Source organism: Sebastes umbrosus, chromosome 11, assembly GCF_015220745.1.
Source record: "Sebastes umbrosus isolate fSebUmb1 chromosome 11, fSebUmb1.pri, whole genome shotgun sequence".
In the NCBI taxonomy this organism is placed as follows: domain Eukaryota; kingdom Metazoa; phylum Chordata; class Actinopteri; order Perciformes; family Sebastidae; genus Sebastes; species Sebastes umbrosus.
The window spans coordinates 5,163,006-5,291,775 of record NC_051279.1 but is presented as its reverse complement, the minus strand read 5'-3'; the positions used below and the strand labels follow the sequence as shown (position 1 = coordinate 5,291,775).

General features: G+C 38.9%; 9 protein-coding genes and 1 long non-coding RNA gene across 14 annotated transcripts; 4 read left to right on the top strand and 6 right to left on the bottom strand.

The window, feature by feature from the left end:
- Window positions 1-17,860: 17,860 nt before the first annotated feature.
- LOC119496737 lies at window positions 17,861-21,325 on the top strand. 2 transcript variants are annotated; one of them, XM_037784257.1, is made up of 6 exons: window positions 17,861-18,169; window positions 18,906-18,931; window positions 19,022-19,399; window positions 19,948-20,126; window positions 20,219-20,373; window positions 20,966-21,325. In XM_037784257.1, exons 1-6 carry the CDS (start codon window positions 17,917-17,919, stop codon window positions 21,034-21,036), a joined length of 1,062 nt encoding a protein of 353 aa, XP_037640185.1. In that variant the 5' UTR covers window positions 17,861-17,916; the 3' UTR covers window positions 21,037-21,325. The 2 variants fall into 2 exon arrangements, with proteins under 2 accessions (XP_037640185.1, XP_037640186.1); XM_037784258.1 differs by having other exon boundaries at window positions 17,862-18,169; window positions 20,219-20,347.
- A 5,308-nt stretch (window positions 21,326-26,633) lies between these two features.
- Window positions 26,634-33,877, bottom strand: LOC119496284 (ETS1-related protein). Of its 2 annotated transcripts, none has more exons than XM_037783460.1 (8): window positions 33,677-33,877; window positions 32,595-32,676; window positions 30,606-30,692; window positions 30,422-30,496; window positions 29,468-29,617; window positions 29,115-29,375; window positions 28,617-28,735; window positions 26,634-27,471 (listed from the first exon to the last, which is right to left on the bottom strand). In XM_037783460.1, the coding sequence occupies exons 1-8, from the start codon at window positions 33,740-33,742 to the stop codon at window positions 27,190-27,192; spliced, it is 1,122 nt and encodes a 373-aa protein (XP_037639388.1). In that variant the 5' UTR covers window positions 33,743-33,877; the 3' UTR covers window positions 26,634-27,189. The 2 variants fall into 2 exon arrangements, with proteins under 2 accessions (XP_037639388.1, XP_037639387.1); XM_037783459.1 differs by having other exon boundaries at window positions 30,606-30,725; window positions 33,677-33,875.
- Window positions 33,878-42,217: 8,340 nt separating this feature from the next.
- Window positions 42,218-66,447, top strand: fli1rs (Fli-1 proto-oncogene, ETS transcription factor-related sequence). 3 transcript variants are annotated; one of them, XM_037784915.1, is made up of 10 exons: window positions 42,218-42,235; window positions 51,301-51,497; window positions 52,914-53,080; window positions 58,252-58,455; window positions 59,593-59,670; window positions 62,122-62,190; window positions 62,351-62,413; window positions 64,066-64,113; window positions 64,359-64,445; window positions 64,915-66,447. In XM_037784915.1, exons 1-10 carry the CDS (start codon window positions 42,218-42,220, stop codon window positions 65,433-65,435), a joined length of 1,452 nt encoding a protein of 483 aa, XP_037640843.1. In that variant the 3' UTR covers window positions 65,436-66,447. The 3 variants fall into 3 exon arrangements, with proteins under 3 accessions (XP_037640843.1, XP_037640845.1, XP_037640844.1); XM_037784916.1 differs by lacking the exon at window positions 42,218-42,235 and adding an exon at window positions 42,372-42,703 and having other exon boundaries at window positions 64,915-65,435; XM_037784917.1 differs by lacking the exon at window positions 64,359-64,445 and having other exon boundaries at window positions 64,915-65,435.
- Window positions 66,448-66,648: 201 nt separating this feature from the next.
- Window positions 66,649-71,344, bottom strand: zp3d.2 (zona pellucida glycoprotein 3d tandem duplicate 2). The gene is made up of 8 exons (XM_037784914.1): window positions 70,752-71,344; window positions 69,769-69,884; window positions 69,549-69,652; window positions 68,246-68,420; window positions 68,004-68,109; window positions 67,784-67,872; window positions 67,588-67,667; window positions 66,649-67,036 (listed from the first exon to the last, which is right to left on the bottom strand). The coding sequence occupies exons 1-8, from the start codon at window positions 71,229-71,231 to the stop codon at window positions 66,669-66,671; spliced, it is 1,518 nt and encodes a 505-aa protein (XP_037640842.1). The 5' UTR covers window positions 71,232-71,344; the 3' UTR covers window positions 66,649-66,668.
- Window positions 71,085-74,442, top strand: LOC119497090. The gene is made up of 3 exons (XR_005208867.1): window positions 71,085-71,222; window positions 73,346-73,466; window positions 74,307-74,442. It is a non-coding gene; the product is annotated as an uncharacterized LOC119497090 (long non-coding RNA).
- LOC119497089 (sperm acrosome membrane-associated protein 4-like) lies at window positions 71,867-74,316 on the bottom strand. Its single transcript, XM_037784918.1, has 3 exons — window positions 74,174-74,316; window positions 73,331-73,450; window positions 71,867-73,168 (listed from the first exon to the last, which is right to left on the bottom strand). The coding sequence occupies exons 1-3, from the start codon at window positions 74,223-74,225 to the stop codon at window positions 72,963-72,965; spliced, it is 378 nt and encodes a 125-aa protein (XP_037640846.1). The 5' UTR covers window positions 74,226-74,316; the 3' UTR covers window positions 71,867-72,962.
- A 1,110-nt stretch (window positions 74,443-75,552) lies between the features above and the next one.
- ccdc105 (coiled-coil domain containing 105) lies at window positions 75,553-82,199 on the bottom strand. Its single transcript, XM_037785153.1, has 8 exons — window positions 81,787-82,199; window positions 80,152-80,436; window positions 79,477-79,581; window positions 78,427-78,571; window positions 76,941-77,107; window positions 76,740-76,835; window positions 76,527-76,640; window positions 75,553-75,912 (listed from the first exon to the last, which is right to left on the bottom strand). The coding sequence occupies exons 1-8, from the start codon at window positions 82,069-82,071 to the stop codon at window positions 75,715-75,717; spliced, it is 1,395 nt and encodes a 464-aa protein (XP_037641081.1). The 5' UTR covers window positions 82,072-82,199; the 3' UTR covers window positions 75,553-75,714.
- A 1,854-nt stretch (window positions 82,200-84,053) lies between these two features.
- si:ch73-95l15.5 lies at window positions 84,054-97,020 on the bottom strand. The gene is made up of 11 exons (XM_037785152.1): window positions 96,758-97,020; window positions 94,799-95,027; window positions 93,734-94,722; window positions 92,217-92,363; window positions 90,040-90,117; window positions 88,964-89,068; window positions 87,152-87,301; window positions 86,823-86,978; window positions 86,564-86,659; window positions 85,824-86,015; window positions 84,054-84,981 (listed from the first exon to the last, which is right to left on the bottom strand). The coding sequence occupies exons 2-11, from the start codon at window positions 94,968-94,970 to the stop codon at window positions 84,877-84,879; spliced, it is 2,190 nt and encodes a 729-aa protein (XP_037641080.1). The 5' UTR covers window positions 94,971-95,027; window positions 96,758-97,020; the 3' UTR covers window positions 84,054-84,876.
- Window positions 97,021-98,711: 1,691 nt separating this feature from the next.
- LOC119497208 (lysosomal thioesterase PPT2-A-like) lies at window positions 98,712-110,279 on the bottom strand. The gene is made up of 8 exons (XM_037785154.1): window positions 109,849-110,279; window positions 107,129-107,282; window positions 101,427-101,522; window positions 100,411-100,518; window positions 100,234-100,317; window positions 100,053-100,137; window positions 99,457-99,511; window positions 98,712-98,981 (listed from the first exon to the last, which is right to left on the bottom strand). The coding sequence occupies exons 1-8, from the start codon at window positions 109,996-109,998 to the stop codon at window positions 98,838-98,840; spliced, it is 876 nt and encodes a 291-aa protein (XP_037641082.1). The 5' UTR covers window positions 109,999-110,279; the 3' UTR covers window positions 98,712-98,837.
- A 1,164-nt stretch (window positions 110,280-111,443) lies between these two features.
- Window positions 111,444-128,510, top strand: dhx16 (DEAH (Asp-Glu-Ala-His) box polypeptide 16). Its single transcript, XM_037785069.1, has 21 exons — window positions 111,444-111,720; window positions 113,282-113,484; window positions 113,593-113,831; window positions 114,371-114,548; window positions 114,649-114,705; window positions 114,808-115,062; window positions 115,171-115,404; window positions 117,041-117,232; window positions 117,369-117,479; window positions 117,701-117,816; window positions 117,994-118,204; window positions 118,589-118,687; window positions 119,392-119,544; window positions 119,986-120,126; window positions 120,333-120,495; window positions 120,586-120,704; window positions 121,690-121,757; window positions 122,729-122,891; window positions 123,432-123,593; window positions 126,672-126,845; window positions 127,798-128,510. Exons 2-21 carry the CDS (start codon window positions 113,287-113,289, stop codon window positions 127,924-127,926), a joined length of 3,162 nt encoding a protein of 1,053 aa, XP_037640997.1. The 5' UTR covers window positions 111,444-111,720; window positions 113,282-113,286; the 3' UTR covers window positions 127,927-128,510.
- The last annotated feature ends 260 nt before the right edge of the window (window positions 128,511-128,770 follow it).

Here is a 128,770-nt window from a genome sequence, read left to right as displayed (position 1 = left end):
CGAGTGATTGACAGCTGCCTCCGTTGAATGAACAGCCAATAGGAACACTTTCTCTCTGAAATGAACGGTGATTGGCCAAAGTCTCCCGTCACGGGCTAGATTTTTTAAAGAACACTTGAATTACAATATGCTGAAAGGTTATTATGAAATGTTTGCCCAATGATGCCGAAAGAATTCTGCCTACTGCCAGTGAGAAGCTCCGGTACGCATGAAGAAGTCCCAGTACGTCAAGGAGTAAAATGTAGAAGTGCTGGTACCGCTGCGTAGCGCTGCGTAGCGCTGCGTAGCGCTGCGTACCTACCGCTGCGTGCTTCTGCGTGCCGCTGCGTACCTACCGCTGCGTGCTTCTGCGTGCCGCTGCGTACCGGGTTTGGGTTGCTGGAAAATATGTAATAAATAATTCCTGACAATGACTGATATATTTGACTTCAGCACATCTCTGACTACATTCATGCTGAAAATCAAACACTTTTACTGTATTAATTTAGATATTTTCCAAAGTAAAAGTCCCTAGAAGTGTATGATTAAATCTTTCCCCCATAGTCTAGTGTTGAAAAAGTGAACAAAAATCAGAATAAATCGTAATATCAAATCGATTCGAAATCGCAATTTATATCAAATCGGCACCAGAGTATCGTGATAGTTTCGAATCAGGAGATAGGTGTATTGTCCCCGCCCTAGTATATATATACTGTACATGTAGCAGCGTCATCATGCAGAAACCTACGTCAGGTCACAATGTGGGAAAAAGGTTTTAGAAGGACTTGAAGGGAAAATAGCATTTTGATGCTAAAACATACTTTGACCAAAATGTGAATGTTGGGATTTGAATACATGAAGAACACCACTGGAAAGATACAGGATGATAGAAAACAGAAAGAAGCTGAGAGAGATTCTGACTCACTCCTCCCTGGTAAAACAGGTTGAGCTGTGTTATCAGGTCTGAAGGGAGTGCTGTTCTGGGGAATCGTTTCAGTTTTGGCAAAGTTCACCTCCACATTCTTTAGAAAGGCATGTCAAGGAAATCTATTGTAAGGATCTTGTCAGTACTGGTAGTCTTGTATTAATGAAATCACCTGAACACTTTTGAGAAAGAAGCACAAAGTTGTGCAAAAATATGTCAGGATCCCTCTGAACAATTACAGAAATAAATAAATGTTAAGATCAATGTGCACATCTTCAAAACACCTGGAGGGAAAGACGAGCACTCATTTCTACACTCTATTACATCATTATATTTGCTTCATATACTATTTTTAAGACTCGATTCATTGAAAACGTAAGAACCACACATAGGAATCAGAAGATTTTATTATAAATTTATAAAAAATTCCAAATAGAAAACATTTTCAAATTACTCTCCAAAAATAAACGTATTCTTATTGGGCACACTAAAAGTAATTAAACATATATATCTAAATATAATAAACTAATTTTTTTTTTTTACATATTTGGCATACATCAACCTGCTTTACATGCTGAACTTGTGGATAATAATTCATGATCAAGCATGTTTTAATTTACATAAAATAATGAGGTTAAAAACAGACTCTCGTTCCATTTGTTAATTGTTGGATAAAAACATTACATGTCTGGTGAGAATCTTCATTCCTTTCTTACATGATTGTCTGATAAATATTTGCTGAAGCTGGTTTTAAACTTTACATGAAAACTCATCTCATCAAAAATGAGCCTCACTGATCAGGGCAGCAAAGGCACCACACTCCGTACACATTTCAACTAATTTAAGTGTACATTGAAGGGAAACAACTCTGTTTAAACATGAAGCTGAAAAGCATTTTTTTTTCTTTTTTAGAAAACCCCCACAGAGACATAGCACCAACATTAATATTTCCCCATGTTATTGTAAAAAAACATTTTTTGTTTAGGGAGACTGTATATTTGGTCTAATGATGAATTTTACCACAAGATTCACTTCTTTTTCTTGAGGTCATCAATGAGATATGGCTCATATTCCTCAAGGATTTTGTAGAAGACATATTTGCCAGCAGGTCCAGCAGCATTCAGAGGACCAGAGTAGAGCTTCCTCATCTTCTCCCGAGTGGTACGGATAGCCAGGATTTTATCATATCTCCCAGGTTGGAAGACTTTTTTTTCGAGGAGTTGATCCAAAATGGATGCAACATCGCTCACCCTGTCGATCAGCTTGGCTCTATCTCAAATCCATATTGTCCTCCCCTGAGGAGAGAGAGAGAGATGGTGACTCTACAATGACGGATTCGATTAGAAGATAACATGAAGCCAACTTGATACATTTCTGAGAAAAGGACTTAAGATTATATAACAGTGATTTCTATAGTTCAGTTGTATGTGTATTTCATTGATTGGAGACATTTTTAACTGCATGTGGGTCCCAGAATGAGTACATGCTGTTGTTACAGCTAATGGGGATAAAATAAAACACAAACAGGATTCATACAGCAGTGTTTTAGAGGAATAGTGACCCATCAAGTGTTCATTATGATGTTTGGAAAAAAATATTAAAATAGTGGATTCATCATTTTGGCATTAATCTACATCTGAAAGAATAAGGGTACATCTTACAGTTATGAAATGACGTTTTCTCCGAATGCCCTTCTGTAAAGTTCTCACATCTTTAGGTTTTTATGATGGCATTCATATGACTTCATGTTTTTTTTGCCAAGAGGTAGATGAGATGATCAATACCGCTCTCCGCTGCATGCAACGCACTAATCTTGTCTGTTAACGGTTAATTATCGGTTAACAAGGATCGGTTATCGGTTTAAATTTTTTTTTTAAATTTGCATTCCTATAAAAAACCCACTGACTTCTAGATGAGGGAACCAGATGTGCATAAAATGCTAAGTCATTTCCAGGTTTTAGGACTCATTCCTGCAGCACTCTATGAGTGAGCTTCAAAGGTGCTGGTAGGCAGATTGTTTCAACTTTGGAGACAGAGCCAGGCTAAATGTTTCCCTTTGCTTCCAGTCTTTATGCTAAGCTAAGCTAAATGTCTCCTGGCTCTAGTTCTATTCTTATTCTTAAAGTATATCTGTACGTTGCTATGTGTTGCTATGTGTATATCTGCATGTTTCTGTGTACTGGCTGTGAAAACAAATATCCCTCTTGGGACAATTGAATAAAAATCTATTAATGCACAAACATCACAGTAATCTTCTCATCCAACTCTAAGAAAGAACGCAGAAAAATAATATTTCCCCAAAGTGTCAAACTATTCATTTAAATGGAATAATACCATGTAGCACTTGTCAGCTGCCACTGCTTCTCTCATTACTCTATTTAGAACAAGTTAGGCCTCTTCTAAAAATCCAACCATGCAGTAAATTAGGAATTAGGTTTCATAGTCAGATTCTGGGTTTCTAGCTGAGGGTCCTGCAGCTGAAACACATTTAGGGAAAATTAAAATTGCTTAATGATGGACCGATCTAGTGTTTATGCACACCCTATGTGTCCATGTATTTATTATAGATATTTGCCATATTTACAGTAGGCTACCTTGAAAACATCTCAGCATCTTTTCCATCAAATATATAATGGAATAACATTAAATGTATGATATTAACAAATGATAGTGAACGTTCAACAGTTTCATTTCATTACATGACAACTAATTTTCAACAACAGCTAATCTGTAATGTCTTATATTTAGAAACAAACAAACAGGAGAACAACTCACAGTCACTGGGACCAGGTTGGGAGGACTGTCCACACGTCTCTTTAACTGCAAAAATAGGAAGACACTGTTAGATTCTGATAACACAAAAAAAGAAATATGATGGAATGCAAATATGAACACAACACATGGATTACGCAATGCTAATTAAAACACTTTTATAGCGAAGTGTTTTTGCTGTTTTTTCTGTAAAGCACTTTGTAACCCTGTTAAGAAAAATGCTATATAAATAAAGTTTGTTATTATTATTTTATTATTATTTTTTGCTCTGCATTATCCACAGGCTACCCACGGCTCTGCAGCATCATTAACGCTCTGGGGAATAAAAAAAAAATCCCACTGTCCTGGAGACATAATGAACTCACTGCTCTGCAGAGAGGCAGACTGGATTCATTCTTAACACAGTGGAACAAATTCAGCCTAGGCTTAAATGAAGTGAATTTGTCCCGTTTTCTCTAATTTATTACAATTTATGGGTGCAGTACATGTACTCTTTGAAATTCTGTCTCCATAACTTTATGATATATCTGTGTTCCTGATGTGATTATAGTGCATGGGGTGTGGCAACTCCCACTCTTGGAACCATTATTCAATAGATTTGAAAATCTGTTCAACCAGTTATCCAATGACATTTGTATACCTGTTCTAGCTTGACTAAACATGTGTTTGCCTTTTTGTTTTTGCCCACTTTGACTCTGATGAAGACACAGTAGTGTTGAAACGTTGGTCTGTTCATACAAATAATGCTTGCAATTCAATAAGTGAGCTTCAGTTTCCTTTTTCCCTTGGATTCACATTGAAACAGTTTTTGCTTGCTGAAATTATTACTCCTGTTCATACAGGCTGTTAAAAGAGCCTCCTGAGGTACTGTTAATGTATGTGATGGGAGACAAAATCCACAGTTGTGCTAAAATGTATCCCAAATTTAATAATGTTCAATGACTGTATGTTTTTAACTGGTCTTTGCAAATTTTAGCGAGTCTAAAGCCACTTAATCAATGTTTACAATATCAAGATATTATGTTTTTATCAGATATATCTGTATCTATTGTACAGCTGTACCATGTGGCTGTATTAAGCTGGAAATAAGCCTTGAATGGACGTACATATGCATGCATGCTAGGGCTGGGCAATATAATCAATATTTCATCAATATCATGATATGAAACGAGATATTTCCTTTTGGATATCGTAATATCGTAATATGGCACAAGTGTTGTCTTTTCATGGTTGTAAAGGCTGCATTACAGTAAAGTGATGTAATTTTTGGAAGTTACCAGACTGTTCTGTTATTTGCAGTTTTACCCACTTAGTCATTATATCCACATTCCTGATGATTATTTATCAAAAATCTCATTGTGTAAATACTTTGTGAAAGCATCAATAGTCAACCCTACAACATCGTCGCAATATCGGTATTGAGGATTTGGTAAAAAAATATTGTGATATTTGATTTTCTCCATATCGCCTAGCCCAAAAGTATGCACAGGCTTTGTACTTCTTTTTTTTTAATCACAGCAACTTTGAATATATAAAAAGTTTGAAGTTGAATTTAGCTTTTTTTTCTTACAGTAATCGTGTCTCAGTGAACATAGTAAACATAGGAAAAAAATATGCAACCGGCAACTGACAGCAGATCGGGCAAGTCGAAAGCACTGGTGGGGTTTACGATTACGCTGCAATAAAACGTGATGAAGGGCCCTCTACGGTGCCCTTCCAGTGGTGAAAAAACGATGCGGTGCCACATACGCTGCCCTACATGCTAGGGCTGGGAGATATGGTGGTGCAGTGCGGTGTGCGAATAGCAGACAAGATGAGTGACAGTCGGAAACGTAATGTAAAATTATGGTATCCTGGAAATTTTAAGGTTTAGTATAATTATATTAAATAATTTACGTGATATATGTGCACACATATTAATCAAAGGTCAAAACAGCGCTAAATGTGACTGAATTATAAAAGGCAGAAGTGGTAAAACAAAGAACCGTTTGGGAGCCGAAAGAGCCGACTCTTCTTGTTGAGCTGAGCCAAATGATCTGGATCACTAAAAAGAGACGGAATTCCCATTCCCAGCTAAAGTGAAAGTAAAAAAATAAAAGGCGTTAACTGTTAGATCAATGATATTCACTTTGATTTTCAACTTCAACAACGTAGAAACTACTACAAATAATCACATTTTCGATTAAACGTTGTCAATTTTCTCTCATTTCTCTGCAAGCAGACTTTAATGGTTCAATGCTCTGCAGCTGAATATGTTCTGTTCTCATTCTGCATCAAACCAGAATATATTTACCAAGTTTCTCTGCATCATTGGAGCACCCGATCTTTCTCAGTAACTTCGCAGCCACTTCAGGAGCTTTGGCTTCAGTAAAAGTTGTCACCAGCACGTCCGCGATTTCCAAGCGGCTTTTCCCCTCCACCCTGTTGCGGCTGACCGTCGGCTCAGACTTAAGATAGTGACAGAACCTGTCAAAGTTCTCCTTTGACAAGCCCTCCAACATGTCTGTTAGAGCCTCTTCTATGGTTTTGGGAGGCATTTCTCACCGAGAGATCACGGACACTTTGTGTTTGCAGATGAACCGAGGAGGACGTGCAGAGTTCTCTTCCTCTTTCTTGAACAACCCGCTGCTGCTGCTGATGATAAGGAAGACGAATGATGCCTTCAGATGCTGTCGGAAATTATTATCAATATGAAACAACACCCACCATTCCTTCTTATTACTCTTGTGGATTTTAACAAAGCAAAAATCCTGGACTTATTTCACCATCAGCTGCTATAAACCATTCTGGCATATATATTCAACACACTTAAAGCTGAAGTAGGCGAGATTGGAGCAAATATAATTAAAAACAGTTATTTTTATAAAACATAGTACATGGCACAGGTGATCTGAAAAAAATCATGTTCCTCGGTGTCCTTCAGTGCTCCTAACGGCATCTGCAAAATTTCAGAGAATGGAGGAAAACAACCGATCAGAGCCGAGCTGGAGTCTCAAACTTTCTCATTTTACAGCTCAACAGTACACTACAAGATGTTTCTGAAAACATTTGAGGCGAGAAATAGGCATTACAGTAACAGAATATTGATATTGATATATATTCATATTTGATCAGCGCTGTCTAGTTTAACAGTTTGATCGGAGTTCGCGAGTGATTGACAGCTGCCTCCGTTGAATGAACAGCCAATAGGAACACTTTCTCTCTGAATTGACCGGTGATTGGCCAAAGTCTCCCGTCACGGGCTAGATTTGAATTTAAATACACTTGAATTACAATATGCTGAATGGTTATTATGAAATTTTTGCCCAATGATGCCAAATAAATTCTGCCTACTGCCAGTGAGAAGCTCCGGTACGCATGAAAAAGTCCCGGTACGCCAAGGAGTAAAATGTAGAAGTGCCGGTACTGCTGCGTACCTACCGCTGCGTGCTTCTGCATGCCGCTGCGTACCTACCGCTGCGTGCTTCTGCGTGCCGCTGCGTACCTACCGCTGCGTGCTTCTGCGTGCCACTGCGTACCTACCGCTGCGTGCTTCTGCGTGCTGCTGCGTACCTACCGCTGCGTGCTTCTGCGTGCCGCTGCGTACCGGGTTTGGGTTGCTGGAAAATATGTAATAAATAAATCCTGACAATGACTGATATATTTGACTTCAGGACATCTCTGACTACATACATGCTGAAAATCAAACACTTTTACTGTATTAATTTAGATATTTTCCAAAGTAAAAGTCCCTAGAAGTGTATGATTAAATCTTTCCCCCACGGTCGAGTGTTGAAAAAGTGAACAAAAATCACAATAAATCGTAATATCAAATCGATTCGAAATCGCAATTTATATCAAATCGGCACCCAAGTATCGTGAGAGTTTCGAATCAGGAGATAGGTGTATTGTCCCCGTCCTAGTATATATATACTGTACATGTAGCAGCGTCATCATGCAGAAACCTACGTCAGGTCACAATGTGGGAAAAAGTTTTAGAAGGACTTGAAGGGAAAATAGCATTTTGATGCTAAAACATACTTTGACCAAAATGTGAATGTTGGGATTTGAATACATGAAGAACACCACTGGAAAGATACAGGATGATAGAAAACAGAAAGAAGCTGAGAGAGATTCTGACTCACTCCTCCCTGGTAAAACAGGTTGAGCTGTGTTATCAGGTCTGAAGGGAGTGCTGTTCTGGGGAATCGTTTCAGTTTGGGCAAAGTTCACCTCCACATTCTTTAGAAGGGCATGTCAAGGAAATCTATTTTAAGGATCTTGTCAGTACTGGTAGTCGTGTGTTACTGAAATCACCTGAACACTTTTGAGAAAGAAGCACAAAGATGTGCAAAAATATGTCAGGATCCCTCTGAACAATTACAGAAATAAATAAATGTTAAGATCAATGTGCACATCTTCAAAAAACCTGGAGGGAAAGACGAGCACTCATTTTCTACTCCATTACATCATTATATTTGCTTCATATACTATTTTTAAGACTCTAAAATCATTGAAAACGTAAGAACCACACATAGGAATCAGAAGATTTTATTATAAATTTATAAAAATTTCCAAATAGAAAACATTTTCAAATTACTCTCCAAAAATAAACTTATTCTTATTGGGCACACTAAAAGTAATTAAACTTAAATATCTAAATATAATAACCTACATTTTTAATTTGTTTACATATTTGGCATACATCAACCTGCTTTACATGCTGAACTTTTGGATAATAATTCATGATCAAGCATGTTTTAATTTACATCAAATAATGAGGTTAAAAACAGACTGTCGTTCCATTTGTTAATTGTTGGATAAAATCATTACATGTCTGGTGAGAATCTTCATTCCTTTCTTACATGATTGTCTGATAAATATTTGCTGAATCTGGTTTTAAACTTTACATGAAAACTCATCTCATCAAAAATGAGCCTCACTGATCAGGGCAGCAAAGGCACCACACTCCGTACACATTTCAACTAATTTAAGTGTACATTGAAGGGAAACAACTCTGTTTAAACATGAAGCTTTCTTTCTTAGAAAACCCCCACAGAGACATAGCACCAACATTAATATTTCACCATTGTTATTGTAAAAAAAACATTGTTTGTTTAGGTAGACTGTATATTTGGTCTAATGATGAATTTTACCACAAGATTCACTTTTTCTTGAGGTCTTCAAAGAGACACGGCTCATATTCCTCAAGGGTTTTGTAGAAGACTTTTTTGCCAACAGGTCCAGCAGCATTCAGACCAGAGTAGAGCTCCCTCATCTGACCCTGACTGGTACGGATAGCCAGGATTTTATCATAACTCTCTTGTTGGATGACTTTTTTATCGAGGAGTTGATCCAAAATGGGTGCAATGCTGTTCACTCTTTTGATCAGCTCGGCTCTATGTTTATCCACAAAGCGCTCCCCTGAGGAGAGAGAGAGACGGTGACTTTACAATGACGGATTCGATTAGAAGATAACATGAAGCCAACTTGATACATTTCTGAGAAAAGGACTTAAGATTATATAACAGTGATTTCTATAGGTCAGTTGTATGTGTATTTCATTGATTAGAGACATTTTTAACTGCATGTGGGTCCCAGAATGAGTACATGCTGTTGTTACAGCTAATGGGGATAAAATAAAACACAAACATGACTCATACAGCAGTGTTTTAGAGGAATAGTGACCCATCAAGTGTTCTTTTTGATGTTTGGAAAAAAATATTAAAATAGTGGATTCATCATTTTGACATTAATCTACATCTGAAAGAATAAGGGTACATCTTACAGTTATGAAATGACGTTTTCTCCGAATGCCCTTCTGTAAAGTTCTCACATCTTTAGGTTTTTATGATGGCATTCATATGACTTCATGTTTTTTTTGCCAAGAGGTAGATGAGATGATCAATACCGCTCTCCGCTGCATGCAACTTGTCTGTTAACGGTTAATTATCGGTTAACAAGGGTCGGTTATCGGTTTAAATTTTTTTTTTAAATTTGGATCCCTATAAAAAACCCACTGACTTCCAGACGAGGGAACCAGATGTGCATAAAATGCTAAGTCATTTCCAGGTTTTAGGACTCATTCCTGCAGCACTCTATGAGTGAGCTTCAAAGGTGCTGGAAGGCAGATTGTTTCAACTTTGGAGACAGAGCCAGGCTAACTGTTTCCCTTTGCTTCCAGTCTTTATGCTAAATGTCTCCTGGCTCTAGTTCTATTCTTATTCTTAAAGTATATCTGTATGTTTCTATGTGTATATCTGTATGTTTCTGTGTACTGGCTGTAAAAACAAATATCCCTCTTGGGACAATTAAATACAAATCTATTAATACACAAACATCAGAGTAATCTTCTCATCCAACTCTAAGAAAGAACGCAGAAAAATAATATTTCCCCAAAGTGTCAAACTATTCATTTAAATTCAATAATACCATGTAGCACTGCTTCTCTCATTACTCTATTTAGAACAAGTTAGGCCTCTTCTAAAAATCCAACCATGCAGTAAATTAGGAATTAGGTTTCATAGTCAGATTCTGGGTTTCTAGACAATCTGATGAGTTCAAGGCATTTACTGAGAAGACATCATGCTACCTGTGAACTCATCCTCTGCCATGGTAGTTCCAGCAGCTGCTCCAGCTGAGGGTCCTGCAGCTGAAACACATTTAGGGAAAATTAAAATTGCTTAATGATGGACCGATCTAGTGTTTATGCACACCCTATGTGTCCATGTATTTATTATAGATATTTGCCATATTTACAGTAGGCTACTTTGAAAACATCTCAGCATCTTTTCCATCAAATATATAATGGAATAACATTAAATGTATGATATTAACAAATGATAGTGAACGTTCAACAGTTTCATTTCATTACATGACAACTAATTTTCTACAACAGCTAATCTGTAATGTTTTATATTTAGAAACAAACAAACAGGAGAACAACTCACAGTCACCGGGACCAGGTTTTGAGGACTGTCCACACGTCTCTTTAACTGCAAAAATAGGAAGACACTGTTAGATTCTGATAACACAAAAAAAGAAATATGATGGAATGCAAATATGAGCACAAAACTGCAATATGAGCACAACACATGGATTACGCAATGCTAATTAAAACACTTTTATAGCGAAGTGTTTTTGCTGTTTTTTCTGTAAAGCACTTTGTAACCCTGTTAAGAAAAGTGCTATATAAATAAAGTTTGTTATTATTATTTTATTATTATTTTTTGCTCTGCATTATCCACAGGCTACCCACGGCTCTAAGCATCATTATTGCTCTGGGGAATAAAAAAAAAATCCCCCTGTCCTGGACACATAATGAACTCACTGCTCTGCAGAGAGGCAGACTGGATTCATTCTTAACACAGTGGAACAAATTGGGCCTAGGCTTAAATGAAGTGAATTTGTCCCGTTTTCTCTAATTTGTTAAAATGTATGGATGCAGTACATGTACTCTTTGAACTTCTATCTCCATAACTTTATGATATATCTGTGTTCCTGATGTGATTATAGTGCATGGGGTGTGGCAACTCCCACTCTTGGAACCATTATTCAATAGATTTGAAAATCTGTTCAACCAGTTATCCAATGACATTTGTATACCTGTTCTAGCTTGACTAAACATGTGTTTGCCTTTTTGTTTTTCCCACTTTGACTCTGATGAAGACAGTAGTGTTGAAACGTTGGTCTGTTAGTACAAATAATGCTAGCAATTCAATAAGTGAGCTCCAATTTCCCTTTTCCCTTGGATTCACATTGAAACAGTTTTTGCTTGCTGAAATTATTACTCCTGTTCATACAGGCTGTTAAAAGAGCCTCCTGAGGTACTGTTAATGTATGTGATGGGAGACAAAATCCACAGTTGTGCTAAAATGTATCCCAAATTTAATAATGTTCAATGACTGTATGTTTTTAACTGGTCTTTGCAAATTTTAGCGAGTCTAAAGCCACTTAATCAATGTTTACAATATCAAGATATTATGTTTTTATCAGATATATCTGTATCTATTGTACAGCTGTACCATGTGGCTGTATTAAGCTGGAAATAAGCCTTGAATGGACATACATATGCATGCATGCTAGGGCTGGGCAATATAATCAATATTTCATCAATATCATGATATGAAACGAGATATTTCCTTTTGGAAATCGTAATATCTTAATATGGCACAAGTGTTGTCTTTTCATGGTTGTAAAGGCTGCATTACAGTAAAGTGATGTAATTTTTGGAAGTTACCAGACTGTTCTGTTCTGTTATTTGCAGTTTTACCCACTTAGTCATTATATCCACATTCCTGATGATTATTTATCAAAAATCTCATTGTGTAAATACTTTGTGAAAGCACCAATAATCAACCCTACAACATCGTCGCAATATCGGTATTGAGGTATTTGGTAAAAAAATATTGTGATATTTGATTTTCTCCATATCGCCTAGCCCAAAAGCATGCACAGGTTTTGTACTTTGTACTAAAAAGGATGAATTTAGCTATTTTTTCTTACAGTAATCGTGTCTCAGTGAACATAGCAAACATAGGAAAAAAATGGGGTTTACGATTACACTGCAATAAAACGTGATGAAGGGCCCTCTACGGTGCCCTTCCAGTGGTGAAAAACCAATGCGGTGCCACATAGGCTGCCCTACATGCTAGGGCTGGGAGATATGGTGGTGCGGTGCGGTGTGCGAATAGCAGACAAGATGAGTGACAGTCGGAAACGTAATGTAAAATTATGGTATCCTGGAAATTTTAAGGTTTAGTATAATTATATTAAATAATTTAAGTGATATATGTGCACACATATTAATCAAAGGTCAAAACAGCGCTAAATGTGACTGAATTATAAAAGGCAGAAGTGGTAAAACAAAGAGCCGTTTGGGAGCCGAAAGAGCCGACTCTTCTTGTTGAGCTGAGCCAAATGATCTGGATCACTAAAAAGAGACGGAATTCCCATTCCCAGCTAAAGTGAAAGTAAAAAAATAAAGCGCGTAAACTGTTAGTTCAATGATATTCACTTTGATTTTCAACTTCAACAACGTAGAAACTACTACAAATAATCACATTTTCGATTAAACGTTGTCAATTTTCTCTCATTTCTCTGCAAGCAGACTTTAATGGTTCAATGTTCTGCAGCTGAATATGTTCTGTTCTCATTCTGCATCAAACCAGAATATATTTACCGAGTTTCTCTGCATCATCGGAGCACCCGATCTGTCTCAGTAACTCCGCAGCCACTTCAGGAGCTTTGGCTTCAGTAAAAGTTGTCACCAGCACGTCCGCGATTTCCAAGCGGCTTTTTCCCTCCACCCTGTTGCGTCTGACCGTCGGCTCTTCTCTGCGGTCAACAAGCTGGTGACGGAAACTGTCAAAGTCCTCCTTTGACAGGTCCGCCAACATGTCTGTTAAAACCTTTTTTATGGTTTTGGGAGGCATTTCTCACCGAGAGATCACGGACTGCCGCGCTTTTGTGTTTGCAGATGAACCGAGGAGGATGTGAAGAGTTCTCTTCCTCTTTCATGAACAACCCGCTGCTGCTGCTGCTGATAAGGAAGACGAATGATGCCTTCAGATGCTGTCGGAAATTATTATCAATATGAAACAACACCCACCATTCCTTCTTATTACTCTTGTGGATTTTAACAAAGCAAAAATCCTGGACTTATTTCACCATCAGCTGCTATATACCATTATATATATACAGTATATTCAACACACTTAAAGGGACTGTTTGTAACTTCTTAAGTGGTGGACACACTGCCCGCATGAGACGCGCGTCTATTTTATAGAATAGAAGGTGTGCGGACCATTTCTCAGCCAGCATTAGGCGCCAGATTCAGGTTATTATTACGCGCCTAAAAATTCATATCATTTTTTTTTTGCTTCATATTTAATGACTTTTCCTAATTTAATGGGGACAACTGGGTAAACATAAAATTAAAATGATGATATGTTTTCAATGTCCTGTACACATGCTGTACGCATCGGTGTTCTTAGGCTGTTTTAGCTGTATAAAACATAAGAAAAATCAACATTTTACACATATTTGTTTTGGATGATATTGAAGTCACTATAAAATGCAACTTTATAATCTTCAGAAAGCTTTAGGGCCCTAACATAAATTGACCCCAAATTGACCCAAGGATAAAAGATGTTAGTAAATTTGAAGGTAACAGGAGGGCTGAATAAAGAATTTACTTTCTCCACCGCCTCAGGTCTTTTGGGGCGAGTAAACAAATTCTTCTTTTGTTTTTTACTTCTGTGATTATGAGTGTTCTACAGTATTGTTATACTACATGGTACAAGAGTTTGGTCACTACTTTAAAGTCAAAACTGCTTCACCAAATGAAAATCTGCTCAAAGATTGTAGGTCAACCCCTTGAGGAATTCTATGAATCAGCCTCTCATAATATGTCATGATATCACTTTGGCAGTCTTTCCTTTTGTTTCCTCTGTTTCCCTGCCCTTTTGTCTCCTGTGTGTTTTTCCCTGGTTTGTCTAGTCCAGGGGTGCCCAATACGTCGATCGCGATCTACCAGTTGATCGCAAAGGTAGTGTGGGTAGATCGCATGGCATTAAAAAAAAAAAAAATTAAAAAATAGACGTCAGCCTATCAGAGCAGATTGAGAACTGTCTGTCAGAGTTTGACAGACGCTTTCAAGACTTTGTTTTACTGGAGCCAGTCGCTACATTCATGTGCTACCCTTTTCGGGAAGATGCTGAGGCTGATTCACTCGCATCAAAAATTGCAACACTGTTTCACCTGAACTCATCTGGAGTGGAGGATGAGATTTTGACACTACAAGCTGACATTCAGCTTAAGTCCAGGGCTCATGGACAGTTCTGGAACTTACTCACAGAGGAAAAGTACCTCAACATGAGGAAATGTGCTACCTCCTTGACTGCATTATTCAGCTCCACTTATTTATGCGAGTCAGCCTTTTCCCACATGAAGATTATTAAGTCCAAATACCGTTCCACCTTGACTGATGATCATTTGGAAGTGTGCTTGAGGCTGGCTATCAGCAGCTACTGTCCGGACTATGCATCCCTGGCTGATTCCATTCAGTGCAAGTCATCAGAGTAAGGTAATGACAAAACATGTACAGAGTTATATTGTACAATATGGGTTCATGCAGTTATGCAAGGTACACCAACATATATTGTACATATAAAGAATACTCAATATATTTATAAATAAATATATGTTTTGCATTTTTATAGTAGGTAGATCATTTTGACTTGGTCATTTTATAAGTAGCTCGCATGCTGAAAAAGTGTGTGCACCCCTGGTCTAGTCTGTCAGTGTGTTGGGAGGTGTGGCCTTCCTCCTCCTCCTCTTTCTCCTAGGCAGGCACTGCTGGAGCAGCTGACAGCAATTATCCTGCTTCCTGGTACCAACCTGCCTGCTCACTCCTACACGCTGCTCCTCCTCGACCTGGATCCTTACCTTAATTACTACCCTGCCTGTTCACTCTCCGACGCCATTCCACCTCTCGGAGCTCCAGTGGATTCATCTGTTTCTCTGGAGGAAATCCTGGACACCCCCTCCTTGTGCCCCCTGTTCTGTGAATTGAGTATAGACTTTATTACTGTCACGTTTCGGACCTCCAGGAACCCCAGCCCTGTTCACAGTTCCTTTTATATTATTGTAATGAATTATATTTGTTACACCTTCAAAAGACTTGTGTTTGTGTCTGCATTTGAGTCCACGCTTTTGTTGAACAAGATCATAACATAATAACATATTAAGGCTGGCTAACGCTGTCATCTCTGACCTCAACCATGTTTTGAACAGTGAATATGAATTGTTACCATCAAATTGGAGATACGGGGTTCCACGATTTAATAAGGTTAGACTGAAGCACTCTTTTGTACACCAGTCAATCCTACAACTAAATATGGAGCTTAATCCCAGATCAAATGTACGTTGAAGTGCCCTGAATATCGTCTTCTGTGATTGCAATGTTTAAATGTATGTATCCTTGTTTCTTGTCTTTGTCCTTTCTGTGATGTTGCAAATGGAGCTGCTGTTATGAAAAACAAATTTCAGACCTGTCTGACAATAAAGTATTATCGTATTATCGTATTCTTGTGGATTTTAACAAAGCAAAAATCCTGAACTTATTTCACCATCAGCTGCTATATACTATTCTGGCATATATATTCAACACACTTAAAGGGACTGTTTGTAACTTCTTACACGTATAAATCATTGCGGGTCGGTGTCCCATGCGCGCTCGCGTGTGGCTACGCTGTTCAGACTCAGACTCCAACACAAACTACACAGAAGCACTAAAACCGCAAAGTTCTATCTAGAGAAGCCCGTCTTGCAAAACAGTGTTGGGCGCGGTCGGAGGACATGGGGGAAATCGTAGCTTTGGTCTCCAGGGCCGGAGTCTCTGCTGTACTCTGCTCCTCTGCCCCTCTGCCTGCTTGAAAAACATAAAGACAACATAAGCCTACAGATTTACAGTATCTACCCTCCAAACTCTTTAAATGCACACAGCTGGTACACTGAGTCAACCTGTGGACAAATCCAAAGGTTAGTCTGCTGTGCCATTACTGTACTGAGAAGGATCTTATCTCATGTATATATGGCCCTGTTAGTGCCTAGTTACCGTATGATAAAATGCAAATAAAATGGGTACTGCAGATAGGCAGAGGAAAAAGGTTGAGTGTTGATAGATACTGATAGATACTAATGCTATAAAGACATCTAAGAAAGTACACAATCTTCTAATTCATTACTTAAGGGCAAGGTTGTTTTTTTTCTTGTTTTTTTTCTTTATATATATATATATGTATATATATATATTTATTTATTTTTCTTCTTCCTTTTCCTCATAACAAAATAAAATGAAATATGGATAAAACAAAATGAAGAGAAAAATATATTAAAGAAAGAAAAAAATAAAGAAAAAAAAATAAAGAAAAATAAAGAAATAAATAAACAAACAAACAAATAAAGAAAGAAAGAAAGAAAACTTAAAAAAAGCCAACATAACTGGGCAAGATTAGTATCATGTGACTGTGTACAGTGTGGTGGCTGTCAGTCAGGTGTGCAAATCAAATTAAGGCAAGATTAATAAGAATAAGAAGAAATAAAGTAAAATAAATATAAATAGGTAGATAGATAGAAGTAAAAGAATGATGGCTAAAGGGATAGTGTTTAATAGGGTGATGGATAAAAAGATGATGTTTTAAAAGAGAATGATGGATAAAAAAGGATGATGTGGTTGTATGTGGTGTGTGGACTGTAACTGCCAATCTACTGCTCCACACTCCAGTCTAGTCGGTGGCGGTAATGCACTTTTAAGCTGGTTTGCCAACCCCCAATAAACCCTGAAAGAAGAGGAAGAAGATGAAGCAGCTGTCATTCAGACAGCAGACCAGACATTTTGATTGAAATACAACAAACTTTATACAGAATTCAAATGATGGGGCTTACAGTAATATCTTTATGGATACCAGCACACATAGGGGTCAAAGGATATTAAATGGTAGATAAGATTGCAAAAGAAGGCTACAAAAAATAACGACATTGATTTGACAGTTAGCTTCAGCAAAACAGAAATGAAGAGCATTATTAAACAGAGACTGATGAAGAGCATTATTAAACAGAGACTGAGGGAAAGGTGGCAGAAGCAATGGGAGGAAGAGAGGAAAGGACGGTGGTTTTACAGAGTTCAGAGGAAAGTGGGAGAAATGAGGTGTGTAGGAAGGAACAGGAGAGATGAGACAATCATATCGAGACTTAGATTTGGACACAACGGACTAAACAGCACACTATTTAAAATAGGTAAACATGACACAGGTAAATGTGATTATTGTGGACAAGAGGAAACGGTGGAGCATGTCGTGTTGCATTGTGAGAGATATGAGGAAGAAAGATTTGAGTCAAGGCTTCAAAGAGATTAAAGTACACTTTGATTTAATAGATATTCTACAAAAGAACTCACTAAATGAGTGTTATAGTACATTATTTCAGTATCTTAGAAAAATGATATGATTGGAAAAATATGAGGTTGTTTGTTTTCTTTTTCTTTTCTTTTTTCTTTTTAATTTTTCTTTAATTTTTCTTTTATTTATTTTTTTGGGATATAGTAATTATTAGCAAGCATGATCCACACTACAGACCAGTTGGTGGTGGTAATGCACCAAATCGTTGTTTGCCAACCGCCAATAAACCTTGAGGAAGAAGAATTTGAATTTTTTAGGCGCGATAGTAACCTGAATCTGGCGCGTAATGCTGGCTGAGAAATGGTGCGCACTACAATCAAACACGCGTTGAGGAGCACGCTGGAGGATCTGAGTAGAAATGACTTCCTCACGTTTTGTCACCTTCTGAGAGACCGCAGAGAAGAGCCTCGGGTCCGCTACAGGGATGTGGAGGGTAGAAGTTTATTGCAGATCACAGATCTCCTGGTTTCAACCTTCACCGAGCCCAAAGCTCTTCAGGTGACTCTGGAAATACTGAGGCAGATAAACTGCAACGAGGAGGCAGAGACACTGTGTGAGTGATCTCTACCTTATTAAAGGTCCCATATTATGCTCATTTCAGGTTCATACTTGTATTTTGTGTTTCTACTAGAACATGCTTACGTGCTGTAATTTTAAAAAAAAAATTATTTTCCTCATACTGTCTGCCTGAATATGCCTGTATTTACCCCTCTGTCTGAAACGCTCCGTTTTAGCGCATTTTGACGTAATTGCAACATAATTGCAACATAATTGCAACAGAATTGCAACATAATTGCAACAGAATTGCAACGCTAGGCAACAGCTTGGGTCCATGTGTACTTCCTATTAGCTGATGACATTCACATACACTGCAACCAGGAAATAAACTGGGACACATTTAGAATGTTTACGTTTAAAATTGTGTAAAGGGTCTAAATATTGTATATTCGTGACATCACGAATGGGCAGAAATCCTGACAGCTTGTTTCAAATGCAGAGTTTCTGAATACGGGCTGTGTGTATTTCCCTGTGGATTGAGTGTTTCGATACTTTCACAGTATTTATATAGGATATTCTCAGAGCTATAACTCTTCCTCTTCTATAACTGTGTATGACGCTTTAAAGCAGCAGTGGGTGGAATTGGAGCAAATATGATTAAAAGAGGTTATTTTTATGAAACGGTCACTACAGTGTACGTCCTGACACACACACTGTATGTGGCACACTGGTAACAGTAAAAGACTGTCTTTTATCGGCCTCTCACCAATATATATATTTTTTCTCAACAGATTCAAAAACCAAAGACTGTGTGGACGTAAGTTCAACTTCACACAAATATTCTATTTAACATGGTGGTCATCAAAAATAATACTTTCATGTTTTCATTTTTGTTCCTGTTCTTTAGAAAGGTGACCCTACCTTCCGTAAGACCTCGACCGGGAAGTTGGAGACGAAGCCCTCACAGGAGGCTCTGAACCACGTGGCTGGCCAGTGGTCTGCTGGACACGGAGGTCCTCCTGCTGGACACGGAGGTCCTCCTGTGACGGTGAAGAAGCCAGAGGAGGTGGAGGCTGAAGCGAAGGCCCGCGTTCTCTCGGAGGGAGGGGACCCTCGTAATGAGAGACTCGTTCTGAGCAGATGTACGATTCAGTTTGGCCAGTACAAAGGTCAGACCTTCAAATGGCTGTTGGAGAATGATGTGAGCTACATTGGTTACTTGGTTGCTGGCCACCAGAAGCAGCGACAGGACACAATGAGTCAGAGCCCGCTGATGGCCAACAAGGTATTAAATAAAATAAAAAAGGAGATGCTGTCCACACTCTGAAATTTGCAAGTTCCCAAAGGAGTAGAGTGAAGTATTTCCAAGTTTAGTTTCAAGTAGCTGGAACTTTTGGTGGAAACTTGGCTAATGTTTGCATGTTTGTTTTTGAAAAAAAATATATAAATAAAAAAAAAAAAGAAGAAAATTGTGTTTCACAGAAGTCCTCTCCTTAGGACATTGTGTGTTTTTTCTGTTTATAGCTAATTAATAGAGGTGTTATTTTGTATTATGTGATATAGCCTGATGTTTGCCTGATGAAGACTGTGTAGGTTAAAATTGAGCGTGCAAATTTCAGTGTGCAGACTACCTCTTCTTGTTTTTATTTGCTTGTGTTCATCCTGCACCCAAATGGGATTGGATGTGCTCACTATCCACCTTTTTTTGCTCTCAACAACTCTCAAATGTATGTTTGTCTCAAATCACCCCTTGAGGGACAAATGAAGTGTTTTTAATTGAATTGAATTAATATGAACCGTGTTTAATAATAACACACGTCTTTTCATTTGAAGGATTCCTTGACCAGATACGCGATTGCTTACCCTGAGGTTTTGAGAGAAGTTCGATTTCAGCATGCGTACGACAGATCCCAGCAGTCAGACCAAAAAGGAAAGGCCCTTGTTGGCTTTGGTCGTCACCGATCGGAGACGCTGCAGGACCTGTACAATTCGAAGGACAAGGACAAAATCAGGTATTACAGAATGCATTAGTGAATTGCGGTGGATGTTGGTTTTAGTAACGCTGGCAGACATTAAAGGCCACCACTCTACCCTTTGTGCACAGCTATGTCAACTTCCTCCGCAACATGAAGTCAACCTGCGAGCCAGGGACCAAAATGGACGTTGCTGTCAAATACGTTTTGCAGTGTGACCAAGAACAGGCTGCAGCTGGCCAGCCAGCCGGTGACTCAAGGTCCGTGTTAAATGACTACTACCTCTGTATGTAGTGCACTATGTTGTCCTGCAGGTTTTGTTATCAATATCTACTGCAGTCTTGCTAAAGTAACTCTCGTGTCTCTTGAAATGCTTTCACATTTTGTCTTTTGTTCTAATCCATCTCACATTAAGTACTAACATCCCCCCAAATAGTGCAAACTTATTTCAAGTTACTGATTTAGATTCATCCACTGTTTTCTTCTTTTAAAGGAAAACTCCAACGACTTAGTGAATGAACGAATGTAATTTATATTGCTGTGTCATGCAGACAGCTATGCTCTTTCTAGCTAGCTAGATGCCATTTAATGGGAGCAAATCTACGAACAACAGCCAGGTACCCTCGTTTTGCATGCTGTACTAATTCCTCCTGTAAATAGCGGCCATTCAGAAATCCCTTCGTAATCTGAGTTATTTTCTCAGACTTTAGAAAGCTCCTCCAGACCCAACTGTTTTTAAAAACTACTGCTCATGGCGATTAAACTGAACTTAATATGTACAATCGGTAGAGTATCCATCCACCATCCATTTGGTAATAATAATTTGGTGATGGATGCATTTACCTGACTCACTCCAGTTTCTTCTGCCTCCCCTGCAGGCCCTTATGGAGGAGCCCGAGAAGGAGCCCGAGAAGGAGCCCGAGAACGAGCTGGAGAAGGACATAATTAACGCTGTCCCGTTAGTGACCAACCCTCGTTCTCTTCGGACGTCATGCACAGATTCTTCTTTGGACAAAAATAATACAGGAACCAAAAGTTGTTTGTACAAGTAGTTTTTTACAGTCTAAAACATTAATTAAAAGTTATTTTTCCTACAAGGGTCTAAGGACAGAGGGTGTCGTATGCTGTATAGATTGTAAAGCACATTGAGGCAAAATTTGTGATACTGGGCTGTATAAATAAAATTGACTTGACTAATACATTACTTATCAACATTAATAAATCCCTTTTATTACATCTCTTGTGTTGTAAATCATGCCTTATTGTTTTAACGGTGTGTGAACGGTCATAAAGCTATTTATTCCGTAATTTTTTTAGGAAAAGGTTAATCACAATTAATCGCATTTTTTATCTGTTCAAAATACACCTTAAAGGGAGATTTGTCAAGTATTTAATTCTATTATCAACATGGGAGTGGGCATACATGCTTGCTTTATGCAAATGTATGTATGTATTGATTATTGGAAATCAATTAACAACACAAAACAATGACAAATTTTCCAGAAAAACAGGTACTGCATTTAGCATAAAAAATATGATCAAATCATAACATGGCAAACTGCAGCCCAACAGGCAACAACAGCTGTCAGTGTGTCAGTGTGCTGACTTGACTATGACTTGCCCCAAACTGCATGTGATTATCATAAAGTGGGCATGTCTGTAAAGGGGAGACTCGTGGGTACCCATAGAACCCATTTACATTCACATATCTGGAGGTCAGAGGTCAAGGTACCCATTTGAAAATGGCCATGGCAGTTTTTCCTCGTCAAAATTGAGTGCAAGTGTGGTGCGTTATTTAACCTCTTTCACGACAAGCTAGTATGACATAGTTGGTACAGATGGATTCCTCAGGTTTTCTTAGTTTGAGCCCGCTACAATCTAAAAATCACAGGTTGCGTTAACGCATTAAAGAAATTAGTGGCGTTGAAGCGTTATTATTGCGTTAACTTTGACAGCCCTAGTAAAAATACATAAACAGGTCAAACAGATGAATGTGTGGCCGGTTTATAACCTGAATACAGTCAAATGTTCATAGAGGACTTCATCTATTCATCATGAATTAACCTTTTATTGACAAACAACAAGCATCAGCTTGTTGTTGTTTGTCAATAAAAGGTTAATTTGTGTAAACAAACGTATTGTGGAAATAGGACCAATACTGATAGATACGCATGCCTTTAAAAACACTGTGAGCCACAGGAAAAAACCCAAGAAAGACTTTATTATGATGATTAAAAAAAGTACAAAACATTGATTAGTCTTTCAGGTTGGTTTCTGCAGGTAACACTCTTGTATGACAATATTCTTGCTGGGCAGTTCATCCGTTATGGTGCGACAATGTTCACGTCCTGGATGAGAACACACACACACACGAGTGTTTCCCTGAGGAGAAAGAGAACAACATTGACACATTAGTGAATTGATACTTTGTCTTATTTCAGGATTATACAGCAATGTCGAAAAATGTTGCTTTGTGAAACATATTGAAGATGTCGAAAATTCAACCTTTGAAATTGTAACAAAGATACGATGGATACCTTTTCCCATCACGATGGCTCCTGCTGAGGGTCTTGCAGCTGTAAAAAAAAAAAATGTATTTAAGACAAAATAAATTGGTTTGTTTACTCTTTGCACAATGCTTTACACGTTGAAAACATCAGTACATGCAAGGAAGAAAAACAATTCTTGGCAGGTCAACTCACCGTGAAAACGAGATGTCTAATGTCCTCCAATTGTCTTACTGGCTGTAAAAACAGAAACATGTTTAATAGCACTGCCAGTTGTCCTGCATACAGTTTACGCTTTAGTAAACATTAGTCGGGGCCATTGCCAAATAAATCATTAGATTTCCAGATTGTTTATTCAAGTTCATTTCCTCTGTAAGAAAAAAAAAAAAAGGCCGGCAGTCAAGCATTACGTCATTTCCATGGAACTAAATGAAGCTGCTGTACAGGTAGAGGCAGCACAAGTGAAGAGCCAGAAACAACGTATTGATAATCCGGCTGTAGTGAACAGACTCTGCCCGCATTAGAAGATAACAGCGTAATAATACTTGTCTTAAGTTTACGTGATGGTAGTAGAACAAACGTGGTTTAAAAAAGGTCAATTACATACAAATAAGCTACAATTCAAATCCTGGAGAGTAGTTTCAATCTTTGCATAGCAGAGGTGGGACCAAGTCACTGCTTTGCAAGTCACAAGTAAGTCTCAAGTCTTTACACTCAAGTCCCAAGTCAAGACTGACAAGTCCCAAATCCTGAATCAAGTCCCAAGTCCAGACATGCAAGTCCAGAGTCAAGTCCCAGGTCAAGACTGACAAGTTCCAATTCATGACAGGCGAGTCCAGAGTTAAGTCCCAAGTCAAGTCACAAGTCTAGACTCATAAGTCACAAGTCAAGTCCAAAGTCAAGACTGACAAGTCACAAGTCAAGGCCCAAGTCAGGACTGATAAGTCCCAAGTCCCGAATCAAGTCCCAAGTCAAGTCCCAGGTCAAGACTGACAAGTCACAAGTGAAGTCCCAAGTCAAGACTGATAAGTCCCAAGCCAAGTCCCAAGTCAAGTCCCAAGTCCCGAATCAACTCCCAAGTCAAGACGGCAAGTCCCAAGTCCCGAATCAACTCCCAAGTCAAGACGGCAAGTCCCAAGTCAAGTCCCAAGTCGACAGGTAAGTCCCAAGTCCAGACTGACAAGTCCTGAATCAAGTCCCAAGTCCAGACATGCAAGTCCAGAGTCAAGTCCCAGGTCAAGACTGTCAAGTCCCAAGTCCAGACAGGCAAGTCCCAAGTCAAGTCCCAAGTCGACAGGTAAGTCCCAAGTCCAGACTGACAAGTCCTGAATCAAGTCCCAAGTCCAGACATGCAAGTCCAGAGTCAAGTCCCAGGTCAAGACTGTCAAGTCCCAAGTCCAGACAGGCAAGTCCCAAGTCAAGTCCCAAGTCCAGACTGACAAGTCCTGAATCAAGTCCCAAGTCCAGACATGCAAGTCCAGAGTCAAGTCCCAGGTCAAGACTGACAAGTCTCAAGTCAAGACTGACAAGTCCCAAGTCAAGTCCCAAGTCCCGAATCAAGTCCCAAGTCCAGACAGGCAAGTCCTAAGTTAAGTCCCAAGTCCAGACTGACAAGTCCTGAGTCAAGTCCCAAGTCAAGACTGACAAGTCCCAAGTCAAGTCCCAAGTCCCAAGTTAAGTCCCAAGTCAAGACTGACAAGTCGCAAGTCCCAAGTCAAGTCCCAAGTCCAGACAGGTGAGTCCCAAGTCAAGTCCCAAGTCCAGACAGGCAAGTCCCGAGCCAACATGTTGGCAAGTTTGAAAATGAAAGTAAAATCGGAAGGCACTGAAAGTATTTAGATTGTTCAAGATATCTGAGCATTTTGGCTTACAGCTAATCGATTGTTGTTTACAAACAGCCTTAAGAGCATGATATGGCCTCATGTATAGAGCCTATATTACACTGTTGCAAGAGAGAAACGCAGCATCCTAAAGGATACAGCAGCTGGTCTCACCGAGTTTCTTCGCCTCGTTGTTGCAGTCAATATCTGTCAGTATCTCTAAAGCCACTTCACGAGCTCTGGACTCTCCGAAAGTGGAAACCAGCACGTCGGCGATGTCCAGGCGGCTCCTGCCCTCCACCCGGTTGCGTCTGACCTGCGGCTCCTCTCTGCGGTCCAGCAGATGGTGGCAGAACTTCAGGAAGTTCTGTTCAGACAGATCCTCCAGCATGTCCGCTAGAGCTATCTTTATAGTTTTGGGAGGCATTATTTGTTTTTTTTAACCTATTAACTGCGGAGAGATGTGAAAATGTGAGGAAGTCTTATTTCCCTCTCGCTCTCACCTCCAGGTATAGACTCATTCAAGCCCTATTGAAGGAGGCTGGGACACAGACACACACATGCGCAGTGTAGCAACTTTGTAGCAACTTTAATTAATAACAACCTGCGATGTAAATACTTCCGAGCAGCACTTGAAGGCAGCATGAGACGCGGAAGTTAATATTGTGATAATAATAATGTTCTCTACATTGTAAAAAAAAAAAAGTGTAAAATAACAATAAAAAATGGATAAATGCTGTCCGTTAATTAACATAAATAAACTGTAAAAAAAATATTTACATAATATTTTACTTTCAACATATATTTATTGTTAGAATAGTCATACACCGTAAATATAAGACTATTTACATATAAATCACAAATGAAACATTTTTATGTTGCAAAAGCCCAAATGTACATTAACTCTCAGAAGTTTTGCAAAAAAAAATCTGTGTTTTTACAAGAAATATTTTTAGAATTCCATGAAATTTTCTTTTCTTCTAACATAAATTAATTGTTAAAATAGAGTCATAAACCTCTAAAAAAGCAGAATAATTAGCTTTAAAAACTATCAAGGAAAAGCTTGAAATACAGATAATTATGATTGTGATTACAAAAAATACTGTAAATTTAAGACCATTTACATATAAATCACAAATGAAACATGTAATTTTTACATTTGTTTCTGTAATTTTGAAATACACACAAAAAATGTCAAATTTCTTGAAAAAAAATGTAAAAAAATGTTGTTTTTTTACAGTGTATAATAAAAGACGCATTCAAGGCCCATTGAAGGAAGCTAGGACAAAGGCACACACATGCGCAGTGTAGCAACTTTGTAGCAACTTGACTACTTCCGAGTAGCACTTGAGGGCAGCATGAGACGCGGAAGTTAATATTATAACTAAAATTAATCATTTAAAAATCATACTATTGTTCATTTCCAGTTTATTTTTAGGCTGTATTTTTCTTTAGTGTAACTAACTATTAAGTTATAAATGTCAAATATAAGTTTCTAGCTCAGGGGTCAGCGACCTTTACTATCAAAAGAGACATTTTAGGCACAAAAAAAAAAAAAATCTGACTGGTGCAAAACATTTGATAAGAATAAAGTCATAATTTAATGAGAAAAAAGTTGTAACTTTACGAGAAAATAAGTCGCAATATTATGAGAATAAAGTCATAGTTTAACGAGAAAAAAGTCATAACTTTACGAGAAAAAAAGAAAATAACACGTAAAATTACTACTTTATAATATTATGACTTTATTCTCATAATATTCAACTTTTTTTCTTGTAAACCTAAGAATTTATTCTCGTAATATGACTTTATTCTCGAAATCTCAGATTAATTTTTTTCCTTAATGTGGCCCTAATACTCTGTCGTATCATCGTATCATAGACCTACAACAATGATAAATATAAATGGAAATGGAAACAAAAAACAGTTATTCATTTCCATTTTAAAAAATCCACAGAGAGCCACTGGAGAGGAGCTGAAGAGCTGCATGTGGCTCCGGAGCCGCAGGTTGCAGACCCCTGGAATAGCATAAAACTTAATTATATCATAGCTACAATGAGTAAAAACCCTATAGTATCACCTACCAACACTGGTAAGCAAAACAATATAACAAAAACATATATATTTAGTACCAGAAACACACATTTTAATGTTTTCATAATTTTCAGAATCCAGACGGAGTACTTAACGTGTATGTAGTGAGACTCGTCACACAAATCTATATTTATATACAGTTTATTTACACAATACAATCATCACAAGGGCTAAAACTTTCACAGTGAGTGCCTGAAAATAATCTCAGTTTATGTTATTTTGATTTGCAAAAGAGGTAGACATGAGTTTTGTATTAAAAAAAATAATAATAATATAAATGCACAAAACTCGACATAGCGATCATATAAACACTATTTACAAATCAATTCCCTCTTAGAAAAACATCAAATGAAAATATGGCCCCTGACGTTGCAAAAAAAGTATCTATTTATAGTGCTTCAAATGCCCCTGTGCTGCAGTTGTTTAGCCCTGAGGTTAAGGAGCTATATGTTTATGGGTTAGGACTTGAATTTATGAGTTTTTGGTTATTTTTTCCCTGAAATGCAGCATTTATAAATTGGCTCCTGGTCTGTCTGCAACAACACCCCCCCCATGAGGAGACTGTAGTTCAGCCAGGGCTCGAGGAGGCAGTGTTCACTGTGTAGGCTGACGGCCTAGTACTCTGTTCAAATGTGCTGGTCGTTCTCAGCCAGCAGCAACAAGAGTCCCGGTACCCGTTCCCTACTGTGACGCCCATGTTTCACTGCTGTGCTGCGACGCCGCTGGTACCCCGGGGCCCGACTGCCACGACTCTGTATTTGTGGGCAAAACATTCAGACTGGTCAGCACCTCCTGCGCTGTCTTTCCCAGCATGCCCTGAATGTCACAGACAAAGCGGTAGACGTAGCGTTTGCCCGCCGTCTTGTGGATGATGTTCTTGTGGTAGTAGTAACGCAGGCCACGGCTCAACTTCTCGTAGTTCATCTTGGGTTTGTTCTTGCACTGGCCCCAGCGCTTGGCCACCTGTGGGATCAACAAAAAATGTAACTTAGGTGTGTTCATATCTCAGAAAAACACTGAATAAACCTCTCATGTAACATTGGCGGAAGAACTACTTAGATCTTTTACTTGAGTGCCAATAAAACAATGTAAAGAAACTCCTTTAAAAGTCCTGCATTCAACATCCTACTTAACTAAAAGTATAAGAAGTATTATCAGCAAAATGTATCAAAAGTATGTAGTGGGTTGCATTTTACTGCTAGTTTTTACTACTGTATATACTTTTATGATATCCGGTAGTTTAGGCCAAAGGTTACCAATCTCGGAGTCAAGCCCTTCCAAAGAGTCACGAGATAAATATGAGATGATTAAAGAGTAAAATAACACTCCCTGAAAATCATGTCTTTGCTGACATCCAGTGGTTTAAAGAGAGAGTTCGGATGTTTAGAAGTAAGGGTTGTATGAGGTACTTATCCATAGTCAGTGTGTGCTACCAGTTTGGAGAAGCAGGCAGGCCTAGCATGGAAGTAAAGCAGTATACTAATGTGGACAGGGGACGGACCTAGACAACTGATAAAAGGCCCACCTAAAAAAATCATTTTCACTTTAAGTGTACACTATATTTAGAATATTTTCCCCACTTTACATTGGCGTGAGACAGCCCTTTCCGACAGGGGCCTGAAGCTGTTATGCTCTTTTAAAAGCCACCAGACTCCATTGACAAAAACAGTAATTTTATCCCAGGGAGCATGGGAGTTGCTGGTCTACCGCTGCCTCGATCGGTTAGTTTGTTTGTGTTATTGTGTGACTTTGGTGAATTCGAACTAACCCTTTTAATGGGACTGTTTGTTACTTCTTACATGTATAAATCATTGCGGATAGGTGTCCCATGCACGCTCATGTGTGGCTACGCTGTTCAGACTCAGACTCCAGCACAAACTACACGGAAGCACCAAAACCGCAAAGTTATATTTAGTGAAGCCTGTCTTGCAAAACAGTGTTGGCCGCGGTCGGAGGACGCGGGGGAGACTGTAGCTTTGGTCTCCAGGGCCGGAGTCTCTGCTGTACTCTGCTCCTCTGCCTGCCTCAAAATTGCAGCACTTAAGTAAATGTACTTAGTTTCTCTCCACTACTGCCATGTAGTACTCCAAAACAAGAGATTTCCTCACCTCTGCGGGGTCGGACATCTTAAACTCCCAGCCATCTCCCGTCCAGGTGATGAAGGTACGGCAGGCCGAGTCCAGAAGTAGCTCCAGTAAAAACTGCCACAGCTGGATTGGGCCAGAGCCTGAATGAATGAAAGAACACATTTGTTAATTTGTTTACAGAACTGGAGTTATAATGGAAACCTATTTTTTTGTATTAACCTGTTATAATCAATGGTTGAAGAAATATTGTGATCCTTTACTTTAGCCAAAGAAGCAGTACAGCAAGTACTACATAAGTACATAAGTATGCACTTAAACAATATCTGAAAAATGGCTCCTGTGAGTGTTTTACTATTATATATTGTATTATTGAATTATTGTTACTGATGCATTAATGTGCAAGTGGCATTTGAATGTTGTAGTTGGTCAAAATGGCGCTATATTTTATACTTTATACACATGTTTTAAATCAGAGTTTTCAGAATTAAAGAGCAGCTCAGAGGAGAGAAGAAAGCCAACCTGGATACGCTGACATTCCTGTCATCTGGCCCTCTCTGTCTGGCCTCTGGAGGTGTGTGTTTTTGCGTTTGACCACACGGGGGCAGTACTGCTCTGAGGACTGGGGGCTGTGGTTCGAGGGGCAAGAGGCCAGGGGCAGGTGAGGTAGTGGAGCGGTGAAGCTGGGAGAGGAGTAATCAGGCCAGAAAGACGACTGCTGCCTCTGTCCGTCAGAGTCGTACAGTTCAGCCGAGTGACACGAGTAGCTCTGATCCGTCTCACCTGGAACAAAGAGAAGGATTACAACCTGAACTGCAAACATTAGACCACTGTGGGTTTGGGGTGTTTTAACATCCACATATGAAATATCTTACTTTGTAATGTGTTTGATCCTTTTGCAGTTAGAAAGGGGCTGTGGCTGCCCTCCAGGGCCGGGCTGAACTGTCCGGTCTGGGGCACCAGGCTCTGGTACGTCTGTGGAGACTCCTGGTATCCAGTTGGTGACTGGTCTACTGTCAGCCCATCTGCATGTCAAACAGAAAGTTAGACACAAAGAGAAACTCCTTTTTTTTTTTTAAATGAGGGCTATCAATCAATTAAAATATTTAATTGCAATTAATTGCATGATTGTCCATAGTTAATCACGTTTCATCACACATTTTTTATCCGTCAAAATGAACCTTAAGTATTTATTCTCAAGTATTTAATACTCTTATCAACATGGGAGTGGGCAAATATGCTTGCTTTATGCAAATGTTTGTATATATTTATTATTGGAAATCAATTAACAACACAAAACAATGACAAATATTGTCCAGAAACCCTCACAGGTACTGCATTGAGAATAAAGAATATGCTCAAATCATAACATGGCAAACTGCAGCCCAACAGGCAACAACAGCTGTCAGTGTGTCAGTGTGCTGACTTGACTATGACTTGCCACAAACTGCATGTAATTATCATAAAGTGGGCATGTCTGTAAAGGGGAGACTCGTGGGTACCCATAGAACCCATTTTCATTCACATATCTGGAGGTCAGAGGTCAAGGGACCCCTTTGAAAATGGCCATGCCAGTTTTTCATCGCCAAAATTTAGTGCAAGTTTGGTGCGTTATTTAACCTCTTTCACGACAAGCTAGGGTGACATGTTTGGTACCAATGGATTCCTTAGGTTTGTAGTTTCATATGATACCATCTCTTCACTTATCTTCACTCTAGCTTTAAAACTGAGCCCATTACAACCTCCTTTGTGTTAACGCCTTATTATCGCATTAACTTTGACAGCCCTAAAAATAATGTATTTTAAATATAGCACAAGTATGAGCTCACCTTGTGGATATGAGGCCCACCAGTTGAACTCTTGGTATGAGTCCAGGTTGAAGAGGGAGGTGTTGCTGTCGCTCACTGCAGGAAAAAAAAAATAAAAAAATGTAAGATAAATCAAAAACAACAACATATGACTCACATTAGCAACCATCACAGTGTGTGTTTTTTTTATATCTTGAGGTTTCACCTTTAGTGTCGTAAGTGTGAGAAGCTTTTGGTGGCTCTGGGTAGCTGCTTTCTGCGACGTACTGCTGCTGCCCGGGTGCTTTACTGTCTAACAGAAAAGACAGGTCTTCACCAGGGTAGTCTGGAGGTTAAACACATACAGACAGATGGAGTCAGTAAGAGATGATGAGGGCGGGATAGAGGCTCAGTTCATGCTTGTAAAAAAGGACCACACCTATGGTTTTACTCCACATTAATGTTTAACATTTTTTAAGTTTTTTGATGATTTCATCCCTACACGGCAGCTATTAGTTTCAATTTATTTCAGCGCGGTGGGAAAATTCACTCGAAATAAGTAAAAATATCAGATTGAACACTGAATCACCTGTTTTTTTTTAATTATTCTTATTTTTTTCTGTGATGAGGGCCTATTTTGAAACAATTTTTGATGCATTTAGGTGATGTGAGTCAGATATGAGAAAGAAGCAGTGGTGGAATGTTACTAAGTACAATTTTGATGTACTTGTACTTGACTTGAGTATATACAATTTATGCAACTTTATACGTCTACTCCACTACATCTAAATATAAAGTACTTTTTACATTTATTTACTGCAAAAGATACTTTGATTTTACATACAAAACATATGATCAACTTGTGAAATATGATGCATTGTTATAGATTAAAGCTGTTTTCAATTACTTGGCTCATTAGACCTGCTCAGGTTGGAGCTGTGCGAAGCTCTGCTGGGATTTACATGAGGTCATCACGTACTTATAAGAATAATAAAGTTATAAATTACCCACAAAAAAGGAGAGATGTCTCTAAAGTCCTGACATTTTGATACAAAAATATATCATCTTTCAGGACCTTGAAGGCTCCATAATGTAACACTCTGAAAGGGGTCATTTTGCATAATGAGTACTTTTACTTTTGAAACTTTCAGTACACTTTGCTGTATTTTTACACCGTGGTATTGTTACTTTTACTTAAGTGAAGAATCTGAATACTTCTTGTAATACATTTACATGATATTTTTCAGGATGATTACCGTCTTTTTTAGTTTGATTTTCTTATAACCAAACTTGGGGAGTGCCTTGCTTTTTGGCAGCAGCTGAGTACCAAATTTCAGATGTTGTGAACATCATTGAATTACAACATTACGATAACTTAACTTCTATAGAATAACAAGCGCGTTTCAAGTCTCTGCAAGTTGATTTTTCGTACCATGCTGAAATAAACTGATACCAGAGGCCTGCCTTTAAAAGGTAGGAAAAAAAGAATAATCATTGGTATGGTCCTTTAAGCAGGAGGTTTGTTACAGCTCAGCTCAGGGAAGAGTCATTAAGAGAGGAAAGATGGGGTGAATTTGTAAGTTTGTGAGTTTTTGTCTCGACGGTGGATGTTGACACAAGAAAAAAGGCACTTGTTTACTGTCGAATCAGCACCAGGCACTCAGGTTTTTTCAGCTCAATGGATGGAGGAAACAAGGGAGGGAGGGGGAGGAAGAGAGAGGAGGAAACGCCGGCGCAGGGAGTGTGACAGAGTAGTGATGGAGGTCTCTGGAGGGGGGGGGACTCTAAATCTGTTGGAGGAGGAAGTCTGGAGGAAAGGATTAGGGAAGACCGAGAGGGGAGTGTCTTTAACCTGACCACCCTGTTTCACTCTTTCTCTGCCTACCTCAGCCCATTCAAGCATTACTCACACACACACACACACATAACACAGCAGCACCCCGTTATCCTGGGTTTGAGCGAGAGCCCCCGGGTGTCAAGGTCTCACTGAGAAAAGCTCTGACAGATGTGATGATACAGTCTGCACAAATATTTCCTCTGTCCTTCAGCTGCTCAGCTGCTCAGGTTCAGAGGAAACAGATTGCACCAACATAAAAAAATAATAATTCTGTCTGCACTGAGAGTTTAAACCGTGTGCCATCAAAAAGTCCTCATGTTTAACTTGTTTGTGATGGAGAGAAAAAAACACATGAAGCAAGTGATTCTCTGAACTCACCATAAGATGCAAAGTCAAAGCCAGCTGGCACTTCCTGTGTCCTGAAGTCTTCTGTGTAATATCCAGTCTGGCAAATCTCCATCTGTGTTCAAAGAAGTCGTGATTACATTCAGTATTGCAACTCTCGTTGTTGATCAATATCTATAAAGGCACATAAATAAAAGTCTTGCACCAACAAAAACAGATGTACTTTTACATACAGAGACTTGAAATAAGTAATGAACATTAATTATCTTTTGGTCATATATGTTATCATGTAGTACTTTGTTTATAGCTTATTTTGTATATTGGTAGAATTTCAATTTTTTTATTCTTATTTTATTCTAATGTTTTTATCTATTATTTTGTTATTATACTGCTTACTTGCCCCAACAAAACCAAAGCAAATTCCTAGTGTATACCTCTTACACCTGGCAATAAACACGATTTTGATTCTGATTCTGATAGAGCTGTGAGGATTTATTTTTTAACTTAATTTCTGATGCATTTAGGTGCTGTGTGGAAAAGTCACCTGTTACATTTACATGATTTTTTTTCAGGAAAATTCCCATTTATTTTATTTTGTGTATTGCATTGCTTTTGTCATTGACTACACCATGAATGATTATACAGTCATAGATAAAAGAGAATTATTTTCATTATTTTATTTTCAAAAATTACATTTCTATTATATATAAAATGTTAGAAAATAGTGAGAAAAAAAACATCATATTTCTCAACTGAAATCCTGCTATTTTTTTTTTTTTAGTATTATGAACCCAATATTTTATTACTTTTTTAAGTGGGATGAATTGTTATAGATATTAAAGCTATATAGTATACACTGAATAATAATGGTACTATTACTACTATTACTGAATACTAGTGGCACTATCACTATTAATGGTGTCAATATTACTGTAATATCATTTAAAGGTATTCTGAGGTGAAGATTTAATTCAGTACACTGAATAATAGTGAATAATAGTGAATACCAGTGGTATTATTACTTCTATTACTGAATAATAATATGAATGATTTGAATGAATGACGTGATTTTCTTTATTCTATCAAAATAAAAGTGAAAAAGTGGGAAAACCTACCTTTATTTTGGAGTCTTTGCTGTCTGTGTTTCTGTCTCCAGGTTTGATGATGGTGTCCCAGTACATCTCTTTTCTCTTTCTCTTTTTTTTATTTACCGGCTACACGTACAAACACCGAGTGCTCTGGTCGGTCACTGGTCGGACCGGTCCCGTTATAACCGCAGCGGAGGTGGGAGGGGCTCGTGCACGCGCTCCGTGTCGTGACCATGTCTGTTTAATAGAACGTGACGTCACCCCCCCACTCCACCTTCTCCTAGCAACAAGCAACTAAACATTCATTCATAAAATACTCCCTTAATCCTCCAGTAAAACACATCAGGACGAGCTTGAATCGATTAGTTAAAGGTCCCATATCATGCTCATTTTTTTTCTTTTTCTTTTTTTTATACTTTTTCCCCCCTTTTTTCAAGACTGTTTTCATATATTTAAAGGCACTATCTGCCTTTAAACATGCACTATCTACCTTTAAACATGCACTATCTGCAACCATCTTGGACTCTAACCACTGGTGCACTTTACACTTACTTTACACTATACATCCTAAAAAACACTTTATAGACTGCACATATGCACATATTACATTTATTTACTGAAGGACTGCACACACTATGTTCACCCATTCACTCTGAATCTTTTAAATCTCTATTATTGTTTTTATAATTTTTGTATACCTTTAAGTCTCCTGTGTTTCACTCTGTTTGCTGATGTTGCTGCTTTGACACCTGAATTTCCCTGCGGGGATTAATAAAGGTTCATTTTATCTTATCTTATCTTATCTTATATGCAATCCACTGTTTTGTAATTACAACAGTCTATAAACCAACTTTTAAGTAGATGAGCTTACAGACAAACCCCATCAAGTACACTAGAGAGAAAACAACCTCAACATTCAAAACCAAAACCAAGAAAAAAATAACAATAATAAGACAAAAAGAAAGAGTATAGTTAAAAAAACAACAACAACAAAGCAAAAAAAAACAAAAAAAAAAACACACATAACAAAAAATAATAATAATAGTACGAAAATACAAGAGTAATAATAAATGAAATCAACAAATAAGTTAATAGAAAATAAAAAGGGGGGAGCGCAAATATATAGTAATATCATTATATAGTAATATCATTTACATGGGCACACACATGCATCCTCCTTCACATGTCAGGTCACCTCCAAGCATACTGTATGTATATGTGCATGCGTGTTAACCCATGTAACTATATTTTTCCTTCTGTTAGACTCCATCTCTTCTCAAAAACATCCTTCATATTCCTTATTTTGTGAGTTCCCTTTTCCATAACTTTTACTTCTTGAATTACACTTTTCCATTTTATAAAATCTGGTGGCTTAGTTTTTTTTCCTTCTCGTGCTCAATTTCAGGTTCATACTTATATCTTGTGTTTCTACTAGAACATGTTTACATGCTGTTATGTTAAAAAAAAACTTTATTTTCCTCATACTGTCTGCCTGAATATACCTGTATTCACCCACTGTCTGAAACGCTCCGTTTTAGGGCATTTCAATGGAATTGCGAAGGAATGGCGCTGCTAGTTAACAGCTTGGGTCCATGTATACTTCCTGTCAGCTGATGTCATTCACATACACCTCAACAGGAAATAAACTGGGACACATTTAGAATGTTTACATTTAAAACCGTGTAATATTTTAAATATTGTATATTTGTGACATCACAAATGGACAGAAATCCTAACGGCTTATTTCAAACGCACAATTTCTGAATTCGGGCTGTGTGTGTTTCTCCGTATATTGAAAGTTTTGATACTTTAACAGTATTTATATAGCACTTAAACCTGCTTTATAATATAAAACACATGAAAATCTTACTTTTTACAATATGGGACCTTTAAGTATCAATATCACACTGTAAAAAAATACTGCTTCAAGAATAGATTTGCCTAGCAACAAAAATGACCTAAAGTAGCCTATAAAGAGTAAAAGTGGGCTTCTCATTAGTCCCCATGTCATTAAATGTTACCCTATCATAGGCTACTACTACATTACAATTAATACTGTATAGCCTGTCCAACTATACTTTATAAAGTTAGACTACTGGTTGTATAGATCATAACATTTTATAAACTCATTAGGGCCTATATGTTTTATGTGTAAACTTTTAATCTGAAAAGTAACCACTAAGACTAAAGCTGTCAAATAAATGTAGTGGAGTAAAAAGTACAATATTTCCCTGTAAAATAATATAGTACAAGTATAAAGTAGGCTATCTTAAATAAATTACATGGAAATTGTGCTCAAGTACAGTATTTGAGTAAATGTAGGCTACTTAGCTACTTTCCACCACTGATTACCTATACAGTATATATATATATATATATATATATATATATATATGTAGGATTATTCATTGATAGCAAAATTGATTAAAAAAGGAAATTATATCAACTCACTATTAAATATGACCTACATAATAATAATAATAATAATAATAATAATAATATAATAATAATAATAATAATCTTCTATCTCTATTGAGTCAGTCCCACTAATAAAACTATGCCTTCATAATATCTCTGATTATTATTTATTATTTTTGGGTTAATTTGTCTAGGACAATGCTGATTGATCGACAGAATAAAAAAACTGTACCTGATGCTATTTTGCTTAATATGAATAAAACAACTAGAGCTGCCTGGAACTATTAGTTGATTAACCTGTTAATCAGTCAAGTCAATCGATTGCAAACATGTTAATAATCAATTCAATGTTAAAGTAATTTCTTGAAACAAAAAATTGGAAAGTTAGTTGGACAAAATAAGACATTTGTAAAAAAAAAAAAAAAAAACTTGACATCTCTCACTATTTTCCGATTTTTTTTATGCACCAAACGATTAATTAATCGAGAAAATAATCAGTAGATTAACTGATAATTAACATACTAGTTATAAAATGTATATAATACAACATAAAAAATATCATAACAGCAGCCTATAACACGTGGTTAGTTAGCCAGTCCTATTGTCTAACTATTAGGCCTATTTATGGATATCAAGGAGATGCATAAAGGGAAATATGTCTACATCTTTAAGCCCACTGAGGATTAAATACAGACCTATAAGAATTGATTGCATGGCTGATTTAATAATTGTCCATCGTGTTATTTATATATTCTCTCTCAACATACTTCAGGTCCCTGATTGTCTGACAGGCGTTGACTAAATAACAGTCTGGGTGGGGATGAAGTGCTGCAGGCTTTTGAAATCAGAGCAGTCGGGTTCTAATGAGGTGGGAGGAAGAAGAAAAAAAAAAATCTCTGTATCTTTAGAAACCATTCGACAAAACAATGGCCTGTAAAAAAAAAAAAAAAAAAACACTCACAAGAAGCCTCTACTGGCTGAAGAAAGTCCGAAATCAGTGCGTGAGTGGCTGCAGCAGATAAGGCCGAGCTCAGGGCCCTGGATAAACAAACAACTCTCACACACACACACACACACACACACGCACACGCACACGCACACACACACACACACACACACACACACACACACACACACACACATCTGGAAAAGTGGAGCTGGGTGAAATCGTGCGCGTCGCTGCAGGACAGGAGTCGTGATTGGGAGCCCCACCTCGAGACCTCGAGACCTCGAGACAAGGACACACAAACCGGGATAAAGTTACACAACACGACGTGATTAACAACCGTCTGCAGTGAAACTATCAGGAGGGTGATTATTATTACACTGAGAGTCACAGATACACTGTCACGGTGCAATAGATGGCAACAAAAAAACACTAAATCTGAGGGTAATTAAAATTCTGTAATAAAAGATGCCAATAGCACTCTGGAGTTTAGTACTAATACCTGTGAAAATACTGTTGAGTAAACGTCCTGCATTGGAAAAAGTAAGTAAAAGTATGCAATCAGGAAAATGCATTCAAAGTATTAAAAGTAATGCTATAATGTATGTTTATATGTATATATATATATATGGATACAGTATATGTGTGTATATATTTGACCAGGAATATTTCAAACGAAACATTAAAAGTACCCCTGATTTTTCTTTGTGTTCAACTCTTCGGCTTAACTCCTGTGCTTGTTTTATGCATGTTAGTGCCCTAGATGATAGGATGTACTGTCCTAGACCTCTAACAATTTATCATTATTTATGTTTATTTTATTTTATTTTTATTTTATTTTATTTATTTATCTATTTGTTTATTTTTTATTATGACTATTTTATTTTATTTGTATATTTGGGTGAATTTATTTATTTATTTATATTTATTTTATTTCACTTGTTTTTTTGAATGCCTTCTGGGTATTGCCATGGGTGGGATATCTATCAGTCCAAACATTTTTGTGCAGTGGATTGTCAAAGTTGTATTAAAAAAAAAATCTCAGAAATAAACTCTGTTTTAAAAAAAAAAAAGTATTAAAAGTGTTCAATGTAGAAAAATGTCCCCTGTGACTGTTACTATTATATATATTAGATAAGATAAGATAAGATAAGATAAGATAAATAAAAACAGAAAAATAAGAAATAAAATAGGAGGTAAGAGTAGAAACTAGAGAAAACAAAGTTACGTAAGTGATAGTTAAAGGATAAAGTGACAGTATGATTATTAACTAATAGCAGTAGATGGAGTGTAGTATATGTCAACACCAGAATAATATATTTGTAATTAAGTAATGATACTTATTGTTGTCTGTATTAACACATCAAATATAAATATAATATATGATGTAGTAAGACAGTATAACATATTAACATAGTATGATATAGTATAGTATGAGGTATAAGATATAGTCTAAGGTGCAATATAGTATAACATAATACAGCAGCATAACAGAAACAGACAATCAATTAGAATAATTTAAAGGAGCAAATCTTCACATTTGTGAAGCTGGAACCACAAACTTAAAATGATTATCAAATAATTGCCAATTCATTTTCTGTTAATTAACTATAATGGTTTCAGCATGCACTGTATATAAACTGTTTGACTGTTCAACTATTAAATTAATTACCAACTATTTTTGATAATCGATTAATCGGTTTGAGTCATTTTTAAAGAAGAAGAAAAAAAAGGTCAAAATTATAGTGGACTTGCATAATATAGCTCCTTTCTAGTCTTCCGACCACTCAAAGCGTTTTACACGACATGTCGGTATTCACCGATTCACACACACTGATGGCAGAGGCTGCCATGCAAGGTGCCAACCTGCAACCACCAGGATCTAATCTAACAAGACATTTTGGGCACCCTGGACTTCTAACCCCCAACAGGCACAACTAGACCACACTGTCAACCGTCATACCACATTTGAAGTTCCTAAGTTAAATAGTTTCTGAGTTCTGCTCTGGAAACGAAATGGACGGAGCGCTATCCACCTTATTCTCAGAGGCGTTACTGTAGAAATTATTATGTCCGTAACTTCCGGTGAGGTAGCGGAAGTAGCAGTACGCTAGTTAGTCCCATAGGCACTCCTCTGTTGTTGAGAGCCAGACAAGTTTGTGTGCTCATTCTCCGGGGTAATATCCTAATATCATCCCCCTTCAGAGCTACACTTTGACTGATGTCTTTTGGACCAAGAGTTTTTGAGAAAAGTGGGGAAAAGTAACGCCTCCGCCTGTGTAGGAAGATCAGTAAGCTTAACGGTGTTTATGGCACATAGTGCAGGGCAGCATTAGACTACAGATAGTTTAAGTACGGTTATCTGTGTGTAGAAAAAAACTAAATATTGTTACTGTGGAAGTACTGATCTGACTCAGAGCTTTTCAGATTGTTCATCGCTTCACCATCTGTAGCAACGGAGTCAATAACGTAGCCAAATATGTTGGTGTAGGTTATCTGAGGCCACTTCTTCAGCTCGTCCTCCGATCCCTCCATAGTATAAGGCAGAGCTATGATCACATTATCCCGTCTGAGCTGTAATAGGTGGTGTTCACACATGTTTTACTAGATTTATTAATACAATCGCTCTAGGAGAGAGGATTAGTGTACTGTTACCGTAGAAAACGATTCAGTGACACAACGCGCCGGAAGTTAGGGACATAATTCACGCAAGGCATCATGGGGGCTAGGAATAAGGTGGATATACCCCCGAATCCGATGTTGCGGGTGTATAACTAGGGAGCAATTTGGGGTTAAGTGTCTTGCTCAAAATTTGACCTCTCTGATTCCAGCTTCTTAAATGTGAATATTTTCTGGTTTCTTTCCTCCTCTATGACAGTAAACTGAATATTTTTGAGTTGTTGACAAAACAAGACATTTGAGGAAGTCATCTTGGGCTTTTGGGAAACACTGATCGACATTTTTCACCATTTTCTGACATTTTATAGACAAAACAACTAATCGATTAATCAAGTAAATAATCAACAGATAAATTGACAATGAAAATAATCAGTTACAGCCCTACCTCGGAGTGGAGCAGAAGTATAAAGTGGCATGAAAAGAACATACTCAAGTACCTCAAATTTAAGTACAGTACTTGAGTAAATGAAGTCATTCCACCACTGTGCCCACATGTTGGAAGTAACGGAGGTAATGATAGTCTTGATATCATAACCGAGGAGTACTTTTTATTTAATTTGACTTATACTTTACAACATCCTTTACTCAATCTCAACAACTGTTCACAAGGCTAAAACGTGGCTTATTATTATTTTTTATTATTTAGAAGAATTCAAAGATGATAACTACTTTTATCTTTAGCTCATGCAGATTGTGAAATTAACTACGTAAGCGTCTACTGTTACTTCTTTCTACCACTGACTTAATAGGACTGAATGAAACAGGAAGTGTGGCTGAAAATGTAATTAACTGTAAAATTTGCTTTGCTGATGCACTTTTTTTATGACAGGATCTCATATTGACCGCTTAAATAGCTTTATTTTTATTGCAGCTGTTCTGAAAGTTGAAATAAAATGATCTTTTAACGATGGGAAATAGAGTTAAAGATCCTGTAACATTTGGTCAGTTTCATGAACATTCAGGAAGTTGAAGGATATAAAGTGTTTTAAAGTCGGTCTTAAAACGATAGTCAGGTGCCCACATGAGCATTTCAGGGACAGTTAAAGATATACATTCATTTCAATGAGAGTGACGGGGACAAAATCTACAGTTCTCATTTGGTGCACAAATGTATTCGAAAGTTTATCAGAAGTTAATATGAAGCTTCAGCCGTAGAGTTAGACAAATCATGTGGATATCTTCAGTGTTTTTAGTATAATAATTAGGGCTGTCAAAGTTAACGCAATAATAACGCGTTAAAACAAATTTGTTTTAATGCCACTAATATCTTTAATGCATTAATGCGACTTATGATTTTTAGGTTCATCATATGAAACAAGATAAAACCTAATAAATACACTCATGCTAAATTTTGGCGAGGAAAAACTGGCATGGCCATAATCAAATGAGTCCCTTGACCTCTGACCTCCAGATATGTGAATGTAAATGGGTTCTATGGGTACCCACGAGTCTCCCCTTTACAGACATGCCCACTTTATGATAATCACATGCAGTTTGGGGCAAGTCATAGTCAAGTCAGCACACTGACACACTGACAGCTGTTGTTGCCTGTTGGGCTGCAGTTTGCCATGTTATGATTTTTAGCATATTGTTTTATGCTAAATGCAGTACCTATGAGGGTTTCTGGACAATATCTGTCATTGTTTTGTGTTGTTAATTGATTTCCAATAATAAATATAAACATACATTTGCATAAAACAGCATATTTGTCCACTCACATGTTGATAAGAGAATTAAATACTTGATAAATCTCCCTTTAAGATACATTTTGTACCGATAAAAAAAATGTGTGATTAATTGTGATTAAATATTTTAATGGATTAACAGCCCTGATGATAATGTACTTTGTACTCAAGTTTTCACACCTGTTCCCAGTAATATCTAATAATCTGTTGGATTTAGATCCTTAAGCACCATTTTTATGAATTTTTACCTTATAATACCTATGCTCTAATGTGCCATTTTAGGCATTTATACTGCATGTCATGTCTCCAAAGCACACGTTTACTTTTTAACCACAAAAGCTATTAGTTCAGACTCTTTTCAGGCATTCAGTGGCCCCTTTCATTTTTTCACTGTGGTTAAAAACTATTGCAAAACACTAAGCACCTGTTAAATGTTTAAATGAAAGATTGTGAGCTCTTCTTATGTTGTGTGCCTTCCAATATGATTCTACGCGTGAATCTAACACACACAAAAAACAAACTAGAGAGGCTTTTGTTTTTCCATCTAAGTGTTGGTTTCATGAGAAGCAGCTTCAGTGCTTTCAGTGTTAAAGAGTGACTTCACTTCCCAATTTAGAGAGTGAGAGAGAGAGAGAGAGAGAGAGAGAGAGAGAGAGAGAGAGAGAGAGAGAAAAAACTTGTCATCCGGTTTATGGTCTGTGAGCAAAAAAAATTGTAACTGCAATGGTATGAGCCATAGAGCCAATGCACCCCTGCATGCATTGAAGTGAGGTTAGAAGGCTAAATTAGCTGCAACATTTACAAAAACGACTAAATGACAAAGACTGCGAGGCTGCTGCAATGGACTGTACGATAAAGGTACGTGTTTAATGGTGTTTTAACTGCTTTCTGCTTGTTGGTGGTGTAAATCCACCCACACCAGAAGCTGAGCTGCAGAGAGAGAGAGTCTCCCCACTCTTTCCTTCTTGTACAAAATTTCCTCTTCCTTCCCGTTCGTGGTTGTATGTCGTCTCTATAATAACACAACTAACCACTACATCTTTACACTCGGATAAATACACTAATTGGTGGCCGGTTCACACTGCGTCAAAGAGGATTTACACTTCTTTTTTTTTTTTACTTCTAATTGTCATTTAACTGGGAGCTCATCTCCAAACTTATCCAAACGCACAAAATTACGCACGGAAAGTGAAATTAACTGTTTTAATAAGGAGATGCTGGATTTTATTTGGTGCCTCACAATAATTAAGGCAGGTGTCCCTGAAGGCACCATGGATCAACTTGGATGCAGTGAGAATCTCTTTATAGGATCCAACAGATGACATGGTATATTTTTACATTTCACACTATTATACAGCTACACATTTGTTTATTTGTTTAGCACAATTTAAGACTATACAACATAACAAAAAATAAATAAATGAATAATATAAAGTGCATGAAGAGGCAAAAAAAAAAAAACACTGGGTTTATCTGAAGCCTCCACATATAGAGACAATGTTAATATAAAGAAATAATAACATCTTCATCATCTCATGGATGAAACACAACATGGTTTCAATTTATTATCTTCTTTAAAAAAAAAAATGCAGAAATAAAGGCCTTCATGTCCGGACTTCGAATCTTCGAATCTTCGAATCTTTTTTAATAAAAGGTAACACTGAAAACTGATTATTGCGCAATGAGAGGAATTGTATTCGATGATTTAGGCCACTATATTAACAAATTCATGTTGTTTTCTAACGAATGTGCGTCTAACATGTAACATTGGCCTGTAGGCTTTTTTATTTTTTTAAATTTCTGTGTTAAAATATTCTTGCAATAATCTCTCCTATAACTTCATTATTAACTACCTGTTCTTAAATTATTATAAACGATGTATTATATCGAATGACTTGATTATTTCAACTAAAATTAATGTCTTATTCAGTTCAATTGTAAAAACTAGAAAATGCATTTTAAAAAATAAAAAAGGCTCCTCAGTAGATTGAGGAACTAATATTTTGTAGCTTACTCTCTCTTGTTTCGTTTCTAAAGAAATATTTATATATATATATTGATGCATTTTTTGACTGTTAAGTCAAACGATTATTTTCGTTATGACATAAAAGGGAGTAGCCTGATTAAAGGACATCCTGTAACTTATTTTAGTCTGTTTAAATGTAGATTTTTTTTTATGTTAGATTTGAGTGTTTTTGGTGTTTAAATGTTGTCTCACATCTTTCTTTTGGGATTTCTTCAGATAGTTATTGTCTATACTGTGTCGCAGCAGCAGATTGTGTGCTGAGGTTATTTTAAGTATAATTTATAGCTGCTAACGGGAGCACTTGTCAGGTGTCGTTATCTGAGCTGAGCAGGCTTCCTGTCTCTAACCTCAGACTTTCCGCACACATATCCGCTCCGTGGACTAGAAAAAAAAAAAGAAAAACATGTCGAAAAGGCAACAAAAGCGTCTCCAGAAAGAAAGAGCCGAAGTGGACAAACTTGAGGCGTTGCTATTGTTTTAACTTTATGCATTGTCCGCTCACACAGGCTGGGAGGAGGAGGAGGAGAAGCTCTCTCTGGGTCTGCAGAGAGAGAGGTCTGCATAGAGGTCTGCAGAGAGAGAGGTCTGCATAGAGGTCTGCAGAGAGAGAGGTCTGCAGAGAGGCCTGCAGAGAAGCCTGTAGAGAGAGAGGCCTGCAGAGAGAGAGGCCTGCAGAGAAGCCTGTAGAGAGAGAGGCCTGCAGAGAGAGAGGCCTGCAGAGAAGCCTGTAGAGAGAGAGGCCTGCAGAGAGAGAGGCCTGCAGAGATGTCTGCAGAGAGAGAGGTCTGCATAGAGGTCTGCAGAGAGAGAGGTCTGCAGAGAGGTCTGTAGAGAGGTCTGCAGAGAGAGAGGTCTGCAGAGAGGCCTGCAGAGAGGTCTATAGAGAGGCCTGCAGAGAGAGAGGCCTGCAGAGAGGCCTGCAGAGAGAGAGGTCTGCAGAGAGGTCTGTAGAGAGGCCTGCAGAGAGAGAGGCCTGCAGAGAGAGAGGTCTGTAGAGAGGCCTGCAGAGAGAGAGGTCTGCAGAGAGGCCTGCAGAGAGGTCTGTAGAGAGTCTTTGGCCATAATTCCTTTCATTTTGCTGCTGCAAATGACTGGAACTCACTACAAAACACGCTCAAACTCAGAGCTCTCAAATCACTCAACATGTTCAAACAAAAGCTGCAACAAGTCATAGTTGACTGCTGTACTTGCTGACCAGCCCTCACTTCTCTCTCTCTCTTCCATTACAATTTTACGAAGAACATCCAGTAATCCACCTTTTTCAGTACTTAGTGTTTATTAATTTCTGACCTATTCATTTACCTATGCTGTTTTTAGCCATTTTCTCATGTCTTGTCATGGCATACTGTATGTTTGTCATACTGTACTGTATCTGTGCTGTTTGTGTCGCTTGTGTGGACTGTGTTTTTATACTCTTGCTGCTGCCTCTTGGCCAGGTCATCATTGTTAATGAGAATTGGTTCTCAATTGATTTTACCTGGTTAAATAAAGGTCAAATAAGAGGCCTGCAGAGAGAGAGGTCTGCAAAGAGGCCTGCTGCAGAGAGAGAGGCCTGCGTGCTGCCATGCAGGCGCCGAGCTGTGAAAACCGCACCGTTGTTGTTTGTGTAGCAGAGAAAAGTGCAGCTGCTCCGGGCCTTTGCAAAATCAGCTCAACTTTTACTTCTGCTTTTCTGCCACTTGCCTCAGACATGGCGAGAACAGAACAGAGAGGGCTGAGCCTTTTGCAACAACTTCTATCCATATGGCCTGTTATTGGAGGCTACACCTTGTTTTGTGAGAGTTTCAATCCAGTTTTACTATCCTCCTGTATAGCCTTGTGATAGGAGTTGACACCCATTTGACATCTTCATTTAAATATTCTTCCATCTGGAATTTTGTGGTGTAGACCCAAATGTGAACAGAAGCTCAGTAACAAACTATTTTACTTTCTAGAAACACAGATGGTAAGTGAATGGTAGCCTATACTGCTGTTAATAGTCACATTAGTTCAGTATCCATTTAAAATTTCACCTATAATCTCCATCAGTCCAGGGCAAAAAAAAACATGTTTTAGGATGAACAAAAGAGCATGAATGAAATGAGGATTAGAAAGCTGCATTGCACTTCAACTGTAGATGATAATGACACAAAAAATTGGCACCAAATCAGCTTCTTTTAACATATTGCTATATAGGGCTGTCATCGACCGAAGAAATTTTCAATCGACTATCACTTAAACAATTTTGTTAAATAAATTAGGTGATTTAATCGACGGATCCGTAAAACTGAGTTTATCCACAAAGAATCACACAAAAGCACCACTTTAAATCGTGTGTTTGCCAGAGATGTGCTCATAACTTTTCTTGGAAAATAAGTCATTCAGCACGAAAAAAGCCACAAAAAAAAAACGACTAATTGACTAAATCGTAGCCAACTAAGACCAAAATGACTGATCAGTCGACTCATGGGGGCAGCCCGACACATTACAAGGCTATTAATCATGTAATTGGTGCATACAAGAAAGTATGTTAACTACATCCTTGGTTGCAGTTTAGCTTCCCAACCTTCTTGGCTTGTGGCCCCTTTAAACTAAACTATTTCTTATTGCGGCCCCACAGGTTGCATATGTCTGCCTGTAATTGAGACTAGTTCATCCAAAAAGCATTTTTCCCCTTGTTTTATTAAAAAAGAAAGTAAATTTTGTGCATCAGAAATTATTATTTTTTTCTTCTCTCCTGTGTTGCTAGCATTTTGCGACCCCTCAGATTTCTCCCGCCACCTGTCGGGAACTACTGTTTTTTAGGTCATCAGTAGAGCTGAAACGATTACTTGATTGACAAAAAAAATTGATCTGCAACTATTTTGACAATCAATTAGTTGTTTGTCATTTTTCAAACAGAAAAAAATTATATTTCCAGCTTCTCAAATGAGAGAATAGTTTGCTTTTCCGTGTCATCGTAGAAAACAGAATATCTTTGTTTTAACATTTGATGACGTCAACTTGGCGTAGAGAAGATTTTTCACTGTTTTCTGATGTTTCACAGACCAAATGATCAGCCGAGATAAAAATCGTCAGATTAATCAATGCTGGAAATAAGTTAGTTTCAGCCCATCAGATGTGGTTCCCAAAATAGGCTCCGGCCAAGCAAAAATAGATCAGTCAAGATGCTGCACCACCTACATTAAGTATAAGATTATATCTAACACCAAAAAAAACTTCACTTAACATGTTGTTTTTTCTGAACAAATTAATTTAAAGTCCCTGGCATTACAAAATAAGAACCTTTGGGCTTTAAAACAGGACCAACACGGTTGATTCATTACATACCAACTTATATTATCTCATTCAGGCTGTGTTGTAATATCCCTTTAGATTTTTTTACCAAAAAATACTTTACAAAAAGGTAGAAACATATAGTTGGAGCTGTTAAAGTGCATCTAAGGTTATGGAATCCAAGTCAAACATGGTGGTGTTGTACTTGTTTTCCTTTTAGTTAAAGTGTAAATCTAACAAATTGTTTGATAAAGATATAAGAAGTATGACTGCCATGTCGTAAACATCACGCTCTGAGCTCTTGGTTTGGGCAAGACTGCATGATGCAACCCGCAAAAGCTGCTGACTTAAAGCCGTGTCAAAAGTTTTCCGTTCAGGGCTTCATGTTTGTGCTCTCACAGCCAGTGACAAGTGTTTACTATCAAACTGAACACAACCGGTGTAAATTTTTAGGACATCGAGGCACAAGCACATCATCAGCCTCAAGAAGGTCATGTTTTTAAAAAGTTGTTTTGTGTCACTGAGCAACAGGCTGAAACTCATTGAACAGGAAGTCAGTTGTGGCATTAGCGGTCAGGCCACATTGGGTATATTTGTATCAGTGTGCAGAGAGAGAGAGAGAGAGAACGAGAGAGAGCAAGAGAGAGGGAGAGAGCGCAAGGGGAAGACAAAGAAAGAGCGGGAGCGTGTGTTTGCGGTTGTGAAAGCATGAGTTTGTCACTGAATGTACAAAACTAAAGATGACACGCGGCTGCGAGTCACGATAATATCGACAGTTTTGAGTGCTGAGCACCAAAAGACTTTTTTTTTAAATCATCTTTTAACCTCGACATGGAAAGTATTCACTATCATGTCTTCTCATGAGAATTTTATCAGTCAACTGTTTCACTTCTGCACCAGAGAAAAGAGCCTATAGGCACTCAGTGTGTGAGAGGAAGACTGGGGGAAGGAGGACAACACGACAGAAGTAGAACAAAGCTGAAGAAGAAAACAGGGAGTGCGGTCAAAAGAAAGCTGAGCAGGACAATATGAAGTCCTGCGAAACACTTTAGTCACGTGACAAAAAATGTATTTTTAAAAAACATTTTAGCTTGTTGTTAGCATAGACAATTAGGGCTGTGTTCCAAATCGCATACTTTTTGTTTTTAGTACATAGTGCAGCTGCGCTTACACAATACGTTCTGTAGCATGCAGTACGCACACGATTGGGAAATACTACTTTGCATAACATTATGCCTTGACCTTTGACCCTCTTGCATACATATATACGCTGCACAGAGGATTGTGGGTCAGAATAGCCAGAAAAGCATGCTGGCTTGCATACTGCAAAATGCGACCGGATGTAGCAGAATATCCTGGTATTTTTGGCATACTGTGCATTTGACATACTACTGTATATATTGGGACATACTGAATCATTTTCTGGCAAACTAAATAATATGGTAGTATGGGTATCTGATAAATTGCCTTTAAGTGATGTCACTTGAGTCAGCGTCTGTTGGGGCTGAAGACTACAAGTTTGAAAATGAAAAACAATCTGGAGGTATGGCCTTGAGGCTACATTAACTGCTACTGGCATAACATACGCGAATCTCTAACCAAACTATAGACTGTATATAAGAAGTGGACTTAGTCGCCGTGACGTCACCCATTGGTTTGTGGACTGCCGTTTTGAAGCCTCGAGTTTAGCATTTTAGCCTTCGCCATTTTGTTTTTTTTGCAACCAGAAGTGACACGAGAGGGTGGAGCTAAGTACAACCGAACGCTGAATAAGACATTTTTTAGGCGACCAAAATGTTACACTTAACTTTCATGAACTGAAAACACACTGTGAAAGGGTTAAAGTTGTAAGACGGAAACACGGACAACTCCCAGACCGGACAACGCCGTGGTAGCGACCTGTCAATCACGAGGTAGCCACGCCCTAAAGCATCCCCTGCTTTAATAATTTACTAAATAAACATCATGCTGTATTGAAGAAGACTTGAAACCAGCGATTGAGACCATAAACTCATGTTTACAATGTTTACTGAGGTAATAAATCAAATGAGAAAGTAGAGTCATTTTCTCATAGTCTTCTATACAATCAGACTTCTTTTTGCAACCAGAGGAGTCGCCCCCTGCTGGCTGTTAGAGAGAATGCAAGTTTAAGGCACTTCAGCATTGGCTTCACTGGTGGCGAACAAGTTGCATTCTGGGTAATGTAGGCGCCGATTTATAAAAAAGGTAGAAAAATGCATAGAATAAAAAAGAGAACATTGGTTTCTTTGTAAACAGTCCATCGAGAGTTAAACAAAGTTAAAGGAGTACAATGGCACGTTTTTTGATTCGCAACATTATTTTTTTTTTCCAACTAAAACCTTTTTCTTCAAATAAAGGGCGTATCCATTACACAGCAGCAAATGCTTCATGCAGCAACAGCAGCAGGTTATTGAAATCCCACGCACACTACTGACTTTTCTATCAGTTTGTTTGCAGCCTCGAGGAAATGCCAAACTGTGTGCCACGCATTAAGATGTGGTTTGCAATGCTCGGGCAACAATTGAGCTAAAAAAAAACACACAGGCAAACAACAAACACAATGCAAAGGCGGCACTTCAATCAAGGCTATAGTCTTCTTGCTGTCCAACGAACCCGACCCCCTCTCCTCCCCTGACCACAGGCCTTTAGGGTTGTTTTCCAGCTTTAAAATGACCCACATTTTTACACCGTGCCCCCCCCTCCTCCACCATTTCCTCTCCCTTGGCCTGTGCCAAAAGGTTCCTCTGCACATGGCGGCCAGGTTTCCTGTAGGCCACTGAAAAAGCACGGCACTGACGTACGAGGCCCAAAGACAATGCTCAACTCCTCTAAACAAACACGCACTTGCACCCACTTAGACTGCCGTGGTCGCATCACACATGCACACACTTAATGTGAGCAGCAGACAGAACAACAGGTCCGGCGTTTTTTGCCCTCCCGAGTGCGTGGGATGAAAGTGCCATCTTGGGGTGGTTTTGAGGCCTCGTTGTAGGTGCTGAACACAGGAAGACGGACTTAAATCTCGATTAGACTCCACCTTAAGCTAACCCCCCCTCCTGCAACCCCAATCCTAACGACAAAATAAAACTGTGGTTAAGGTTACTGATGTTAAGATTAGACAGCATCCTGACTGCCTGAACAGTTTACTCATGATTCACTCCTGAGTACGAAGTAGTTTGATAACCTCCAATCCAGTGGTGGAATGTAACTTGAGTAAAGTATATTTACTCATGTACTGTAATTAAGTACAATTTTGACACTACTACTTGTACTTTACTTGAGTATTTTGTGCTACTTTCTACTCATACATTTCAGAAGTAAACATTGTACTTTTTACTCCACTACATTTACTTGACACTTCGAGTTACTAGTTACTTTTTAAATGATCAGATTATATGATATGATGCAGGACTATACTACTAATCTACCCAGTAGTATACAAAGTATCTAAAATTGGCTCCACATTGACGAACATTACAAAGTTCTTACGTGTTTTCGTTAGTAAATAAAACAGAACCATATAATATTCTATGATAATATAACACTGAAAGGAACCATTCTGCATAATGACTACTTTTCATACTTTAATTACATTTTGCTAATAAAACTTTTATACTTTACTTAGGTAACAATCTGAATTAAAGACTTTCACTTGAAATGGAGTATTTTTAAACTGTGGTATTTCTACTGCTCCTATCTCTCTGGTTGTTTAGATGAAACATATTCAATGCAATTCCACTCAATCTTAATGTTAAGGTCTTATCTTTGAAGGTTAGAAAATAAAACATTAGACCAGAAGATTGTCAGTTTGAATCTTGACAAAGCTAGGAAAAACTTTGAGTGGAGAAAAGTGAATGCAAATTGGTCCCAACTCTCAAAATCTACTATTCAAGTACCTCTGATCAAGTCAAGAGCACTGCTAAAATGGAGTCAGTGCATTCAATAACAATTACAAGAAAAACATACAGAACAACACATTAATATCCACAAAATTAGGAACAGCTAATCTTTATGTAGCTCTACATATTTATAATATTCCATGAATATAAAAGTATACAGCAGAAAGAGGTAATTCATTCTTCAAATGCATGTAATATCAGTTTTGTTACTTTTTTTAATGCATAGATAATTCTCACTAAAAGCATTAAAGTCAGGCTTTTTAACAAGCCTATTATCCAGTGTTGGTGGTTCATTCTGTAACGATTTACAATGTTTTTTTGCTGTTACAGTGAATAGTTTAAGCGGATATGATTTCCTTTCCTTTTTTGGTATATCCTCTGCAAACTATGGTTATTGAGTTTGTGATTCACAACCATATTGCATAAGAAAAGGGACAACATTTAGTCCTTCATTAGAAATGTTGGATGATGTTTTCCTGTTAAAATGAATAAAAAAAAATGAAATCTGGTTATATAAATTTGAGAAAAGTTAAATTGTTGAATCTTTAAAGTCTGTTGTGATGTTATTATTACTCCTACGGCTCCTCTGAGGTTTTACTTCTGGTCACTGAAAGCATCTTAGGTAGAATAAACTGAGTCTGCATGTGGAAAAAGACAGTTTCCACAGGTTGTGACCCGGCACATTAATGGCAGACATTGACCGCTGTGTCTCTGTTGAACAGGAAGCGCTGTCCGTGGTGAGTGAGGATCAGCCCATATTCGAGCCGCCCTACGCCGCAGTGCACATGAAGGCCGAGATGACGTCGCCCGGCGGGTTCAGCCAGGCCTCCAAGCAGAGTCCCGAGTCCACCGAGCCTGAGTGGGTGGGGTCAGCGGCGCAAAACCCTGGGAAAAGAGGCGAACACGTCAATGGAACCAGGTGAGTCAGGGCAGGCCGAGGCCACAGGGGAGCACAGGTTCCCGGACTATCTGACGGTAGATTTGTCACGATCCGTGTCAACATTCTGGGTTTTTCCAGACCCTAAAATGTTTGTTTATTGTTCTCTTACCAAATGCAACCCTGCGTCCCTTGTTGTTTTCCATTACCATCCATCACAGGTGGAAATGTTTGAATTCCAGATGAAGTAATTTTGGTGTTAGTTTCGGTGGAAGTTCCCAAGTACATTACAGATAAAGCCAGGTTCAAAATTCTTGTTTCATTTTGTTGACATATTAGAGTCAAATGTTTTTACAGAGGGAATTTTGGATATGATCTGTTTTTATCACTCCATCAATTTAGAAAATACTGTCAATTTCACCATGTATTTAGTAATAAAATGTTCTTTAAATCAGGCTACGAATGATACATGAACAAACCCTTCTGTAAAAACCTTCAGCATATAAAGATGAATGAAAGTGGAATGTTTGGTGGATGTAAGAGCTACTGAAGTGGAGATTTCTGGCTCAGAGTCTGAAAAAAAAAACGAATTTTGAGAAAATAGCCTTAAAGATATGGATTGTAAAATTCCATAGATTTAGCTAGACACTACAGGTGAAAAGGGTAAAACAATAATGTAAATAATAGATATCACCATGAAACTTCCACCATTGATTACTTACATTAAGACAATTATTTTTTGCATTAGAAGTTTTTTTTTAATTTGAAGTTTAAATGGGCAAATGAGGCATTATATTAAGATCACTTTTGGTGAATTTAGGAGACATCTACTGATGCAAATAGACAAAGTAGTAAAATAAACATCTAAATGTGTGAAAAGGTGTTTTCTTTCCACTAATGTGAAAACAGACATGTTATGGAAGCAAAATAGCCCAAACTCTCAAAATTGATCAGTGCATGAAACGATGTGTCTCATATTAAGCAAAGGATCTGAGTACTTCTTCCACCGCTGCTACATGGATGTTTTTTCAGTGTTTTTTCTGAGGTATAACTAGTCTTTAAATAAAAATTAGTTTGTGTGGTGCAAACCATTTTAATTAGGTGATTCTTAAAACCTCCACTTAGTAAACACACTTTAACTAGGCTAAGTTTGAAGTTATATAGAGCTGGTGCAGCCAGCTCCATGTTACCACCAGTCAACTCTTTATAGACCTTTTCAATGGAATTGTGATGGTGTGAAACAGTTTGGGACTAAATGTATCTCTTATCAGCTACAGATATTAGCAAACAGTGCAAGAGGAAATAAACTTGTACCCAGTTGAAAGCCACAGTTAACGTGTCATTATTTGAAAAGATAGCGGTTCTTAGAAGTGTACTGGCACTGAATAACATTTACAAGCTTTATAAGATATTTTAATTTTCAAATTACACTTTTCTCCTGCTTTTCTCCTCTAATAGCCGTGAGTCTCCCGTGGACTGCAGCGTCACCAAGCGTTCCAGACACATGAGCAACGACGGGGCCCCGATGTCGTACCAGGCCTCGTACCCGGAGCCTCGCGTCAGCCCCCAGACGGCCACCCCGCCCAGCAGCGCCACAGAGGAGAAGAGGGTCATCGTGCCGGCAGGTGAGCTGAGTCACTCAGTCGCCCTCCGTCGTCACACAAGACCGACGCCATTACAACACAGTTTCCCAAGAACTGGCACACACACTGAGCTTGTGCAATATATCAATAACTGAATCAGAGATGAGCACAGCGTGTGTTTTCCCCCAAACTACTACTACTACCACTACCAACTTCTACGCTTGCAGTGCCACAGTTAAACAACAGCAGATTTCTAGTTGTCTGGTTGAGCGTGACATCAGGGTTTAAAATAAATGCTATTTAAAAAGTGTGAAGTCAGTGTAGCACTTAAGACTGATGTTAACAAGAGAGAGATCAAGCAGGACAAGCTGTGTGATGAGCAGGTGTGGACTATAAGAAAGTTTGCTCCGGCTGGTGGGCGGTGCTTGGCATTTCCTCAACTTGATCTCAACATGGCGGCAACGTCACAAACTTTCTCATTTTACAGCTAAACAGTACACTACAAGAAGTTTCTGAAAACATCTGAGGAGAGAAATAGGCATTACAGTAACAGAATATTGATTCATATTTGATCAGCGCTGCCTAGTTTGACCGTTTGATCGGAGTTCACGAGTGATTGCGACGGCAGACTCCAGATCAGTTCTGACTGGTTGTTTTCCTCTAGTCTGTGAAATCTTGCAGATGCCATTAGGAGTGTACTACTGTCAGAATATAGTGACCATTTTATAAAAATAACTTTTTTAAATTCTGCTGCAGCTGTAGAAACACATCAATACTAATACTAGCAGTTCTACTGTGTTAAATATAATGTGTATTAATCCGCAGCTGAAAATAGTCCCCAAAGAATGCACTATTTACTCCTATTTAGGTAACTGTTAAAGAAGACAGTGTCCATCTGTTTCAGGAAGTTATTAAGCCTCTTAAAAATATGAAGCTTTACATGTGTTTCTCATTTTTAAAGATTTACATCTTGGAACGAGTGTCACAGGAAGTCAAAGTATTGAGAAGCGGATGAAGGCGTTATCACAGGGTTTGTTGACAATATGAAAAAGTATAGAATAACATCAGCCTTATCTTTAAAACATAGGAGACATAGAATATCCTTCAGTTGAATATGAACGTGATGACAAAACAGGAACAATGTGTTATATGTTATAGACATTCAAGGTAAAAAAAAAAAACTGTTCAAAAACACTGAAAATAACACCATGGCACTGGAGTTCAAGTCAAAGTTGCAAAGCCTTGAATTAAAATATTCTGTGTGATCCAGCTGCTCATATTTGGTCCAAACCAACTTTTGCTGCAGGTGAACTGTGAGCAGTGGGTTTCCCTTTTTTCTTTGCAGGGAAAATCACTGACAAACAAGTTGGGAGTAAAGACCGCGATGTGTCACTACTATCTGAGGAGTCATAGTCGAAGTTTAGACAACATACTGTCCATATCTTTCATCCTCGCTCTGAATCACTTGGTCCAAGCATCTAAAAACTACCCTCATGACATGTTTTACGTTCTCTCTCTTGCACGGTTCCCAAACTGTTATCACCCTTAAGAGACTCATTACATAAGCAGTTCAAAGCAGCGCGTTTCAGTGAGTCAGTCTCTCTGGAGGCATCCCACCTCAGACGACTTAAAAGTCAGCTTTGTGGAATCCGACGAGATTCATCAATGAGTCACCGGCACCGAGTTATTCTGCTTCATAATACACGGATGTTGCATCACAGAGGCATGTGTTAATCAAGGACAATCGGGGCAATGAGGGTGTGGTTGCTTCTGTTCGCGGCCTAATATTACGGGCAATTCACAGTCATTGTTTGCTACTGGAAATGAGCGTCCTTTCCTGAATCAGACTAGTGATATATTTCAGCGCCGTAACAAGACATTGAGATCAATTTCAACCTAAAATGTAGTTATTAAAAACTTACAAATGTCTCATCCTTCGGATAGGACACAACTGTACAAAATATGATTAAAAAAATACCTATGAATGTAAACACATATGAGATTTTTTTTTTATCATTATGTGCCTGGGCAAAGTGAAACAGTGCCTTAGATTTAGTACTGCAGCAACATCTTTTCATTCATAATACAAAAGTGATTCAGTATCAACCTTGTCCTCCAAGAAATTATGATCATTTATAAACTGTTAATAGAATATTTACCTAACCTTCAACCAGTTCCTGCGAGTTACCTTAACATAACCATTAAAGTTGCTATGTGCAGATATTGTCCTGCAAAAGCAGAGATAGTCAAGATGTATAGAAAACAAATTATGTTGATAAAACTTCATTATGTCAGATAAAGAATTTATAAAGGACAGGGTTGATGTAGAATGTAGAAAGGATTTCTAATGTAATATGGTAGAAGAAAGGAAATGTACAGCAATGAAATATAATGCAACTTATAATGTAATATGACAGCAAATAGTTCTTTTACCAGACCAGTTTTTAGAATTAATAATAAAATAAACTGTATTATGAAAAATGTTTCATTAAATACAATAATGAAACAAGAGTGCTTCAATAACTGAAGGGCACTCAGAGAGCGCAAACCTCCACCAAGGCCAAATGCCTTATCAATGCCCGCAATGTTAACAAAAGTGAAAAATAATTGGTGTATCCACCCCGGTGATTCTTCCCTGGCCCATGCTACACCCTTCCACCAAGTTTCATGAAAATCGGGCCAGTAGTTTTTCCATTATCCTGCTGACAAACAAACAAAACCAAATTTGCACATTTAAAAAACAAAATAAAAAAAACATAAGTAAATCACATTTAATGTTTTTAAGACCTCAACAAAGAAAATGTAATACCTTTTCCACATCAGAACAAATGCATATATTAGGGCTGGGCAATATTTTTTAAACCAATTACGATGTTAATATATTTATTTTTCCAATATTGAAATACAGTACATCTCCATCTAGCAAACATATGCAAAATTGCATTTAAAATGATCAAAATCAAAATGCAACAAATTATGTTCCACTGTTATGCATTACATGAAAAAAAAAAACTTTACATGTCTAAAACAAAACATTTACCAATTAATTTTGTTAGCTTTTAATTGCAGTTTTCTTGAAATCCCTAATTTGGACGACAGAAATGTGTAAAACAATATGCAATACAATATAATTGCCCAGTCCTGATGCACACAAACACTTACAGGGTTGTGAAAACCACCACAAATGACAAATATCACCCTTTCCTGAAGACCCCTGGGGCTGGCTTCAGTTTAGCATTATCGGTAATTATTTGTTTACTTCCTGCTACCTTCAGGGAAATCGCGAGAGCAGGTGGAGAGCCGGGCCAAAAGAGAAAAATGCAAATCTAAATTGTGCGTGTCAATGTGATTTCGGCATCATCTTTCATAAATAAAAACAAGAATTTAGAAATCTAATTCAAGGCTTTTTAAGACTTTTTAAAAAGGTGCCACAGTTTCAAACTGTTGAAAGATGATTTTTAAAACTAAAACTATAAAAAGCACATGTCAAAAAATTTGTGTGAGAGTCTTTTTTATTAAAGAAACCAACAGAGCAGCATCTCTCATCATGTAAAAGACCAGTATGACCAAACACTAGACAGCTACAGTAAAGGATGATTTACATGTTTCCAACCAACAAAATGCAGCATGGAAGCACTCAGGTCTCAGATTTGGTATTAAGTATTACAGCCAGCTATAACTAGTATATAAAGACATGTTTTAAGATATAAAAATTATCTGCTTTGAAAAAGAATTTGTGTCTCATATGGTTTAATTAATTACAAAAAAGTTCAATTAAAGGTCCCATATCATGCTCATTTTCAGGTTCCTACTTGTATTTTATGTTTCTACTAGAACATGTTTACATGCTGCAATGTTAAAAAAAAAACTTTATTTTCCTCATGCTGTCTGCCTGAATATGCCTGTATTTACCCTGTGTCTGAAACGCTCCGTTTTAGCGGATTTTGACGGAATTGCAACAGAATTGGGTCACCTTGGGTCCATGTGTACTTCCTGTCAGCTGATGTTATTCACATACACTGCAACAGCAAATAAACTGGGACACATTTAGAATGTTTACGTTTAAAACCGTGTAATGATCTAAATATTGTATATTTGTGACATCACAAATGGACAGAAATCCTAACGGCTTGTTTCAAACACAATTTCTGAATACGGGCTGTGTGTATTTCTCTGTATATTGAGTGCTTTGATAATTTAACAGTATTTATAAAGCACCTAAACCTGTTTTATAATATGAAAGACATTTTTACAATATGGGACCTTTAAAGGTGACCACAGAGAAACTTTCCTCCTTCAGCAGATGAATGTTCTGGAGTCAAACTACTCTGCACAGAAATCATTCTGCACCAGTGAAGGTGAAGAAACAATAAGCAGAACACATTTTTTGAATGGAGGGGGACTTTCAGTATTTGGAAACCCATTATGTAAATGATACAAGTTTGACCAAAGTAATTTATGATAATTTCTGCTCGACTCCTCTTCCTGCAACTTCAACAACTTCCTGTTTGTGGCATTTTAAAAGCCAGAACTGCATCAATTGAAATATAAAGCGTCCTTGAGTTTTTTGAAAGGTACCATATATGTCCAATTTATTATTATTATTATTATTATTATAATAAAAGCCCAGATAGTATGTGCAAACTTTAGCCAAAAAAAACAGATGTGTCAAACTCGATTTCACTAAGGGTCACATTGGGAAATGAGGATCACATCAAGGGCCAGACATATAGTTTATTGACATGCTTTTATTTAATCGAAAATAAATAAATTATATTGTTGCATGTCTTCTCACATAAAATTTGGTCCACATAAAGCCCTAAAAAAAGTCAACAAAAGTTGCTTAGCCATCACAGCATTTAGTCAACCATTATAATGCATTATGACTACAAGTAGGATAGAGCCAACTCACAACAAGCTATTTCACATGCCTGAATATGACAACTGAATGGTTTTGTGGGATATTTAATAAAACTAAATATGTATAAATAATAAATACGTCCTGATGTAAAAGCAAAATAATTAATCTTATTTTTGCACTTGCCCATATTTCTACAAGTCGCCCGTTCCATAGGCCTGACTACGACAACTCAAGTGGGAAAATTTATTGAGGGCCTAAGTGATATGCAGGGCCGGATCAAAATTTGCGACAAAGTGAGACACTGTTATAAATAAATCAGTATTTCCGATCATTTTTGTGCTTCTGATGGCAGATCCAGAGGTTTGGACACAGGACCACGTGCGGCAGTGGCTGGACTGGGCCATCAAGGAGTACGTCCTGGAGGAGGTGGACGTCATGCTCTTCCAAGCGCTGGACGGCAAGGCCCTTTGCAAGATGACCAAGGAGGACATGATGCGTCTCACGTCGGCCTACAACGCAGACATCCTGCTCTCGCACCTCAGTTACCTCCGACAGAGTAAGCCTCGCCTCGTGCCAGATCTCTCTCTCGCTCTCTCCAGCTGATAACATTGTTAAGTTCTCCTCGCCGAACTGACTTCAACAATGTAAAACGTTTTTCATTGTTCTGTGGCCACAAGTATTTTACCTGCACGTAAGCAGGGCCAGAAACCAAACCGCAGAAAGATACAGTATGTGGCGCTGAAATGATTCGACAATAACAGACAGATAGTCAATGGACATAAAACTGATCAACATTTTTGATGATAAATCAATCAAACAGGTAACTGATTAATCAAAAACGACAAACATTTGTTGGTTCCAGCTTCTCAAACGTGAGGATTTGTTACTTTTTTCGTTGCAAAGTTGAATGTTTGGGACTGTTTATTGGAAAAAAACAAGCATTTATTAAATGTCACTTTGGCCTCTTGGATATTGTGATGTGTTTTCTGAAATTATATACATATATATATACATATATATATATTATATACTTGATGGTTAATTATTACTCAGGAAAATAAAGCAATTGCCCTAAAAATAGTACTGCATGTGAATTTGTTGAATTTTTAGACTTTACTATTGTCCTTTATTTTGAAATTTGATTTATTTCGACAAAATAATTATAACACCTTGCAATACAGTACAGATGAACTTAATGATATTGAGGCTGGAAGAACGTGATATCAATTTGAGGCTGAAGTTTGTCGAGTTGTTAACCGAATTTTCCTGTCCTCATTAAGTGTTGTGACCACTGTTCCTCTTTGCTAACGCAGGTTTCCTGTATTTGGCATACTATATGTCGTCATGATTTCTGATTACATAAGTTTGCAGTGTTATTGCTTCTGCAAACCCGCGTTAAAAATGCAGCTAAAGAGGACAGTCTAGTCCAGTTTTCAAGGTAACATTACGACATACAGGGGGTGGACAAAATGATAGCAACATCTTACAATATAGTGCAATCCAGTACTACAGTAACAACTCAAATTGAGCCCTCAACAGAGTTCAATCAACACCTCTCTCGTCTTTCAGTGTCTATACTTTTTTTCAAAATACTGTTCATGACACTCACATTCTACTCTAGTATGGTTGATTTCCGTTGTTTCCATTTTAAGAGAATATAATCTTGACTTTTTGTTTTGTTTTTTTGCTTCAGGTAGCCCTACATTCTCGTACTCCACAACTCCCACCAACACCACGCCACCACAACAACCCAGACTACAGGTGAAAGCAGGTGAGATCATCCACTCCATTTAAAAAGGCCCCGAAAACCTCTTTTCTCAATCAGATTCTTGCTATGAGTGAAGGGGTCCTACGTGAACACACTATTTTCTGTCCTCTCACTGGTTTTGAGGAAGCAGGGTTCAGTTAGAATTCAGTTCAGTTGGGATGTCACATATTTCTGTGCACCAATCACAATTTAGCAACATTTTAATGAATACTGATGACAGTCGTGGCTTCTCTGCTCGTATCGTCCTTCAAATCTGACCAAAGTTCTGATGAAGCAGATTAGCTTCAGAGTTTTTTTTAGGTGTTAACTTCTTCAGAATTAATAACTTTGTTAGCAAACAGCATCCAGCAGTTACGAAGCAACATTATTATTCATTTGGAGTTGTGTTTCTGGCCACCTGCTGAGTGGAAGTTCACTCTCTTTTAGCTCTGTTTTTGGTCTCCACCAACTCCTGAGGGAATTATCTGGCTCTTATCTCTCTTACTGTGTCTATTTACTGTTTGGTGCTGTGTAGATAGTGCACAGCGGGCTTTTTAGTGTTTTTTTCGCTGAAAATAGCTGCTATACAGCTAAACAATGAGCTGAATTTGCTACAAAGCGACAGATTCAGGTGATAATTCTCTGTAGGTTCATATAAGCAACCCTTTTCACATTGTCAACTAATACTTTGGCATTTAAAAATATCAATTATCGTCAAAAAGTGAGAAGTTTTAAGGGGCTTTAAAGTCATGAGGAGATAGTTCTTCTATGCTTTAAAAAATATAGTCCCAGTTTAGAAAGGATGTTAGGGTGGGACTTGTTTTGAAATTGGACTGTTTGCAATGTTCAAGTGATTCTTTAAAATTAGGCCACTGCAACAAAACTATGTAGATGAGAAATAAAGGGGAGTTGTGAGTTTGTCACTGGTGAGGGAGTTTTATTTCTTTATTTCCAAATATAGTTTTTAGATTTCAATGTAAATATTTGTAAAGTTTCTTCTTAGTCATGATTATCATACAGAATAAGCAGTTAAACATCAATTACATTCCTTAAAATGTAGTGGTGGAAAGTGAATAAGTACATTTACTCAAATACTGTAAGCAAGTACAATTTTGAGGTACTTATACTTCAAGTATATCCATCTAATGCTCTTTATGCGGGAATATTTTACTGCACTACATTTATTTGACATCTGGAGTTACTAGATATTTTCAATACATAAAAACATATAAGTTTATAAAACACATTGTAAAGATTAAACCAGTGGTTCACACCTTTCTGGCCTGTTATCTCACAAAAAAGCAGTGTGTATTTGGGATCCCTCGTCTTGTTTCACATGTCTATTAGTTGTTAGAAGTTCCACCAAAGAGACATTTCCCCTCTAAACTTCTAACATGGTTTCATGCAAATAACTGTTTGAGGCCCAAAGAGGTCAAATTATTCAATATTTCACACAAAAAGCAAAGATTAGAGAAAAGTCACCAACAAATATGGATATAGTCCACCAGACTAAACTACCTAAATGTATATTAAGTAGTTAAAAGTAGGTCCACATCAACCAGCTACAACAGTAAAATGATACTTACACATTAATTAATCTGTATCAACAATAATGTCATATATAATAATATATCAGTCATGGGGGGCATTTTCCTGCAGCACGAGTACTTTTGATATTTTAAGTACTTTTTTGCTAATGATACTTATTTTACTTAAGCATGCGCTTCAATGCAGGACTTTAGTATTTAGTATTTGAGTATTTTTACATTGTCGTATTGGTACTTTTACTTAAGTAAAGGATCCGAGTATTTCTTCGTTATGATATTTGACACATAAGTGCCAAAATAGGTGAATAAGTGACTTTTCATTCCACAATGACTTAAAGACTTTACTCAATATGATCAAAACAAAAGTGTTTTTCTGAAACACTTTTCTTTCAGTAATTCAGTATTTCATTAATCATACTGTTGAGATCTGTCTGAGTGTTTCTGGGTGTGATTCAAAGCTCAGAATTCAGGGTCGCATCACAAAAAAAAGAGCAAACTACTTGAATGATTTGGGGATTTAAAAATAAAGTGTTGAGTTTCGGAGCTGTGTTACATAGTTTCAAGAGTCAAAAAGGTTCCTTGGCACCACACTGGCCGTAGTTGACAAAAGTTTGATGAGTCCAAAACTCAACAGCCAGTTTCAGACAGGAAACAGCTGCACCGGCGCAGGAAATGGGGGGTATGGGTCCTGCTCCTGGGACACAATTCACAATCTTGTGGCGACAGGGGTGGCCCGGACAAAAGAAACTTTTTGGGTCATCTTCAGACCTCCAAACTCTTATCGTCTTGGTCTCGGTTTACTGACTTCCTTCCTACTTTAGCTGAACTGTCCCACTGTCCACTTCAAAGCCTTTTTTATGCCACGTGCCAGTCAAAGTCTAGTCTCATCCTTGTTTGTGTGTTTGTGTGTGTGTGTGTGTGTTTGCAGAGAGCGGTTTTGATGAGATCAGCTGCAGGAACAGCTGGCCGGCAAACACCATGAGTGCAGTGCCAAAAGGTATGACAACAAAAAAACAAAGATGATATGAAACTAATGATCATGACACATTTTTTTTCATGCATGAACAACTACTGGTTTTACATAGACATTGTAAGTTACTATAGGCCGCAGATGAGGATCAAACTATTTCACGAGTCATTTTAATTTTGATTTGTAGGTCCCTCCATGGAGCACCAACACAGCTCAAGAGTTACAGAGCCTGCTCCAAGAATTGTGCAAGGTATGACGGCCACTTGTACCAATTATTTTCATATTCATAACAAATGGACCTAAAGTTGAACATTTTTCAACTCTTGGAGATCTGAAGAAAAAAAAAAGGCAAACATGCAGCACTCGGCGCGGAATAGATGCTCAGCGCCTCGTCACGCTCAGTTTTACCGTAGCGTAAATACGAGGCGCTCCCATTGCAAAGAACTAAAAAAATATGCTGGCCTCAGGAAAAAAACGCTTTTGTGGACACGCCTCCCCAAGAGTGAACAGCCATGCTAGCTGCTCTCTGAGGCTGATTGGACTGCCATTAGGTTTGGTGGCATTTAATCATAAACCAAATGACGATGGTGTTAGACGAAAAGTTAAAAGGATCACCAAAGTTGTTACAATCCATTTTAAAATTGTTGAGATAAAAGTAGTGGAACCACAAACTGACCTTGCCATCCCTAGAGCCATGCCGCTAGTCCCTAGTTTCTAGGGATGCACAATATGTTTTTTTATTCAGCACGTATCAATAACCGATAATTACCTGCTTCTCATAGCCGATACAAATAAGGTAACAGATAGTTTCACATTTTTTATTTTAAAACTCATAACCCATAGTTTATGCACATCTGAGGGTAGGAAAGGCTAAGATGTAGCGAGCGAAGATGGATGATTTGATATGTCATAGCTCTGACCTAACCAACTCTAACTGACATCACTATTGTTATCACAACAGAAACAGTTCTGACCCTTCAAATGTTCATTTATTTTTTCTAGGAAAGTACATCGAAAAACTTGTATTGCAAATTTTGCAATTGTGTTCTCTTCCTCTGGAGTTTTCCCAGGGAGTTAGGTTTAGGCAACACAACCACTTAGAGTTAGATGGTCATGGTTGACGTTAACTTCACTGACGTCTCACGTGACTGACGATACCGACAAGTCAAGTGACTAAAGACTGACGTGACAAAATAAGTCAACGTTACTTTTAGTTTCACTTCGGACATGAGCAGCGGTTTCCTGGTTGAAGGTCTTGTGTTTGTTTGACCCATCCAACATCACTCCCGCCCGCCCTGAACGGACTCTAATAACGCTACGGGTGAGTTTACATTGGAGTTAGTTGAAAACCCGGTTTGTGCCTCCGTGAGTCGGTTTCCGATGCCAAGGAGCACTTACCAAATGATAGTATTTGATGAGTTGGGAGTGAGAACGGGTTGGCTTGTTAAGTCAATGAAAGCAATTTGGCTTCGTGTTATCAGCCGATTATATACCGGGCCCGATGTATATCATACATCCCTATCATTTGCAACGCAGAAGCTGCAGTAGCACTTGCTAGGAGAAGGGAATCTCATGTTTTTCATGACAATCAAATACATTGTAGAGGTCCAGAGTTGATATTTCAGTGTACAATAACAGATCATTTGAATCACAATAACAAATCGAAGATGTGGGCTGTGATTTGAACATTTCACTCCAATGAAACGAGCGCTTGCTTCAAGTACTCGCACAACAGATGCTGAATTATGATGTATGTGATGTCAAACAACATGGAAAGATGTTCTATCGAATCCTGAAGGAACTTAAGATGAAATATGGGGTGGATTGCAAACATTAAGGTTAAAAAGTTGAATAAAATAAGAAAGGTGTAAAAAATAATAATATGCCTTTTCTTCTTTACAGACCCGTATCAGACATTAGGGCCCATTTGCAGTCGACTAGCCAACCCAGGTAAGAACCTAAACCACCACAAGATAAACCAACAAGGATGACACAAATGAGGCCTTTACACTGTCTGCTTTGGCAACATGAGAGAAAAGCAAGCAAGGGCTGGCACACATGCTCTTACTTTCCAAAAATGGAGTAAACATCAAGCAACACCTGTTGTGTCAGCAGAATTGCATCATGCTTACACTGAGACGAAATCTGGCTTCCCTCTCACCAAAGTGACTGTTTGCCCTGCTGTTTCCTCACAGAAGGCCAAGCCCTCAGCTCATCCAAGAACCGAACAGGCAAACAAAGTCCATACAAGCTGCCTGACCCCAGCGCTCACAGGCCTGTGGGTAGGTTTCTGCCCCGACGTCTGTCTCTTCCTCCAAGCCACACAGTGAAAAGGTCACATTTGGTGGAAAAATAATAAGCTGACTGAGATGATAGATATGTGTCGTAATACTACAAGGAAAGAAACCCGTCCACAACAAAACTCCAAAGTACTTTGTTTGAAGTGCTCTCCAATGTCCTGGAGTAACCGGACGCATCGAGTGGAATTAAAATCGTTTTGCTTTTATTTCCTTTATTCAAAACTCTATCGTTAATTTTAAACGCTACCTGGTGCTCATGGCTTGATATCTACACACAGATGATTCTATCCTCCAAAATGTTCCAATATTACAAGTGAAAGAATAAAGATGCTTAGAAACAAACGTTTCACACAGCTACTACTGGAAACTGTGTACATTTCCTGTCTTGCTTTGAGTGACCAACCAATGAAGTCCCGATCCCTTAACTCTTCTTCTCCAATTCTCCTCCCAGGTTCGGGTCAGATCCAGCTGTGGCAGTTCCTGCTGGAGCTGCTGCAGGACACCAACAACCACACCATCATCACCTGGGAGGGCACCAACGGTGAGTTCAAGATGACCGACCCGGACGAGGTGGCCAAGCGCTGGGGCGAACGCAAGAGCAAGCCCAACATGAACTACGACAAGCTGAGCCGCGCTCTGCGCTACTACTACGACAAGAACATCATGACTAAGGTGCACGGCAAGCGCTACGCCTACAAGTTTGACTTCCAAGGCATCTCGCAGGCGCACCAGAATCATGCAGAAGGAGGGATTGTTAAGTACCAGACTGAGATGTCTTACGTCCAGCCCTACCACAGTCACCAGCCCAAAATGAACTTCATGGGTGGCCACCCTACACCTATGCCCGTCTCCCCAGGCCAATATTTCAGCCCTCAGTCAACGTACTGGAACTCACCCAACAGCCCCATCTATCCTGGGTCAGCCATGACCAGACATCCCGCCACCCACTCCCACCTGACCTCGTACTACTGAGGACGATGCATGTCACAGCTGAACGAGATAACCCGAGAGAGGAAACCATACGTGATAGAAAACACATTCACTCCATCCAGGAAGCACCTGAGCTGAATCCTGTCTGAAATGAAGGTGACATGACGCAACGGTCTGTTTTTAAAAGGGCATTATGATGTTGGCTTAAGTCACATTCCTTCTTATAAATGGACAAAACGTGAGGGTTAATTAACTGGGAGTAATGGAAAGGATTGGTATTGTACTCTTCCCAAGATTTTTATGAATATACTGATGACACACTGTATTAACGGTTATTCAGATGTTATGAAACCAAGTTTATTTTGTAAGTAGCATGATTTGTAACTGTTGTAAAGACCAAATTTAAAGTCTTAAACTGTGTGAGTAGCATAACGGTTTTGAAACTGTTCTTTTCACTCCATAGGTCGAAACTGCAGTTATCACATTCAATGACCTGACATTTGTAAAAGAGAAATTGTACAGAATGACGGTTATGTAGCAATATAACATTTACTCATGATGTAAAGCTAATAAATGATGCTTGTATCTTACAATTGGCTCCTGAGAGTTTTATCATTTACAAATTATGTACAGAAACGTGTCTTTTTGTTAACTGACAAAATGCTTTACAAGTTTGCATCGTGTTAGACATGCGCTTTTTCCGCTTTCTTGCTCAGAGTTAGAAGATCGGTACCACTCTTATATTTGTCTGCTTAATAATAAGCTACAGCCAGAATCAGGTTAGTTTAGCAGAAACACTACAAACAAAAGGGAAACAGCTAGTGTGACCCTGATCAAAATAACTTCTAAAGCTCACTAATTAACATATTATCTCTAGTTTGTTTAAAGTTAGGGCACAAATGCCCTGAGCAGGGAGTTTCGGTTTTGATTCCCGGCTGGCCGGACCGTTTGCTGCATGCCATTCCCCTGCTCTCTTTTTCCACATGTCCTGTCTCTCTCCGCTATCTCGCTATCAAATAAAAGCATGTAATGCCCAAAATATAATCTAAAAAAAGAAAATAATGCAAAACTAAGCAGCTGTAGGCTTACTATTGCAAGTGACCAATAAAGGCAATCCCGTTTCAGAGTTAGTACCAGCAACTACTATCTCACACATGTAATAATACAGACATCTGCGCAAACATTTACATGGACCTCAAGATTACTGATTTGAGCTTGTTAGGAGTCATGTAATGAGCCACCCGGACTGAATTAATCACTGTACAAACGTCAGCTTTATTTGTCAAAATCAAAGATTTCTTCAAATATTGTAAGAGGTTCTGTGACCTTCTCCTCCACAACAGCAGAGCCCTTCACCTGCTCCCCCTCACCTTCCACCTCAACCCACGTCACTCCTTCGCCCCCGAACGGCCACTCTAACTCCTGCATCGCGTTCTCCACCTTACCCGTCAGAGTCACTGCTATCGGTTCAGGCTGTGAAGTCGTCCTCCATTCAGTCACCTCTCTGGTCGTCTCTGGTTGCGGCGCTGTTGTTGTTGTTGTCTTCTTCGTCGTTGTGGTGGAGACCTTCTTCCTCTTTGGGGCTGTGGTGGGTTTCACTTCAGGCTCTATTGTCCACGGCCTGCTGCTGATTATTTTGGTCACTGGAAAATGTAGAATATTTGATATTAGAACATAATTTGCTCCAAAATTACAGAAGAAATTACTATTAAAAAGAAAATAAATAAGATATTCCAATCCACAGATGGCATTTTTTCTCCAAAATGCATAAAAAGAGGTTTGGAATAAAACTGCATAACTAGCAACCCAGTTTCTTACATGTAGCAGTAAAACATAATATATCTCATCTCGCAACGAGTTCCTGTAATGGCACAGTTATATTTAAACTCTTATACTGAGGTGGCTTACCATAACAGTAAACATATTTTATTTGCAAAGCACCTTACTCCCATGTTGATAAGAGTATTAAATACTTGACAAATCTCCCTTTAAGGTACATTTTGAACAGATAAAAATGTGTGATTAATTATGATTAACTATGGACAGTCATGAGAACACTAATTAGTAGGATCAAGTGATTGTTAGTTTTGGTCTGTTCAGGGGATTTGTTGACAGTTTATAATTTCTCCAGCCGTACCCTGTAATGGTAATAATATAGGCTTTATTATGGAAAATGAGAGAAGCAATGACTCACCTGTGGATGCAGCAGAGCTACAGTTGGAGTCGCAGCAGGTGCACACAGAGTTTGAGTTTGGTCCATACAGCTCAAGCCATCTGACAAAAACAACGATGAAGAGCTGATCCCTTTTGTGTCAAGAATTGTAAAGCAGGTTTGAACTTTTTATTTCTCAATCAATTTCTTTAAGCAAAAAACAAACAAACAAACTAACCTTCTTGTTTTTGTGTCATAGTTGCAGGACTTAGCTGTAGGTGTGGGGACAGAACTGCCCACAGACATGGAGCAGTGCATGTAGAGCTGCTACAGGAGATCAGATCACAAGACGTCCCATCAGTAAGTTGTTTTAGTCTTTTAGCACGATATTCAAACAAAAAACAGCTTAGAAATGAGGCAATTTTTCTCAGGTAATAACTTGAAGCATTTTTGCTCACCTGGCCTGTCATTCCCGTGAACAAGAACGCATCCACAGAGAATCTCACAGCATTGGTTTTGTATGGGATGAATCTGGAGAGACTATCCTTACTTTCAACCATACACCTTTATCAGAGGGAGAGAAAACCGGACCATTACATATGAGCATATGTTTTATACACATCTGTTTCTTGTTTAATAAAGTCTGAGCAACAATAAACATCAAGCTCTTTAGTTTGTGTGAGAGTGAGGTGTTTATTACCCAAAGTTTTGCACGACTGGATACTGAGGTGTGGATGTGTGGGACTTCTCGGGAGTCGCGTAACACAAGTGGACGTACAGTCTTTCGTCTTGGGACATACGCGGAGCCTCTGCCTGAAAGTACATGGGCTTCCCGAGCACGTACTGATCTGACGGAGAAAGCCTTTCCCACTGAGCTGAAAGACGGAAGGAAACAGTCAGGCAACAACAACAGCAGCAGCTTCAAGATTCATCCTCATTAATGCGGTCAAAAGAAGCCCAGATTTCCAAAAATTTAAAGACTTTGATGAAATTCACAGGCTAAGGGTAAGGATGTCGTGATATACCGGTACGGACGATAACCGTGATATTTTGAAAAGGAAATATTGATATTGTGTTAATAATACACATATGATAATATTGTGTAAATAATCCAGCACCGCTTAAATAATTTTATATACAGTTATGATTACAGACTCTCTCTCCACCTCCCTACGCTCAAAAGAGACAAAATGCATAATAAAGACAGTAAGAGATGAATTTGACTAACAGCATTATTATTATTATTCAAATTTTCTATAGATACAGATATAATATCGTTAATGTCTATTCTTTTGGCCACGATAAACGTGTAGTGAAAATGATAATGTGACAGCCCTAGCGGAGACACGATACTGACCAGAATTGCTTTAAAGGACTCGTGTGTAGGATTTTGGGGGATTTATTGGCAGAAATGAAATATAATATTCATTATTATGTTTTCAAAAGTGTATAATCACCTGAAACTACGAATCTAATTACCTGAATCTAAGCTAAGTGTTTTCATTAGCTTCATAACTACATAGGAAGAAGGTCCTCTTCACAAAGTCCACCATATTGTACTGCCATATTTCTAGAGTAGCCCAGAACAGACAAACCAAACATTGACTCTAGAGAGAGACTTTCGCTTTTTAATGATATCTGAAGGCCATCGTAGTTTGACATGCTTGGAGATGGTGGGTTGAGCGGTGGAGCATTCAGTTGGTTGCAATCTGCAACCTCACTGTTAGAAGCCACTAAATCCTACACACCGCTCCTTGAAACCCGATTTGTATTTAATCCTTCAGTGGTTTCCTCTACTGTTTGATAGAGCATGTTTTGGAGTTGGCATGTTTACTGGTAGTTTATTTCAGAGGACTTACTGGAAAAAAAAAACATATTTCATATTGTTAGGAATAAAAAGATCTAAGAAATAATTAAAATAACATTGTTTCCATTGCTTTTTACTGGGTGGGACTATTACCAGTAATGCATTGTTTCTTCAATTCTCAAACTCAAATTTTTACCATTTCGTGGAGTCAGTATGAATTTTGCTCTGTTCTTCATTGGTGTGAAGATCTTGCGCAGCCGCATCTTTGGTGTGTAACCAATTTTGTAGGAGTATTGGTACCTAAACATACAAATACATTTTTAAGATTAATAAAGCTGTGTTAATATATAGATTTCTATGTTATAAGGTTAGAAGAACTTGGTGCAGAAGGCTTTCTGGTGTGGATCCAGTCTCACCTGTTATAATAACATGTAACAGGCAGGGTGAAGGGCACAGCTCGCCTGATGGGTCCTTGGAGCCTCGGTGGATCATATTGTAGTGTGTTTGAATAGGCCACTTGGTTATTAATTATCTGCAAAGAAACAATCAGCTAAATAAAAATGTTCATCCTCTTAGTTTAGCATGTTAGCATGTTAATATTTGCAAAAAAAAGCAGCAAATTACAAAACTCTCATAAACTTCTGACTTTTTACTCATAACGTTATGACTTTATTCTTGTAAACTTCTGACTTTATTCTTGTAAACTTTTGACTTTAGTCTTGTAAACTTCGGACTTTATTCTTGTAAACTTTTGACTTTATTCTCGTAAACTTTGGACTTTATTCTTGTAATATTACGACTTTTTTTCTCGTAAACTTCAGACTTTGTTCTCGTAAACTTTTGACTTTATTCTCGTAAACTTCTGAATTTATTCTTGTAAACTTTTGACTTTATTCTCGTAAACTTTTGACTTTATTCTCGTAAACTTCGGACTTTATTCTTGTAAACTTTTGACTTTATTCTCGTAAACTTCGGACTTTATTCTCGTAAAGTTATGACTTTATTTTCGTAATATTACGACTTTTTTTTCTCGTAAAGTTATGACTTTATTCTTGTAATATTACAACTTTTTTCTCGTAATATTCTGACTTTATTCTGGAAATCTCAGATGTTTTTCCCTCAATGTGGCCCTAATACTCCGTAGTGCATTGTCTCTTTGGCCCTCACTGCATTAGACTTATATAGTATATACTCAGACTATAAACTGTGTTACCTTCATCACAATGCTCAAATGTTTTGCGGCTCCAGACAGATTTTTTATTATTTTTTGCCTAAAATGGCTCTTTTGATAGTAAAGGTCGCTGACCCCTGACCCCTGCTCTAGAGCCACATAGCCATCATGGTTTAAAACTGTTATTATGGCAAAAAAAGAAACTATCAGGCTGTTGTTAAAGCTCACCGTGCGTTTGGTTCCACACATGCTGAGGTCATATTGAAAGTAAAGGTGATCCCTGGTGGATCTACTGGTCCCACAGGTCCCCAGTCTGAGCCCAGAGTCTGGCTCACGGTTACCCAGAATGCTCCTCTGCACCTGGACGAGCATCTTGCCGAGTTCGCACGAAGTCCTCACGGAAACACCCGAACCGCTTGGCGGACCGGTGTGAGCCCGAACAGGGAGCAGGATCTCCCGGACCGGTTCGGGTAAAGCCTCCAGCCCGGTGCCTGTGGATGGAGAGAAATACTTCATCTCCACCAGCGGCAGCCTGGAGTCCAGAAACAACGGGAGGTGGAGGTACGGAGGCGGCAGAGTCGGTGTTTCTCTCCAGGTAACTTCTTCTCTCATCACCTGGGTCGGTTGTTTTATTACAGCCTCAAACGTCGGTGCTGTTCGTCCATCAGTGGAGGACAACAGCATGAACAACAGAGCCAGGTAAAACATGTTTACGGTTTTTAAACTTAACAATTCAACCTTATCTAAACAGTACTATCACTGATGCTGTTCTCCTTAATTGGAGCCCAATCAACAGCACCTGGTAGTGATGTGTCGTCGCGAACGAGTCGGTTCATTGAGCCGGCTCTTTTAAAGGGACTGTTTGTAAGAATCAGAAATGCTTGTTAACAGCGACACCTGTGGCCGTTGACTCAAAAAAAGTCAGCACGTCAGCTAAAACCACAATATCACTCTATATTTCAGCTGTTTGGCAGTAATGTTAGCTGACCAGAAGAAGGTCTCTCCATGAATCAATGCTGATCCTAGTGTTGGCTTTTCCTGCCTCAGCCTCCCGACCGCGGCCGGAGGGAACAGGGGAGACTCCAGAGTTTTGGTCGGAGACGATAACGTTTCTCTCTGCGGAGCCCCGTCACTTCACAAGACAGAAAACCTCTGTTGGTCTGGAGGAGCTGCAGCAGTTATTTCTGCACAAACGTCCACTGTACATTCACTAGATATTCTCAGAGCTAAACTAACTCTTCTACAGTGTGTAGTGTGCACGCATAAACGTGAGAGTTAGATGGCATTGACTTGAATACAACAATAGAGAACATAATGTTACCTGATCAAATAAAAACGTTAAGTCCAAACAATATTTTTTTATACAATTCTGTCAACACATAAATAAAATTACTCTTATACAGCATGGCAATGTTCCAACATTTGCAGGCTAAGTATGCAACATGAATGTAATAAGACTTTCTTATGCCAGTGCCACATGAGCACAAGCATTGTTCAGGTGGAGTACAACTCCATCTTCTTATTTCTGTACATTGGGTCACACGTATACAGTTAAAATAGCATTTTATTTAATTTGTTAAAATCCCTGAAACCTACGTTTTACTGTAATCCTTTTTTTTAATACTGAATTCTGCTACTGCTGCCACCGCCTATACTCTGTATGTGAGCCTCTTTTTGGAGGAGTTTTATCCTTTTTTTGGTGGAGGATCTAAAGACAGAGGGTAAATACAAACACAGTGTGTACATATTTAATTCTAAAGCCCTCTGAGACAAACTTGACCGTTTTATCACAGTTTGTAGAAAAATACTAAATCATGGTAACATAAGCTACATCACTCCTGCTCTCCGCTCCAAAAATAGTTCTGCTACTAGAAAGGCACGTATTTACTTGGCAATAATCAGAGATAATCCCATCTCACAGACATGATGTAAAAACATGGTATAACAAACCTTGTCTTAGCACAGATTAGTGCACAGTTATTAAAAGGAAGTTGAGTACAATGTGTCGATTAGAGGGCAGAAAAGGCAACAGCGCCTCCACTTCAAGTGTGTCAAACACGCTGTGTGTTACAATACCCATACTGCAATACCCATGATATGCCAGATAAAGAGTTAGTATGTCCCAATACATAGTATGTCAAATGCAGTATGCCAAAAATGCCAGGATGTCTTACTACATCTGGTCGCATTTTGCAGTGTGCAAGCCAACATGCTTTTCTGGCTATTCTGACCCACAATCCTTTGCACAGCGGATATATAAGCAAGAGGGTCAAAGTTCAAGGCACAATGTTATGAAGTAGTAGTATGTCCCAATTATATTATTATAATTAATACTGCATGCAACAGTAGTTAGTGTTTAAGTGCAGCTGCAGTATGTACTAAAAGTAAAAAGAAAAAGTATTTGGAAAGTACCCAAGTTCTCTGCCATGTTGCTTCTATTCACCAAACTGCATATGAAATAAGAAGCATGAGTAATGTGCCAGCCCAGTAGGTGTTAGCAGGTGTTGGAGCTCTGTTGCACAGATGTGTGTCGCAGCATTCATTGGTGAAGGTGAAGTTGAGTCCCATGGTGCGTCTTTCTCCCGTGGCTCCACACAGGGAGGGCGGGATGCAGCTCTTCTCGTACAACACCACACGGAAGTCTCCTGAAAATCACGAGTTCATTAGAAACATCAGTTTTGGGAGAGACTTGCGTAGACACAAAATAAACCACACTGACACATCTCCCTCCGTGCTGCATTTCTCAGTTCTTTTTCTCAGTTTTGATTCATTTAAATTTTTGTTCAGTGACTTGAGGCGGCCCTCACCTTTCTCACCCACAGCTCTGCTGGACAGACAGACCTGCCCAGATGGACACATGAGAGGGAATCTGATGCAGGCCAGAGGTGAGATGGCGGGGAACACACAGGTGTAACAGAAGAGGGGAACTGGAAGGACAGGCAGGTTGGTTAAAACCACTCTTTGTAAAAGAGTTTAGTTTTGCAGAGGAGCTTGGACTATGATCCAAAATGTGATAAATTACAGACTGTATCATCTATTGCTCTGAATTTAAATCCTCAAATGTTAACATTTTGTAATTGTTGAGCTTTATTAAAATGTATTATATCATTAGTATCAGTGGTAATAGTTGGAATTGGATAATTGCTGTAAATCACTTCATAAATAAGCTGAAATTATAATATAACACAAAGCTTCATTGTTGACTCGAGCTACATTAGCTAAAGCTGAAACTATACCAGTTGATTAATTGGCAACTATTTTTATAATCATTATTTAAAACATTTGCTGGTTCCAGCTTCTCAAATGTAAGGATTTGCTGGTTTTCCTTGTCTTATATTATAGTAAGTTGAATATCTTTGGGTTTTTAGCAGGACAAAACAAGACATTTGAAGATGTCACCTTGGGCTCTAAAAAACTGTGAGGCACAATTTCCACAATTTTCTAACATTTTCTAGACCACATAGTTAATCAGTTGAATAAGAAAATAATTTGCAGATTAATCACTGCTAAAAAATTATCATTAGTTGCAGCCCTACTATTAGCTATTGCTGCAAAAGTAAAGTATTTCTGTTGGCAATAGCATGCATGTTTTGTGCATTCATAAATACAAACATAACACATAAAGACACACTTGTGTTTTGTTCACCTACCCACAGCTGGAAGTAAACAAAGGAGAAGCAGAGGGAAAACCAGCTTCGACATTACTGACTGCTTCTGGGAGAAAATATGCTTGCAGCTTGGTTCTTCAGCTCTTAACGTCGGCTCTTTCTCGTTATTTTCTAGAACATACCAGCTGTCTTCATCTCGAACACAAGAAATCTGTTGAGGTCTCAGTCTTTATGACTTAGAGTCAGTTTCCGATCAGCTTTATCCAGGCTTTCTCAGCCTCCTCCGCCGGCCCGGCTGCAGAGATCTGAAGGTAAATCTCCTCTGGTTTCTCTTGATATTCTGTTTGTTAACTCCAAGTAGCTCCACACCCCAATACTTATGATTCAATCACGCTGTTAGGGTTCCCGATGACTTTACAGCGCTGCCCGGGACACTCACCGTCCCACAGAGAATAGTCCCATTCAGATTCAAGAGAATCAATAGGGCATTGTGAGGAAGCTACACTCAAGTTTAGGTGGAAAACTACACAAAATGTTCACTCATGTCATGCTTTTTTTTTTAACAGAATGCAAGAGATGTGGTGTGTACTAAGGTAAAACAGGGCAGGTTTATTAAATCATGTCTTATTTCTTAATGAAAGACGTTGAGTTTGGTGGGAGGGCTGTCAAGTGACCTGCGGTCCCATGACTAGAAATCTGAGCAGGAGGTAGGAACAGTTCCACAGACTTTAACTGTATGGTAAAGATGTTAAATTAACAGGACTTTAAAGCTGGTTTGGTTCACAAAAAATGCTGTTTGTATCTTAAATTAAACTATAATTCAAGCTACATTGTGCTCAATAGACTAATTCCATTAGTTCCTAAAGGGCAAAACCTTTGGCCTTACTTTAGTAGGGGTCGAGCGGTGAGCGGGGGAATGTGAGCCATGCTCACTTTTGCCTTGTTGTTTTATTGCAGTAAAGATAACCAAATTAGACCACGATGAAATGGTTACGACAAATAAAATCTTGAAAAAAGAAAAGGAAAAGAGTTTTTTGTGAAATTTGCCAGTTATTTTTCAATTTCACACGGGGGGGGAATACGACATGAAGCGACACAGTTCATGTGAGTCTCACAAGAAATGTGCCGATCAAAAAGAGATGTGCCGATTTATGGATGCATCTGGGCAAAGCTTAGAGGTGTTACAAGATAAGGGGCAGAATAGAAATGCTTATTTTTAGGTTAGGAAGTTGTTGATTACCTCTCAGCCTTGGTAACATGTCTCACATTGTCCCACACAAACATACTCTTTGTCCCAGATTTGGTCTGTTGGGATCTAGTCACCCTACTCAAAGGTGTTGGATGGGATTGAGTTCAGGGTCTCTGCTTGATTCTTTAACCTTGTGCATGGGGTAACTGAAACAGGAAAGGGCCTGTAACATAGAGTATGTGAACAGGGGTGTCATATCCCATTTTATTAATCTTGAACCAGTACATTTTGCACATGGCTGCTCCCTATTTCTCCCAACACACATAGAGTTTTCTTCTCTCTCTGCTTGCATGTCTGCTGCAGCCCTGCTGAATGCAAGACAATGCAGTTGGCTTCAGAACGCCCCCTGCTGGAGGAAAGAAGGAATGCCTTGCTTGTGGACATGCTGACGTCTCATGCGGACGACAGCTGAATCCACCTGAGCTGCTACTCTCTTGCCGTGGTGGTCGTCCAGCAGCTGCAGACAGGCCCGCTGCAGGCTCGTCAGCTCCCCTTCAGAGGACGTTAGATATCGCCTCAGCACTTCACTGCCCTGAGAGCCACACAGGAAATACATTTGGTTTGAGGCACTCAGTAGGGGAGGTTAGTGTTAAACCACTGAATGTTTTTTTTAATATATGGTGTGAAGTCATGAGAACATCTGCTAGCACATTTGAATATGAAGAGATGCTGGTGTGTTTTGTGATCGTCTTTATTTACACACATGAAGAGAGAAGCTCCCTACTATCTTATATGAAAGACAACTTCTAACTAAGCTTAAAGATAACGTGTTTTAACCTTGTTTGTTTGCTGTTACTCCCTGTATTCAGGTCAGTGTATGTTTTTGGGTTAGCCTTAACGCCTGACCTTATAATGTGTTGAGGCAGCATCGAGAGACAAGTCCCAGTTTTGGTTTGGTTTAGATCAGTCATGCAGATAGTTGTCTGCAGAGGTGCGAGTGCAAGCTAACATAATAGGTCCCTTTTCCACAAAAAGGTTTATTTGTATTGATAATTTATTTATTAAGAACTAATAAAGCCTTTAGTTTCAACTCTGAACCCCTTTACCAAGTATGAAGAAGAAGAAGATGGTAGCCAAATTTCTGTCACCATCATTTGTAAGTGTGTTTGCACATATATGGATACATATTTTGGGAGCAGTAAACACCTGTATGAGATGAGCAGCCTCAGGTAACTGTGTCCCAGGGTGTCTTTGATAAACCTGCACTATAGGCCTGTTGAGCTTCTCTCTGGACAGTAAGTCACCGCTGTAGTCTGGACCCTGTAAACAGAATAACACGGGGAAAACATCACCCTTTACACATTGTCTCTGAACCTCCAATAAATTCACCGACCCTGTTCAGCATACACACTAACTAACCTGCGCTGTGTCGTGGCTTTGACGAATACAATTAATTTCCCTCCGCTTGCGAAAAATGGCCTGCCTGGTGGCCACAGACATCAGACTCAGGTTTTGCTACAAAAGACATAATGAAATGGAAACTTGTGTTTTATTATTCTGATATCAGCGTGACAGTATTTCTGTATTGCATGCAAAGATGTTTGACAAGTTTGTGTCTACCTGCAGACTGATTGTCTCTGCAATTTTCTTCACCAGGCCGTCATTGACGCTGTGGTGAGCAGCTTTCTGTCTGCTGATTGCACTGGGTATTAACCGTCTGATGTTTTCCCTCAGTAGCTGTGACTGGTGGACTGTCAAAGTGGACGACTCTAAAACCTGTTTACATTCTGGAAGAAGACAAATCAGTGACGTACAAAAATAATTGTTTAATTTAAGCAAGCTATGGTGGTCAAGAACAGAGAGATTTTAACAAGTAGGGACCATCCTAAAATAACCCTTACGCTGTAGACGGCAGTTGCTTACATGCTGCAATGTAATCCTATTGGGGCAAGCTGGCACCGTCATTTACGTCCACTAAAAGTGCTTGTTTTTGCCCTGACAGGCTCTGATTGTTATTATAAGTGTCTGACAACATTATGGAAAGAGTCTCACTCAAGGAGAAGTCTAGTTCTGAAATCTGGCGAGGTGACGTGTTGCTGGAAGTCAACGGTGGAATACATCCGTAGTGGAAATGTGAGTGCGATGCGTTGGAGTACAGGAAGTGTAGCTTAAAGTTATCTAAAAGATTTTAAATGTCATGGCTGAATATTTAGATGATTTCCACAAGGTGGATGAGGTCTTTGAATTCATTGGCCGCCCGTATTTATTTGAGCTAGAGTATACGGATATTCAGATTTCACAACGAGACTCCAGGTTGAAAAACACCAAAGTTACCCTTTAAGGGTGGCGTAGGTTAGTGATGAGAGTATGTTTTAGTATATATTCTATGTTCTACAGAGATATACTATGATAATGTACACATATTTGCACTCTGTACATATACAGTAGTTATACTGCCAATTGTAAGACATAATAGTGGACAGCTACTAATGCACATATTCACTTAATCAGATAAAGTGAAGGCCTAACAGTCTTGTACAGAAGGTACTAGCGTCAGCATTTAGCTCAAAACACCAGTGTGCCAAAGAGCAGCCTCACAGAGCTGCTATTATGGCTGTAGGCTCTTCGTCTTGTTACTACAGTATGTGTCTACATGGCCACAATATTTCCTGTATATACTGTAGACACAGACAGTGTGCATTAACACATATGAATAATGCAGTAAACTCATTTCTTCAGTCTTATACTGAATACTGTCTCCATATTAGAGCCAATATTTCACATGACACATCTTTCAATTTTACTAGTTCCAGTATTTGTATAATTTTTTTGTAATTAATTATTTTGTGTTTGTGCTTTATTTAATTGTCTTTTGAAAAAGTAATGTCAAACCACAATTTTGACCTGACAAAGATCCGACTGGGATCAATTTTTTTATTATTGTTAGTAGTCGCCCACATTGAATGTGTGTAAAAAAAAAATCACGCTCCTTCTTTTGTGGTGCTTTGTGTAATTTGTCTTTTCTCCTTGAGAGCTGCTTGTCCTGCTGCAACAGCGTGGTTGCCTGCAGGGACCAGTACAGTTTTACTTTGTGTCCTGAGTTTACCTGGTGTGAAGGGGCCGACGGGGTCCGTTTCGGTGTGAACAGCGCTGCAGTGTCTTCTAAAAGAGCTTCTGCGAGGCAGGAGGTCCAGGACACGAGCCCTCTCACTGGCACAGTCCAGCAGCTCTCTGCTGCTCTGACCCAGGGACTGCAAGACACATGAAAAGGACGCATTAGGTCTGCAACTAAAGATTATTTCCATTGTTGATTAATGTGACGGTTATGGCCAACACAATTTCCCTCAAATCTAAAGTGACATCTTTAAATGTCTAAAACACAAACGGGTTAAATTTTCTATCACATAAGACAAAGAAATTCTCACACTGAAAAAGCTGGAACTAGAAAATGTTTGTTTTTATGCCTCCGCACCAGTGACAGCCTTGGCTTGAGGCATTATGTTTTTGGGTTGTCTGTCTGTCTGTCTGTCTGTGCGAGTTCAAAGGTCAAGGTCACTGTTTTGGTCATAACTCAAGAATTCATATGCTAATTTTGACAATTTCACACACACGTCTAATAGGATGAATTAGTCAAATGATTAATCAATTATCACAATAGTTGCCTATTAATTTTCTGTCGATTGACTATAATTAATTGACTAATCGTTTCAGCTCTAGTACAAATGTTGATGAGATAATAATTAATTTCACATTTCTGTATACATTTCAAACTGAACAAGTGTTTTGCTTCCTAGTAGAAGATTCATTTTAAGTTCCCTTGTTTCTTTTAAGTCATTTTCACAGTTCAACTTATATTTTCTATGTAGCTCGTTTTCTTATTAAGAGGACTTTATTGGAAGACTTTATAACATTATCATAATAGGTCTTGGCAAATATGCATTAGAAGTAATGCAACGTGATTTTGCTTTGCATTTGTAAAGTATTTGTGTGGAGGTTATTAGGATTTGGCAGTGTTGTTTGTCCTCCATCACTCATGCCAGTAAATCACATGGCAGTGGAAAAGAGAGAGAAAGAAACAGAGACAGAGTGTGTGGGGGGTAAGGAGGGTTAAAGGGAAGTCAACCGATGAAGACAGAATAGTAACGTTGTAGATCACCTGTAGCTGGGTCAGTGTGTTTCTCAGAATTCCCTCCAGATCCTGTTTCAACTGGGCCAGCTCTCTCCTCTCACACAACAACAAGTAATCAGCACCGTCTCTCACCTGCAACAGAGCAGACCTGTCAGCAAACACATCTCCTCTCCTTGACAAGTGAAGATCGCAATACAGAACTTAATCAATCAATCCGTAGTCTGGTGTATCACTTACACCATGACTAAGCTGTAATGGCAGTGCAAACGTAACGTATTGTAGTCAATATCGAGAGGATTTAAAAAATGATCGATATTAGGAGTACTTTGTCTGAATACGATACGTGTAATAATAATGTGAGGTGCGTGGGATTTTAACTATTTTTTTTTTATTTTGTAAAGTTTCCTGCATGTTTCTGCATGTGAAATCCCTAAACATGTCCTGTGCAGAAAATTTTAAAAAGTGGTTGAGACCAAAAGTCTAAATATTTAAGATAAGTGCATAATGTGAGATGAGCCTTGATGCAAGTACAACACCACTGCTGGTCCCTGTGGAGAAACTCTCTTTTTGGTGTTTCTTCTCAACAGGAAGGTCAGAGGTCAGAACGATTCAGTGTTTTCCTCGAGGATCGTCTAGTTATATGACTATTTATCACACTATAGAACAAAGCACAGTGCAGGGAAGAGATGAGGGTGAACTTACCGTCTCAGCAGTGGATGGCCTCCTGGTCCTCTCCTCCGAGCTCCTCCTGTTGACAGTCAGATCAGCCCGGAGGTTCCGCAGCACCAGCTCCAGGTGACCTCTATCCCTCTCCAGCTTTAAGCCCTCCTGGGTCACTGTGCCGGCCTGCCTGCGCAGCCGGTCCTCCACCTGCCGCACCCTCCGCATGTACTCAGCGGCCACGGAAACGCTGGCCTCGGCACACTTCTCACGCAAGCTGGTAGGTGGGAACGGAGCCACAGATGTCCTCCGGGAGCCACTGGAGAACTTCAGAAGAAAGTTAGATTGCAATTTCTAAATGTCCAAGTCAGTGGTGGAAAGTACATTTACTCAAATACTGTGCAATTTTGAGGTCCTTTTACTTCACTAGAGTATTTTCATTTTAAACAACTTTAGGCTACTTCTACTCCGTTACATCTCAGGGAAATATAGTAACTCTGACCATATAGGCCTATAGCCTAATACTGTCAGTGGCTCCATGTACTCAGTTTTCAGCCTATAAAAGCAGCAAATATTGGATCACATCTCTCTGTGTTTTCTCACCATCGCTCCTAACCAATTTCTGATTCTTACAAACAGTCCCTTTAAAAAAATAATCCAATAATGTAATAAACTGTAAACAATACTTTAACACTCTGAATGGAGCCATTCTACTTTTATGCTGAGTTACTTTAAGCATATTTTGCTGGTAATACTTCTGTACTTTTACTAAAGTAGACTTTTCAATGCAGGACATTTACACATAAGAGTAAATGTATACTGTCTGTTGGGTGTTAAATAATGATTTTGTGACTTTTAGTGCTTTATCTCCTTTGAAAACATCTCACCTCAAGCTAAATTCTTAGATCTTAACTTGAAGCTTTTATAGGACAGATGCAATTTTTGGTGCAATTTTGTGATTCAAAATAATCTGCAGCTTTTTAGCCTACTTATAATGCATTATTTTTTTTTATGAGTGTCAAACTTTAACACTCTGAATGGAGCCATTCTATATAATAAATATGTTTTATGCTGAGTTACTTTAAGCATATTTTGCTGTACTTTTACTAAAGTAGACTTTTCAATGCAGGACATTTGCACGTAAGAATAAATTTATACTGTCTGTTGGGTGTTAAATAATGATTTTGTGATTTTTAGTGCTTTTTTCTCCTTTGAACACATCTCCCCTGCTTGCTTTTACATGTTATTTTGGTGCATTTTTTTAAAAAAAATCATTGTGATGAGAAATAATCTGCAGCTTTTAAGCCTACTTTTAATGCATTATTATTTTTGCTGTACTTTTACTAAAGTAGACTTTTCAATGCAGGACTTTTACATGTAGGAGTAAATTTATAACGTCTGTTGGGTGTTAAATAATGATTTAGTGCTTTATCTCCTTTGAAAACATCTCACCTGTTTGCTTTTGCATGCTTTTTTGGTGACATTTTTTTTTAATCATTGTGATGAAAAAGAATCTGCAGCTTTTTAGCCTACTTATGCATTATTGGTCTTTATGAGTGTTATCACTCTGACCATATAGGCCCCTATATCCTAATACTGTCAGTTGCTCTCTGTCCTCAGTTTGCAGCCTATAAAAGCAGCAGATATTGGATCATGTCTCTCTGTGTGTTTTCTCACCATCTCTCCTGTGGTTTGAGGCCTCCTCGACGTTTTGCAGATGCAGTCACGACTCTCTCCACATTCCTCCCCTGTGATCTTATCTCCTTCGGTTGTTTCCGCTGTGCGCTTTGGGCTGAAACCGGCGGTGGCGCTGCAGCTCCGGATCCGGCTGCAGGACCCCGACCGCCCGGCTCGAGTCTGCCGCACAACGAGCTCCGCATGCCCGATGGAGCGCACCGTAGCATCGCGCCAAGACTCCGGTCCGATGGTGACCGAGCCGAGAGGCACCGACTGGACCTGCATTCCTCCACTATACTCAGTTTTCCCTCTCTGAATATAGATGATAAATCCCTCTGATGAAGATCAGAGGGTTTCCACTGTGAAGCATCCACAGTGAAAACTTATGTTTTTTTGTTTTTGAGGAATGAGCTCCATAGCAACAGTTCCTGAAGTAACCAGACCTAGAAACTCCAAGCTATTTAGTGATTGGATGGTGAGGAGAAGGCAGGGGGTGCTGCTGTCACTCAACACCTCTTTAACAGTCAAATCCACCAGAGACAGTGTTACATGAATGCAAGCAGGGTGTATTATTGATATGAAACTCTCCAGGTTGAATCAAAAGATTAACAACTTGCTTTAGAAAATATCTGGTTCTTTGATGAAAAGTCTAAGTGAAAAGTTAACTACAAAACTACGACTCCCATGGTGCATTTAGGCAAGAAACATCCAATGACAGAGCTTAAAATTATGTTATTCTGTTATTTTTAATTTACTTTAAATAAATATTTTTTGTATTATTCTATTCTTTCTCTTTATTATTATTATTATTATTATTATTATTATTATTATTATTATTATTATTATTTTTTTTTTTCTTTTCTTTATTTTATTTCAATTTTGAATGCTGAAGTTGGTTTCCTAGTGTACTTATTGTGATAGGATAGTGAGGAGAAGGCAGGGGGTGCTGCTGTCACTCTACACCTTTTACAGGCAAATCCTCCATTCATTTCCCTAATAGACAGTGTTACATGACTGAGTTAAAGCAGGTCAACAGGTTGTTATTGACATTAAACTCTCCAGGTTGAATCAAAAGATTAACAACTGCTTTAGAAAATATCTGGTTCTTTGATGAAAAGTCCAAGTTAAAAGCCCGTGAACATAAACACTTCCAAGCGAAAAGTTAACTAAAAACTACCCATGGTGCTTTTAGGCAAGAAACATCCAATGAAGCTTATAATTATGTTATTCTGTTATTTTTTATTTACTTTAAATAAATAAATAAATAATTGTTTTTATTATTCTATTCTTTCTTTTTATTATTATTATTATTATTATTATTATTAAATTTGTTTTCTTAATTTTATTTCAATTTTGAATGCTGAAGTTGTTTTTCCTAGTGTACTTATTGTGCTCGTCTCTACGCTCAACTGCTTAAAAAAATGATTTATAAAATATTATAATTACAAACCGTAAATTGCATATATGAAAACAACCTCGATAAAAGGGAAAAAATAAAGTATGTAGTAAGTATAAATTATTAATTAATGGCGTTGTGTTTTCTTCATCAAAGGTCCCATATCATGCTCATTTCCAGGTTCATACTTGTTTTTTTTATGTTTCTTTGAATTGTACCTTATATGTGACAATTTGAGTGATCGATCGTTTAAAAGGTCCCATATTGTAAAAAGTGAGATTTTCATGTCTTTTACATTATAAAGTATGTTTAAGTGCTTTATAAATACTTAAACTATCAAAACGCTCATTATACGGAGAAACACACACAGTCCGTATTCAGAAATTGTGCGTTTGGAACAAGCCGTTAGGATTTCTGTCCATTTGTGATGTCACAAATATACAATATTTAGACCATTACACGGTTTTTAACAAACATTTTAAATGTGTCCCAGTTTATTTCCTGTTGCTGTGTATGTGAATGACATCAGCTGACAGGAAGTAAACATGGACCCTGGTTGCCTAGCAACGCAATCCTGTTGCAATTCCGTCAAAATGCACTAAAACGGAGCGTTTCAGACAGAGGGTGAATACAGGTATATTCAGGCAGACAGTATGAGGAAAATAAAAGGTTTTTTTTAACATTACAGCATGTAAACATGTTCTAGTAGAAACATAAAATACAAATATGAAACGGAAAATTTAGCACGATGTGGGACATTTAAATAAAACTTTGTAATGACAACACAGAATGTGGTAAAGCTCTTCTGGAACCATCGGCATCACCAAGCGTGCATGATATTTAACAAAATAACAGCGTCTGTAGACTTGAGTAATTTGGATCAGAGTGTTTAATTCTCTCTAAAAGAAAGAAAATGTCTCCAGTCATAAAGTCCCAGACTAACAATACAAGACATGTAAACATTGAAGATAATTGAGAATAGTTCAAAAAAAAAAAAAAAAAAGAGCCATAAAATCAGAAAATCAAAAGGGGTTAAAAATATTATTTTGGTCCTAAGGATTCCCCTCCACGAGTGCTCTGATAGCACAGTAAACACAAAAACTACAGCTCTGTACCAAGAAAGTGAAAAGACAAACACAATAAAGACACTGCAAAAAAAAAGCTAAATTCAGATTCAAAGCAATTTCATACCCGCTCCTGTCCTGAAGGACATAATTAATGTTACTCAGATCCACTAACAATCATACCATTCAGAAATGTTTGTATCAGCAATCCCACTGCGTGACATGGAATCTAATCACTGCCTGACCATTAGACCCATTACATTCAAAACATTTGGCTGGCTGAATACAGTAATCTGGTGGTTTTTAAATCAAGTATTAAACATCCAACTAGAAGAAGCTAGACCTGCCATCTCTCCATACTGAAAACAATCAGGTTGTTTCACTCTCTGAAGTCTGAAATTACTGATTCACTCCAGAGAGTTAAGTAGTTATTGTGGAAAGTTGCCAAAACAAGGCAGGTCTTGCAAATGCAAACCTCAAAAATGTAGAGAGATAAATATAAATAGACTTAATGTACACCACGATAAATATGTTGAAGAGGCAAAAAGGTGGTGCAGAAAGTGCAAAAAGTAGTCTTCCGTCTGTGCGCAGTTAGTTTGCTCAGCTCGTCAGTACAGTAGTCGTCCTCTATCACAGTGTGTGTTTGATGGCGGTCAGAGGTTCACGTTTGTTCTGCAGGTTCTGCTGCAGCTCTCTGAACAGATGGTCCCGCTCCTCAGCATCCAACAGGATTTGCTACGTTGAAGAAAAATAAAGATTTCAGTCACTTTCCCAAGTATTCTTAATGAATCTCAGTTTGTCGTACACATAACGGACTTGTTAGCAGGATCTATTAATTGTTGTTTTTTGTCTTTTCATGGGATTTGTTGACAATAAGTAAAATAAATTATATCCCCAACTTTTCCTTTTCTACAAGTGCTACTTTCTTTTGTTCTTCTTGTTCTTTTTCAGATAGTAGATGAGATAGGTTTGTACTTTAAATATACATGTTTTTTAGAACTATCCTGTCACTCGCAACTGCTGGTGAGAAATTACAACATATTTTTCATAGTATGTCTGAGTCTATAAAAAGCCGGAGGATGTGACATAGGGCTGAAGGAATGAAGTAATATTTAATTGCAGGCGACCAAAATGTTACAATTAACTTCCATGACCTGAAAACACTCTGTGAAAGGGTTAAAGTTGTAAGACAAAAACACGGACAACTCCCAGACCGGACAACGCCGTGGTAGCAACCTGTCAATCACAAGGTAGCTACGCCCTAAAGCATCCCCTGCTTTATGGTCTATTTGACTCTAAATGGGACCATAATTTACTAAATGAACATCATGCTGTATTGAAGAAGACTTGAAACTAGCGATTGAGACCATAAACTCATGTTTACAATGTTTACTGAGGTAATAAATCAAGTGAGAAGTAGGCTCACTTTCTCATAGACTTCTATACAATCAGACTTGTTTTTGCAACCAGAGGAGTCGCCCCCTGCTGGCTGTTAGAAAGAATGCATGTTAAAAGGCACTTCGACCACTCTGCATTGGCTTCACTTTTCAGACCCCGGAGTTGCCCCTAGACTTTACCTCTATGAGTTTGTCTCTCTTCTCCAGGCTGTCCCTCAGTCTCCTCTCCTCTCTCTCTCTGTCCTCTCTGTTGGTCTGCCACGCTCTATCAGCCTCCTTCTTCTCTTTCTCCTTCTCCCTCAGCTCCCGCCGAGTGTCTCTGAGTTGATCTGTCAGAGAGGACACCGTCTGACTGTGACTCTCCTGCTGACTCTGGTGGAAAAGAAAAACAGGAATAGTTAGAAAGGATGCTGTGTTACATTGTAGGCCAGAAACATCACACATCACATCATTTTAATTAGCTATTAATCTATAAATTATTTTTTGATTCAATGTTTAATCTATGAACTGTCAAAACAGTATTTAAAAACATGCCCATCCAACTTCCAAGAGCTCAATAGTCAGAAGTCTTGTTTTGTTTGATCTAAAAAGAGTTTAAAATGAGATTTTTTTTCACTATTTTTGTTTGAAAAATCTGAAACTGAAACAATAAATTGATTATCAAAATAGTTGCCGATTATTTTTCTGTCGATCGAATAACCAATTAATCGTTTAAGCTCTCCTCCATACCTAGCAATTATTGTGGCCTTGAGTCAACTTAAAACAAAATAATATTTTCAAAGTGTAAATCATCTATAAAAGTGTTTTTTTGTGTGGGCGAAAAGTCATTCTTAACTCAGCATATGTAGGCAGCTTTTGTTTTTTAGTTTTCTCTTTATTGTATACCACTTTCAAATCCCCCCCTCATGCTAAAATCTCACCTGCACCGTGTCCTGGTACTCCTGCATGGCTGAGGTGAGTTTAGTGACCTCCTTGCACAAGGTGGCGCCATTTCCCTCCCTGTCACCTGCCAAACCCTGACCAATCACAAGGAAAATGACATGTTATGAGTAACAGTTTACCTTCTTCAATAACACAGAAAGAATTAAATCTCTACAACTTTAATTTAAAGGTGGGCGACGTTAAATTAACTCTTATTACCACGCCATCCCCAGCAGAAATGACACCCTTGTATATTACCTGCCCATCTTTCTGACAGCTCTCCAGCTCCTGGATCAGAGCCTCCTTCTCCTGCAGGACGGTGGCGAGGGCCTGGTCCCTCTGTCTCCACATCTCCCTCTCTTTCTCTGCCTCCTTGAGCAGTCGCTCCTTCTCCCCCAGAGCCACTCGCAGGTCCTGGAGCAAAGACGAAAAGCAGCTCTATCAAAATAAAACTTCCAAGTGCATGTAGAGTGACCTGTGCACGGGACAAAGTACTTAATGTACACAGTGTCTGTAGTATATGTGTGTGTGTTTAGAACTACAATGCATGAAATTCCATTCCCAGTTTCTAATGTGTGCGTTCGTACGTTGATAATATCCTGGTTGCACTGCAGCACGGTGTTGAGTGTGTCGAGGTCTCTCTCTCTGTCTCTTCCAGCCTTCCTCAGAGCCTCGATCTCCTTCTCCATGCTCTTCTCCTTCTCGGTTACTTCGGACCTCAACGTCTGCAGGGCCGTCTACAGAAAACAACACATGTCACATCTACGTTTGAGACGTCCAATTCAGATTTAAATACAATGTCTGTAGAGCTGGAAAATCATTAGCCCATTAATTGATATTTGATAGACAGAAAATATATAGGCAACTATTTTGATAATCAAATAATTATTTAAGTACATTTTCACGCAAAAATGCCAAACATTCCCTAGTTTCAGCTTTTCCAACGTGAGGATTAGTTGCTTTACTATGTTTATTATCAACGTTAACTGAATATTTTCTAATTTTGGACTGTTGGTTGGACAAAACAAGACATTTGAAGACGTCACCTTTGACTTTTGGAAGTTGTAAAATGCATTTTACACTATTTTCTGACATTTCATAGACCAAATGATTGTAAAAAAATAACCGGCAGATTAATGGTTCATGAAAAAAATAATAAAATTGACTGTGGTCAAACATCTGTTTTAACCCCGTCAACATGTTCTTTAGGAGGTGTAGCATTTATCTTGTGACAAACTTGCTCATGCTCTCTGCACATTCACAGTTAACTGCGAATCAGACAAGAGTTTCTGCTTAAACTGGGGTAATGAGAAGGAGTATCAAAGGCATTTTCAGTGCTGATTTCTCAGCATCAAGCTACTGTATGTGTTTACACAGAGACGCAGTTACACAGGTGTTCAGGGGTCCACACCTAGATTCACCAGCAGGTGGCAGTACGCAATAAGAAGTAAGGGTGCTCATGTGGACAAATATCAGGAGGAGTGCCTGAACTCCCAGCAGTATATAACAATAATTTCTAATTATATAAATAATTAAATTAACACAACCTGGACCCGGGTAAGCAGAAGAAAATGGATGGATGGACTATTTCAATTCACAATTTTTCAAGTATGTCTGAAAACAACAGTCAGATGCCTGTATGAACACTGAAAAAGCTTCTTCCTGCTGTAATCATTCAAGTCAAACATCTGCATGAAACATAAGAAGTTGATCTCTGTGTGATTTATTGACAGAAACACTGGAGTCAAAAGTCAAAACACAGCGTGTAACTTCAGCCAGGATTTTTCCACAGAGCTGGAGGAAATTGCTGACTTGCTGCTAGACTGGTAAAGCTTCCTGCAGGCCTGAGCTAAAAAACAAATACCCATCACAAGACCTGCACTGCTACTACAAAAACCTGCAGGGACAGCAGCACTGAAGCTGATGGATATCAGCAAAAATCTGTCTGCTCATGCCGATCACTGCTGTGCTTCAGTGAGTAGGTAATATGTGTCATCGTAATCGGACCAGTGGGAAACTCTGGGTCTGAGAAGTGAAGCCAATGCTGAAGTGCCTTAAACTTGCATTCTTTCTAACAGCCAGCAGGGGGCGACTCCTCTGGTTGCAAAAACAAGTCTGATTGTATAGAAGTCTATGAGAAAATGAGCCTACTTCTCACTTGATTTATTACCTCAGTAAACATTGTAAACATGAGTTTATGGTCTCAATCGCTAGTTTCAAGTCTTCTTCAATACAGCATGATGTTCATTTAGTAAATTATGGTCCCATTTAGAGTCAAATAGACCATAAAGCAGTGCACAAACCAAGGGGAAACGTCACGGTGACTATATCAACTACTTATATACAGTCTATGAAGCAACATTAAGCATGTCAATGATCAGGACAGCGTCAGCTCTAACCTTGTTGGCAGATAGAGTTTCCTTTAGATTCTCAGTCAGCTTGTCGGCCAGCTCAGTCCCTGCTCCCTCCTCCACACACAGTCTTCTGATCAGACCCAAACACTCCTGAAAGAGAGGATACATCTGTCTGCTTAGCGCACAAATAGCACACACACACTCATCTAACAGCACTGTTAAATAAACATATTTATATAGCATACATTTGCTAGCTAATCTTTGATGTAAGCATACTGTATTTTTGCAAGCTTGATGCATGCATGTTTAAAAAAAAACACCCGGAGTGTTTGCAGATTTTAAAAGCAAGAGTTTAACATTTAGGGAAATGCACTTATTTGCTTTCTTGGCAAAAGTTAGATGAGAAGATTGATACCGCTCTCAAAATATGAAGCTACAGCCAGCAGCTGGTTAACTTAGCTTAGCACAGAGACTGGGGGAAACAGCTAGTCTGGCTCTGTGCAAAGCTAACAAAATCCGTCAACCAGCGCACTAATTAACACGTCATATTGGGGTTTTTTTGTTACGTTTGAACAGAGCGAGGCAAGCTGTTTACAGTCATTATGCCAAGCTAAGCCAACCTGTGGCTTCACACTTTACAGGAAAATATGGGTGTGGTATTGATCTTCTTATCACGAAAACAGCTTATTTACGTATTCAAAAGTTATTAGTGTGGCACAATATAACACAAAAAAGTGCAACACAGTTACTTGATTGATAATCTTTAATCGGCCGTAATCCATTCAAGCACACTTTGTTTTAGATAAGAAAGTCTCTGGTCATCTGACAGGACAGTCCTGTTTGATTTAAACATTCAATTATCACAGTAAATCATCAACCTAACAATGAACTAAAAATAAAAGCGGTCATGATCAAAGCTTAAGAAAACATACTTCAGTGTCACAAAGTACAATGTGGTAGCCAGAGAAAGCAGTTCTGGCACTGCCACTTTAAGGCCGTCCAGTGAGTTGAAAGACAAACAACATTCCTGTGAGCTTTGAGCCAGAGCTCCAGCAGCAGCAGCAGAAGATCCACTGCTGTGTGCATGACTGAGTCCTGTCTCCCCTCATCACTTCACCCACCTGGATCAGACGCTCCCGGCTGTGCAGGGAGTGACCGAGGCTCTGCAGCAGGGAGCTGCCACCCTCCTCCTGGAGCAACTGGAGGAAAGAGGAGAACAAATGACGATGGTTTTAAAAGTGTGTTAATGAAACGACTCTGGAGTAGGGCTGAGTAAAATATACTCCAGACTAGAGCTGCAAAAATGAATCTATTAGTTGTCAACTATTAAATTAATCACCAACTTTATTAGTAATAGATTAATAAATAAAAAAAAGGCAACATTCTCTGATTCCAGCTTCTTAAATGTGAAGATTACATAAACATTTTCTCTCTGCCATTGTTCTGTGTTCTTGGTGCAAAGGCGGCATTTTGTACTTGCAATCAACGCCAAAAAAAGGGAAAACTGCACTCATTGGCAAAACTGTATTGTCGTGTTTGCGCTGTAATATCATTAGTGCAAAAGCTTTTGTGAATCAGACCTTGAGACGGGGCAGATAGCGGTTTCAGGTGATGCGTAATTCATGGGGCAATCAGCAACCACAATCATTATATGTAAATGTGTCAGTCTTTTGTTAGTCTCAGCTGTCACGTTCAGTTCAGTACAAAACTATGCACTATACATAAAGTTAATAGCTCAGCAGGCTATAATTTATAACAGAGTTATCAGGTTACGGTTGGTTGTGGCTTTCGCGGTCTTTTAATAATCTAAATGAGATAGTAACGTACTGTGAATCACAGCTGAGCAGGCAAATCCGTCAAAAGGTTTGTTCGTACCTCGTACCGAACAATTCTAATGTTTAAAGCTGCTGCTACACCCACTTATTTCACATTCATTCTTGCTAATATTAGGCGCATTGTGTTTCCATGAGGTGCTTTGAGGACTCTACACAGAAGCAGAGACGCCTTTTATTGATATTGTCTATCATAAGACAACTGAGCCCGGGGCAAACTCCACCGGTCGGGGAGGATTCCAGAGAGAGGCTCTGTGTGTGTGTGTCTTTATCTGCACCTGTAAAGGAGGAAGCACGGTCACACCCTGCAACGGACACAAAACCACAGTCCCCCCGCCCTCCATTCCTTTCATAACGCTGTATTTGTGCTCAGTCAACATTCACAGAGTGCTTTATGGAGCTGTTTGGTCATGTGACCCGGGAGCTGCACTTTGTAATAAACCTGTTTTGTCTTGTGTAAAAGAAAAAAGGGTCCAGAGGCTTAGGATCGTCTCTTATGTCTGTGTGAGTATCTGTTACATCACAACTCCACTGACATCTCCACTTATATCTATTTTATTTTTAGATCCCCCCCCCCAAAATATTTCATATATTTATAAACTAGTACATAGTATATTATTAGGAGCAGTTCAACATTTTGGGAAACACACTTATTCGCTTTCTAGCTTCAAGATAAATGAGAATTGATCTCATAACTTTTCATCAATTATGAAGCTTCAACTAGCAGCTGGTTAGCTTAGCTTAGCATAAAGACTGGAAACAGGGGGAACGTTTAAAAATCTGCCTATCAGTGTCTCTAAAGCTCACTTTAGCATGTTATATCTTGTTTGTTTAATCCAAAAAATAAGTGATATGTACGTCTAAAAAGTGTAAATATGACAATTTGTGGTTTGATTGGCCACTATGACCAGGAGGAATGATTACATGTTTAGATCATAGGCTGTATATAAGAAGTGCACGTAGTCACCGTGACGTCATTCGTTGGTTTGTAGACTGCCGTTTTGAAGCCCTGAGTACCGGCATTTTGGCCGTCGCCATATTGATACTTTGCAACTAGAAGTGACACAAGAGGGAGGAGCTAAGTACAACCGAACGCTGATTAAGACATTTTTAGACGACCAAAATGGTTATAATTAACTTTCATGAACTGTAAACACACTGTGAAAGGGTTAAAGGTGTAAGATAAAAACATGGACAACTCTCAGACCGGATGTGGTAGCGACCTGTCAATCACAAGGTAGCCACGCCCTAAAGCATCCCCTGCTTTATTGTCTATTTAACTCTAAATGGGACCATCACCCCACCCCCCCCCCCCCCCCCCCTCCTCGTTTGCAGTATTTATGCTAAGCTAAACTAACCGGCTGACAAGAAAGGGAATAAACACACCTCCCAAACTGTCAAACTACTCTGTCAACATATAATCTTCTCAAATGCAGTGTGTGCGAGTGAGCGAACTGAATACCTACAGGGGCCCAGTCCTCTGATCCGTTGACTTCAGTTGGTTTGCCCCTCCCATGTTTCAGTTCGGCCTCCAGGGTCCTGATTTGGGACACAGCTTGGTCCAGCTGGCCTCGCAGGTGCCTGACAGCATGCTGAACCCTGCCAGTAGTGCTCTGAAATGACAAGTAAACATATGTTGTGGTATTATTTAGTAAAAACACAAGTGAAATGTGTAGTTCTAATCTTGTTGGACTGCTGGACTGAACTCCGTTGCTCCCGGATCACTCTATTGCAGCACACTGTGTCAATATTTACAGCGCAAACACACAGCATCTGGCCAGAGTTCTTATATAGTATATTTTAATAGTATATCTAGTATATCTCACACAGGAATTAGGGCTGTGTGTTGGCAAGAATCAGGCGATACGATACGTATCATGATACAGGGTTAACGATTCAATATATTGTGATAACGGCTGTCAAAGTATAAGCGATGATAATGAAGTTGTCGCGTAGGAGGCTAAATAATGCTCCAAACTTACACTACATTTTGGCGAGGAAAAATGGCCATTTTCAAAGGGGTCCCTTGACCTTTGACCTCAAGATTGTTAATGTAAATGGGTTCTATGGGTACCCACGAGTCTCCCCTTCACAGACATGCCCTCTTTATGATAATCACATGCAGTTTGGGGCAAGTCATAGTCAAGTCAGCACACTGACACACTGACAGCTGTTGTTGCCTGTTGGGCTGCAGTTTGCCATGTTATGATTTGAGCATATGTTTTATGCTAAATGCAGTACCTGTGAGGATTTCTGGACAATATCTGTCATTGTTTTGTGTTGTAAATTGATTCCCAATAATAAATATATATATATACATGCACATGCATAAAGCAAACATATTTGTCCACTCCCATGTTGATAAGAGTATTAAATACTTGACAAATCTCCCTTTATGGTATATTTTGAACAGATAAAAAACATGTCATTAATTTGGGATTAATCGTGATTAACTATGGACAATCATGCGATTAATCATGACTAAATATTTGAATCGATACATTGTGATACTGTAAGCAAGTACGCACCAGAAATACACCATTTTATAATAGGCGAAAATAACACATTTGTACTGCATGCAAAAAACTGCATGATTTCTGGGCATGTCTGTAAAGAGGGAGACTCGTGGGTACCCATAGAACCCATTTTCATTCACAAATCTAGAGGTCAGAGGTCAAGGGATCACTTTGAAAATGTCCATGCCAGTTTTTCCTCGCCAAAATTTAGAGTAACTTTGGAGCTTTATTTTGCCTCATTTGCGATAAGCTATTACGACGTGGTTGGTACCAATGGATTCCTTAGGTTTTCTAGTTTCATATGATGTCAGTACCTTCACTAGTTTTAAATCCGAGCCCTCTACAACCTCTAAACCACAGAATAGCAGCCGATGAGTAGAATCGATACAGTATCACAAAACATAATATCCCAATACTCATGTGTATCGATATTCTCTTAACACCCCAACAGGAATGAAAACACTCACCCCTCGATGAAGAGGCATGAACTCGTCCCTCAGCTCTGACAGGGCGTCCCCGTCCGCTTCATCCATTTCCTCCCCTCCGTTCTCCACACTCCCAAAGTTCAGCACCCTGTTCACTGAGGGCGACGCCATCTCTCCAACTGTTCCTGAGTGCTTCCTGCCCAGAACTGGGATCTTACTCCCTGATGGCGAACTGACCGCCTTCCCTTCGATACGTCTCAGCTCCTTCAGCACAAAGTGAACACCCGGCGAGTCAAATGGGTCGTTGCCATCAAGAGAGTCCAGAGACTGGATGGACTCAGTGCGGGATGATGCTTGTAAGGAGATAGTGGACGCCGCCAGTGAAGACAGGCTGGAGCTGAAGGAAGGCGTCCTCTGCCAGTGGAGAGGCATGCTCTGGGATTTGTCCCGCGACAACGCCAACGGGGAGAAGGGCTGGAAAGGCAAACGGCGAGGAACTCCACAAGCGGACTCATAATCCGAGTCGGACACCCGTAAAGAATCACAGCCTGCACACCCTTTGCCCTTTCTGCATCTTTTACCCGTTCTCACAGAATATGAGCAAGTGTCCCACTTCTCGGACCAGCACTCGTACTCCGAGAGTGCCATATTCTCTTTGAGCATCTCCCTGTAGCCCTCCTTCTCCGCCTCGCCATCCTCCTCGCTGGTGCTGCCCCTGCTCTGGAGGTCCCACGGGTGTCTCTGGTGGTAGTTTTGGCGCACAAAGTGTCTGATCTTATCCCGCTCCTGCGTCAGCTTCTGAAGCCTCTCGGATGAAAGCACCCTCACCCTGGCTATCACCGAATCAAACTTGAATACCCGCTCGAGGACGCACACGCATTTGCCGCACACAAACTCCTCCAGCCCGCTGCCTCGTTGCACAGACTGCCCCAGTATGTGAGTCAACACCGAGAGCAGATCCATGGACGGGGAGCTCAGGGATAACTGGGACTTGGAGAGAGACCCGGAGGAAGCCAGAGATAATGTGCTGCCTGTGAAGAGTAAAAGAAAGTTAACTTCAGACTGTGACTAAAGACTTTTCTTTATTTCCTTATGCTTCAGACTCACCCCAGGGGCTGCTCTGCGAGGACCGAGACAGGCTTCCTCCTCTCAGAGACCCTGTCGGAGTCTGAGGCTGTCCCGTCTTCTTATTTTGGCCCCCAAACAGCCACCGTCTTTGGTTTCCCTGGAGAGCTCCGCCACACATCCGGCACAAGTCATGTTTACCTCTGGAGGACATCGTGGACAGAGGGCTGGCACTTTCCCCCCTTATTGTCCGATAGATGTTGGAAATTGTCTGTGAATTAAAGCAGAAAAAAAACAGGGGTGCATTTACAGAAGAGTCAAAGGGTCACGAGATGACATGTGAGCACCTCACAGAGCCACGGACATGGCTGGAAACTAAACAGTATTTCACATAATAGATTAATATGTGAAATAATGTATAGTTTTTTACCTCTTTAGGCCTCTAATATTATTCAAATTAAAGTACTCTTAAATCGAGTTACTAATTCGAGGGAACGAGTTAATAATAATGTTCTCCCAGGGGTCTAGGGGGTCTCCGTAGTATACAGTATTTTAAGAGCTCAATATCTTTAAACTAGACTTTTTAACAGTGTGAGGAGGACTAACAGTCCAAATTCACCTTTGACAGGCTGGAAGTAAGGACTTTTTGGCATTGAGAAAAATACTTCAACGATTAATTAATCGATCCTCAAAATACTTTGCCAATTAATTTCCTATCATTCAACTAATTAATTAATAAAAAAGGGATATATATATATATATATATATACACACAAAAATGTATATATATAAATATCTATAAATATCTATGTATAAATATATATATATTATAAAATTATAATAATAATAATACATCTGTTTTATATAGTGCTTTTCAAAGCTCTCAAATACATTTTTACATACTGTAGAATAAAAACAAAAAACAAGCATTAAACTCTAATACAGACAGAAAAAGATAAGAATAAAATGAAAGAATAAAGTAGTGACGACTAGGAAATAAAAAATGTTAAATATTTGAAAAAAACTATAAGGAATTATTAGATTGACTGATATTGAAAATAATCATGAATTGCAGCCATAAAACAAAGCAACTTTTATTTATTATGTCTGAACATGTCTATTTACCCTTCTTAAATTGTTCTGTTGCTCTCAAATACTGTCAATAAATAGAGGGAATTATTACAAAGAATTAAGTCAGAAAAGTGACCCCACAGATTATTTATCCTGTGACCTCTTTGGTGGGTTGAGAACCATTTTATTGTCACATATTCATTATAAAAGCTAAAGAAAACAGCTGACAGTGACTTTTTTTTTTTTTAAAGTTGTTAAAGGCTTCATTCTCCAGCTCTCTTCACATTAAAACAGGTCAGGAGAAAGTTGATCTACTCTACCCAGTCTGACATATTAAGTGTTTCCTTGTTTGCTTTGACTTGTGTGTTTCTGGATGTTTTTTGGCTGGTGTGTTGCAGCTCCCAGCTGCTGGGTGTTTACAGTAGCTCCCCACAGGGCGGGACACGTCGACCTTGGAGCCACGCTGACACTGAACTCACTCAGACATGTCTATGAATGAAACGTTCAGTCTCTCCATAAAACCTTTCCACCTCTCTCACAAGTCAAATATGAGTCACCCTTCACTTCACTTTAACCCATTTAAGACAAAACCAACACAAAATGTGTTTTTGCATGCAAAAAAACATGAATTAAACCTATAAAACATTATAAATTGCCTCTATTCACGACCTTTAACTGCTCAAAATACAACAATAAAAGGCTGTTTTTTTATTTTCAGGCAACCACAAACAGTTTGCAACATGTTCCCACAATGGAAACTCTTCATCACCCAGTAGAAAACAGCTCAACTATCGAGTATCTGGTGCTATTTATAAAGCTGGAACTGAAGTGCAGCGATTCAATGTGAAAGTAACGTCAGCGTGTGCTTCAGTTCAGTTCAAGTCAAAACACATTTAGCTTTTACACATAAAGTTATTGTTGCAGTCTTACCTTTTGAGCCCTCTGGTGCTTCACGCGCTGATAAAATAATACGTTTAAAGTCCAGCACGCGAGGAGGAAATCTTCATAGTCGTCTCGTGATAAATGACACGAGGAAATAAATGAGAGAGTTTCTGGTAAAAAGTTTCTTTACAGGAAAAAACCTCCACGAAGCTGGAGCCGCGTTGGTTGTTGCACCACCACACCGGAGGCTCAGAGGAAGAGAGGTGGAGGTGGAGGTGGTGGGTGTCACCTTGCTGACGTCATCGCTCATACCTGTTGGTTTAGAGCAGCGCGAGCACGCAGTGAGCAGCAGAGAGAGGAGGAGGAGGAAGAGGAGGAGGAGGGCTGACACACACACAACAGTAGGGGAGACCGGGGCATGTTGTCACCTCTCACTGCACACACTGAGATTTATATTTAACAGCTTTTTTTAGTACCAAACAATAATTAACAGGAGTGGTAGCAGACTATGAAGCAGCAAGGACAGAAGTTGACCTTTAAAAATGCCTGATTAAAACCTGCATTCTTAATTCAACTTGTGAATCCAGTTATTTACTGCATTTTCAAATAGATTTTTAAAAGACAGACAAAAGACAGGAACTGGAGTTATTTCATGATGGTTACGATTGTCAGTTGTGCCAACAACACAACATTAAACTTAAAAATAAAACATTATTAAAAATGTGAAAATGTGAAAATAAAAAATAAATATGAAAAATAAATTTAAAAAAAAAAAAAAATTAAAAATAAAACATTATTAAAAATGTGAAAATGTAAAAAAAAAAAAAAAAATTTAAAAAAAGGGAAATTAAAAAAAAAAAAAATTCAACTGGAATTTAAAAACGCGTTTTGCTGCTCTCTTGCACAAAAGACAGGAACTGCAGTTATTTCATGATGGTTACGGCTGTCAGTTGTGCCAACAACACAACATTAAATTTAAAAATAAAACATTATTAAAAATGTGAAAATGTTAAAATAAAAAATAAAATAAATAAAACATAAGACAGGAACTGCAGTTATTTCATGATTACGGGTGTCAGTTGTGCCAATGTAAAGGGGTTTCTATTCTCATGGACAGTCAGTGTTTATAACTCAGGGTTAACATGCGGGTGTGGATTTCTTTTGTTGGTTATTGACCGTTACATCCTCACACCACATTTAACAGTCTTGGCAACAATGGCTTTGGGAACAACTTAATTTTTTGGAGGGAACTGGTGAAAATTTAGACTATAATTGTTTAAGGTGTGGCCAAAATTTTCAATTAAAAAAATTTAAAATAAACAATCATACTAATAATTTTCGACATTGGTGTTCCTACAAAATACTTTAATATGAAGAGAAAATATTCAGACATTCTAAAAGGATCAATTAAAGCCAAGTTACGTTAGTTGAGGCAGAAACATAAAAGAAAACTAATTAAATCATTATTTTTAAAGTTTGGATTATGATTTAAGATCTAAACAGGATAAGGGCAATAACAGTAACAGCCTCCTCCTGCATTAGAAAAGTACGCAGTTAAAACAACCAAAGAACTGATAGAACAATGGCCAAGCATCAGGGAGAACAAAACTGAATATGTATGTAAGTATGTATGATTGTTAAAAATAAATAATACAGAGAATTGTAATGAAAGTCCTTAAAATACCAGGAAAAATCCTCTGATGCAATATTCACGGGAAATAATCTGCTCAAAATTCATCCAAATCGCTTGTTTTACACAAATGTCCTTCAGTTGTTCTATACTGTTATTGTTATGCATTAAATATAATATGCAATATCCATGAAATATATCACTTAGTCAGGGGTCGTCAGTTTACTCAATGATAGAAAAGGGGTCCCTTGAGGAAAAAGGTTGGGAACCACAGCTTTACAAGACTCCAGAGTACAATAAACCTCCACTAGAGAGCAGCGATTGATCAATATTGCCACATAAAGGAAAGAAGCTTCTGAAGGGAAAAGAATATTTATAGATGCTGATATATTTTTAATAGGTGTTTGGTTTATATGGTGACAGTCTTGTATAAAAAAATCATATAAATAAAATACAGTTTAGATCATATAGTCTATTTCAGTTGATCTCTCACACTCTTCATGTGAGCCACTTCTCTATACAGCTGCTGAACACTGTGTAGTTTGAGTGCCATTGAGTGTGCTTCACTCCAGAGTGAACGCACACCGACACGTTGCCCCGAGCGTCCAGCGTCTTCAGGCCAAATGCATCATTCTTGTAAAACTATCAAAGGGAGAGAAGAAGAGTTGGATGGGGTTATTACAAAATAGGAGGAGAAACAGATGTCTACCATTTAAAGGAACAGTGTGCGGGATTTGGCGGCATCTAGTGGTGTGGTTGCAGATTGCAACCAACTGAGTACCCCTCCGCTCACTCCTCCCTTTCTAAGACTGTGGTAACGTGAGCCGCTGAGTGCAAAACCGGGGTCGAAATTCAGATGGCGGCTGGAGGTACCACGGTTCTGCACTCTGCAAGCGTGTCAAAGAACTACGGTGGCATTCAGGTCACATAGAAATGGTAGAAACATGACAGAACAACATGGCGGACTCCGTGAAGAGGACCCGCTCACTATGTAGATATGAAGGGCTCATTCTAAGCTAACACAAACACAATGCTTCTTAGGGCGTTTTCACATAGGGTTTCCAGTCGATATAGAAGTGATACAAGTGGTGTACAAATACATTAGTTTCAAACTTACCTCCTGGTTCCTCATTTGTACGATGTTTTCGTTGCTGTCATAGAATCCAAAGTGGCTGTTTAGAAAAGAGGAAGCAGTCAGTTCAGGTAAAGAGGTCTTGAAACCAGGGGGTGGGACTTCTTCTCATGCACATTTTTTTCAGATTGAAACATAATTTAATGTATTTACAGCCAGTATCTCCTAAAAACGCTATCGACCAACAATCACAGACAAGGCAGAAAAGGACAGAAGCAAATATTTATCTATCATACAGTATCAGATCTCTATTAACAAAAGACTTTTAAGTGGCGCTAGAATTATATAAATACTGTATATAAACGCAACCAAATGCATTCACATATTTAGAGGTTTTGTATTATCTTGTTTTTTGGTGAAGAACCTCTGACTTCATGTGGCTTGTCGATGAGAATCTGTGGATTATTCAAAACCTTTTTTTCAGATTTGAAATCAAGTTGCTCTTGGTTTTCATGTTTACTTTTGATTTAATCATCAAGAGAGCCACGAGATCACAGGCGATCCTGAACGACTACACATTATAGTCACAATAAAATGACAGAGGATCAACAGTGTGTATATGAATTATAAATCTTTGATACCTGGACTGCCACGGTGTGATGACGCCATCATCTGGTCCTCCAATCAGCACGAGCTTCTTGATGCGCAGAAAGTTTTCCCTCCATGCTGAAGAGGTGTAACGGAGAAATGCATGACTGTGCAAAGTTACTGTATACATCCACAAGCACATAATGGCCACAAATGTATTTCATTCCACTATACCTGTCATGTCTTTGTGAGGTCTGTCACCGTTGAGCATCGGCAGGAAGCCGTTCCCCTGCAGATAGAGGGACCTATGGTGAGGATCTGTGGAGGAAAGATGAATATATATATATATATCTGTTATCTTTTCACGTGCAGGTTCTCCTCAGTTAAAGGTCAATTTATCATCATTCTCACCGTTCCAGTAGTCGCAGATAGCCACTTTCTGTCCCACTCTGTTGTAGCAAATACGAAACACCGTCTTCTTCATGCAGTCAGGAAATACCCACCTCAGGTATTCTGTGTCTGTGGAGTAAGACCGTATTTTGAAATTTAGAATCAATTATGAATCAATATTGTTTGAAGTTCTGGTGAATTAAAGGGTAACTTTTGTATTTCTCAACCTGGATTTTCATGTTTTTGTGTCTAACTGACTAATAGGAACAACAGTTTCTGAAGTTGGTCCACTGTTGAGGGAGAACGCTGTAACCGGCAGCTGCTCACGGGCTGCAATGCAATGTTATTGGGGCAAGCTGTCACCATCATTTACGTCCACTAAGTGCTTGTTTTTGCCATGACAGGCTCTGATTAGTGTCTGACATTATGGAAAGAGTCTCGCTCAAGGAGAAGTCTCGTTCTGAAATCTGACGAGGTGACGTGTTGGTATAGTAACGGTGGAATAGTAGAATACATCCATGGTGGAAACGTGAGTGCCAGCAGGGCAGAGTTTGTTGTGTTGGAGTACGTAGGTTAGTGTTGTCTAAATTATTTTCAATGTCATGGTTTAATATTTAGATGATTTCGACAATGTGGATGAGGTCTTTGATTCGATGGCTGCCCGTATTTATTTGAGCCAGAGTATACGGATATTCAGATTTCACAACGAGACTTCTCCTTGAGCGGGACTTGGACACAATAACAAACAGAACAGATCAAGTGAAAGGTAAGAACAATGTTTTATTTCTCTGTAGGGTCCTTTCCATAATGTTGTCAGACACTCATAATAAGAATCTGAACCTGTCAGTGGCAAAGACAAGCTCTTTTAGTGAATGTAACGTTACACTGACACAGTTCACTTGCCCTCACAGCTTGTTTCGCGGCTGCCGGTTACAACGCTCTCCCTCAATCCTGGACCAATTTCAGAAATGTCATAATTCCCTGGAGAACAGGGGTTATACAGACATGCTTAATACATTAAAATGAAGCTCCCTGACCTCCATACTGCCCGGCCTGTGGTGACGACAGCGAAACGAAGGTGTGCACGTTGTGGTGGGGAGCCGTGGAGAGAATTGCTCGACAAATCAGACCACCTTAAGAAGGAAAAGACACAACATCAAGAGAGTTACGACAAACCAGCAGGGGTGGGACCAAGTCATTATTTTGCAAGTCACAAGTAAGTGTCAAGTGTTTTGCACTGAAGTCCCAAGTCAAGTCCCAAGTCCTAAACTTTGAATTTCGTGTCCTAAAGAAGTCATAATGCGCTCCTCACCACGCGTAATGCAATTTTAACAACAGAGTAATAATAATTAGGGCCCGAGCACAAAAGTGCCAGGACCCCAACGGTGTCCTGGCACGAAAGTGCAAGGAAACCTATTGTTTTTCTAAGGATTATTATTTTTCTGCTGGAATATCGCATTTTTGTGGCCTTTTCCATCCCCAAAAACTCACCAAAAGTGGAATATGCGTCAGAAGTGGCGCGAAATTCAAAGTTCTGTAGTGATTCGGATCGGGTGTCGCCAGTGGGCGAGATAGCGCCCCCTAATGTAGGCTGTTTTTCAGGGAAAGTTTCTTCGATCTTCATGAAATTCAAGTATATCATTGCATACGTTTTGAAGTTCGTGTTAAATATTTTTGAGATTTTTTCAGCCAACAGGAAGTCAGCGATCTTGGACTTCCTGCGTTTTTTTTAAATTTACGAACACATCTTTGAAGACTTTAGGATGCACAAAAACTCATGAAACTTTACATGCACATCCAAACTAGTAATTACTTTGATTTAGTAGTGAAATTTTGCTTGGGCGTGGCATGTTGGCTCTCTAGCGCCCCCTTATGTCTTTTAGGTTTTGAACATACCTTGAGGTACTCGAAAACTCATGAAACTTGGCAAAATGATGGACACCTGTGAACTTTATGTAAATGTACAGTTATTGGGTTCAGCATATTTAGCCGGCTCTATAGCGCCCCCTAACGCGTGGAAGGCCATAGTTTGGTCAAAGTTGATCCTATATTCATGAAATTTGGTAGGCACATCCTGCTCATTATTTCAGACATATTCCTCATCGGGTTTCATTAGCTCCGCCCACCGGGAAGTCGGCCATATTGGAATATGTGCGTTTTTCATGTATTTTATGCATACTTTTACGAACTCCTCCTAGAGAGTTTATCGGATCCACGTCAAATTTGGGTGGTATAACCCTCCCACAACTGTGATGGTAAATTGCAAAGGAATTTTTGATCGCTCGAATGGTGATGTCATACGTCATGTGCGAAGACGCCATTTTGTCACTTTTTAGGTATGAAACTTTGTGATACTCCTCTTAGAGGATACAAGCGATCCATCTCAAAGTCGGGCAGCAGAATCTCAACACCTTCATGATACTAAATTGCGAAGCTTTTGTGTTTTCGTGAAACTGCGTTCTTGTGGCGGCGTGGCGAATTTTGATGTTTCGCCAAGACACAGGATGCTGTTGTAACTTCACTTTAGGCCGTAGTTTGGTCAAAGTTGTTCCTATATTCATGAAACCTGGTATGCATATTCCACTCATTATTTGAAACATATTCCTCATCGGGTTTCATTAGCTCCGCCCACCCGGAAGTCGGCCATATTGAATTTGATGTTTTTCATGTAATTTATGTATCTTATGCATACTTTTACGAACTCCTCCTAGAGAGTTCATCGGATTCGCGTGAAATTTGGGTAGTATAACCCTCAAACTACTGTGATGATAAATTGTGAAGGAATTTTTGATCGCTCGAACGGTGATGTCATACGTCATGTGAGAAGACGCCATTTTGTCACTTTTTTGTAGTTTGTGCTCGTATCTTTGTTTTTCTGATATTGATAGATGATCTAAATATTCGTGGCTTTGAACAGATGGAAAGTTGACAGGCTTGTGCTTCCCTGCTACGGATAATTCACTGTGAGCCGCCATCTTGGTCCATTGTTTTGCCCTCCAGTTAGCGGCGCGTGTCACGTGTCTGAAAACTATGAATTGCATGTACATGTCCTCAGGACTGGACCCTCATCATAACTGAGAAATTTGGGGCAACTAAATCTAGTCTAAACCCAGAATAAATTAGATCACATGTAAATCATCAATTGAAAATATTATTACCACCATTCATCACATTTCCAACATAAATGTGTCATATTTTAATATGTTAGACTGATCACATGTTTAAGGAAACTCAGGTCCAGGACCAGGTCTTGGACCAGTTCCAGCACCAGATCTTGGACCAGGTCCAGGTCCAGGTGGTTTCCGTCAGTCTGAAGGTTTATTGTTAACTGTTCTGGAATATGGTCGGACTGGTCCAATCAGGACAGGAATGCGTCTCACGTTAACCACGATGTTTCAGCAGACTGCCAACACGGAAGCATCAGACCAAACTACATTCAGAAAATACCTCATTTAATGTGAAGTTTAGCAGCTGAGTGAATGTGTGAAGGTGTGATGACAATCATGAATGACGTGCTGGAACAGAAAGTCTTTTTTGTTTCTGGTAAATATGGTTCAACCAGTTCTGTTCTGAAGAACATCATACCAAAAATGGCACGCAACAACACACTTTACATAGTCCAATCTGCTCCAAACTTCACAAGCTGGATAATAGTCCAGGCCTGAAGACATATATGTGCCATTATGAGTGAAAGTCATAGCGCCCCCTACAGGAAACAGGAAATTGTTGTAAATTGACTATACGTTGTCCAATCTTCCCCAAATTTGACATGTTTTATAAGAGTCCAGGCCTGAAGACATATACGTGGTATTATGAGTGAAAGTCATAGCGCCACCTAAAGGAAACAGGAAGTTGTTAGATTTACGAGCCCAATGTGGCATTATACTTGCATGTGAGCAATCCTTATTGTTGAGCCGTGCCTGAGGAACCTGCTCAATAGAATCAGGTTTTAATCAAATCAAACCATGTCACTAATCTTTCTGATTTAATGAAGTCAACACCGTAGAGTGTGAATAATTCACATCAAAACCAATAAATAACACAGACAATAAGTTTGTCTTTACAGCATCTTTTCCCATGAGTGACAATGGGACACACCCAAACTCTGACGTTCACGCCGATTAGATCGCTCACCCAGTAACGTTGTTTTTCGCTCTTAACTTTGTCACCAGTAGCTGCAGTTTTGACTTCATGAATGTAACGGGGTACCAAATGACATACTGATATTCTTTTAATCATGATTATAGGTGATGCCAGTACAATATCTGAAATTACAGGCACCAGAAGCTAATAAAAAAAGGTGCAGTGCATTTCTTTTACCTGTAGTCTCTACACCACAAATTCCTACACCTCAGTCTGGGTGTAGGAATGACACTGACAACAGAGAGGTGACAGTGGAGGAGGTTCCGAGGGTTCTGCACCCTGCGTTAAAAGCTATGAACACCCACACAGGTGTTTTCAGTTTATTTGGCTGATTAGATCTCTGCTCACTGTAATTTCTTGATAGCTTCCTGAGTCTCCTGTCAGCTTTTATTGCACCTGTTTGGGTATTCTTATCATTCTTGTTCAGCCGGAATAACTGACAACACCTGTGTGGGTGTTCAGAGGACAAACAGGTTCAGCTTATACAGAGTTTGAAGTGTTCAGATGTACAACAAAAAACAACAAATGAGTATAGATCTTCCAGTCCCTTCGAGTTGGTACTAAATGTGATTACTACATTATGAAAATGCCCAGTGATTGGCAGTTTGGTTATAGCAAGTTCACTCTACTCGACTTCAGCCCTGATTTTCCGCTTCCATACTAGCGACTAGAAGGGAGCCTGTAAATTGCGAAATTTGATCTGAGATCTGCAAAAACTCTCGTGAGACTCGCTGCCAGACGACCTATCCTATCCTCAACCATTCGAGGCATACGACATGACACAGGAGGCTGTTGTAACTTGACCCTACATATTCCAATCTGCCCCAAACTTCACAAGCTGGATAAGAGTCCCGGCCTGAAGACATATACGTTCCATTATTGAGTTATGGTGATAGCGCCACCTACTGGCAACAAGAAATTGTTGTATACTGCCACCCACCCTCATAGAAGTGCCTTTTAAGGATGCCCCACAGGTTCTCAACAGGTCATTTACAGTGCCACGCGCTCCACGCAGAAAATACTCTCTAACTGTTGCGTGCAGTGTCCGACTTTCATGGAAATGCACGGCAGCGGGTACCCCCGGCATGCGCAAAGGGGCGAGGGCCCGTTCAACGCTGCTTGCAGCTTTAATTTATATTGAATTTACACAAACCATTAATGCGTTTTAGAATTTGTATTTTTTTTTGTTAAAACAAGTTTGAAAATGAGAGAATGGGGATAAAAGTTAAAGGTTTTCTGCCTCTAAACTTTTGAGTACATACGAACATACATAGGACATAAGAACATAAACTGCAGAGCTGAACTGGGAGCCACATCGGTAAAAAAAATGGCACTTATTGTTATCTCGGTATGCTAGAAATGTGGAAGTGAAAGTTGAAGGCCTGTAGCATATAGTTATTATTCCTCAACTTCAATGTGACAGGCAAGGTCGTGCAATCAACAGCCTGTTTTTTTTAACTGTATACTGTATATTCTTGGTATAACTCATGGTGGTTATTTTGTTAAACTGACCTTCCGGGAACACACTCTGTTCTCTTTCGCTCTGTGTGATCTCCTGTTGTCCCTGTAGTCTGCATGTACAGAGATTATACAACATCCACGTTTGTGTGACATTATCTCACAGTGAGAATTTATTTTGGGTCTCTGACAGACTGACTGACGCCTCTCAAAATACACACTCAGCTGCCAGTTTATTAGGTACACCTAGCTAAAACTAGTGGAGCCCAATACAACCGTCCTGCAATAACTTCTACCTTCATGAAGGTTATAATGTTCAGTTTTTTGTTGAAACTGTTTTAGAAGGATGTTTGGAGGATGTAGTTTGGGGTGCTGTTGAACTGTATTGCATTATACAGAGAGGTGTTTCTATTATTTTGTCCATCCCATTTATATAAATGAGGGTAAACTGAACCATCGAGAGCAATTGGGAGGTCAAGGTCATGCTCAAAGACACTTTGGATGAGACCACCAACCCTGCAAACAGCGGACGATGCGCTCCACCTGCTGAGCCACAGCGGTTTATTTTATTTCACATATTCTTCTTCCTTGTCAAAACTTGATGCCTACATTACCCACAATGCAACAAGGCAGCTGATAGTTCAGTAAGTGGTGTGTTGTGCTAATAGTGGCTAATGTAGCCTGTAGCCTCTATATCTTCAACAGAGATGAGGAGCTACAGAAGTCTGGTTAATCTCTTCTTTCTGACTCCACACCTCCAGATTCTTTTCATTTTCAAAACTTGTGGTCTTCAGCCCCAACTGACCTCCTGACTCAAGTGACATCACTTGAGGCAATCAATCAGACTTCTCACAGCTCCCTCTGGAGTCACAAAAGGCTTTATACAGAATTTTTTTTTCTTCACAAAGTCATTTTATCTTGGAGATCCTATTTCTTTTCCAAGCTCTTCAGTCTTTAACTGTCAGGACATTTTAACTCTGGTGCTTACACCCTCCGTTAGTCTTTTACTTTTAATATGTAATAATAGTTCACTCTGCTGCTGCATCCCTAGATAAATGCTCAAAGACTTTTCATTACATGGCTAAAGAATGGCAGCGGTGCGTGTGCAATACAGTGTAATGTGAGTGGGAGAGAGTACCTTGTGAGAAGCACAGAAGATGGACACCATCAGGATTCTTTTGCACAACGGCGTCAAAGGCTTTCCTGAAGTCTCGGACCTGCCTCCACAACGGCTTCATACTGGCCAGGTTGTTATACAAGTCAATCACCGTCACCTCAGTGCCTGGATGCACCTGGGAATAAAATCAAAACAGAAACACTGTAATCACTGATTAAATCAACTGTCAGCAAACTATCAGCCTGATTGCCGATAATGTGATCATCCAGCTCGGTCAAACACGGGCTCATATCCACTAGTTCTTCCGAAATAAAACTGATCTTGAGGAATAGAAAATGACAGAGGAACAGAAATCGTGACCTTGATTTTCACTTCCCCTGTAGGTTTACGAGAATAAAGTCATAATATTATAAAGTAGTAATTTTACGTGTTATTTTCTTTTTTTCTCGTAAAGTTATGACTTTATTCTCGTAATATTACGCCTTTTTTTCTCGCAAAGTTATGACTTTATTCTCATAATATTACGACTTATTTTCTCGCAAAGTTATGACTTTATTCTCGTAATATTACGACTTTTTCCTCGTAATATCACAACTTTCTTCTCGTAAAGTTATGATTTTATTCTCGTTATATTACAACTTTTTCTCTCGTAAAGTTATGACTTTATTCTCATAATATTATGATTTTTTTTTCTTGTAACGTTATGACTTTATTCTGTAAATCTCAGATTTTTTTCCCTCAGTGTGACCTCAAATGTTTTGCTGCTCCAGACAGATTTCTTCTTTTGTTTTTTTGCCTAAAATGGCTCTTTTGATAGTAAAGGTTGCTGACCCTGGCACGGGTTCTTCCAAAATAAAGCTGATCTTGAGGAATAGAAAATGACCTGGGAACAGGAAATCATGACCTTGATTTTCACTTCCCCTGTAGGTTTACGGGAATAAAGTCATAATATTATAAAGTCGTAATTTTACGTGTTATTTTCTTTTTTTCTCGTAAAGTTATGACTTTAATCTCGTAATATTACAACTTTTTCTCTCGCAAAGATATGACTTTACTCTCATTATGTGATAACTTTTTCTCTCTCCTACTGTAGATCTAAAATACGTTTAATTAATTAATATTTTGGGGTTCAAATCACAGTTTAAATCTGGCAAATATAGCCTCACTAGTGGTTTACAAAGAGTTTCTTTAAATAAAAATGCATAAACGGATGGGCCAAACTTACATTGTTCTTTCCAGAATTAGGCCTATATTTTAGGTAAATGAACTGAGCACATTTACTTAAGTACAATGTTGAGGTACTTGTACTTAGAGTTTATTCTACTTTATACTTTTACTCCACTACATTTCGGAGGCAAATATTGTACTTTTAACTCCACTACGTTTATTAATAACTTCAGTATCTAGTTACTTTGCAGATTCAGATTATTAATACACAATATAATCAACTAATAAATTATGATCTTTTATTAGATTACTGTAAACCTCCCATTAATCAGTTGGAATCAGCCACATCAGCAACATTAAAGTGATGTTTAATGCACCATTAGTATAAAATACTAATTATTCTGAAATGAGTCATTCTGCATAATGAGTACCTTTATTTTTCTTACTTTAAGTGCATTCAATGCTAATACTGTTTGTATTTTTACTTACGAGGCACTTCGAATGCAGGACCTTTACTTGAGTATTTCTACACTGTGGTGATATATTACTTTTACTTAAAGTAAAAAAATCTGAGTACTTCTTCCACCACTAATGAAACTTCAGAATCAGATCAGATTCTTGTTTATTACGAGGTGTATCAGGTATACACTAGGAATTTGCTTTGGTTTGTTGGTGCAAATAAGCAGTAAAAATAACAATAGAATAGTTAAAGATGTTAGAATAAAATAAGAAAAAAAAATTTCAGAAGTCTGTCCCAAAGTTAAACACATTTGACATATTTTGCACATTATACACTGTAAACAATCTCTGTTAATTTACAGCAGGATTTCAACAGTATTAACCTGTTATTGCTAAAAACAGTGCTTTACTGTTAATAAAAAAGAAAACCTGTTAAATTACGCTCATAGGCCGTTTTTTAACTGAACTATAATGCATTCTTAAAAAACATCACTTTACTGCTGATCAACTGTCTAAAGGATCATCAGTAACAGTTTCATGCAGTATTTTTTAATTCTGGGACCTGATCTGCACATGTGAGGCTTGTACATTGTACATGATTGTAAAATCAGTGAATTAGCTCTGTTCTTCATTCACATGTTGTTCTGGTTTGCATTCTGTGCTTGTAGCCAGCTAGAGACACACATTTTGGGAAAAGTGTCAACAAGTCTATTATAGCCTTTTTCCTAACAAGTGCCTTTAATTGTATTTAGTGTGACTATTCCTATGTCTGTAACCTGCTAAGTCTATTCATCTAGGCAAAAAAATATGTTTATTAAAATGTATGTAAAAAAATACAACCTAAATAGTGCATTAAAACAAATCAGTAAGATAATGTAAAAGAAATGTGAAAAAACAGCTATATAATGTATCTTTAAACACTAAATTAACTGTAAAATACGTTGAAATTATTTTTTTTAAAAAACAGTATTTTTCATTATAAGTACAAAGCTGTAAATGTCAGCGACAGTATAATAATGTTAATTTTACAGTAACATAAAGGCAACCCTGCTGCCAGTTCTTTACTGTTATTTTACTGGGACATTCTTAACAGTGTAGCTTTAGAGATGTCCTACCTTGGTGATGAAAAGAGACAACGTTTTGAACTGTTTTGGTGAATCAAAGATGCCATGAACGATGATGACAGGCTTGTACCCGTCAATGCAAACACTAGTCATCATCATCAGCAGCAACAGCAGCTGGATGGTCTGAGGAGTCTTCATCATCTCTCTGCCCTGTCTTCAGTCTCAGGTGAGAGTGAGACCTCTGGCTCTGGTCCGACTGGAGGATCAACAGAAGAGACGTTTATCTACTTTCAATTTTTGTTTGTAGACTTTAGAGAGCATGCGCGCTCTTCTTCCTCATCAGACCTCCTGTGGGACCTGCTGGTGTCTCGTTGTTCTGAGGTGGAGTTAAAGATCACATCCGTTTTCGATATTCAGTTGAGTATAACGCTGATGACTCACCCAGATTTAAACCGACATACATCTTTATTATTGCGTTAATGCAAGGATTAGTATCACTTAGTCTTTTAACATTTTATTACAATGCTACTACTACAGTACTACTACTAATAATAATAATTATTATACTAATGATAATAATAATAATAATAATAATAATAACAACAACAACAACAACAACAACAATAATAATAATAACAATAATAATAATAATAATAATAATAACAACAGCAACACCAACAACAATAATAATAACACTATTAATGATAGTATAAATTCTTCTTCTTCTTCTTCTTCTTCTTCTTCTTTTTCGTATTATTATTATTATTATTACTAATAATAATAATAATAATAATAATCATCATCATCATCATCATCATCATCATCATCATCATAATAGCACATTTACTTAAGTACAATGTTGAGGTACTTGTACTTAGAGTTTATTCTACTTCATACTTTTACTCCACTACATGTCAGTGGCAAATATTGTACTTTTTACTCCACTACATTTATTTAATAACTTCAGTCAATATAGTTACTTTGCAGATTCAGATTATTAATACACAATATAATCAGCTAATAAATTATGATCTCTTATCAGATTACTGAATCGCCCCCACCTTTACCAACAGCAACATTAAAGGGATGTTTAATGCACCAAGTATACATTATTCTGAAATGAGTCACTCTGCATAATGAGTACCTTTTTTTTTCTTATTTTAAGTACATTCAATGCTAATACTTTTGTACTTTTACTTAAGTAGTTATATTGTACATATTTGTTATAGTATTTTATTAGTTTTATTTATCTTTTTTTTTTGTATTTTATTGTAATTTTTCTACTGAATTGGTGCAAACTGCGGTACCACAATAAAAAAATATAATAAACAAAACAATTAAGTGTTCAAACCTTATACATTTAGTAAGATTGTGTTATGATCTATTTAAACCCAATGCATAGAATGAGATAGTAATAAGCTAAATATAAACAAAATCATCATTTATAGGGTACTTTATATTATATTTATTTTATATTATAACCCCTAAATTTCCATGTACGTAAATAACACTTTAAATATTTTTTTTATTTTATTTTATTTAGAACATAAATATATACAGTATATATCTTTATGTGCTTTTGCAGTACTTTGCCGCCTGAGGGCAGTGAGCTGCTGCAGCCTCTGATGCAGCGCTGCTCTTTTTTAAATGACGTATTTCCGCTTCCGACTCTAGCATGCTGTTTAGCTGTTTAGCTAGCTAGCAAAACACATATTGATTATTTTATTTATGTTGTATTATAGTTTGGGAAAAAATAAAGTCACGAATTTATTTTATTCCTATACAGCTACGAAAGGATGTACACCTTTAAGTGTTATAATCTGAAACGCGTGAGCTACAACTCAAGATAACAGCTCTGTTAGGAGCTAACATTAGCCTAGCTAAGCTAACAACAACAAGGTTGTTTGATCATTTTGAAAAGCGGTAAGTGAAGTTAAATTAAAAAGTTAAGCTGTCAAAGAAAGTGTAGCTGCGCTTTCATGACAAGTTTTCAATCTAAAGTAAAGATGTAACGTTAGAGTTAACTTTATAGTGCTGTTTCACATGTTGTACTCTCAGGCTCTTACATCCAATATCTGAGGATTAGCTTTATTGATCAAGTAACGTTATGTTGACTCCAGTTCTCAGTCACATGTAATGCAAAAGGACGCAGTTACAGGACGATACTGACATACAGCATAACATACAGCTGTTATACACTCAGTGGTCACTTTATTAGTCACAATCTAATGCAACTGTTCTGCCATGCATTAAGTTAGTGATGTGTTGTACTGGACTGCTTTATATTGAAGAGGTGTTCCTAATATTCTGCCATCTCGGAAACACCTCGCAATAATGTAGTCCAATACAACACCGCATTTGAAAGGAGGACGGTCTGCAGGACAGATAATAATGCACACAGTGCACTTTTATAGACTCTTTAGTTCTGCACACCACCAACAGCTCTACTCTGCACCTTTATAGACTGATTTGACTGTATTCTACCAATAATGTGCTGCTTATTCTCTACTGTAGTCTATTTAAAAAACAACAACTCTCTACCTCAGTTCTCATCCTGCATTATATTATATTATAATTGACATTTCTTAATCCCCTGGTCTCTACTTTATATCTCCTATATTTTATTACCCAGCACTATATCACTTTTTGCACTATATTCACATTTTTAATAGTCCCGTATCTTTTTTGTTACCCTGCACTATATTCAGTTTTAACAGTTTTCTTCATCTCCTTGTATTTTTATATCTGGTATATTTTTTCACTATGGAACTGTGATGCTGGAAACTTAAATTTCCCTCGGGATCAATAAAGTTACTATCTATCTATCTATCTATTTATCTATCTATGTAGTGCAAGAGTGCATACTGCAGTGCAACTTGTACTGTACTCTGTGGTACAGGTGCTCAGTCACTTATACAATGCATCGAGTTTCTAATTCATCATAAAATACATCAAACATTAAATATCATTCCTTAATTTCTTATTTTATTCATTAATTTCAAATAGTTATTTGATCTGTTTCCCCCCTAGACCTTGTGCTGTCGTATAATGTGAATCTCTCCACTGGGAATCAATGATATCCTAAATCAATCAATACTTTTTTATTACATTTTTGTTTTTATCAAATCCCAAAGTAATATCTTATCAACTCTTAAGTTGTCTGTAATAAGCAGATTATGCCATTGTGAAGCTCTAACCAGTTTTTATATACATATTTCTTTATAAATTAAACAATAAATCAGTTATCAAACTGAAATCAACTCTGTGTTCACTATGTGCTAACTGGCTAATTGTTTTAGTACACTGAGAAAAAAAAATGTATTAAAGTAAATATTATAACATAAAGTAAATATTATATTGTTAGACAATTTAACAGCCTTTTGACCATTGCTGGGTTGTTAATCTCCAGCTACATGGCTTACAGTATATCTCCACCTGCATTAAGGAGGATAACCATGTTTTTGTGTTGTGCTCCCTTCAACAGGTACCATGGCCAATCTAGAGCAGTGGGTGAATGACCGTCTCCATGACATCCTCGGGTTGAGTGATAGATATGTGTCTCAATTCATGATTGGCACTGCACAGAAAGCATCGAGTTCTCAAGACTTTGTGACTCGTCTCGAGGAGACCGGCACGATTGACATTGAACCAAGTGTGGTTGCCTTTGCGCAAGAGCTCTTTGACAAGGTATATTCAATCGTCCTTCCTTATTTGGACTTGCCATAACATACATGTATGGGATCTTTTGTTGGGAATGAAACCTCTAACAGTTTTTTATCACTGTATGTGTTATAGATTCCTCGCAAGCAGGTTGTTGAGAAACCATCCCGGGCGCTGGAACGCGAAGCCATTGAAATGGACAAGAAGAATCGGATGTACATGTTACTGGAGGACAGCGAAAGTGATGGAGACGCTGTGATGGAGAAGCAGAAAGGGAAAAAGAAAAGCAAGGACAAAGACAAAGGAAACAAGAGGAAGCACATCAGACAGAAGAAAGAGAGCGAGTCGTCAAGTGAGGACGAAGTACCTAAAAGGTAATCCAGATATTTTGTGCTTATTTTTTACGCTTGTTTGGTTTTTCTTTATTATTTCATATTTTTCCATGCAATAACGTGTTTGAGTGCTAAAGTTTGTGATATACTGCAGGATATTGTCAAACAGTATCTGGAATACGGGTCCTGAATATCTTTTTTTACCGTTTTGGAGAAAATACCAGATTTGTGCTCTAAATTAAATAATTTTATTTATTGTGTGCTGTTAAAACCTCTCTGACATTTTCTGTTTTTTTCCAGTTACAATACATATAAAAAGAATCAATTCAAATGGTTTTAGTCTTGTATGTGAAAAAAACATAGAAAAGAGTAGCAACCTGTAAATATTTATCATCACAGGTACCACAAAGTTAACATCTGGTACTTTTAATACTGTGGTGGTGGTTGGGAGAATAGAAAGAGAGACGGTCAACCAAATATGGAATTGCTGAACCATTCAGAGCCTTTTAAACTAGTAATAAAATGAAATCTATTCTAAATCTGAAGCAGCAGAAGTTTGATGCATATTTTTCTAATATCAGGGGCAGTTCAGGCCAAGGAGATAACAAGTCTCTCAACAAAGAAGATGAAGAGGAAGAGTGGGAGAAGGAAGAGCGAGAGCGACAGCAGGACATTGAAGAGAGAGATGCATTTGCTGAGAGAGTGAAGCTGAAAGACAAAGACAAGACCCGCAACATAACAGAGAGGACGGACAAAAAGGTGGGAGACGAAGGAATTCCAAAACAGTTCATTGATTTGTTCAAAGATGACCCACTATGCCATGCAGGTAAACACCTTCAATGTGTTTGTTTTTCTCCAGGCTTATGAGGAAGCTCAGAAGAGGCTGAAGATGGCTGAAGACGATAAGAAGATTATGGTAGACAAGTTGTTTTGGGGAATAAAGACTAAAAATTAGTCACCAGAATTCTTACTGTGTACTAAAGTTTCTGATCCTTTGTCCTCCTCTTTCCCTCTCTAGTTGCCAGAGTTGAGGAAGCGCTCTCGCTGGGATTATCTAAAGAAGAGAGAGGCCGAGAAGCTGGAGGACCTGGAGGCAGAGATCAATGACGATGAGTACCTTTTCCATACGGAGGAGCTGACTGAGAGGGAGAGAAAGGAGTTGGAATACAAACGCACCCTGCGGGACCTGGCTAAAGATTACAAAAAGGCTGGTGCCAAGGAACAGGAGGAGAGGAAGAACAGATACTATATGCCAGAAGAGAAGAGAAGCAAGGTAGGAACGAGGGATGTCACATACCGCAGAAACAGTCACCTACAAAAGTGTACATAGGTTCAATTGTTCAACTCTTCCCCTTCCTCCTTCTCTCTCCCCGCTGACCAGGAGGTGCCCCAGAGGGACCTGGAGCTGGAGGAAACTCCCATGGAGCTGGGAGGAGAGCAAGGCCGCTGGGAGGAGGAGAGGCTGAAGACGGCCTCCCTCAGCTTCGGGGCCAAGAGGGAGCGAGAGATAGGGATGAGGCAGGAGCAGGACAGGTACCAGCTGATCCTGGAGGAGGACGAGATGATCGACTTTGTCAGCACTGCCATGACCATGAAGGGAACTCGGACGGAGGAGGTGGGGTTCATTTCTACTTCTTTGTTATTATCCTTGTCTCAGTTTTCATTTCACTTTTCCAATGAGGAAAAACACTTGTGTTCGTCTAGTCCATTTGTTCTTCTTCCCACAGTTTTCAGTCTGCAGTCAAACCGTATTTATCATTCAGAGTGTGAATGTAGTTTTTCTGGTGAGATCCTGAATCTGCCTGCTATTGACAATAAAGATCTCGGGGAGTACAACTGCATATGCAGGGTCCAACGTTAATGTTTGTACTGTATACACTTTGCCCGACCGGGCGTTGTGGGTAATGTGGCATCCAGGTTTTGACAAGGAAGAAGAACGCGTGGAATAAAAAAGACGATATCTCTGGTTCTGCTGGATCGAAATTTTGATAATTTTGTGTGCTAAATTGGAGTGTTTGTTATTACAGTAATGTGCAGGAGCAACGGCAGCAACAGACAGCAATATTTTTTGATGAACTCAAAATAACAGTGTAGCTTTTATATGATTGAGTTTAAGAGTTTTTGAGCACTGAAGAACTTCCTCCACTTGTTTTCTTATTATATGAGCGAGAGGGCAACCAGAAAATGATCACATAAAAGTATAATCCCTGCAACAGCCGGTTTGTCCGTCTGCCTTGTCAATGTGTCCTAGAGCAAGGAAAAAATCCCTCCTGCTTACTTATTTCATATCACTGTAGAGTTGGATCCATTTACGATTTACCTGGTCCAGTCCGGTGTACAAGCTTAAACCAGTTTGATTTTATACAATCTTGCTGAACCGGCTTTCGTCATTATGACAAATTAAATAGTAGCCGACATCAGCAACCTGTGCCGACGGCATCACGGCGCTAAATTCGACTTGTATTGCATTAGTAATAAGCAATATGACAATGTGATTAATATGATATTATGTTTGTTTATAAATGGACTAACAGAGCCACGAGTGTCTGACAGTCCGTGTGCAATTTACTGCCGGGCCAAATGCTGGCAACATGAAGGAGAGCAAATTTCAGTGGAGGTGGGATGGAGCATGTTGTTAAGGCTGCAACTAGCGTTTACTTTCATTGTCGATTAATCTGTCGGTTATTTTTAATTACTCGATTAGTTGTTTGGTCTATGTAATGTGAGGAAAATGGTGAAGATGATGTCCTCAAATGTCTTGTTTTGTGCTTAACTCAAAGATATTCAGTTCACTGTCATAGAGGAGGAAAGAAACCAGAAATATTCACATTTAAGAAGCTGGAGAATTTGGGCTTTTTGTCTTAAAAAATAACTCAAACCGTTTAATCGATTATCAAAATAATTGCAGATTAATTTAATAGTTGATAACCAATCTATTAATTGTTGCAGCTCTAGCAGAGTCTCAAAGAAAACGAACATTTTTGATTTGAAGCCAAAGAAAGAGGTGAAAAACAGACAAGGCAACGTGTACACTGCAGGAGTCGCCACACTCTCATTCATGGGCTCTCTCAGTCTCATTATGTTCCACTAGTGCGACACCTAGTGGTAAAATTCGGTACACCTGTCCGGTCTGGTGTTTAATATCAAACCGGTTTGAAAATGTTTGCACGGGCCCAGCCCTAGTGAAAAAGTGAAAAAGATAATGCCGGTGAACTGAAGTGAATCCTTTCCTCTGACTCTGTTGTGTTCAGGAAGAGGAGGCCAAGGCTCTGTCCCAGGCAGAGCAGAGGAAACAGTCCATGCAGGAGGTCCGACGCAGCCTGCCCATCTTCCCCTACAGAGAGGACCTGCTAGCTGCCATCCAAGAGCACCAGATCCTTGTCATTGAGGGGGAGACAGGCTCCGGAAAGACCACCCAGATCCCGCAGTACCTCCTGGAGAGTGTGAGAGCAGGATCTAATAATAATAACATCATATACTTGCATGTTAAACATAACAAAGTCAGCATTACTGCATAGTGATGAGGAAAAGTAAAGATTAAAAACTAATCTACACTTCAACTTACTGTTCCTCTGTCAGGGCTACACAAATGGAGGGATGAAGATTGGATGTACACAGCCTCGCAGAGTGGCAGCCATGTCAGTGGCAGCCAGAGTGTCACAGGAGATGAGCGTCAAGCTTGGGAATGAGGTGAGCTTTGGCACATCATCGTGCTGATCCTATTTTTCTTTCACACACTTTTATTCATTCTAGGTGGGGTGAAATGAATACCGTATTACACTATAATTCATGTTTTTGTGTACTGCTGTTGTCTAATATTTCTATTTCTCTTGCATTCTTTATTTATTTCAGATTATTGTTGACTGTTTCTTGAATCAGTGTTTTCACACTATCTATATTGCTTCATCCAGGTGGGTTACAGCATTCGTTTTGAGGACTGCACCTCGGAGAGAACAGTGCTGAAGTACATGACAGACGGCATGCTGCTGCGAGAGTTTCTCACTGAGCCCGACCTGGCCAGCTACAGGTAAGGCAGCTACCACTGCCTGACATCCCAATTTCCTCATGTCATTTGTTGCCAATAAACTACCCAAAGTTCCTCTTCGCAGTTTCACATTTCAAATGTTCATGTACATTTACCGAACACCTGTAGGTATTACTATATGTGTTGTGCTCTCTGTTTCTCTCTCTCTCTCTCCTCCAGTGTGATCATCATAGATGAAGCCCACGAGCGAACGCTCCACACAGACATCCTGTTTGGTCTGATCAAGGACATCGCCAGGTTCAGGTCAGACCTGAAGGTGCTGGTGGCCAGCGCCACTCTGGACACCGAGCGCTTCTCCTGCTTCTTTGACGACGCACCTGTCTTCAGGATCCCTGGCAGGAGGTTCCCCGTCGACATCTTCTACACTAAAGTAGGAGCTAGCATGTTATTTGAATGTTCAATACAGTACATATTACATTTTTTAAATAATTGTTGCTGCTTGATAGCAAAGGGACTGCGTGATAAAATGGTGATTGAAAAAAGTCTTTTTTTTTTTACTCCCAAACAATTTCTTCTGTTTTCTCACTCATTTACGGACATTTGTATTTTTACAAAAATGAATGAACAGTAAAAAAAAACAGGTTGTAGTGAGTACAGCCTTTGTGTGGGTCACCAAAGCATTTTGAAGAGAAAGAAAAAAGACCAAATGTTGTAAAAGGTTTTCAGTCAGTTAGTCAAATTAGTCTAGGCATCCCTTGCTCCCATAAATCCAGCTGTCCTGTTGATGTACACATCTGTATGTTGTGTTGTCAAGGCTCCAGAGGCGGACTACCTGGAAGCTTGCGTTGTGTCGGTGCTACAGATCCACGTCACCCAGCCTACCGGAGACTGCCTTGTGTTCCTAACTGGACAGGTATTGTTTATATCGAGCATGGGATTCTTCAAGATTCTTGACAAGAGACTCACAGTTTTTGACACAATTTTAATGGGAGATTGGTAGGGCTGTTTATTGGCAAGAAGCTGGCGATACGATACATATCATGATACAGGGGTAAAGATTCAATATATTGCGATAATGTAAGCAGGGCGATATATTGAGATTTTTAAAATTTAATTTCAGGAACACTGTCATAGTATAAAGAACACACCAGAAATACACCATTTCAGAATAGGCAAGAACAACAAATGTATACTGCATGCAAAAACTACATGTTTTTTGCTCCAAACTGCATGTGAGTATCATAAAGTGGGCATGTCTGTAAAGGGGAGACTCGTGGGTACCCATAGAACCCATTTTCATTCACATATCTGGAGGTCAGATGTCAGTGGATCCCCGTGAAAATAGCCATGCCAGTTTATCCTTACCACAATTTAGCGTAAATTTGGAGCGTCATTCAGCCTCCTTCACGACAAGCTAGTATGACATGGTTGGTACCAATGGATTCATTTTCTAGTGTCTTATGATGCCAGTATATTCACTCTAGCTTTAAACTGAACCCGCAACAAAAAAAACTGTTGTATTTTTACACTTGTATGTGTACACGAATAAGAAGGAACCGGCCCAAGGTGAGATTTATATATAAAAGTTGATTCTTTAACCTCTCGTGTTTCTCGCAGGAGGAGATCGAAACGTGTTGCGAGCTGCTCCAGGAGAGATGCAGGCGGCTTGGATCTAAGATAGCAGAGCTGCTGGTCCTTCCCATCTACGCCAACCTGCCATCAGACATGCAGGCGAAGATCTTCAACCCTACTCCACCTGGAGCCCGTAAGGTGAGACGATGTCTCATTCCTGTGCAGAGTACTTAGGGAACTGTTATTGTTTCCGAATACAATCGCCCTGGATATAGCAGGTCACTGTAGGATTAATATTTCAACTTGGCAGACACAAAGTGGTCAGTAGGTTATGACCAAGTTTATTCCTTTGAATGAAGACAATAGCTCTCTGCTATCTGTTTACTGTATCAGTTGTGTAATAAACCGGATTAAATGTCAATGCTGTGATTCCCCAATAGAGGCTGCTGTAGTACATTGAGATTTGTTATAGAGACTTAGTATCCTAGTTTGTTTTTTAACACTGTTGGACAGATTAAAGCCTTGTTTTGATGTTTTTAACACATCTTTGTTCCCATTGTTGTTCCCTTCTACTTTGTTTGAGCGGTGCTGACTCACTTTATCTCTTGGCTCTGTGTGTTCTCTCCATATCAATCCCAGGTGGTCGTTGCCACCAATATAGCAGAAACCTCGCTGACCATAGATGGCATCATCTACGTCATTGACCCGGGCTTCTGCAAACAGAAGAGTTACAACGCCCGCACCGGCATGGAGTCACTCATCGTTACACCCTGCTCACGGGTAATAACTGCTCACTGTTTTTATCTGAGTTTAACAAGCGGGAAATGAAGGTGTAGTGAACACACATCTTTTCACTCACTCAGGCTACAAGCTGTGATTATTGTATAAAGGCTAATGTCCAAGTGTTTTGCGTTTGATGTCTGCATTGCTAGTCTCTGTATTAGTTTCTAAACACCTCCTGCTGTGTGTTCCTGTTTCGCTCTCAGGCTTCGGCCAACCAGAGAGCAGGCCGTGCAGGCAGAGTGGCTGCTGGGAAATGTTTCAGGCTTTACACAGCCTGGGCCTTTAAACATGAGATGGAGGAATCGACTGTGCCTGAGATTCAGAGGACCAACCTGGGAAATGTAGTCCTGCTGCTGAAGAGTCTAGGTGAGGGGACGAAGCGATGTAATGACTAATAAAATGATGTTGTGGTATTATTTGGTGGCTGTGCAATAAGCTAATACATTTTGCTTGCAGGCATCAATGACCTCATTCACTTTGACTTCATGGACCCGCCTCCTCATGAGACTCTGGTCTTGGCGCTTGAGCAGCTCTACGCTCTGGGAGCGCTCAACCACCTCGGAGAGCTCACCAAGGTACAAACTCTGGGCCTGTGTTTATCACATTTCCAATTACACTTATTAGCAGCTGTTATTGATATTTTCATAATAACAGTGTATCAAATGGCGTTGGGAAAACAAGGTGAAAGCGGTCGCTTGTAGTGATGAACCTACAGAGAATTAATCACCTGAATCTGCAGCTCCCCTCGGCTACCTCAGAGTTTTGGGCAAAGTCACACATGCTTGAAATTAACAAAGCTAAATATTTGCCTCCGTTTACTTCCTTTCTCCGAAGGGGTGAATAAAACATTTGCTTCCGGTGGCAAAGCAAACTTGCATCTTTGCATCGAGTTCAGTTTTGGTGAACTTTGGCTGGCGAAGTCGCAGCAAAGACCTGTGTGTGGTTGTCCCATTTTATAGTGTTTATTACAAGTTATTTTTCTATTTCCAACAAAACTCCAGTAATTCTGTCTACTAGAGCCGCCAAAAAATCTGTGAAAAATCATTCACGTTCCCACAATTATTGCCCTATTAACCATGTACAACAAGCAGTAGGTTATTTGCCCCCCCCCCCCACTTTATCCCCTTCCCTCAGTCAACTCAACAGAGGGTCGTAAGCAAACAGAAGAAACACCTTTCACATTCTTAACTTCACAGAAAAGACACGTAACCCTTTGCTTTGACACACATAATCTATGTCCATCTTCACAATGTTCATCTGTATATTTGCATGTCATACTGTACATACCTGATGCTTGTGACGTTGTGTCCCGGTCTCCGGCACTGAAGACTCACTTCCTTGATGAAAAGTGCTGACACATGAGATGACTCACTCACAATCTGAAGCTTTTATTTCCAAGCTTGTCTTGTTAATCAGTGATTATTACTAAGTATATGAGGATGTTTTCAGCGAGTGTGGGTGACTGCGTCATTGGTGGCTACTGTAGTTTCTGCAGGTTGTTGTTTATTTAATGAATGAATTAAGTCTTTAACTGTTTGTTCTTGTTTGTCGGTTGTTCAGCTGGGTCGCAGGATGGCTGAGCTGCCGGTGGACCCCATGCTGAGCAAGATGGTCCTGGCCTCCGAGCAGTAAGTCTCCAGTCTGATAAAAGCATAAGCCTTCACTCTATCTTCATTTGACTGGATCGTCGGACAGTTTGAAGCCGTTGGTTTGAAGCGTCTGTCGGCCTAGTTTTTGCGGTATGTGCTGAACCGTCGGCTCTAGTCTGCCCGTGTCAGAGGTTTTTCGGCTAATTCAACATGTTGAATCAGCGAGGAGGCCCGTCAGTTAGAGAAATCACTCTGATTGGCTGTTCAGTTTGAGCGATTCAGTGCACAAGAAGAGAAACGTAAGTGAGGAAAGCAAGCCAACGAGTACAGTCAAGGGGACACACACACACACAGAAGGCTCTTCCAATTCCCAATTGGACATAAATAAATAAACAATAAACAACAACAATATGGACGATAACCGACAAGCCAAAAGAATAGTTAATGGGATAAACCGCAAAATCGGCCCGGGATAAGGAACATATATTTGTTGTAAACATGGGTTTGAAGATCAATTCTTCAAAGCAGGAGAAGATTCATAATGTATCTGTAAGGGAGGAATGGATTCACAAGGTTAAACCTGAAAGGTAAGATGAGATCTGGAGGAAAAACAAAGCTGCGTACTTATTGTGAAATTTAAGAATGAGCTCAGATTTGAGCTGGTGTACTTCGTCTTTATATTGACACGGATGAGTAAACTACTTTGGAGGAAAAAAGTCAAATCTGTCCAGTGTTGTGAAAATGAGTATTATTTTTTTTTTCCTGCCCTTTGTATCGTTAACTTTGTGACCTGTTGTTGAATGATCTAAAGGATACAAGTTGGCTGCTGGATTGTTGTTTTAAAAAAAGATCTTAGCCTGAGAGAAATTGGAAACTTACTTAGTGAATGCATGGTAGTTCAGGAAGAAAACCTCGTAGAAGTAAGGGGTGGATGGTTTCTATTTTTTTTTGCAGGCTCTCCCTGGATTTTTTTTTTATATTTCTATTCTATTTTCTCTTCCTCCTTCCAGGTACAAGTGTTCAGAGGAAGTGTTGACGATAGCCGCCATGCTGTCGGTGAACAACTCTATTTTCTACCGGCCCAAAGACAAGGTGGTGCACGCCGACAACGCCAGGATGAACTTTGTGGTGCCAGGGGGAGACCACCTGGTGCTGCTCAACGTCTACACACAGGTATAAACACAACGTCTACACACAGGTACAAACACAGCTGGGTAACAGAGCTGAAGAACAGTTACCAATCTACTGGGCACAACTGTTCAATCTAATGCAATCCAATACACCTGCAAGAAAACCTGTCTTTAAGAGGTTTTCTCTCAGCTCTACATACATCTTTGAGGCAATAGTTAGTGTAGTGTTTATTGCTTGGTTTCTGTTATGAACTGAAATAGTGCTCATGATTTGTGTCTAACGGCAAACTACCAAATTTTCACGTTATCTGTGACCTGGTATGCAAATGTTTTTAGTGAATGCACAGTTAATGTGTTCTTAACATCCGTCTGTGTAGTTTAGACCAGCTCAACAGTAATCCACTACAACATTTAGACTAACAAAGTTTATAACCTGTAACTTATTTTCAAGATAATTGTCGCATGGGTATATGATATTACGTTGTCACCTTTTCTTTTTTTGGACTTAGGGTAGCTCTCTCTTTTTTCACCATACATGTGTTTGATTCCCTGTAACTGCACTCATGATGTCTTTCTCCCACAGTGGTTGGAGAGCGGTTACTCCACACAGTGGTGCTACGAGAACTTCATCCAGTTCCGCTCCATGAGAAGAGCCCGGGACGTCAGGGACCAGCTGGAGGGTCTGATGGATCGCATTGAGGTGGAGGTGGTGAGCTCCGACGGAGACAGCTTGCCCATTCGTAAGGTCAGCAATACTGAGAAAGTCCCTCAGAGTTTCACCACAGTTCCCTGACAATAATATGGAAGTTGATTCCTGATTTTAATACAGAGGATATATTATACTTTACGAGTCTATGTGAACAAGACTGCTAGTTGATTTGGCCACGTCAGATGGGCATGTATGTTACGTTGATGCAGGCCGTAGCCGTCAAAGTGAGGAAGTTGTAGCTACAACAACAATGGATAAAAGCACTGAAGAGCTAAAGCTGTGGCACACTGAAAAATTCAAATGTTGCATTTTCTAAAGAGACAAACGCTGCTTGCATTCAATATTTGCTTCTTTTTTGTTGTTGACTCCACCTCAGGCTTATCTGGTTCAGGGTTAACAACTTAAGATGAGTGGCAAGTAAGTGTTTGAAACTCAACCAGTGAGGGGTCGGACTAATAATACACGGAAGACTTTAGCTACTACTTTAGCTTTGAGCGGCTTCTGACAGCATGATCATTTTTTGTGGGAAATCCTATTGTTCCCCTCAAGGTGAATTTAATCCTGTATGTCTAGGGAGGTGAAAGGTCACCCTCAGATACAGCGAGTTTTCGCCAGTGGGCAACCTCCAGATCTGAAAAGTGAAGCCAATGCTGAAGTGCCTTAAACTTCTTTCTAACAGCCAGCAGGGGGCGACTCCTCTGGTTGCAAAAAGAAGTCTGATTGTATAGAAGTCTATGAGAAAATGAGCCTACATCTCACTTGATTTATTACCTCAGTAAACATTGTAAACATGAGTTTATGGTCTCAATCACTAGTTTCAAGTCTTCTTCAATACAGCATGATGTTCATTTAGTAAATTATGGTCCCATTTAGAGACAAATAGACCATAAAGCAGGGGATGCTTTAGGGCGGGGCTACCTTGTGAATGACTGTGATTGAAGGCGTTGTCTTGTCTGGGAGTTGTCTGCGTTTATGTCTTACAACTTTAACCCTTTCACAGTGTGTTTTCAGTTCATGAAAGTTAATTGTAACATTTTGGTCGCCTAAAAATGTCTTATTCAGCGTTCAGCTGTACTTAGCTCCACCCTCTCAAGTCACTTCTGGTTGCAACAAAACAAGGCAAAAAATGCCGAAATCGAGGCTTCAAACCAGCAGTCCACAAACCAATGGGTGACGTCACGGTGACTATGTCCACTTTTTATATACCAGCTATGGTTTTTGCTCAAAATGCGCAGGAAAATGTAAGCGTAAAACCTAAAACATCACTGAACAGAGGCTGTGTGAAATAGTCTTCTCCTATCTGGGTCTGTAAGCGTTGTGAACGCACCCCTAAACCACTTGAGATAAGAAAGGGCGTTTGTTTTATCAGTTGGGTTACACCTCTTTTCATCACATGCCGCCTTTGCCTCTGTCAAAAATCCTGCAGCCAAATAGGCAAAAGCAATCCCATAACTTATTTTGTTATTATGAATTAAAGGTTCAGTAAATAATTTAACAAATGTAGAGCTAATATAATTCTTAAAATCGAAAGTTTTTTTTATCCATAAAGTGGCTTTAGTGGCGTTGTGTGTATTCCTTGTTGTAAGCCTTGTTTTGATCGTGACATCTACATGCTTACATGCAAACAGTGAATTAGTCATTGGAAAATGTTTGTTGTATTTTAAGCTAAAATGACAGACAAATGTGGATTTGCTTGAGTAGTGTGTGATAGATGTTATCTGTCAGCTGAATGTCAGTTTCATGCTGTCCCTTTAAAGCTTTAGTTTTATGAACACACCCAACACCACCCGGCAGGAATTACAGCAGGTGTGAAAAGTTTGTGCGCATCTGTGAAAACAAGGTTGGAAAAGCAGGTCTGTATTTGGATGGTATCGGTTAGCAAGACCCAATCGAAACCCACCTTCAGTTCCGAAACTCCTGAATAACTTGTCAGCAGGATGAATTAACTGCGTTAACAGAGTCTGCTTTGAGTTTAAGTTAGTTTAGTGTCAGATACTGAACAGCTCGACTTTTATCAGTGGCTCTGTGTTGTTGCATCAATGACTGATCAGAAGGATTTCATTTAAAGGAGAACTCATTCTTCAGAGGGAAACCCTGATGATCAGTAATTAATCATCACTGAAAACAAAAACTATTTTTAGTTAGTTGTTGAAGTTTCTAGAATATGCTTCTAGCATCCAGAATAATAGAAGGGAATAATAATAATTATATGAAACTGTTTTTAAGGTGAGACAACCCAGGTAAAAACAATTTTGAGATTTTGGGCTATTTTTGCTTCCATAACGTGTCTTCTTTCACACTAGTGGAGAGAAAACACCCAAAATACACATTTAGATGTTTATTTTACTACTTTGTCTATTTGCGTCTATAGATGTCTCCTAAATTCACCAAAAGTTTGCATAATATAATGCCTCATTTGCATATTTAAACATACAATTTCAGAAAACTTGTAACACAAAAAATAATTGTCTTAAAGTGGCAGTAGGCAGTATATATATGTGGCATCATTGGGCAAAAATTCCATAATAACTTTTCAGCATATTGTAATTCAAGTGTTCTGAGAGAAAACTAGACTCCTGCTCCTCCTCATGGCTCTGTTTTCAGGGTTTAGAAAATCTAGCCCTTGACGGGAGACTTTGACCAATCACAGGTAAATTCATTGAGAGAGCGTTCCTATTGGCTGTGCTCCGGTCATGTGACCAGAACTTGGCGTTCCTTCACCAGATTTCACAATGGCGGAGCATCGTAAAACACTTCATTCAAACTGAAACAAAGTAAAAACTCACCCAAAACGTCGTTGTTACTCTTTCCAACAATCACCAACTGTGCTTTGTTCGAACTTGACTGTAATTTCATAGAGTTTAATGTGAAAAAACGCCAAATCTACAGTCGTTGTCCCCCCTAAAACAACGACCTTGGCGGAAGTAATAAAACCAAACAAGGCAGATAAATGATTTGTTAAAGGGCAAGTTATATCTCAAAACTCATCTCCTGACCTGTGCTTTTATATTACATATAAATGATGCATTTACAAATTAAACTGTAGAGATCAGTTGTTTATAAACCCCTCTTGTCCCTCTCGTCTCTCTTGTCCTTCTCTTGTCTCTCTCCCAGGCGGTGACGGCAGGATATTTCTATCACACAGCGCGACTGAGCAAAGGCGGCTACAAGACGGTGAAGCACCAGCAGACGGTCTACGTCCACCCCAACAGCTCTCTGTTCGAGGAGCAGCCCCGCTGGCTCATCTACCACGAGCTGGTCTTCACCACCAAAGAGTTCATGAGACAGGTCTGTCTGCTCCGGAATGTCACACTGTTTACTGTTAAATACTCGCCGAAATCGCTCTCAAATATTTGCAGAGTTTAGAGATGAGAGGTAGCAGTAGTAGTTTGCTTTTCAGAAGCTTATCTGCTAATCTGTGTTCTGTTCTGTATGTTTCAAATGGAAACTCCCACTCTGCCGTTGCAAAAAGCAGTGACGTAGGTTTCCAAAGTAAGAATAAGGTTATGAATATTGTAAACGCCAGCACTAGCTGAGTTAACGTTAGCTGTGGTAAGTTTGGAAATAACTGAAAGGGTTAGTTTGGATTTTTTGAAGCGCGGTTGTATGTATATTATGAACGTAATACTATTACGGTCTTCAAGACCAGACTATACTCCATTCACAAAAACAGTAATTTGACCTCTCAGATCACGGGAGATGCTGGTTTACCGCTGCATCGATCAGTTAGTTTGTTTTTGCTATTGTGTGACTTTCGGATCCGAACTAACGTGGCAGCGTCCACAGCAGTATGTTGCTTAGCTTCCGTGCCGGTACTCCTGTCTACGTCTCCAAACTGGGAGCACGCCGACTGCCATCTAAGTTACTATTTGTAATGTTGAACACTAATTATAATACAGTATATATAGCAGCGTCATCATGCAGAAACTTAGATCAGGTCATGTAGGGAAACGTTTTTAGAAGGGAAAAATAGCAATTTGACACTTTGAATGTTTGGATTTGAATACACAAGGAACACCACTGTGAAGCTACAGAATGATATAAAAATAATGGACCCACCCTTTAAACACAGAGAGAGCTGTTGTTTATGATGTAAATGACTTAGTCTCACCTTTCATTGATGAAGGCTTACACAGAAACTGCTTGTCGGAATGAGACAGCACATTAATGAGGAAGTGTTCCTGTACAATATCTAACTGCCTGTATATATGCACACATTGATTCATCATTCATCACGCAGGTGATCGAGATCGACAGCGGCTGGCTGCTTGAAGTGGCTCCTCACTACTACAAGAGCAAAGAGCTGGAGGACAGCAGCAGCAAGAAGATGCCCCGCAAGCTGGGAAAAACAAAAGAGGAGCTGGGCTGAAGAGAGGGCCGAGGCCTCAGGGGACAGATGGTGGAAAAATGACTTTGATTCTATAAAAAATAAAGAGGAAAAGTGTGGAAAATGTAGTCAAACACATGGTCTTCGCATGTGTGTCTTCAGTTGTTCACTGCTGTAGCTTGAGATGGCATATTGGACCACAAAGTAGCCTGAACACAGACACATGGAGCAGAGGAACGGGTCCAGTGAGAAGTGGGTCACAAAGTCACGAACCGGTTTAATCATAAACCAACTCCGTCAGCTGGCACAAACAAGGAAACATTAATGCAGTTGAATCTGAGTTTCCGCATCAACAGCAGCAGTACTGACCCACTTTTCCAACTCATTAAAGACTTTTTTGCTTTTTGTTTCCCACGTGCTCTTGAACAGCCACCAGACTCTTTGTTGACTTTTGTCAAATTGTCTATTTGTGAAACCAGCACACTGTCAAAGTGTGCAAATCACTGAGGAGCCTCCACGATGCTGAAAAGACTAATTTCAAATTAATGAGTTTCCCCCAACGTGTGAGGCTCCTTATCTTGTTAATTTTCTTTTTTTTTCTACCGCAATAAAATTTTACAACCACTTGTTTTTGTTTTGCAGCTCAGTCATTAGTCACCAAGTCAGTATTTACTACCTTTCAAGATTCAACTCAGGTCTCTTTCTGGTAATAACTGCACCAGGAAGTTCTATTGTTTAGCGAGTTTTATTTAGACGCAGTATTTGAATAAGCTCCAGTCATCCTCTTGTAATGCTGATAAAGTTGTACAGCAAAGCAGTAGGTGGAAGAAGTACCCAGATCTTTTACTTCAGTAAAAGTAGTAATACCACAGTGTAAAAAATAGTC

Excerpts from the sequence above, each read along its gene's own strand:
- LOC119497208 (XM_037785154.1), bottom strand. The coding sequence starts at position 109,998 with ATGATGAAGACTCCTCAGACCATCCAGCTGCTGTTGCTGCTGATGATG. Across the intron at positions 100,519-101,426 it reads ACAGGCCGGGCAGTATGGAG|ACACAGAATACCTGAGGTGG; the intron begins GTCAGGGAGCTT and ends CTTACTCCACAG. Across the intron at positions 100,318-100,410 it reads TATCTGCGACTACTGGAACG|ATCCTCACCATAGGTCCCTC; the intron begins GTGAGAATGATG and ends TTTCCTCCACAG.
- ccdc105 (XM_037785153.1), bottom strand. The coding sequence starts at position 82,071 with ATGCAGGTCCAGTCGGTGCCTCTCGGCTCGGTCACCATCGGACCGGAG. Across the intron at positions 76,641-76,739 it reads AAAGCCACGACACAGCGCAG|GGTCCAGACTACAGCGGTGA; the intron begins GTTAGTTAGTGT and ends TTCTGTTTACAG. Across the intron at positions 75,913-76,526 it reads AGGCTGCTCATCTCATACAG|GGCAGTGAAGTGCTGAGGCG; the intron begins GTGTTTACTGCT and ends TGTGGCTCTCAG.
- si:ch73-95l15.5 (XM_037785152.1), bottom strand. The coding sequence starts at position 94,970 with ATGTCCTCCAGAGGTAAACATGACTTGTGCCGGATGTGTGGCGGAGCT. Across the intron at positions 87,302-88,963 it reads AAACTCTATCTGCCAACAAG|ACGGCCCTGCAGACGTTGAG; the intron begins GTTAGAGCTGAC and ends TGTTTTCTGTAG. Across the intron at positions 86,979-87,151 it reads GCAACCAGGATATTATCAAC|GACCTGCGAGTGGCTCTGGG; the intron begins GTACGAACGCAC and ends TCTTTGCTCCAG.
- LOC119496737 (XM_037784257.1), top strand. The coding sequence starts at position 17,917 with ATGGTGCGCACTACAATCAAACACGCGTTGAGGAGCACGCTGGAGGAT. Across the intron at positions 18,932-19,021 it reads AAACCAAAGACTGTGTGGAC|AAAGGTGACCCTACCTTCCG; the intron begins GTAAGTTCAACT and ends CCTGTTCTTTAG. Across the intron at positions 20,127-20,218 it reads AAGGACAAGGACAAAATCAG|CTATGTCAACTTCCTCCGCA; the intron begins GTATTACAGAAT and ends CTTTGTGCACAG.
- LOC119496284 (XM_037783459.1), bottom strand. The coding sequence starts at position 33,742 with ATGTACTGGGACACCATCATCAAACCTGGAGACAGAAACACAGACAGC. Across the intron at positions 30,497-30,605 it reads TCACACTTACGACACTAAAG|TGAGCGACAGCAACACCTCC; the intron begins GTGAAACCTCAA and ends TTTTTCCTGCAG. Across the intron at positions 27,472-28,616 it reads AGATGTCCGACCCCGCAGAG|GTGGCCAAGCGCTGGGGCCA; the intron begins GTGAGGAAATCT and ends TTGATCCCACAG.
- LOC119497089 (XM_037784918.1), bottom strand. The coding sequence starts at position 74,225 with ATGTCGAAGCTGGTTTTCCCTCTGCTTCTCCTTTGTTTACTTCCAGCT. Across the intron at positions 73,451-74,173 it reads TTGTTTACTTCCAGCTGTGG|TTCCCCTCTTCTGTTACACC; the intron begins GTAGGTGAACAA and ends CTGTCCTTCCAG. Across the intron at positions 73,169-73,330 it reads CAGAGCTGTGGGTGAGAAAG|GAGACTTCCGTGTGGTGTTG; the intron begins GTGAGGGCCGCC and ends CGTGATTTTCAG.
- zp3d.2 (XM_037784914.1), bottom strand. The coding sequence starts at position 71,231 with ATGTTTTACCTGGCTCTGTTGTTCATGCTGTTGTCCTCCACTGATGGA. Across the intron at positions 69,885-70,751 it reads TGTGTGGAACCAAACGCACG|ATAATTAATAACCAAGTGGC; the intron begins GTGAGCTTTAAC and ends GTTTCTTTGCAG. Across the intron at positions 68,421-69,548 it reads CATACTGACTCCACGAAATG|CTCAGTGGGAAAGGCTTTCT; the intron begins GTAAAAATTTGA and ends TCCGTCTTTCAG.
- dhx16 (XM_037785069.1), top strand. The coding sequence starts at position 113,287 with ATGGCCAATCTAGAGCAGTGGGTGAATGACCGTCTCCATGACATCCTC. Across the intron at positions 119,545-119,985 it reads CTCCACCTGGAGCCCGTAAG|GTGGTCGTTGCCACCAATAT; the intron begins GTGAGACGATGT and ends TATCAATCCCAG. Across the intron at positions 120,127-120,332 it reads TCGTTACACCCTGCTCACGG|GCTTCGGCCAACCAGAGAGC; the intron begins GTAATAACTGCT and ends TTTCGCTCTCAG.
- fli1rs (XM_037784915.1), top strand. Across the intron at positions 51,498-52,913 it reads GAACACGTCAATGGAACCAG|CCGTGAGTCTCCCGTGGACT; the intron begins GTGAGTCAGGGC and ends CTCCTCTAATAG. Across the intron at positions 62,414-64,065 it reads TGCTCCAAGAATTGTGCAAG|ACCCGTATCAGACATTAGGG; the intron begins GTATGACGGCCA and ends TCTTCTTTACAG.